The sequence below is a fragment of the Elgaria multicarinata genome, chromosome 23 (genome assembly GCF_023053635.1).
Source record: "Elgaria multicarinata webbii isolate HBS135686 ecotype San Diego chromosome 23, rElgMul1.1.pri, whole genome shotgun sequence".
NCBI classification, from domain to species: domain Eukaryota; kingdom Metazoa; phylum Chordata; class Lepidosauria; order Squamata; family Anguidae; genus Elgaria; species Elgaria multicarinata.
The window spans coordinates 7,581,218-7,716,823 of record NC_086193.1 but is presented as its reverse complement, the minus strand read 5'-3'; the positions used below and the strand labels follow the sequence as shown (position 1 = coordinate 7,716,823).

The window sequence follows — 135,606 nt, the reverse complement described above, 5'->3', positions numbered from 1 at the left end:
TGCAGAATCCAGGAGCACCATTCAATTTCAGAGAAACTCTTGCAGTCTTCATTTCAGTAGTGGGCAGGGCTGAAAGCAAAATGGAGTGGGAACAAAAAAACCCAAAATACCAGCATAAGAACATAAGAGACATTTTGTATCAGACCAAGGGTCCATCTAGTCCAGTATGCTGTTCACACAGTAGCCAACCAGCTGTCAACCATGAACCGACAAGCAGGACAAGAGTGCAACAGTACCTTTCCACCCATGTTCCCCAGCAACTGGTGTACATAGGCCCAGAGCCACCAATACTGGAGGTAGAATTGTAGAGCTGGAAGGAGCCTATAAGTCCATCAAATCCAACCCCCTGCTCAATGCAGGAATCTACCCTAAAGCATCCCTGACAGATGGTTGTCCAGCTGCCTCTTGAAGGCCTCTAGTGTGGGAGAGCCCACAACCTCCCTAGGTGACTGGTTCCCTTGTTGTACTGCTCTAACAGTCAGGAAGTTTTTCCTGATGTCCAGCTGGAATCTGGCTTCCTTTAACTTGAGCCTGTTATTCCGTGTCCTGCACTCTGGGAGGATCGAGAAGAGATCCTGGCCCTTCTGTGTGTGACAACCTTTTAAGTATTTGAAGAGTGCTCTCATGTCTCCCCTCAATCTTCTCTTCTCCAGGCTAAACATGCCCAGTTCTTTCAGTCTCTCTTCATAGGGCTTTGTTTCCAGACCCCCCTGATCACCCTGGTTGCCCTCCTCTGAACATGCTCCAGCTTGTCTGCATCCTTCTTGAGTAGTGGAGCCCAGAACTGGACGCAATACTCAAGATGAGGCCTAACCAGGGCTGAATAGCGAGGAACCAGTACGTCACGTGAGGACAGGGGACATGTCAGCTAATAGCCAGTGTTGCTTTCTCCAGGGGGGCTGTCTTTATGGTGGCAGGTTGCTGCCACAATGATACAAACCCCTGTGCTTTCACTGCTGTGGCATGGTGGCAGCTAATCTTGGCACCACAGGGAAAGTGCAGGGTTTCCAGTGCCGCTTGTGTCACCTGTCCTCTGCCTGGGCAGACAGCAACCAATCGGGTCACCATCTGCCTATCCATGCCTCTGCTGCAACTCCAGAATGAGGCTTAGGGGCTGTTGACTTGAATATCCTCGCCTCACTCCAGAGGAAAAAAGTCGGGTTAAGTCTCTGACTTTTGTTCTCTGCAGCTTCAGTGGAAAGCCCCAGGGTGGTGCACGATTGCTTCTGCGTTGTATAATCGACGCTGCGCCACCGTGCACCCACCCCCGGAGTTTTCCGAGCATTTAGGCAGCCCCCAGGTATTTCCATAACCACTTTTTAAACTCATCCAAGTTGGTGGCCATCACTACGTCTTGTAGCAAATTCCATAGTTTAATTATGCACTGTGTAAAAAAGTCCTTCCTTTTACTGTCCCGAATCTCCCACCAGTCAGCCATAGGATGACCTCTTTGGGTTCTAGTATTATGACCAGAATCCTTTCAGGGGAGAGAGGCCTCTTTAAAAACAGATTGAATACCAGTTAACTGGATAGATGAATCACCCACTACCAGTACCTCTTTCTCCTGTCTGAGTAGAAACACATGACAATGAAAAGATTTATATTATATTGTCTGAGTTTGAAAATATTCTGGTTCTGAGCTCCGCATTGCCATCGCTTCCTCACCCAACATTTTGAATGAATGCCACAGGTAGCTGGAAGCCATCCATAAAAGGAACTCCTAGCTATTGGGATCTGGTAGAAATTTCCCATCCTCCTGTCGAAATTAAGATGCATGAGTGCAAAAGAAAATATTTGAGAGGACATTTGAGAAGCAAAAAAAGAATGGCCACAAATTTAGATATATTTCTTTTTTCACCATTTTTTAAATATTCATATATGATTTCTACACAGCCATATAGCAATGAATACATATTATATATATACACACACAGCAGTCTCACTGACCTTTTAAAGGCCTTTGGGAATGTCAACAAACACTATTTACTTGGAGGGGCATCTAAACACACAGGAAGCCCCAGGGTGGATGCGTGGTGGTGCCCATTATATGACACCACTGCAATCGTGCACCCATCCCGGGGCTTTCTGCTGAAACAGCAAAGAGAAAAAGTTGGGGACTTAACCCGGCTTTTTTCTCCGGAGCGAGGCGAGGACGCACAAGACGATGTAAAAACAGCCCCAAAGCCTCGCTCCAGGCCCGAGATGGCCATCTAGAACCCTTCGCTCAATCCTCACCATTGGGATTACCCAATGCCACCCTGGGGAAGGGAAGCCATGGGGTTTCGAAGGGACACGGCATCAACCCAGCACCGTGAAGACACCCTCTTGGACTTCCAAAAGGCTTTTGACAAAGTCCATCACCAGAGACTCCTGAGCAAATTTAGCAGTCATGGATTAAGAGAGATTAAATAAATGGCAAGTTCTTCCAATGGAGGACATAAACAGTGGTTCTGTATTGGGACCAAAGTTTTCCAACATTTTCCTAAATGATCTGGGATTAAGAATGGGCAGCGAAGTGGCCAAGTTTGCCGATGACACCAAATAATTTAGAGTGGTTGGAACAAAAGTGGTTGGGGACTGTGGGGCTCAGTCCTGGGCCCAGTGCTTGTCAACATTTTTATTAATGATTTGGACGAGGAGGTGCAGGGACCACTTCTCAAATTTGCAGATGACACAAAATTGGGTGGGATAGCTAATATCCTGGAAGACAGAAACAAACTTCAAAGTGATCTTGATAGGCTGGAGTGCTGGGCTGAAAACAACAGATTGAAATTTAATAGGGATAAATGCCAAGTTCTACATTTAGGAAATAGAAGCCAATGCCCTGCCCTACCTGTTGCCTGGCTTTATGCTTCTCAATCAAGCAATTGGGAGCAATGCTGAGAAAGAGAAGGGGGGAATAGTACCTGGTGACAATGGAGGTGAGAAGCCCCCCCCCCCAAAAAAACCCTGAAGCCAGTACTGACACTGGATGGAATGGCAAAGCCCTCTTCTTATTAGGTCACCTTGCTCTAGTCCAGGGGCGGGCAGAAAGCAGCTCTCCAGGTGTTTTGGACCTCAGCTTCCAGCATTCTGGGTTACGCGCCACACCGCCTGAGAGTTAAAGCCCCAAACATCTGGAGACCTGCCTTCTAATGCTCACCCCTGCTCAAGCCCCCTGCAAACAAGGCCGCCTGGAGGCCCAGCATTGGGCAAAAGGCGGGATACAAATAAATATAATCATCATCATCATCATCATCATCATCATCATCAAAGCGTATCAGAGGGCGCACCTGAGGACTTGGGCGCATGAAGAAAAAGCAACATGTCCGGTGGGCTTCTGCCGGGAGTATTTGCCATTTGCACCCTCATTTCGGGCAAGTTGTTTTTGCGCTTGGCAGGTATAAATAGACCAATGGAGTCATCCTTTCTAGAGGCAGTAAACAAAGCCTCCAGCCCTTTTCTCATGTCATGTATTAATTTTCTCCATGGAAAGATTGCAGTTAAATCAAAGAGATATTGAAAGCTGTACACAGTGCTCCAGAGATGATTAGTTGTTAAACACGGTAGCGTGATGGAGAGATGTGAGGTTGCAAATTAGCTGCTGTGTGTTTATTGTTTATTTATTATTTATTTATTTATTACATTTCTATACCAGCCAATAGCCGGAGCTATTGTAGACGTGGGGGGAAATTTCCTTCTCCCCACCCTCAGAGAAAAAGTGACCAGGAGCCAAATAATGGAGGTGGATGGGACTGCAGCCCAAAGTATGCACACAGCTTCTCCATATGGGGCTTTTATCCTGCAGTTGGGATTGGTTACACATGGCCATTTGTGGGTCCTTTATGTTGTCAAGCTCCCATGATTTCTGATCTTTATTCTGGGTTTTTTATAAAAAGATTGCGGACAATGAGCTATGAATATCACAAGTTGACTTTCTCCGTGAAAAAGGAAGTGCAGCTATATCACAGTGCCATCTAGTGGCTGTACAATGTAACATATACAGCTTGCAGATAAAGGAACTCCCTGGGGAAAAGAAAAAAAGCAGAAGTGCATGAAAAAGGGTGAACTTAATCCCATAAAAAATACAGAAGCAGAAGCCCTACTAAAGTTGTGAGATAAAAAACCTGGTGTGGAGAAGCCCTTACACATCCCATTTGCACACATATACATAGCTTTTATCTTGCCCTCTTTTCTGTTTTGAGGCCAGCAAGTGCCCTGGTCAAGTCTCAGATAGTCCCAGGTATAAACAAAGAGAGAAGCCAGTCATACACGAGAATCCGGATAGCGTAGTAGAAGAAGGCAGGGGTGAGGTCAAAAGCAGTCCAGAGGTCAATCCGCAGAAGTCAGTTGTGCCAAGTGTCAAAACCAGTCAGGGTGTCCAAGAGGGTGGTCCAGGTGGGTCGTCAACGGTCCAGGAGTCAGCAAGGTCTGGAGAAACAACAACCCTGTGAGGTAGGTTGCGCTGAGAATATGTGACTGGCCCAAAGTCACCCAGTGGGTTTCCATGGCCGAGTGGGGACTAGAACCTTGATCTCCGACCCCCAGTCTAACACCTTAGCCACTACACCACACTGGCTGTATATAAACCTGAAACACTGCATAACCCTAAGCCATGGTGGTTAAGAATTTTGAGCTAAGCATCATGGCTTAGCGTGTTGTCTGAACAGGCCCTGCGTGGGCTTCCCTCCACAAAAGCTTATGCCAGAATAAATCTGTGTGCCTTTAAGTCTCTTCGTTGTTTATCCTAATTGAAAATATACCAAATTTCCCTGGGAGTAAGGCTCATTGGATATAGCGGGTCTGACTTCTGGTTAGACATGCAGAGATTTGTACAGTTAAAGCAGCAATCTCTGAAAAGATAGACTATTGTTGCCCTTTCAAAAAAGCATAAATGTGATCTGCCCAAAGCATATATTTTGCTTCCAACATAGAATATACACACACAGTGGCTATGAATAGAACTGTCCTGAACCGCCACATAAGAGGGGAAGTTTTTGTGTGTGCCATGAAAGAATAATCACGGCTCCTGGGCCCTCTGACCTTTCTAGAGACATTCAAGGACAATGCTCTTTCTAAACACTTTCCATTTTTTTTGCTGGCGGACTCTAATGCATTATTGACAGCTCTGTTGTAGAAGCACGATTGATTTTGTTTGGCCCACCTGGAAAGCTTTAAAGGGCAAAAAACGCACAAAACCAAAACACGACGGTGTACATGTGCATTAATCGTGCATTAATCGCGTGAGGTCCTGGTTCCTCTCTATTCAGCCCTGGTTAGGCCTCATCTAGAGTATTGCGTCCAGTTCTGGGCTCCACAATTCAAGAAGGACGCAGACAAGCTGGAGTGTGTTCAGACGAGGGCAACCAGGATGATCAGGGGTCTGGAAACAAAACCCTATGACGAGAGACTGAAAGAACTGGGCATGTTTAGCCTGGAGAAGAGAAGATGGAGGGGAGACATGAGAGCACTCTTCAAATACTTAAAAGATTGTCACACAGAGGAGGGCCAGGATCTCTTCTTGATCCTCCCAGAGTGCAGGACACGGAATAACGGGCTCAAGTGACAGGAAGACAGATTCCAGCTGGACATCAGGAAAAACTTCCTGACTGTTAGAGCAGTACGACAATGGAATCAGTGACCTAGGGAGGTTGTGGGCTCTCCCACACTAGAGGCCTTCAAGAGGCAGCTGGACAACCCTCTGTCAGGGATGCTTTAGGGTGGATTCCTGCATTGAGCAGGGGGTTGGACTTGATGGCCTTGTAGGACCCTTCCAACTCTGCTATTCTATGATTGTGTGATTCTATGCCTTGCCTGCTCTCAGCCTTCCACGTCAAGGCGGTAGTTTTCTCTACTGGGAAGCCAAAAAATTAAAATGTTTATTTCAGGACCAACGTCAAGGGTAGGCCTGGCCGGGCACCTACCTAGGACCCACATTCCCGAAGGGATCCCCTGTCAAAAGTCTCCTGGAGTTGTGCCTCCTCTTCCCATCACAACCTTCTTGTTCCCCTGCCTCTCGCGTGGGCCCAGAGAACGTGGTAAGAAGGAGGAGCAGCACATGGCCTGGCCTGACTCTTCGCCTGTCAGGCAAGGAAGTGGCAGCAATGATAAGGAGGAAGAGGAGGAGCGAGACCAGCTGGTGGCAATGGTGGTGAGCCACTATAGACTCTCCGAGGGAGGGGCCCCATGGGTGGTGTCTTGCCCAGGGCACTGATGGTGACGTAGGGGCAGGCTCACCTGGAAGCAGGCAGCCTTTCAGATATCCTGGCCTCAAAGCTCTTTAGGGCTTAAGGGTAAAAACAACACCTAGGATGTTTTTAGGATGTTTTAACAATGTATATTATATTCTTCATTCAGTTTTATGTATATTTGCTGTTGTTCCCCACCTCGATCAAAATGGAGAGGCAGGTAAGAAATTATTATGATTATGATTATGATTAAATTGGGCCTGGAAACAAATTGACAGCCAGTGCAAGGCTGGGTGTAAAACGATCTGTTTAATGTATACCAGACAACAGCCTGGCTGAAGCATCTCCTGCAGACTGATAGCTGGAACAGGGAGGTTTGAGCATATAACACCGATTCTGACCCACTTGCATTGGCTGCCTATACGTTTCCGAGCCCAATTCAAAGTGCTGGTTTTTTAACCTATAAAGCCCTACATGGCTTGGGGCCGCAATACCAGATAGAACGCCTCTCCCAACATGAACCTACCCAAACACTGTGCTCAACATCTAAGGTCCTCCTCTGAGTGCCTGCTCCAAGGGAAGATCAGAGGATGGCAGAAAGGGAGAGGGCCTCTTCGGTGGTGGCCCCCCGACTGTGGAATGATCTCCCCCATGAGGCTCGCCTGGTGCCAACATTGTTATCTTTTCAGCGCCAGGTCAAGACTTTTCTCTTCTCCCAGGCATTTTTAACAGCATTTAACAACACTAAGTTTGTTTGTTTTTAACGGCCCTCAGAACTGTTGTTTTTAAATGGATACTGTTGTCTTTATACTGTTGCTTTTACGTTTTTTGATGGTTTTAAATTTTGTATACTTTTTAATGTTCGCTGTTTTTAACTTTTGTAAACCACCCAGAGAGCTTCGGCTATGGGGCGGTATATAAATGTAATCTATCTATCTATCTACTATCTTCTTCTTCTTCTTCTATATAAATAAAAATGTAAATGTTCGTTTGTTCCTAATCTAAAATCTCCGAAAGTTCTTCACCGATTGCTTTGAAATTTTGACACAACGTTGCATTCGAATACGCGTGTGTTTTTATGTAACTATATTATATATGGGGACAAAAGTGTGTCTTAGAATCGAAGAAATAGGGTATATAAAAGCCCAGAGGCCTCCTCCAAGCCACTTATGCAAATAGGAGAGAAGTCATTGTGACATCACCAACCAGTAGGCCAATCCACTGCCTCTGCCTTCTCTCCTATTTCCATGTTCTCTCCTATTTGTCACCATCTAGCGATGTTTCTCGGAACTGCAGCCTTCTATGGAAGTTCCAAGTTCTGAAGAAAGGTAACTGCCAGGAGATTCCAGCCTAGCAGAGGGGCCAAAACCCACTAACCTCCTCACCACACCTGTGACAGGTAAAAACATTCTTTTTTTGAAAAACAGCGCCATCTGTTGGACGTAAAAGCAACACATGCTATACTACATATTGTATGATTCATTGAAACTCCCATGTGCAACATTTCCAAAGCATCCAGCATGGGAAAAGTATTGCAAAAATGCAAACTTATTGTTTGGGATGAATGCACAATGGCACACAAAAAATCACTCGAGGCTCTTGATAGATCATTGCAAGATTTGCGAGGAAACATCAGACCATTTGGGAACACAATAATCTTGCTTGCAGGAGATTTCAGGCAAACATTACCTGTAATTCCTAGATCAACACCAGCGGATGAAATAAATGCTTGCCTGAAATACTCTACTTTGTGGCGACACGTCAAGACGTTAAAATTAACTACAAATATGCGTGTCCAGATGCAAAACGATCGATCAGCTGAGATATTCTCACGTCAATTGCTGGAAATTGGGAACGGAAAGGTGCCAGTTGATCTGACCTCAGGACGAATTTCATTGCCTCATAACTTCTGCAATTTAGTGACGTCAAAAGAAGAATTGCTTGAAAAAGTATTTCCCAATATTCAAACCAATTATAAGAATCACGATTGGCTGAGTGAACGAGCTCTTCTTGCGGCCAAGAACAAAGACGTCTACGAACTTAACAATATTATTCAGTCTAACATTCAAAGCGAGGCAGTCACATACAAGTCCGTCGACACTGTTGTGGAAGCAGATGAAGCGGTTAATTATCCAACAGAATTTTTGAATTCACTCGATCTGCCAGGGATGCCACCGCACGTACTGCAATTGAAAATCGGCGTGCCAATTATCATGTTGCGAAATATCCACCAGCCAAAGCTTTGCAACGCCACGCGGCTTGCAGTAAAAACATTACTGAGCAACGTCGTAGAAGCAACAATCTTGACAGGACCTTTCAAAGGTGAAGATGTCCTCATTCCTCGCATTCCTATGATTCCAACGGATATGCCATTTCAATTGAAGAGATTGCTATTCCCCATTCGATTGGCGTTTGCAATCACCATCAACAAAGCTCAGGGCCAATCTTTAGAATTGTGCGGTTTCGATCTAGACACGGATTGGTTCTCACATGGACAATCATATTAGAAACGTGCGCTTTCTCTTTTCTTTCTTTTCCATTTAACCAGACTAAGCCACAGCAACGCGTGGCCGGGTACAGCTAGTAAATAAATAAATAAATAAATAAAATAAACAGAAGTTTCCAAACACTCTTCAAAGGCAGTTTCATGTGGTAGCCTAATGGTTGGTTGTGTTTGTCGCATTCAATGGGTTCTGTTATCTGGGCCAGAGTGAGAGTGAACTAGCAGGTTGCAGTGCTGAACAACTCCAGTGGGCTCTGATAATTTATTTATTTATTGCATTTATATCCCACCTTTTTTCCTCCAAGGAACCCAAGGTGGCACATATAATCCTCCTCCGCTCCATTTTATCCTCACAACAACAACCCTGTGAGGTGGGTTGGGCTGAGAGTCTGTGACTGGCCCAAAGTCACCCAGTGGGTTTCCATTGGCCGAGTGGGGACTAGAACCCAGATCTTCCAACTCCCAGTCCGACACTCTAACCACTACACCAACCATGCCTACCAGTAATGTTGGCCCCGAACGGCGCCTTCCTCAATCTGCTGCCCTCCAGATTTGTGGCTTAGGTCTGCTGGGAGTTGTAGTCCAACACACCTAGAGGGCAACAGGTTGGAAAAGACAGCGTTAACATGTGGACAAGTTCTTTTCTCCCCGGACCTTGGAGAGGTGGGGGCGTGATGTCTGTCTGGAAGCTGAGAGGTGAATTGCCAGAAAGTGGCAATTTGGTGAGCTAAAAGCGGATGGGCGAAAGCCTCAGGAGAGTATTCCATTGGGGCGTTTCAGGCCTCTGACTCCCCCTTCTTAATGTGATGACTGTGCTAGTGGCTGGATTTTTTTAACTGAATAACCATTTGGCAGGAACAAGTGTTAATTAAATCTGCCTATAAGGAGCTAATAAGAGCCTCTCCAGAATGGTTAATGTTCAACATTATTTTGCGCTCCTCTCTTTCTTTTTGGCTGTAATGTTTTTCTGAGCTTCATCCTCTCTATGTTCTTTGCAAGGATGTGGTATATTAAAGCTCCATCACACCGGGGGTTAACATGCTCCCTACCTTTGTGTTTCCGTTCCTCAGTTACCCAACGAGCAGGAGGCCCACTGAGTCCACTGTTGGAATGGCGCTGCTTCTCCTGCACATAGCAGGAGAGACCAGCGATTCCGAGTTTAAAAAAACATCAGATTAAAGAGGGGGTGTTTTGTCGTGCAAGGAAGGCCAGGAGGGTTGAGGGAGGCAGACGCTGCCATGGGAGGGACCTCAGCAAACTCTGTGAGTGCCCAGGAATGAGAGTGCAATAAAATGCTCGTTGGATGGAGCTTTTTATGAAAAGACGGTGTAGAATCATAGAATCATAGAATAGTAGAGTTGGAAGGGGCCTACAAGGCCATCGAGTCCAACCCCCTGCTCAATGCAGGATCCACCCTAAAGCATCCCTGACAGATGGTTGTCCAGCTGCCTCTTGAAGGCCTCTAGGGTGGGAGAGCCCACCACCTCCCTAGGTAACTGATTCCACCGTCGCACTGCTCTAACAGTCAGGAAGTTTTTCCTGATGTCCAGCTGGAATCTGGCTTCCTGTAACTTGAACCCATTATTCTGTGTCCTGCACACTGGGATGATCAAGAAGAGATCCTGGCCCTCCTCTATGCGACAACCTTTTAAGTATTTGAAGAGTGCTATCGTGTCTCCCCTCCATCTTCTCTTCTCCAGGCTAAACATGCCCATTCTTTCAGTCTCTCTTCATAGGGCTTTGTTTCCAGACCCCTGATCCTCTTGGTTGCCCTCCTCTGAACACACTCCAGCTTGTCTGCGTCCTTCTTGAAGTGTGGTGCCCAAAACAGGACACAATACTCTAGATGAGGCCTAACCTAACTTGTGTTTGGAGAAGGAATCTCGTATCGTCGCAGCTGTTCATTTGGTTTTTTTGTAGGCATTCAGATAATCCAGATGTTAAAAGATCCCAATAATCTATCCTTCCCAAAGCTAGTAGCTTTCAGATGTGTTGGACAGCAGCTAGCAGGATTCCTGGCTGTTGGCCATGCTGGCTGGGGTTGAAAGCAGTTGTAGTCCAACACATCTAGAGTGCACCAGGTTGGGGAGGGTCAATTTAGAAGACTACAAAATCTGGCAAACTGTTCATGTTATTCACTATAGCTAGGGGGACCCTATGAAAAGGAGGACAAGGCTCCTGTATCTTTAACAGTTGCATAGAGAAGGGAATTTCAGCAGGTGCTATTTGTAGGCATGCAGCACCTGATGAAATTCCCTCTTCATCACTACAGTTAAAGCTGCAGGAGCTATTCTAGAGTGACCAGATACAAAAGAGGGCAGGGCTCCTGCAGCTTTAACTGTTGTGATGAAGAGGGAATTTCACCAGGTGCTGCATGCATACAAATGACACCTGCAGAAATTCCCTTTTCAATACAACTGTTAAAGATACAGGAGCCCTGTCCTCCTCTTCATATGGTCACCCCTACTATAGCCCCTGAAATAATTTCCTTATACAAAATGCAAACACCCATACTTACAGGAAACATATAATCATGTCACCTAAGCAGATATAGTACTAAATTACTATAGCATATGTAGTTTTATAGGCTGCTTATAGATGTATAAGGGCCTTTTCGGTGGTGGCCCCCAGACTGGAACGATCTCCCTGATGAGGCTCGCCTGGCGCCAACGCTATCTTTCCGGCGCCAGGTTAAGACTTTCCTCTTTGCCCAGGCATATGGCAGCACATCTTAATCACCCATATGCTTAGGTTTTTTTTCTAACGGTTTTTAATGCTTTATGTGTGTATGTTCTGTGTTTTAAAATTTTAAACTTTGTATACTTGTTTTTATCTCAATTTTAGAATTGCTGTAAACCGCCCAGAGAGCTCTGGCTATGGGGGCGCTATATAAGTGCAATAAATAAATAAATAAATAAATATAAATAAGATACTTATATTTGACTATTCCCTTGCTTCCGTTCAAATTGTGCCAGATACCGATTTAGCAGAAGCATAACAAAACCTTCCCTGCAGACAGCAACTGAGAATTTTCCTTAAAGAGACACTCTGATATCGACATTACAATACCGAAGCACTTGGGGAAGTGACAGCAAGTCCCACCAGGTGCCAAATTGTTTTTTGACACAAAGTCCTCCATGTAAGGCATTGATTCCTGCCATTTCTCCTTCTGTTTTGGGTCACTGTGCACTCAAAGCAATGACTGTATATTCTTAAGCACCAAAAGGGAGTCAGTGCATGCTATGTTTTCTTTAACAACTGCCTCGCTGTTTAAATTGACATTTACTACTTAAACTCAGACAGGGGTAGGAGGAAGACGCACAGCTTCAAAGATACATTGGAGACTTGCCAGATAATTACCATGTACCACCCCCCCCCCCCCCAAGTGTTCAGAGATGCACGTTCATTTTTCAACTTCTAGATAAGCTAGCAAGCACAGTGAATGCAACGGTTGAATTGACCCACAGACAATAAGCACTCTGGACAAAACGCCCTCCTGCTGTTCTGTATACTGTTGGCTATATCATAGAATCATAGAATCATAGAATAGCAGAGTTGGAAGGGGCCTACAAGGCCATCGAGTCCAACCCCCTGCTCAATGCAGGAATCCACCCTAAAGCATCCCTGACAGATGGTTGTCCAGCTGCCTCTTGAATGCCTCTAGTGTGGGAGAGCCCACAACCTCCCTAGGTAGCTGATTCCACTGTCGCACTGCTCTAACAGTCAGGAAGTTTTTCCTGATGTCCAGCCGGAATCTGGCTTCCTTTAACTTGAGCCCGTTATTCCGTGTATAGCTAGCTTCAGGAGGTGGGCTTCATCTGTGGTGTAGTTAAGTCATTTTTGACCAGGGATAGGCAATGTGGCACCCATGGGCACCAATGTGCCCTTGGACACTTTTCCCGGTGCCTGCTGAGGGGCTGTACCCCATGGCATGCCCCTGCTGTGGGACTCCTCCTCCTCCTCCTCCTCCAGAGATCTCCAAAGATGATGCCATTGACCCATTCCGATCAGGAGACCTGGGAGAGCCTGGGCCCTCAGGGGTGAGAACCATGGGTTCAACCCACAGGAGAGGTGTAATAAGCAAGAAATGGTGAGGAGTCAGGTCTGGTGTTGAACTTACACCGCTGTCCCATATGCTGTTTATTAAATGTATAAAGGCCTGTTTAAAAGGGAGTTTCCTTGTTTCTTCAAGTAGGTCCTAGATATATTGGGCAGCTCTGTGGCTTGATGGATATCAAGTAGGGTGACCATATGGAAAAGAGGACAGGGTAGGGTGACCATGTGAAAAGGAGGACAGGGCTCCTGTATCTTTAACAGTTGTATTGAAAAGGAAATTTCAGCAGGTGTCATTTGTAGATATGGGGAACCTGGGGAAATTTCCTCTTCATCACACCAGTTAAAGCTGCAGGTGCCCTGCCCTCTTTTAAATCTGGTCACTCTAGTAGCTCTTGCACCTTTAACTGTTGTGATGAAGAGGGAATTTCCCCAGGTTCTCCATATATACAAATGACACCTGCTGAAATTCCCTTGTCTATACAACTGTTAAAGAGACAGGAGCCCTGTCCTCCTTTTCATATGGTCACCCTAGGACAGGGCTCCTGTATCTTTAACAGTTGCATAGAAAAGGAAATTTCAGCAGGTGTCATTTGTATGCATGCAGCACCTGGTGAAATTCCCTCTTCATCACAACAGTTAAAGATGCAGGAGCCCTGCCCTCTTTTGTATCTGGTCACTCTAGAATAGCTCCTGCAGCTTTAACTGTAGTGATGAAGAGGGAATTTCACCAGGTTCTCCATATATATACGAAGGACACCTGCTGAAATTCCCTTTTCTATGCAACTGTTAAAGATACAGGAGCCCTGTCCTCTTTTCCATATGGTCACCCTAGAAATGAGGAGTATCCCCTCCCCCCACCCCATGTTGGAATGTTGGGTTCTGTTAGTCATAGGGCAGGTAACTCATTACCTGCCTGCAATGTTCTGGGGCACATACTAGAATATCAGAAAGAGTATAAATGATGAAGTTGAGGCCTATCCAATTTGACCTCAGTCTAGGTGGAATGTGCACGTCAACTTCGAGAACTTGAGGTTCAAAGGAATGATCTCTGTTTACTGTCAGTTTGGGAGTTGCCAGTTCTGTGGGCTGAAGAGATATGTGAGCTTTCTTTGCATTGTCACTCAGCATCAATTTTCAATCAATAAATTGTCATTTCTTTCACAAGTGGTCTAAGTTTCATCTTGGCAATTCAAACACTCTACTTTGACTGGGTCCTGAATAGATCAGGCCTCCAGAATAATACAAGAGCTTGATAGAAAGAGGCTGAGCAATCACAGAGAGTGTTGTTACCCTAAGAAACAAATTAGCAGGGCTCTTTTAAGAAGGAGTAACCAACACTAAAGAAGGACTCCACAAGAGGAGGGAACAGGGTTTGTAATGTACTGCAGCTGAGCCTTGGGTGGGGCTGAGGACGCTTTGGCAATATAAGCCTATATTATCAGTATAGGCTTTGCTGAAAACAGTGCCATTTCTTCGGCTCCTTGTGTCAAGTATCTTGTTTCCCTGATCTTTACTTGTTGCTCTGTCTTCTTGACCTTTGGATTTCTGTGTGATGCTGCTTCTGGACTTTGATTTTTCTTGACTGATATCCTGTGCCTTTGACCTTGGCTATTTCTCTGACATCTTTCTGGAAAATATATGTTTGCCAGGTAAAACAGTCCTTGACTTTTGCTTTTGCATAGAAGAGAAATGAAACTAGCTGGAGCAAGACAGCCCTTCTACTTATTACTATTGGGCCTGTTCAGACAACATGCTAAGCAATGCTCAGGAATTGTGTGTTTACACCTGGTTATGTAGCCACCATGGTTAGGAATGGGTTACACGATGTGTTAAGTCATGATTCACACAAGATGCTAAGCCATAATGTTGAGCTCAAAATGCTTAACAACTGTGGCTTAGCGTGTCATCTGAACAGGGTCATTATTACTATTAACATAGGGTGACCATATGCAAAGGAGGACAGGGCTCCTGTACCTTTAACAGTTGTATAGAAAGGGGAATTTCTGCAGGTGTCATTTGTATATATGGGGCACCTGGTGAAATTCCCTCTTCATCACAACAGTTAAAGATGCTGGTGCCCTGCCCTCTTTTAAATCTGGTCACTCTAGTATAACTCCTGCAGCTTTAACTGTCGTGATGAAGAGGGAATTTCACCAGGTTCTCCATATATAAATATGACACCTGCTGAGACTCCCTTTTTAATACAACTGTTAAAGATACAGGAGCCCTGTCCTCCTCTGCATATGGTCAACCTAATTAACAAAATTTCTTACTGATAGCTGGGATCTCTTCAAGGCAAAGTGACAGCTTCTAGCTGCTGCCATCTTTGTTTCCCAGAAATGTCTCTGGGCCACACATGGGGCTCAAAGAAAAGAAGATGGCAAGGGGTTGATGCTTTCATCTGTACTGTGCCCATTTTGAGGTGGTGCCCAGGGCAATTTCTCAAACTGCCAGATGTGCCCGTGGCTCCAGAAGGTTCCCTACCCGTTTTAGGCCCTGGGCTTATGGGTGTCACTTTAGAGGTCCAGGTGTATTACTTTAGTTGTGAAGCGCACAATTAACTTTCCTTTCCCACCAGCCCCCCCCCCCAACTGCCATTCCATGCTTTAAAACTGCTTTTAGGATTTGCGGGGGTGGGGGGGTCACCTACCCAAAATCCGGGAAGGTGGGAAAGAGTGTGGAACCATCTGGGGAGCTCTGGAGGTCGAAACGGAAACCAAGGAGGGCTGCATTGGGGCCCTGGGCCTGAAATTCCCCACTCCTCTGTTAAAACGCCGACAAAACCTGTTTGCCAACCTGGGCAGGATCTACACTACTGCTTTAAATGCGTTGACGCGCTTTATAACAGTTTTGACAACTGTTTGGGGCCCAGGACACACTCCATACACAGTTGGCAAAACTGGTATAAAGCGCTTTAAAGCAGTAGTGTAGATCCGGCCCTGGTTTTTTAAAAATAATATGGACTGATTGATTTTAGAATATTTATATACTGCTTTGCATTTTAAAGCCTCTGTGACGTCTATTATTAAACCTCTCCTTCGCTGCTGCCACCCTATTCTTTATCTTATTTATTTATTTCATTTCTATACCGCCCAATAGCCGAAGCTCTCTGGGCGGTTCACTTTTGTCTTCTAAAAGAATGAGGGAACCCTAAATCTTTGTGTGTGTGTATGTGTGTGTATTGGCCACCTGAAGTAACGCATATGACTGAGCAGATGTGGTTGTTAAACTAAATAAGAATAAGGTTCATTCATATAGAAAGCCCTAAACAACTTGGGACCAGGATACGTGAGAGAGCGCCTTCTCGCCCGATCACTGAGGTCATCCGAGGCCCTGCTCCTGGTGGTTCCACATAGACCCATCCTCCGATTGGAGTCCACCAGGGGAAGAGCCTTCAGCGTGGTGGCTCCCCTCCTGTGGAACTCCCTGCCTCTGGAGGTCAGGCAGGCTCCAACCTTGTACTCCTTTTGGCACCGCCTGAAAACGTCATTATTCCAGGAAGCCTTTCCTTAATGTCCTGCTATGAGTCACTGTGTTTGTTCTTTTAAGGTCTGTTTTATTCTGTTTTTATTTTCATTTTATCTTGTACACCGCTCTGAAATTTTCAATGGGGAGCGGTATATAAATATTGTAAGTATGACCTTGGGGGAGCTAGGGGCGGCGACAGCCGACAGAAAGCTCTAGCGTGGGCTGGTCCATGAAGTCACGAAGAGTCGGAAGCGACTGAACGAATAAACAACAAAAATAAATATAGAAAAAAGGTTTTAAAGGACACTTTAAGATTATTCTACTTTATCCACATACATCTACCTCCCTCCCCCAGGAAATACTAACCACCTCCAAGTCCTATAACCTCACTTTCTTAATACTATCCTGAAATAAGCCTCTACTAAACCCTACTCGCTCCTATCCTCACTAACGCCTTAACCCTGGGGGATCCGCACGTCGCTCCCAGAGTGTTTCTATGCGACCCCAGTGTACCCCGAAAACGATAGTCTGACTTCCCTGTAAAAGAAACGAGGAAGAGCCGTCCATGCCGCCGACGACGACGAAGAGAGCTCTCCGCCGACGAGGAGAGCTCGGCAAAAGAAGGCGGGGTGAAGAAGCTCTCTACCCCGCCTTCTTTTGCCGAGCTCTCCTCGCCGGCGGAGAGCTCTCTTCGTCGGCGGCAGCGGCGGCATGGACGGCTCTTCCTCATTTCTTTTAAAGGGAAGTCAGACTATCGTTTTCGGGGTGCACTGGGGTCGCATAGAAGCGCTCTGGGAGTGACGTGCGGATACTGCCTAAGAACTCCTTAACCCTTACTGACTCTTCGCTCCCGATTCAAAGCAACCAACCATTCAAATGACACCATTGACTCTACTCCCTATTCTAGCTCCCCCTCTCACTTAATTACCATTTCCTGAAAATAAAAGAATTGGTCACAGCAAGTTCCAACCTGAACCAAACACTTAACTATGCACATAGTTAATCCATTATCATTTTGACACAGGCACAACTTATTCTAAGCCACTTCTAGTCCATTTGAGAAAAGCAGAGTGCAAAAAACCTTCCAAATAGACATGTGAAATAAAGAAGCGCCTGTCCTTGAGCTTCTACAGCAGCAGACTGGAGAACAATGCCCACCGTACAGTCCTCCTTCTCTTTCACCCCCCATCTCTTCCTTTAGCGTCACGCCTCCTGTGTCTGCCAGCTGCTTTATATCCTGCCAAAGAACGTTGCTTAGAAGCAAGGTCTCTCTCACTCTCTCTCCAGGAGGCAGACAAAGACAGTGGCAGGGCTGCTCTGTTGGTCTCGGACTTGAAAGAAATTCAGATGAACACAAGGCCATCTGACAGGGTCCTTGACTCGTAGGACACCTGGGTTCTTCCAGAGCCGTGCCCCCAACGATCCTGTGATGTCTGTTGGTTTTGCCCACATAAGAGAAAGATTTGGAGACGTTTGCATGGGAAGCTCTGATCGCCGATTCCATCTGGAGTAACAAGACGTCCTTGCAAGTGACCACAAATATTTATTTTCATGGCTCGCTTTGGATCTCAATGCCAACTTCCATCCTCAAAGGATATTTAGGAACCACTCAAGAGTTTGCTTCTTCGTTGGAGGATGCAACCTGCTTGTCTGCAAATCTGAGAAATTGGGTTGCTGCGTCTCCCTGAGGCATGGATTCTGCACTTTGCAGGTTGTTTTAGAGTTGGCCGATGCAGCAAATGAGAAAGTTTCTGGGGAAAGACAGCTGTGGGAATTGGTCTCTTTATGAGACGGACACCAGAGAATAGAACTAAGGGAAATTGAGAGTCATCATTGTTATCATGTCAGGAATTACTCTTCTTCCTTAAATTCCTCTTGGAGTAGGAGAAGGAGTCCTTTTCGGACTCCAAATCAAGGAAGGGCAGCTCAGACAAGGAATATGTTTTGTTTTACTAATTACTAAGACTGTTTGCTCTCCAAAAAGCTGGAGAAGACAATTCGTTCGATGGGACTATAGTGCCCACTTCAATCCCCTACAATTTTCTTTGAGTGATTGTGGTGGTTATTGGACCCTGATCAGGGATACAAGAGGCTAGCTGAGCATTGAATGCTGTTGGAGCAACGTCTGCCTTCATTGGGAGCTGTCCAAGGTCCTGAAGACATCTGCTCTTGGACTGTTCTCTCCAGCCTTGGGTTAGTACTCTGAACTCTCAAGGCTTGGCTAGGCTAAAACACCAATTGCTGGCAGACACTACCAGCCTTTAAGCACAAAGTTGAGGTGCACATGGTTCAGTTAAGAAAATAAACAGGACCATGTTAGGGAGGTCCTCCATCTCTGATTTCAATGAGTCTCTCTTCTTCCTGAACAGTTCAGCCTGCGCTGTGGGGCTGTTGTGTGCCAATGGCTCAGAACCCCAAACCCCCCCACACTTGGTGGATGCCTGGCTGGTGCCACTCTTCTTCGCCATGTTGATGGTCGTGGGGCTGGTGGGAAACTCCTTGGTGATCTATGTCATCACAAAACACAAGCAAATGAGGACCGTGACCAACTTCTACATCGGTGAGATGGGCAAAGTCCGGGGGCGTCCCTTGGATTGGGGGAGGGCAAAGGAGGAGTGAAAGAATTGAGGCCAATGAGCACAGGGGCATCACCCTGTATCATCAGCTAAACCTTATGCTTGTAGTTGTACCGATTCACTCACCCAGTGGTTGTCTATTGTCCCATCAAGATCTGGTGGAATTATTTATTTATTTATTTATTTATTACATTTTTATACCGCCCAATAGCCGAAGCTCTCTGGGCGGTTCACAAAATTTGGCCTGAAATAATATCTGACAGCAGGATGGATAAAAATTAGGTGGGTTTTTTTATATATAAATAAATTGGATATATTTTATTTTATTAAAATTCAGCTATATTAAGAATCCCTTTAAAAACAACCTGGGCTTGAAAGAAAAAAATGTTTTTAATGCAAATGCGTTGAAGTCTTGCACACTTCAGAATTGCTGGACTTCTATCAAGTATGTTGGGCTAATGCCTGGTTTTCTGTGTAAAATTCCTGCATTGAGCAGGGGGTTGGACTTGATGGCCTTATAGGACCCTTCCAACTCTACTATTCTATGATTCTATGAAGTATGAACAGGAGAGGGCAGCACAGGGAAAAGAATTCAGTTTCTGAGATCGAGCATTATAAATAAATGTGAAATGACTGTGTAATGTGCAATTAATTAATGTTTGGACCAACCTTTCCCATGCTAGCTGGGGATGGTGGGGTTTGTAATCCAGGCCATCTGGTGGGAGCCAGGTTGGGGAACGCAGCTTTAGACTATCAACTGGATATTTACTTTGCATGTTGTAGAAAAACCACAAGAAGGGTACAGTGAACCAGAGTGCCCCCCCCCCAAAAAATAATGAGGCTTTGGGGGAGGTTACTGGTGAGCATATTGGGGCTTTGCAACCTCCTTTTGCATTTAAACCCTGTTCACTTGCAAAAATTTGGCCCAGCCCCCAAATGTCCACATTTTGGATTGCGTCCCTATCTTGTTTTACAACTGGCTCCAGGCTTGTAGGGCGCATGGATTAGACACCCACCATGGACCCCTCCTTCAGTGAGTCCTTCTTCTCACCACCATTGTTACTGGATGCTCTTGATCCTCCTCCTCTTCCTCATCATGGCTCCCACGTTCTTGCTTGGCAGGCAGAGAACCAGGGAGCAAGCAGGCTGTGGTGTCTCCTGCTCATCAGAAGTGCCCTGATGCTGGATCAGACCAAGGGTCCATCTAGTCCAGCACTCTGTTCACACAGTGGCCAACCAGCCATCGACCAGGGATGAACGAGCAGGACATAGTGCAACAGCACCCTCCCACCCATGTTCCCCAGCAACTGGGGCACACAGGCTTACTGCCTCGAGTACTGGAGATAGCACACAACCCTCAGGGCTAGTAGCCATGGATAGCCTTTGCCTCCAGGAATTGATCCAACCCCCTTTTAAAGCCATCCAGATTGGTGGCCATCACTACATCTTGTGGTCGTGAGTTCCATCATTTAACTCTGCGCTGTGTGAAGAGGTCCTTCCTTTTATTTGTCCTGGATCTCCCACCCATCAGCTTCACGGGATGACCCCCTTGGGTTCTAGTATTTTGAGAGAGGGAGAAAAATGCTCCTCCTTCTCACCACCATGGTTGTCACTGAGCAGGTTGGTGGAAGAAGAGGAGCAACTCCTGGGTCTCGTGGCCGTGGCATCTGCTGCGGCGTGGGCCATCAGTGGCTGCCCAGCCACGCTGACCCTTGATGCCAGGCCTGTCCTTTTAAACACATGATCCCTGCATTATTTCAAACACACAGTCATCTAAACTAATTTGATAGGGTGAGAGGGAAGTACCAAGTGAATGAAAGCAAATCCAGGACTGGACTCTTCTCTTTGTCTGACAGCCAACTTGGCCTCGACGGACATCATCTTCCTGGTGTGTTGCGTCCCTTTCACCGCCATGCTTTACCCGCTTCCGGGCTGGATATTTGGGGAATTCATGTGCAAATTCGTCAACTACATCCAGCAGGTGAGTTTGGCCCCGTCTTGACAGCAGCGCATGGGAGGCCTCGGATTCCCGCCCTCACGCTCCTTCCTGGCATCTGCACCAGGTGAGCGCGGAGTGGCCACCAAGCGCCGGGGAGGGGGGAGGATCGGGGCAGCGAGAGGGGGAGGAAGACAGGGGTGTCGTGTTTCTCAGAAACCTCAGCAAACATCTCTTCTGCTTGAAGAGAGTCTAATCTCTTGGAAACTTCCCCCTAGGCAAAACTATGCAAACTAAGCAAGACAATTGTCCGACCACGGAGAACAAGAAGCCCCTTCCAAATGCCCGTAACTTCAGAGAGCCTGGTGTGGAAGCAGGTTCTGGTGTAATCAAACTGACTTTCTCACACCTTCCTTCCGCTCCGTGCGTTTGAGCTTCCGGCAGACCCTAGCATCAGCTAGCTTGTAGGGACGCTCATCCGGAAGAAAGCTCACTTCCCACTGAGTGTGTAGGATTTGGCCTTGAGGAGATCAGCTCTGGAGAGGGCTGACTCCCAGCTGGGGAATCGCCCGTGAGAGCTTCCTCCCCCACTGGTACAGGCTGGCTGGTGTCTGGCGCCGCCGCCTCTATTTCCGAATCGGAGTCTGATTGATTACCTGAAACGCCTTCTCCCAAAACAGTAGGGTTAGCCATGACAAGGAGGACATGAACTGGCTATCTTCCCTAGGACCTCCCTCTCACTGCCCTGTTCCTACCCAGCCACACACATACATCTATAGATAAGAAATAAAATTTAAAAAACGGGAGTGGGAGGGGAACGGGGCAGCAAGAGGGAGGGTCTTCCTTCGCCCCTTATTTATTGCTTTACTTATTGTCTGTAGATGCGAAGGATTGCATTTATAGATAAAAACTATTTTAAAAGGGGAAAGGAAGGAACGGGGCAGCCAGAGGGGGAGGAAGAGGGAAAATGCAGCACCTGAACCAGCCCTGCTCCAGCCAATGGCGACCAACTATGACACGCCTCCGCTGCCAAAAAAAAGTCAGGGTAAGTGCCCGACTTTTTTGGAGCGGAGTTTCTGGGGTTTGCCCCAGATGGGTTTGCAAGGGCGGCTGTGTCATATAGATGGAATTTAATAGGGATAAATGCCAAGTTCTACACCTAGGAAATAGAAACCAAATGCAGAGTTATAAGATGGGGGATACTTGGCTCAGCAATACTACAAATGAGAAGGATCTTGGAATAGTTGTAGATCACAAGCTGAATATGAGCCAACAGTGCGATATGGCTGCAAGAAAGGCAAATGCTATTTTGGGCTGCATTAATAGAAGTATAGCTTCCAAATCACGTGAGGTACTGGTTCCTCTCTATTCGGCCCTGGTTACGCCTCATCTAGAGTATTGCGTCCAGTTCTGGGCTCCACAATTCAAGAAGGACGCAGACAAGCTGGAGCGTATTCAGAGGAGGGCAACCAGGATGATCAGGGGTCTGGAAACAAAGCCCTATGAGGAGAGACTGAAAGAACTGGGCATGTTTAGCCTGGAAAAGAGAAGATTGAGGGGAGACATGACGACACTCTTCAGATACTTGAAAGGTTGTCACACAGAGGAGGGCTGGGATCTCTTCTCGATCATCCCAGAATGCAGGATACGGAATAACGGGCTCAAGTGACAGGAAGCCAGATTCCGGCTGGACATCAGGAAAAACTTCCTGAATGTTAGAGCAGTATGACAATGGAACCAGTTACCAAGGGAGGTTGTGGGCTCTACCACACTAGAGGCAGCTGTACAGCCATCAGTCGGGGATGCTTTAAGGGGATGCTTTAAACAATTCTACTATTCTATGACCTGCTGCCATCCCGGGGCAAACCCCTCATCAAGACAGGCCCTTTGCATCTGATTCTGGGAGTGTGCTTGCATGCCACTTTCCAGTGGAAATGGAGAAACCTTTCGGTAAAAATCTATCTGGTTCATTGCTGTCCCCCACACCCTCAAAATGTGAAACCACAGTTCACCATACTGATGGGGAACCTCAGGCCTGGGGGCCAAATCCACCCCACTGGAGTGCCCCAGAAAGCCCTGCCCCCTTTCATAGAATCATAGAATAGCAGAGTTGGAAGGGGCCTACAAGGCCATCGAGTCCAACCCCCTGCTCAATGCAGGAATCCACCCTAAAGCATCCCTGACAGATGCTTGTCCAGCTGCCTCTTGAAGGCCTCTAGTGTGGGAGAGCCCACAACCTCCCTAGGTCACTGGTTCCATTGTCGTACTGCTCTAACAGTCAGGAAGTTTTTCCTGATGTCCAGCTGGAATCTGGCTTCCTTTAACTTGAGCCCCTTATTCTGTGTCCTGCACTCTGGGAGGATCGAGAAGAGATCCTGGCCCTCCTCTGTGTGACAACCTTTTAAGTATTTGAAGAGTGCTATCATGTCTCCCCTCCATCTTCTCTTCTCCAGGCTAAACATGCCCAGTTCTTTCAGTCTCTCTTCATAGGGCTTTGTTTCCAGACCCCTGATCATCCTGGTTGCCCTCCTCTGAATACGCTCCAGCTTGTCTGCATCCTTCTTGAATTGTGGAGCCCAGAACTGGATGCAATACTCTAGATGAGGCCTAACCAGGGCCGAATAGAGGGGAACCAGTACCTCACGCAATTTGGAAGCTATCCTTCTTAATGCAGCCCAAAATAGCATTTGCATTTTTTCCCCTGGCCCCACCTCCTTTCTCCCAGCCACAGATAATTCAGTGGCTTCTCCACATTTCTGCAGTTCCCCCTCTCTTTCTAAAAGGTTGAACTGCCTGCCTCTCTTGGGGCTTAGTAATTGGCAGTAAGAGTGCCAAGCTGTAATATGATAGTATATATAATATATATACATTTTTGGCATGGAGTGTGGGGCCAGGTTGTGTTTTTTAAGAGGGTTGGAATGATTTGAAGGCAACCTACCTATTTTGGAGGAATAGGTTTGGGGGAATTAGTTTTAGAAGAACTTATTTAGGAGTGATTTGGGGGAAATTGGCTTGTCTTAGTGGGAAATGAGTCTTTTGTTGGAGCAGAAAATGACGGGTTTAAAGGAATGTGTTTTTCTTCAAGCCTCACCAGCCACCATTATAAGAAATGGGTCTTTTGTGATTGCCCATGGCCGCCATTTTGTGACTCCCATCCCATAGCAGCCATTTTGTGAAGGTACTTGCAACACTTTCTCGAGCACCCAAAGGTGCCCGTGGGCCCAAAAACATTAGCAATGCCTAGCCTAGACAGACCATTGACCTCTGAGGTGGTCTAAGGCCTGCTTCTTATGTAATATGTGAAGAAACAAGGCTAGAACAGCTACTCATGCAGAGTGGAGACCGTCCTTTTTAGGGTGACCAACTGTCAGGATTTCCCCGGATTTGTCCTGGTTTTTGTTCTTTCCATGGTGTCAGGGGGGATTTTCTATCATTTTCAATAATGTCGTGGAATGACACACCTTCCCCTTTAAGGCTGCCATTAGCATGGCAGGAGGGAATGACATGCTTTCTTGAGGCACATCATTCCCCCACCCCGAGCTCCAATTGAGGTCTTAAAGGGGAAAGTGGGCCATTCGTGGACATTATAGAAAAGGCCCCAATTGGAGTGGATGGTGGTGGTGCAGAATGAAATCCTTTCCCCTCCTCCACTCCAATCGGGTTCTTTAAGGTGGCGGGGGAATAACGTACTTTCTGCAGGACTCAGAAAGCTGCTTCCCCCCCACACACACTAGGTGTCCTCTTTTTTGGTTTCCCAAATATGCTCACCCTAGTCCTTTTGAGCAGTGAACTCAAGGTCACCCAGGTCCACTTGGGCGTCAGCCTCGTGTTCCTAACAAATCCCATTGTCTGGCATCACAGGTCTCTGTGCAAGCCACGTGCATCACCCTGACAGCCATGAGCGTGGACCGGTGGTACGTGACGGTGTTCCCGCTCCGATCCCTGCGGCAGCGCACCCCCCGCGTTGCTGCCGTCGTCAGCATCAGCATCTGGGTCGGTGAGTCGAGGCCTTGTGGCCTCCAATTCCTGATTTCCTTCAGTAGTGCATAAAGGCAGGACCTCGGGGCTGAAGTCTAGGGCCCGGCAGCCCCCAATGACCACCTAGAAGCAGCAAGAGATGCAACAAACAGGTCTGGCCTGGGGTGGACCACTGGGGCGGATCCTGCTCACTGCACCAGCCTTCCTTCTTGTTTTTCAAAACATTTTATTGTCAGTGGCAGAAGCCAGTCTAATGCTCATTTTAGTACGAAGATGCGCATCATCACGTTAAAAACCCGGCGCTACGGCGAATAGACAGCTGCATCATGTGTCCTGAAATGCGAATCTGCGCATTTAGGTCAGGGTAAACAAGCCGTATAGACAAGCCCCCATTCTTTCCCTGCTGTGATGCTGATGGGGCACTGGACTAGGAATGAAAGCTCACGCACACCCCGTCGCAATTCTACTCCTTCCTCGTACCAAATTCTCACGCCTCCTTAATGCCGGTTTAAACAGGGGCATTTGAAAAATTAATTCCAAACTTGGAGCACGAGCAGTTTGCCACAGTTTTCAGCTTCTTATGTTCACTTGCACCCTTTCCTTTCCTTTCCTTTCCTTTCCTTTCCATTTATTTATTTATTTATTTATCTAAGGCATTTTCTTCCTGGTTTTCAGCCTCATGTGGCGCAGAGTGGTAAGCGGCAGTTACTGCAGCCGAAACTCTCCCCACGGCCTGAGTTCGATCCCAGCGGAAGCTGGTTCTCAGGCAGCCGGCTCAGGTCGACTCAGCCTTCCATCCTCCCGAGATTGGTAAAATGAGTACCCAGCTAGCTGGGGGAAAGGTAATAACGGCCAGGGAAGGCAACGGCAAACCACCCCACTATAAGGCCTGCCAAGAAAACGTCAGCGAAAGCAGGCGTCCCTCTAGGAGTCAGCAATGACTCAAGTGCTTTGCACGAGAGGTTCCTTTCCCTTTTTCTCAGCCAAAAATGTGGAATTGGCCCAGCTATGCCTCTCATTGCCCTTACTACAGCCGTCATGGGGGAGGAATGGTCCCCACAGTCTTAAGAGCCTTTCTCCACGAGGCGTTCATTGTGCACTTTTTACTGCTCACTTACAGTAGTTTGTGGGTCTTTCAGTCAACACTGCGATCCTGCACAGCCTCTCCTGCTCCTTTGCAAGTTCTGCTATTATTTAGGAAGTGCCTTAGAAAGCCCCATGTAATTGCGTAATTCCGCTATACCACAACGCCATCTAGTGCTTGATAAATGTAACCCCGCCCCTATAAGACGTTGAGCTTTTCCATATACCGTATTTCTTTGATTGTAAGACGCCATTGATTGTAAGACACACACTAATTTCAGTACCACCAACAGGAAAAAAAAACCCTAAGACACACCCGCGATTCTAAGACGGACCCCATTTTTAGAGATGTTTATATGGGGAAAAAAGTGCGTCTTAGAATCGAAGAAATAGGGTAAAGCTTTTATTGTGCACTCCACTCATGGTAGTTTGGATACAAAGCCCTATGAGGATACTGTAAGAACTGGGCATGTTTAGCCTGGAGAAGAGAAGATGGAGGGGAGACATGATAGCACTCCTCAAATACTTAAAAGGTTGTCACACAGAGGAGGGCCAGGATCTCTTCTCAATCCTCCCAGAGTGCAGGATACAGAATAACGGGCTCAAGTGACAGGAAGCCAGATTCCGGCTGGACATCAGGAAAAACTTCCTGACTGTTAGTGCAGTACAACAATGGAACCAGTGACCTAGGGAGGTTGTGGGCTCTCCCACACTAGAGACCTTCAAGAGGCAGCTGGACAACCATCTATCGGGTATGCTTTAGGGTGAATTCCTGCATTGAGCAGGGGGTTGGACTCGATGGCCTTGTAGGCCCCTTCCAACTACTCTATGAGTTCAAGATGCACCACCTCTACTCTTGCTCCTCTCACCATGCAGGTTCCTTCGTTGTCTCCACTCCAGTCTTGGTTTACAACCAGCTGACGGAAGGCTACTGGTTTGGCCCACAGACGTACTGCAGCGAGTCCTTTCCCTCCATCTACCACGAGAGGGCCTTCATCCTGTGCAACTTCTTCGTGGTCTACCTCCTGCCACTGCTGACCATCCTGCTGTGCTACACAGCCATGCTGTACCAGATGGGGCGCCCCACAGTGGAGCCGGCCGACAACCACTATGAGGTACAGCATGGGCAGGGGGAGACCTCTTTCCGCCAAGGGCTGCATTCCACTTTGGAGCAGCTCTCAGGAGGGCATGTTTCAGAGATGGTTCAAGCCAAAGGCAAAAGAGGCAGGGGCAGACATTATAGCTTCAAGTGACGGAGCCTTAGGGGAGGTGTCTCAGCCTCTTGAAATGGGGAACAAACCACTAAAAAACAAGGAAACCACCAAACGATTAGTGGTCGGTGGACTGTATTTGGCCACGGGCCTGAGGTTAAACAACAGAATGAAATTTAATAGGGATAAATACCAAGTTCTACACCTAGGAAATAGAAACCAAATGCACAGTTACAAGATGGGGGATACTTGGCATAGCAATACTACAAACGAGAAGGATCTTGGAATTGTTGTAGATCACAAGCTGAATATGAGCCAGCAGTGCGATATGGCTGCAAAAAAGGCAAATGCTATTTCGGGCTGCATTAATAGAAGTATAGCTTCCAAATCACGTGAGGTCCTGGTTCCTCTCTATTCAGCCCTGGTTAGGCCTCATCTAGAGTATTGCGTCCAGTTCTGGGCTCCACAATTCAAGAAGGACGCAGACAAGCTGGAGCGTGTGCAGAGGAGGGCAACCAGGATGATCAGGGGTCTGGAAACAAAGCCCTATGAAGAGAGACTGAATCAACTGGGCATGTTTAGCCTGGAAAAGAGAAGATTGAGGGGAGACATGATAGCACTCTTCAAATACTTAAAAGGTTGTCACACAGAGGAGGGCCAGGATCTCTTCTCGATCCTCCCAGAGTGCAGGACATGGAATAACGGGCTGAAGTTACAGGAAGCCAGATTCCGTCTGGACATCAGGAAAAACGTCCTGACTGTTAGAGCAGTATGACAATGGAACCAGTTACTTAGGGAGGTCATGGGCTCTTCCACACTGGAGGCCTTCAAGAGGCAGCTGGACAACCATCTGTCAGGGATGCTTGAGGGTGGATTCCTGCATTGAGCAGGAGGCTGGACTCAATGGCCTTAAGAGACCCCTTCCAACTCTACTATTCTATGATTCTAACCCTGATGTGTGTCATGCCTCTGACACTCTCGCACAAAATAGATGCAATGTGGAACGTCTGTGATCAAGGGTTTTGTTTTGTTTTACTTCAAAGCAGCCATTGAGTTGAGGAGGGGTTTGATTTGGGAGGGGGAGTGTTTAATTCTTTACTCCTGTGGCATTTGTCTGAACAAAATCCCACCCCAATTCCAAGCTGCTATTAGCACCACTATAGGGTAAAATGCTGGTCTATTCCCTGCTTCCTGCATCAATTCCCTGATCACAGTAATCTCCCATGAAGGCTCCATTTATTTACGTATAATTTAAAGCATTTGTCTGCGTTTTTTCCATTTAAAAACAAAAACATATCCAAAGAGGCTTATGAGGAAATAAACCAGCACTATTAGCAGCTGTTGCCAGACAATTATTAAATTACTAAACACAGAAGGCTGATGAATGCTGGATGAATACAGTAGCAGCAGAATTAAAAACAAAAAGCTGCAGATTAGCTCCATGAGGAGGGTACATGTCCTTCGACTCTGTGCTTATTTATTTATATATTTATTTATTTCAAAGAGGAAAGTTTTAACCTGGTGCCGGAAAGATAGCAGCCAGGTGAGCCTCATCAGGGAGATCGTTCCACAGTCTGGGGGCCACCACCGAAAAGGCCCTGTCCCTCATTACCACAGCCGTCGGGAGAGGCGTTCTGTCAGGTATTGTGGTCCCAAGCCGTGTAAGGCTTTCTGGGTCAAAACCAGCACCTTGAATTGGGCTCGGAAACATACAGGCATATCCTAGAGACTGGGCCCCCGAGGCCAGAATATGGGATATAGTATAGCAATGGCACAATTGGAAAATATGTGGACAAGAGGGCTAAAATTTACGTTAAGTACTAACCTTAAAGAATTTTTTTTACAAAATGATGTATAGGTGGCAAATGCCACCAGCGAAATTGGCTAAAATGTATAAAAGGGCATCAGGATTGTGCTGGAAATGTGAAGAGCAGGAGGGAACATTCTACCATGCATGGTGGACCTGCAAAAAAGCAAACACTTTCTGGATACAAATTCACTCTGTAATCCAAAAAATCCTAAAAATTAATATCCAACTGAAACCGGAATACTTTCTTTTGGGATTTGTGGATGAGCAGATGAAAAAAAACCATGGGACTATATTCCTGTATATGACGACAGCGGCAAGATTACTTTATGCACAGAGTTGGAAGGGCAAAATAGTGTCCATAACAGAGGAATGGCTACTGAAGCTCGAGGAGATGGCGAAACTCACGGCAATTATGAGAGAAAAATCGACAGTAAGATTTATAACTGAATGTGTCCACTGAATGGGAACATTTTATGAAGGAGCGAGAAAAAGATGATTTGTACGTCTGTGGATTCAACCAATAATGTAGGAAATGTTAAGTGAGAAATTAGAGATTTGGATTTGACAGTGATAAAGTAAGAAAAAAATAATAACATTGTTACATATTTTTGCTGGGGAGAATATTGGAAGAACATTTTATTTTTGTTGTTTCTGTTTGTTTTTGCTTTGTTTTTTGCTTTGTAGTGTCTTTTATTCATCGGTGTTTGGAAATAATATTTATTTATTTATTTATTACATTTCTATACCGCACAATAGCCGGAGCTCTCTGGGCGGTTCACAAAAATTAAAACCATTCAAAGTATAAAAACAGTATAAAACCATAATATAGAATACAATATAAAAGCTCAACCAGATAAAACAGCAGCAGTGCAAAATTACAAATTTAAAACACCAAGTTAAAATTTATTTATAGACTGTTAAAATGCTGGGAGAATAAAATAATTATAATAAATAATAAAAAGATTAAACCAGAGACTGGGCACCCGTCTGTACGACAACAGGATTGCTCCTCGTTAAATATAAACCGGAATTTTCGTTGATTCGAATCTAGGTAAAGAGCGTCACACTGCCGCACCAATAGTGATTTACTTCCTTTTGTGTGTGTGTGTGCAGTTATTAATGCGCATATGCGCACATACGCACATTCGCACATACTAGACTATGGATTATAGACGAGGCAAGCTATAAAATTTATCTGTGTTGCTCCACAGATAAAAGAACTGGGCATGTTTAGCCTGGAGAAGAGAAGATTGGGGGGAGACATGATAGCACTCTTCAAATACTTCAAAGGTTGTCACACAAAGGAGGGCCAGGATCTCTTCTCGATCCTCCCAGAGTGCAGGACACGGAATAACGGACTGAAGTGACAGGAAGCCAGATTCTGGCTGGACATCAGGAAAAACTTCCTGTCTGTTAGAGCAGTACGACAATGGAACCAGTTACCTGGGGAGGTTGTGGCCTCTCCCACACTAGAGGCCTTCAAGAGGCAGCTGGACAGCCATCTGTCAGGGATGCTTTAGGGTGGATTCCTGCATTGAGCAGGGGGTTGGGCTCGATGGCCTTGTAGGCCCCTTCCAACTCTGCTATTCTATGATTCTATGATTCATAGAAGACGAAAAGCGAGTGGGGAAAGGAACGAGGCAGCAGAGGAGGATGCAAACTGGGGACTGAACACGTCTCCTTTTTCTCGCTGCCCATTCCCCCCTCTTTGTTTTCATTTGAAAAGCTCCATCTTAATTCAACATGAAAACAGCAGGAAGGAAAGAGGCAGCCAGAGGACGTGATAGGTGGGAAGGCGGGAATTCGGCCAATCACTTTGTCCTGCCCTCAAAGCTCCTCCCACATGTCAAAATGCAATTTAACTCCCCCAAGGACACATAACTCTAATGCAGTGCAAACTCAGATGTTGACGCAAAAGTTGTGCTAAATCGCGAGTGCGAATATGCGCGTTATCGCGTTAAAAACCCGGCGCTGCGGTGAATGGGTGGCTGTGTCAAGTGTCCTAAAATGGGAATCTGTGCATTTTACATCAAGGTAAAGAAGCCATATAGACAAGCCCAGGGGGCCTCAGTGTTCATGCATGGGAATTGGCTAGCATGCACACTTAAAGGAATCAAGATACATTCACCATTTCCATTTAGAAAATTATGTTCTGGAGACTCTGTGTGAAGAGAGAGAGAGAGAAACCCCTGTAGCTGCACACTGCATCATGCCTTAGTGTTCATGCGCATGCATTTATGAGCATGCACACTAGGATCAAGTGTGCATCCACTGTCACTCAGAAATGCAACGTCTGGGGAGGGAGCAAGACCCCGATGAGAAAGGGCAGTTGAAGGAACCCGAGAATGTTTTAAGGAGGCCCTGCCCAAAAGACCCTGGGAGTGTCGCTACCTGGTCCTTTGGGGCAGTTGGTGGCATAAAAGTAACCCCCCCCCCCCGCTCTCCCTCTCCTTCCCTGTGCAGGTGCAGCTGCTGGCGGAGCGCTCAGAAGCCCTGCGGGCCAAAATCTCCCGGATGGTGGCCATCATTGTGGCCCTCTTCGCCATCTGCTGGGGCCCCATGCAGCTGCTCATCCTCCTCCAGGCCTTCAGCTCCGGCTTCCAGCGTAACTACTACACCTACAAGGTGAAGATCTGGGCCCACTGCATGTCCTATGCCAACTCCTCGGTCAACCCCATCGTCTACGCCTTCATGGGGGCCAATTTCCAGAAGGCTTTCCGGACCGTCTTCCCGTTTGCCTTCAAGCACAGGGTGGGCAGCTCTGACGTCACCGCCCGGGCCCACGTCAACACGGAGATGCAGTTTGTCTCATCGGGGATGTAAAACGGGGACCGGTGGTCAGCCGCCCCTTTCCAAAACAGTTAGTTCAGAGGTCACGAAGGGGATCCTTTGGCTGGCATTCAGCAAGCCAGGAGATTGGAAATAGAATCATAGAATAGTAGAGTTGGAAAGGGCCTATAAGGCCATCTAATCAATGCAGGAATCCACCCTAAATCATCCCTGACAGATGGTTGTCCAGCTGCCTCTTGAAGGCCTCTAGTGTGGGAGAAATCTGATGATGCCCTAGGACCTCGCATCCCCCCGCCCCATATTGTCTCTAGATGTGTTCAGGGAAGCTCTTCATTGTCGCCAAGTGGAGGAAGAACAAGACAATATCCTGTCTGGTTTCAGCACGGCTTCCCGCTCCTTCCCCAAGCCATGCCGATCTCCACTGTTTCTTGCTAGGTCTGGGTGGCTCTGCCTATCTACTTTCTCCCCCACCCCAGTCTGCTAGTTCCCCCCCACCCCTTTGGACAGGCTTTTCAATTTAGCCTTCCCCAACCTGATACCCTCCAGATGTCCTGGACTGCAATTCCCATCATTCTTATTCGGGATGGCCATTGACCATGCTGGCTGAAAATGATAGGACCTGCACTCCCAACAGCAAGTTGGAGATGCCCCCAACTTGGACAATTGATTCTGCCTTTGATCAACCCGTCTGCAGATTTGGCTCAGGCATGCCCCCCTGGGACCCGTTCCTGGCTCACACTGTCCTTGGGGACTCGCACCTTAATCCCTATGTTCTTGACTTCCTGTGGGCTCATGCCAAGGCTCAGAAAGCTAGCTTGGGCCCTGAGGACTCCAGCACCCGAGTGCCACCAAAGCTCATGGCCAGCCTTGCCTTTGGGAAGTGGGGGGACGGAATCTGCGTCTGTGATCCCCTGAGATGGAAACTGATGCAGAACACACGTCAACCCAACCCGTAGCCTCGTTGGAAGCCAGCAACATGTTAACAAACAGAAGCAAATACGTCAAAGGCCAGAAGCCAAGAAGGCCATTCAGTACTATTGAAACAAGCTTCAAAGCAGACTTTTACGGTGCCTTGTAAGACTTGAACTCAAGACCAGCTGAACCAAACCAGGGAGGCAGCTGGCTCCACGCTGGCACAGGTGGTTCCACGAAGTATGATGGGGTTCATTGTGACAGAGCGCTGAAAACTTATTAATGGGACTCAGAGGCAGTGTGGCATAATGGATAAATTACAATGGGAGAGACCTGGGTTCAAATCCCTACTCTGTATGAGGCTCACTGGGTGATCTCTCTCTCTCTCTCTCTCTCTCTCTCTCTCTCTCTCTCTCTCTCGGATAAAATGGGATGGCCAGCCTGAACCCCATGGGAGAGAGTTGTTGAACCTCAGGCCTAATCCAGACCTCTGGGGTTCCCCAAAATGCCAGGCCCCTTCCCTCCTCCAACCATGTTTGTCTGAAAGATGTTCGACACACTGCCTTTGAGGGACAAAGATGTGGTGTGAACACGTCGATGTGCCAACTTTTTTCTACAGTCATGTTTTAAATGTCCAGCTGTGTCCTGTGTGCAATTCCTGCTTGTCCTCGCTGACGGAGCTGCTGAAAGACACAGACAGGGAGCTTTAGGCTAGTCTTCCCATCCTGGCGCCCTCTGGGTGTGGTGGACTACACCTCCCATCACCCCAAGCCAGCACTGTCCGGGATGATGGGAGTTGTAGTCCAACACATCTGGAGGGTGCCAGGTTCAGAAAGGCTGCTTTAAGCAGTTCACCCATCAGTTCTAGATCATATCAGCCTACTCCACTAGATGTCAGTATTTCCAAATCAATTTTTTTTTTAAATAAAACCATCCACTGCTCCTCTTAAAGGAAATAATACTACATCAGCTGGAAAAGTTTTGTGTTTTCACCTGATATCAGGTGACTGGGGCAACCCCTCCAGCAAGTGTACAGAAAGTAAAGGGGAGGAGAATAGCCGGGGGTCCACCCAATGTTTTTTTTATGATAAGAATTAGAACTTTCATCTGATCAAAGATAAGTTGATTGGTTAATCAATTGATCTTATGCCTCTGCCTGAAATGATGGTTTTGAAGAACAGCGCATACCTTCCTTGTGTTGATAACGTTATTTTAATTATTTTGCATTGTATAATGAGCTTATAGTCAACAAAGACAATAACAGTCAACTATCCAAACAAAAATTATAAAAAGAAACTGTTCCCATTCTTATTTTAATTTCATAAACAGTAGAATGTCCTTACAGCACTGCTCATTCAGTTAGATCCTTCCACAATGATATTTGGGAGGTCGGAGGCTTATTTTATTTATTTATTACACTTATATCCTGCCCCCATAGCCAGAGCTCTCTGGGCGGTTTACAGAAATTCTAAAATTGAGATAAAAACAAGTATACAAAATTTAAAATTTTGAAACACAGAACATACACATGTAAAGCATTAAAAACCATTAAAAATAAATAAACATGTGGGTGATTAAGATGTGCTGCCATATGCCTGGGCAAAGAGGAAAGTCTTAACCTGGCGCCGGAAAGATAGCAGCGTTGGTGCCAGGCGAGCCTCGTCAGGGAGATCATTCCATAGTCTGGGGCCACCACCGAAAAGGCCCTGTCCCTCGTTGCCACACTCCGAGCCTCTCTCAGAGTAGACACCTGGAGGAGGACCTTAGATGTTGAATGTAGTGACTGGGTATATTCACGTCGGGAGAGGCGTTCCATCAGGTATGGTGGTCCCAAGCCGTGTAAGGCTTTATAGGTCAAAACCAGCACCTTGAATTGGGCTCGGAAACATACAGGCAGCCAGTGCAAGCGGACTAGAGCAGGTGTTATATGGTCAAACCTTCTGGTTCCCGAAATCAATCTGGCTGCTGCATTTTGCATGAGCTGCAGCTTCCGAACTGTCTTCAAAGGCAGCCCTACGTAGAGTGCATTGCAGTAATCTAACTTGAAGGTTACCAGAGCCTGGACAACTGAAGCCAGGTTATCCCTCTCCAGATAGGGGCGTAGCTGGGCCACCAACTGGAGTTTGTAGAAGGCACTCTCTGCCACCGAGGCCACCTGAGCCTCAAGTGACAATGATGGATCTAAAAGAACCCCCAAGCTACGAATGCAAGGAAGGGAAACCAGATTTCCATGAAGGGGCTGGGTTTGGCCGCCCCTCTCAGAACTCTGCTAGGGTGGGTTAGTCTCTCGGAAAGCTCAGTTTTCCACATATTGGTGAACCACCCCTGTATTGTGCAACCGGCACCTGTTTTCCAAGGTTGTACTATTTCTAGGCGCTCTGCTAGCAACAAAAACAGGATTACCTTCCAGTGTGACAGATTGCCTCTTACCTTATCCATTAAAGACCACAGTGCTAAGAGCGGTTCCGGCACAGTGATGCAACTAAGAATCTCTGAAATCACCCCAAATACTCCAGACCAGGAGTGTTGGATCTGGGGACAGTCCCACCACCTATGGATCAGCGTCCCAACGTTCCCACATCCCCTCCAGCAGAGTGACAGCAGGGAAGGGGTCATCGGATGAGGTCTGGCCGGAGCCACGTGCCGCCTGTAAGTTGTCTTAGTCGTCGACTCTTTCAAATTAGCGGAGATGGCCTTAAAAGGTCCTTTGGTCCAGCTGCTGTTGTCTTTTTGGCACTGCAGGTCAGTCTCCCAGACTGTCTTTAAACTTTGCCTCTCGCCTGTCGCTGCTTTCCTCACTTACCCTGGTTCAGCAGGGGGCTTGACTTGATGAGGGGTTTGCCCTGGGGTAGATCCAGAGTGGCGGCAGGTCATCGATTTGACACCGGGGCACTCCCCCCAAACTCTGCTTTCAAGAAGTCGGGCACTTACCCGGACTTTTTTTGCTGCGGAGGCATGCCACAGCCAATGGCGACCCCTGATTGGTCGCCATCAGCTGGACAGGGAAGAGGGCAGACCACCTCCCCCCATTTTTGTTTTGTTTTTAATCTGTAAATCCAAAGCTTGGCATTTACAGATAAACGGCACCTGCGCCATGCGGGGTGCCGGTACTCGGGTGCCCATGTGGTGGTGGCAACTCTGTGTGTCTCCCTGCCCCGGATCCTGGCACATGGAGAGCTGATATATAGTGTACGGCTTCCTCACCTTGCCTCCTCCCTCACTGTGAGTGTGTTAGGACTTGGAGGAGGGAAGGGAGGTCAGAGGTAGGAGAGTTGGGTTCAGGCACCGCACATCCCTCTCTGGCTGCCTCGTTTCTCCCCCCACCCACCCCGGTGCTTGGCATGGAGGCAACTCCGCACTCAGGCTCCTTCCCGTGCAGATGCCAGGAAGGAGTGCAAATGTAGGAGCCCGAGGTCGCGTGGCGCCACTGCACTGCCGTCAAGGTGGGGCCAGGGTCACTTGACTCTGTGTAGCAGTTTCAGGGTCTGCTATGGGAAGAAGGGCATGGGGAAATGCCACTTCTGCCAGCGCAGTTGATCCAGTTTCGATCTGGGTCCAATCTATTGATTTTGCGTTGAGACCCTCCTACAGGGTGGGAGGGGATTGCTACAATGCTTGTCTTGCTACTTCCTGTCTCCTCCCTCCTTCTTCCTTCTTCATTCTTGCTGTTTTACCCACCTGCATGGTGTGCTGACCACGATGGGGGAACCAAGCCATCCCATCGTAGAATATGTCAAATATTGCTAAGTAAAGTTTTCTTTCAAACCACCTGGAGTGTTTCTATTGTCTGTACGCGTGGCTACTCACAGGGAGCTGCTTCGGTCGACAACAGTTCCTGCACACTGCAGAAGGGTTGGACTAGATGTTCCATGTGGCCCCTTCCAACTCCACAACTCTGTGATTCTATGGATGTTTACCTACAGTTTCCAGGAGTTTTCCATGATTTCATTAAATGATTGCTACTGCCAGGTCTCTCATGGCCCACAGTTTGGGACAGGCTGTAACCAAGGGACTCCTTTGGAGTTACTACTTGTTTTTCTCCGGTGCACATTTCTATTTTGGTGCAATCTATCAATCACATTACTATTACAAGGAAAACGAAAAACAGGGATAAAGTACAGGGCAGCTAAAATCCCTAGATAGATGGATAAGATAAAATCAGCTGCTATGTTTCCATTTTCACTTCTATTTATTTATTTATTACATTTCTATACCGCCCAATAGCCGGAGCTCTCTGGGCGGTTCACAAAAATTAAAACCATTCAAAGTATAAAACCACAATATAAAAGCTCAACCAGATAAAAACAGCAGCAATGCAAAATTACAAATTTAAAACACCAAATTAAAATTTATTTATAGACTGTTAAAATGCTTCTTGGCCGTTTCTACACCTTTCTCCGCCCCCCCCCATCATCCCAGGATCATCCCTGTGCATCCAAATGACACCCAGGGGATCCCGGGAGTAGGCAGGGACGATCCCTTTATTTATTTATTTATTTATTTATTACGTTTTTATACCGCCCAATAGCCGAAGCTCTCTGGGCGGTTCACAAAAATTAAAACCATTAAGAACATAATAAAACATCCAACAATCTAAAAACCCAAATACAATATAAAAAGCACAACCAGGATAAAACCACACAGCAGAAATTGATATAGAATTAAAATACAGAATTAAATCCCATTTTCCTGGGATAATCTTTAGGTGTAGAAAGGACCCTTGTTGCAATTTGCTTGGGGGTTGTTTTCCTTTTCATCTATCTCCAGAAATTTTGGACTACGACTCCCACAACCCCAATCCTGCTGGTTGAGAGTGATGGGAATTGTAGTCCAACCCATCTGTTTTATTATGCAAGGTTTAAATTTTTGTGGACCGGCCAGAGAGCTTCGGCTATTGGGCGGTATAAAAATGTAATAAATAAATAAATAAATCTGGAGCGCACCAGGGTGAGGAAAGTGGGAAAGAAGGACGCAGCTCCTTTAAATAAAGAGAAAGCAAAGTACACCCAAAGAGCAGAGAAGGCAAGCGGAACTGACTTTAGCAAGACTTCAGCTAGGGAGTGTCTCCAAAGAGCCAAGAACGTCACAGTTAGTCGGCCCCTGCAGATCCATCACGGCTTCTGTCATAAAAAATTAGGAAAAATCGACCGTTATGTCATACAATGTGCATCCCAACCATCAACACTATATGAGCCATACTTTGGGAACACCGATTTGTAGAACTTCTTTTAGATATGAAAATTAACAAATTATTTAAAATAAATAAAGCCCCCTTTATTAAAACTATGACTACAAATTTGAAGAAATGGAGTAAATTGAATTTGTCAATTTGAGGGCAAATTGCAGCAATACAAATGTCCTTGATTCCCAGGTTTTTGTTCTTATTTCAAGTCCTTCCTATCCTCCTCCAGCCAAAAATATAGAAGTCCTGGCAAAGTCAAATCCATACATTTGTCTTCCAAGCCAAAACACCTCGCCTGGCACTAAAACTATACTACAAAAAACCAAACTCCCACACCTTGCATATTATGAAACTTTTCAGTAATGGCAGCACCATTTTATCATTATGAAAATAAAAACTGGATACGTTCAGAAGAAGAAATGTTGGACACGGGCCCTTTTCAGCCTCTAAAAACAAAGGAGCCAAACAATATCCAAAATCCATACACGAAGGCTATTTTTACAATTTGGAAGAAGTGGCAATCCAAGCTGTCTCCAGTGTGGCCTCCCCTCACCCCATTACAAATATATCCAGGTAATTTAGATACAACTATGATTATTAAAATCTCTGAATGGGGGGAAAAGGGATATTGCTGGCTTGGAATAGGGTGACCATAGGAAAAGGAGGACAGGGCTCCTGTATCTTTAGCAGTTGTATTGAAAGGGGAATTTTAGCAGGTGCCAAGCAGCTCCTGGTGAAATTCCCTCTTCATCACAACAATCAAAACTGCAGGAGCCTTGTCCACTTTTGTATCTGGTCACTCTAGTATAGCTCCTGCAGCTTTAACTGTTGTGATGAAGAAGGAATTTCACCAGGTGCTGCGTGCATGCAAAAGACACCTTCTGAAATTCCCCTTTCCATACAACTGTTAAAGATACAGGAGCCCTGCCCTTCTTTTCATAGGGTCACCGCTAGAAGAGATAATGCATGTGATGGATGTGATATGTAAAGCACTGTATGAGCCTTCTCTAACCAGGTGCCCTCTAGATGTGTTGGACTACAACTCCCATCATTCCTAGAGTGACCATATGAAAAGGAGGACCGGGCTCCTGTATCTTTAACAGTTGTACTGAAAAGGGAATTTCAGCAGGGGTCATTTGTATATATGGAGAACCTGGTGAAATTCCCTCTTCATCACAACAGTTAAAGCTGCCCTCTTTTAAATCTGGTCACTTCAGTATAGCTCCTGCAACTTTAACTGTTGTGATGAAGAAGGAATTTCACCAGGTGCTGTGTGCATGCAAAAGACACCTGAAATTCCCCTTTCCATACAATTGTTAAAGATACAGGAGCCCTGCCCTCTGGTCACTCTAGTATAGCTCCTACAGCTTTAACTGTCCTGACGAAGATGGAATTTCACCAGGTTCTCCATATATACAAATGACACCTGCTGAAATTCCCTTTTCTATGCAGCTGTTAAAGATACAGGGGCCCTGCCCTCCTTTTCAGATCATGCATGTGATGTGAAGGATGTGATGTATGAGCCTTCTCTAACAGTTGCCCTCTAGATGTGTTGGACTACAACTCCCATCATGATGATTATCTCTGGAGAGGCCACCAGTGAGAGAGGAAGCAGCAGCCAGGCACCTCTCCACCGGGCCTGGGTCCAGCTCCAGCTGAGAGCCCCCTCCCTCCTGCTGTCAACTGTAACTGCTGAACTTTGCAACTAAGATTGTAGTGCCTGAATTTGCTTTCCTTTTCCCCCTCCTCCTCCTCCTCCTCCTCCCTCCCAATCCCCTTTCCTTTTGTGTCATGTCTTTTAGATTGTAAGCCTGTGGGCAGGGACTGTCAAGAAATACTTTTGTAAGCCGCCGTGAGAGCCTTTTTTGGCTGAATGGCGGCATAAAAATCCTTAAATAAATAAATAAATAAATAAATAATGATTGGCATCTCTCTCTCTCTCTGGGTCTCTGGCTGACTTCCTGCACGTTTTTTCCAGCGGGGCAGAATTGAGCGACGCTCCCTTGGGCTGGACCCAACCCTCTCCTATGGCCGGGCCCTGATTCAGAGGATAGGAATTTGCATCTGATTGCTATTTTGTCATCCTATGATTTGTCTCTCCAGCTCTGTGCACGCCTTAGGCACCGAGGGAGGAGGAGGAGGAGGAGGAGGAGACCAGACCAGGCAATTGCTTGTAAAGGGAAACTTACCAATCCAAGCCGGATAAAGGAGGCTGCATTAAAGCCAACGCAATTAAAAAAAAAGAAGAGGAGAGAAGAAAAAAAGGAAGAGAGGAAGAAAGAGGAAGGAAAGGAAAGGAAGGGAAGGAAGGAAAAGAAAATCAATCCATCTGGGAGATCCAGGGGGGAAAGAACAGAGCTCTTGGAAAGCTACTTTTGTAGCCTGCTGGATCAGCTGCTGGGGGCGGGGGAGAGACAGCCAGGAGAGCGAAAATGCCAGCCCCCCCACCCCACCGCCCTCGCTGCAAGGTAAAAACCCAAAGCAACCCGACCCCTGTTTCCCTAACTTGCTTTTCCTTTCTTTTTCCTGGTTTTTTTTTTTTTAAATAATCAATAACTCGCAGCAATGGGTCGCCTTTTCAGAGTGGGGCGTTCTCCCCAACCCCAAGGAGGGGGACTTTTTTGGGGGGGGGTTAGAGGTGGGGGGAGCATGCATAGAGTTCCAAGAGAAGTCGATCGTGGCTGGGTGTGCGTCTACTTCCGAGGAGACCTTGCAAGGCACATTACTGTGGGTCCTCCCTTGGCTCCAGCCCCCCCACCCCCTTCTTTTCCTTAGACTGGCTTTGTACAGAACTTTTTTTTAAAGTTCTGCATTTACGTTTTAAAATGCCTGGAGATGGAGGTGTGTGTGTGTGTGTGTGTGTGTGTGTGTGTGTGTGTGTGTGTGTGTGTGTGTGTGTGTGTGTAGGGGGGTGGGCAGACTCTTTGCTAAGCTTCTTTCATGCCTTCATTTTTCTTCTTCTGGGTGTAATTATTTTAGACCTCTCTCTCTCCCCCCCCCCCCGCAAAACCTGGCTTGAAGCGCCTTCCCCCTGAAGTCCCTCAATTAACTTTGCCAATGTCTGCGTAGGCTTAATTGCAGGTTTTATTTTTAAAAGAAGTGTCTAGTTGAGTGGTTGAAAAAAAAATTGTTTGCAAAACCTTCTGTATCTCCCCCTCCCCCCCCAAAAAAATTTGCATGGGTTACCTTTTCCTCTCTGTGTTAGTAGAGCTATTTTAATTCCGGGGGGGGGGGGACACACACCCTGGATTGTTCTAGGCAGTTGTTGATTCACACACCCAAAAGAGCACTCTTTATTTATTTATTTATTTATTTACAATTTTGCTTTGATGCATCTTGTTCCAAAGGAGTGCACACAGACATAACTAAATATTCTTTTCCAGTTTCTTGAGAAATATTTATCTAGTGACCAGCGTCTTTAAATTCCAGCCCTGGCCACCCTAACCAGAAATATCTCCTTTTGCAAGATTGTACACAGACGGCTCACGGTGTTCCCTTAGCTTTATTTCCTAGTTAGTGTATTTTACAATGGCCTGGTTCAGACAACGTGCGAAACCATGCTGCTGAACCCCAAAATGGTTAAGGGAATGCAAGGCAGGCCACTGGCAGTCTAAAACAACACTTCTGGTAATGTATTTCTTTCGTAGGGTTGGAGGTGTATTAAATTGGAGGGGGCCCTTACTTTTCCACGGCCACCCTGGCTTAGTTTTTAGAGGGCGTGCTTCTCCGTGTGTCTCTGTTCTTGGGTGCGCTCAGTCATTAATTAGGGAATTGGACTAGTTGTCCTCCAAGGCCTCTTTTGCATCTCTAAAATTCCATGATGCTTCATTGGAAGGACGCAAAGTCAAGAGTGGTGACATGCCGAGATGTATCAGGGCACAGTCTTGCAGTGTCTCCACGGCAGGAGCGGTTTGGTTGCACTCAGTGCAGTGGCACAGTTTGAAGCAGTAAATCGTGCAGGGGTGCAGCGGATACCCTCTGCTTGCGTGTCAGGATTCTAGTGTAATTATTTAACCTGGTGTGGTTTTTTTTGTGGGAATCACTGCCTTGAAAGAAAGGAACCTGTCCACCCCCATCAAATGGCACCTTTTAGTTTTGGTAGAAACTATTGCTGTGTGTGTGTTCGTTCGTGTCCGTTCCCCACCCACCTCCTACTCTACTGCCCCACTGTTTAGGTTTGCGGGGTTTACGGATTCTTAATATTTAAAAGAATAATTTGCTGTTAGGCAAAGCGAAGAGGCAAGGGCTTGGGGCTTTCTTTTGTGTTCTTCACTTCTCTCTTTGGTGGGGGGCAATTTTGGGTGTTTAAGTCTTCCCTCATCAACTATCCAAAAGGCTTGAATCGTGACCGTCTTGAGCGTGTGTTCCATATTGCAAAATCTATATTGCAAAGGCCCCAGGATTGTAGTGCAGGGACACGTTGCACCACCACTGGTGGTTCCTGAGGCCTAGCGTTGGGGGTGATGTGTGGCTTTTTCTGCACCAACTGCAGCCGCCTTATCCCCCAGCACAGCACTTCTGCTTTTCCCCATCAAAGTGAGCTTCAGCTGTTCCCTTAGAGGGGGAAATTAAAAGGTGACCCCAGCCGTTGAGAATCACATGTGCGCTGAGCTGCATTGCCCTCCCGTTTCGTTCTATTTTTGTGGGTCACACTCAAGTGTGGCAGAATGTCGAAACTGCCTTGTGGTATATGTGTGTTTGAGTGTGCAGATGTCTTTTTTTTTCTACTGGAGCATCTTGGCTGGTCAAGCATTATAAGTTTATCAGAAATCTTTCTAGGTTTAGACAAATAAAAAGGGCTCAAGGCCACCACAAGCACAGAATTATTATTATTATTATTATTATTATTATTGCATCCCACCTTTTGCCCAAAACTGGGCCTTACAAAATTTAAAACATATACATTTAAAAACCCAGACAAAAGTTTAAAATATATTCCAATATTAAAACATTTACAATATGTGACCATTTTAAAAGCCGTTAGCACAGATGGAGGACCAGATTAAACACTGTGCGTACCCGTCTCTCACCCCTAACTAATCCAGGCCCCGGTGACCAAAGGCAGGTGGTGGGAAAACGCCTCATCGAGGTGTTTGTGGAAAAGAGATTTTTAAACGACTCAAGCCAGTGAGACAAGTTGGTTTTATGACTGATCTGAGGGGGAAGCAAACTTCTGCCTGACCGTATTTATCAGCCTCCCCCAAAGGCGTCTGAACTTCCAAACAACCCAGGAAGTAAATTTCCATTCTTTGAACACCATGTGTCTGTTGCTGCTGCTACTTCTTACCAAATATTAAAATTACATTCGCCACTCAAATCAGTAGTAAAATGGGCCAAGAAGACTCGCCATTCTACTGTATGCATCTAGCGTCTGTATGCTCTGTGGGTGAACACGGAAAGCTCCCTTACATTGGCCTGGTTCAGACAACACGCTAAACCATGCTGCTTAACCACAAAATGGTTAAGGGAATGCATTAAGGTCAATGCATTCCGTTAACTGTTTTGTGGTTGAGCAGCATGGTTTAGCGTGTTGTCTGAACCAGGCCATTGAGTCAGACGCTTGGTTCGTATAACCTAGTATTGGCCCCATTCAGAAGACACCTTAAACCACGGCTTTAACCATGGTTAATAAGGCTTTTGGCTTAACCACCATGGTTAAAGCCATGGTTTAAGGTGTCTTCTGAACACAGCCCGGCTTTCTGGCTTAACCACCATCGTTAAAACCGTGGTTTAAGGTGTCTTTTGGATGGTGCCTTTGTCTCCATGGAGAAACTGGGGATTGAACTCTCTGCGTGCTAAGCAGGGGGTTGTATCACTGAGCAAAAGCCCCTAGATTTCTGCATATGGCTCAGGCTGTGCTATGCTAAAGCAGATGGGAGCCTCCTCTATTGGAAGGAGGTAGAAGAAAGGTCCCTGTCCTCTAGGAGCCTACAATCTTAAATTTCAACTGTGTGTGGGACGACGGGAAAATGCAAGAAGCCTGTGTGCATTGAGATGTAGTGCGTGCCGTGTCGAGCCGTGTGCCACGCCTGGATCGTGGCCCACACAGCATTGATAGGATAGGAACCGCCATGCCTAGTAAGGAGATCAGTTCTAATTTGCAACAGTGTGGGTTCTTCTTAAAAGATAGAGCCAGGAAAGCCCGCCGGCTTCTTCTCGTAAGCTAACAAGGGACTTCTGTAAATTGCCCTTTGTCTCTCTTTCTGCCGCCTACAAGATCATTAAAGAATTACTGTCTGTAACACAGAGAGGGACTTAGGAGATGTTACCTCCTAAGGTGCCAGCTCAGCTCTTTCTCAGCGTCCCCGCCCCGCTTTCTTAGCCCCTTAAGTTGACAACTGTAATACCCTTGTCTATGACTGGGGATTGTCTGGAGGTGGAAATGTGGTCGGGAAAGAAGAGTCTTTAGGATACCCTGAAAATGTTCTTCTCTGGATAATTCTACTCTGCTCTTTAGATACGAGAACATGTGTTAAAGGCAGAGCTGCTGCAGTAGCCTTTCCCAACTTGGGGCCCTCCAGATGCGTTGGCCTACAAGCTGAGAGTGTATTTTTAATTTATTTATTACATGTATATCCCACCTTTTTTCCTCCAAGGAACCCAAGGCGGCATACATAATCCTCCTCCTCTCCATGTTTTCCTCACAACAACAACCCTGTGAGGTGGGTTGGGCTGAGAGTCTATGACCGGCCCAAAGTCACCCACTGGGTTTCCATGGCCGAGTGGGGACTAGAACCCGGATCTCCCAACAATCTGGAGGGCCCCAAGTTGGGGGAAGGCTGTATCTCAGGCTTTCATTTCCCAAAACTGGAAGTGAGTTGCCTGTTTATACTTGGCAGTGGGGGAAATAAAGCACTTTGCACATGCTTCAATGTACTCCAGATCATTATCCATTCATGTGTGTGAGGGCAGGCCTGAAGGTTGTTGGTCCTACGTTATTTTTTACTAGAATTCAAAGATCCACCAACCTGAGCTTAGGGGGCAAAAAGCCCATGCTTAGAACGAAAAGAGAGGGTGCCCCTGAGCCCGTTGTGAGCCTAGGAATTTGTTTTGATTCCCAGAACTGAACAGAGATCCGAATCCTTCCACACAGAAGCCCACTTCTGGTTTTCATCCCAAGCTTTCTTCTTTTCGGCAAGGGAAAGGAGTCGTTTTGTTGCAGCTGTCCGGATCGGAAATTCTTGCTGACTGATTGCCGGTCACCCAGAAAGCTACCAGTAGATCCTAACCTACCTTCGGCCCACCCTTGTTTTAGGGCCGGGGTGGGCAGCTTCAAGAGGGTCTGGGGGACGCTTTGCTCCTGCACACACACTTTGTGGCTGGGTCATTGCACCGCTGACACTTTCCCCCTTGAGGGCCATGTGGCAGGAAGACCCACAATAACAACTTCAGATGTGTGTTTTTCCTCCTCCCTCTTTGCACGCCACGGCCAATGAGATGGCAGCGTGAGCGACTGCTCATGGAAAACGGCCTCCTGATTGGTTCTGGTTTCCTCTGATGTCAGAGAAGTTCCATTAAGGTGCCCACTGGTGGCTCCAGGTGGGAGAGGATTCCATGGTGGTTGGAAAACAAGTGCGAGCCACATGCCTTTGTAGGGCAGGCCTGGAGCGTGGCTGGCAGATCAAACAGGCTGGGTTGGGTCAGGTGAATCCAGTACTTTACTTTGAGGGGGTAGCCCTTAGCTTTGTGGCTTGTTGTGGGTGGGAGGGCAGTAGTGCCACTCAACTAGCTACAGTGATCCATGCTCTGATAACCTTTTGTTTGGATTACTGCAATGCGTTATACGTGGGGCTGCCTTTGAAAACAGTCCGGAAGCTTCAGCTGGTACAAAACAGGGCAGCCCGTTTACTAACAGGGACTGGCTGGCGAGATCACATCACGCCAGTCCTTTTACAACTTCATTGGCTGCCAGTCCAGGTCCGGGCCCGATTCAAAGTGCTGGTATTGACATTTAAAGCCCTAAACGGTTTGGGGACAGGTTATTTGAAGGAACGCCTCCTCCCATATGTACCTGCCCGGACCTTAAGATCATCTACAGGAGCCCTTCTCCGTGAGCCCCTGCCAAAGGAAGTGAGGCAGGTGGCTACTAGAAGGAGGGCTTTCTCCGCTGTGGCACCCCGGTTGTGGAATGAGCTCCCCAGAGAGGTCCGCCTGGCGCCTACACTGTACTCCTTTCGTCGCTAGCTGAAGACCTTTTTATTCACTCAGTATTTTAACACTTAATTTTAACTCAAATTTAAATTATACTGTTTTAACTCTGTATTTTAACCTTATATCAATTGTGCTGCGTGGTTTTATCCTGGTTGTGCTTTTTATATTGTATTTTGTATTTGTATTTTTAACTTGTTGGTTGTTTTATGATGGTTTTAATTTTTGTGAACCGCCCAGAGAGCTTCGGCTATTGGGCGTTATAAAAATGTAATAAATAAATAAATAAAACTAGCTGGTGGATGGTTCCTAAGAGCTGGCCAACCCAAACATCAGTTCCACGTTAGATTTTTCAGTGATGGACTCCTGGGTCATCTCTCAACAACAGTGGGCATTCATAGGCTCCCTCCTTCATTACAAACCTGCCTCCAAAAGACATCTAAACCAGTGTCCACCCTTGGAGGCTGCCTTATACTGAATCTTGGTCCTTCTAGCCTAGTATTGTCACCACTGACTGGCAGCAACGCTCCTGGGTTTCAGGCTTGGGTTTTGCTGGCTGCAAAGAAAATGCTTTGCCTTTCCCTATTCTGTAGGTGTGGTGAGTTCCTTAAATGAAATATATGTGTCGTGACGGAGTTTCTCCGCCACCCCCATCCTGGGTGTGCTGCCCATTAACTTCAGTGGGTCAACCTGAACTCTTAATGCCATCTATAATAATAAAAGAGGGCATCTGGCTTTCTCCAGTATCCGAGGCAGTAAGCCTGTGTGCACCAGTAGCTGGGGAACATGGGTGGGAGGGTGCTGTTGCACCATGTCCTGCTTGTGGGTCCCTGGTTGACAGCTGGTTGGCCGCTGTGTGAACAGAATGCTGGACTAGATGAACCCTCGGTTTGATCTAGCATCGCGCTTTTTATGTTCTTATTTATTTATTTATTGCATTTTTATACCGCCCAGTAGCTGGTTCTTACGTCCGTCTGTCAGTGTCCTAGCGCACATCCGTGAAACCTAGACGCCTGAAACTTGCCATGCATACTACAGGGACCCTGGGGGTGTGGCACTCATGTTTATTTTGTTTCAAAAACTCGTTAATCCGTTAATTTTGAATGTATCCATGTGTTTGAAGCCTGCGGTAACATCTTCAGCCACCAGGGACAGGCTTTCCTAACAAGTGCATCGCTTTGCAGTCTGTCCAGCTTGAAACTGCGAGAAATTAGTAGGCCGAGGGACAGCGGAATGGCATAGATACGCCTCTGACATTTTCAGTCCCAAACCAGAGGGGATTCATAGACTAAGGGACGGAGATATAAAACTGCCCCCTCCCCGCTGCTGTGCGGAAGCCCCTCCTCAAAGGAATTGGAGTGGACAGGCCCTCTCCTTCAGGGGCTGTAGGGCTGCACCCTGGCAGGAGCTGTGCCTCAGGGTGCTATTGAGCATAGCTTCACTCAGGTGTGATGGGCCCTCTGGCCTGGTTCAGACAACACACTAAACCATGCTGCTTAACCACAAAATGCATTCCCTTAACCATTTTGCAGTTAAGCAGCATGGTTTAGCGTGTTGTCTGAACCAGGCCAATGTGTCATAGAATCATAGAATCATAGAATCATAGAATAGCAGAGTTGGAAGGGGCCTACAAGGCCATCTAGTCCAACCCCCTGCTCAATGCAGGAATCCATCCTAAAGCATCCCTGACAGATGGTTGTCCAGCTGCCTCTTGAAGGCCTCTAGTGTGGGAGAGCCCACAACCTCCCTAGGTAACTGATTCCACCGTCGCACTGCTCTAACAGTCAGGAAGTTTTTCCTGATGTCCAGCTGGAATCTGGCTTCCTTTAACTTGAGCCCGTTATTCTGTGTCCTGCACTCTGGGAGGATCGAGAAGAGATCCTGGCCCTCCGAATCTGACAGCTTTGCGCTTGAAGGCTTTGTTGTATCAAACAGGGGGCTATTCCCACCTGTGCAAAGCCAGGTCCATCCGCCAGTATAAAATGAGAGAAGAGAGTCTCTTTTCACACCGAGGCCTAACTGTTTGGCACGGTTGTTTGCTCGGCGGGAAGGCCTCGCAGTCCTCTTACTACGGATCTAATTCTGACAGTTAAAATAGTCTGCATGATGTGGCTGTATTCATAGAAACAAGTTTGGACGAAGCTGGGTGCTCTTCGGGCGCTTGTGCAGTCTTGCCCATAGCTTTTGTCCGTGGAGATCTCCCTCCCCTTCTGTGGGGCGCATTGTGTTGTAGGGAGGCTATCCCTTTTCCGGGGAAGACAGAGGACAGCCGAGAACCGTCTCTCCTGCTGCTCCCAGCCTGTGGAACGGCTTGCCGGAGGAGACTCATCAGCTTGACAGTCTTTTAGCGTTCAAGAAAGCTATCAAGACTGATCTCTTCTGGCAGGCCTACTCAGTGGAATTTTAGGATACTTTTAATATGCTTTTAGGATGTTTTTAACAGTGTATGCTGTGTTTTTAATCAGCATTTTGTGTATTTTATGCGTGTTGTTCCCCGCCTCGATCCAATCGGAGAGGCGGGTAAGAAATATTGTTGTTGTTGTTATTATTATTATTATTATTATTATTATTATTATTATTATTATTAGAAATGCTCTTAGAGACACCCTGAGAAGATTTGGGTCATTATTGTTGTTGTTGTTGTTGTTATTATTATTATTATTATTATTATTATTATTATTATTAAAATGCAGCTTGTATTGGTTGCTTGTAGTGAGAAACAATCCTATCCAGGTGACCAGAAAGTAATTTAGAAGAAAGTTGGTTCTTTCCCCCCCCCCCCCACTTTTCCCCATGCCCCTTCCCTTGAATTGGCTTGCAATATTCTTCAAATACTATTGTAAATGCTATGTTGCCATGAACACCATTACTCCTCCTCCATTCCTGGTTTTTTTTTTTTGCCCCCCCCAATACCCTCATGATAGGGGGTCATGAATAATCCTGGGGTCGTTCATTATTATTATTATTATTATTATTTATTTATTTATTTATTTATATAGCACCATTATAGTGAATTGCCCCCTCTGAAATTTGCATGTGGCATGGCCCCTCCCTCTCGCACACCAATCGGCTGCCTCTTCCCATTTCCCCCTCCCCTCTGGCAGTGACAGCTGAACCCGTAGGGCTGCAGCGGGGGGGGGGGGGCGCTTCGCACCGCACTGGCTGAGCAGGGCTGTCCATCATCAGAGGGGCTGCCCTGCCTGTTTAGCATGGAGGTCATTAATTGCATTACAGCTCCAGCTTTGAACTTTATCAAACTTTCAAATTAAGCTCTGCTTAAGCTTTAGTCTAAACCAAAAATGAGCAAAACTGGTGGATCTCTAGTAAGAAGTCTTACAGTGCTGTGTTCTTATATAAAATTAAAATCTTTGGGGGCTCAAGTTAAAGGAAGCCAGATTCCGGCTGGACATCAGGAAAAACTTCCTGACTGTTAGAGCAGTACAACAATGGAACCAGTGACCTAGGGAGGTTGTGGGCTCTCCCACCCTAGAGGCCTTCAAGAGGCAGCTGGACAAGCATCTGTCAGGGATGCTTTAGGGTGGATTCCTGCATTGAGAAGGGGTTGGACTAGATGGCCTTACAGGACCCTTCCAACTCTGCTATTCTATGATTCTATGGTTCTAATATAGCCATGTGTAAGCAGAGAGGCTCATAAGAATTCTTGAGGCCTGGTAACTTGATTTGAAAAGCTGTCTCACCAGCTGGACCAGTAAAATAGCGCCTTAACTTTTTTTTTTGCATGAATGTAGCCCAACTACAAGCCATACTGTACCCTTCTGACTGAAATTTCCTGTTCCCCTGACCTCCTCTTTCCAGAGTACAAAATAAGAAATGTCTTCCCTTTTCAGAAAATTACTTCTTCTTCTTTTTGCTTTGATGGTGCTGAATATTTTTGTGATGTCTGGCCCGTTTAGGATTAATCCAGCTTGCTCTGGGTGCAATTCTTCTCTGCCCCCCCCCCTCCCCGGTCATCAAGATGATGCAGCTTCAAGCTCCTAGTCCTGATGGTTTCTCTCTGCTCTGAGTAATTCCTCCACCATCTGCTCTGTGCTCACCTTTTCCCCTCTGCCCCGATTAGTCGCTGTCTTTCTCTTCTAAACAAGGTCTGTGGGGTAAGGACTGTGCTTAGTACAGTTCCTGACAAATGTGGAAAGGAACACTTTAAAATTCAAGTTCTTAGTCTTTACTGTGCTAATATGTGTTTTGTTTTGTTTTGGGACAGGGTTTTCACTAACCCCTAGATGAAGAAGACGAGGAGGAGCACAACCCTCAACACTCAGGTTGGATGGAAAGACCCTTGGCAGACGCACAGGATTGGGCCGTGGCTTCAATTCAGGGTGGCGCAAAGTGGCACGGCTGCCGTGTAGAACGTGGGACCTTGCCCTGCAGGATCACGGCTAACCTTTAAAGCAATACCGTGTGTAGGCGTGCACACGCGTGTGCGGAACTCGTTCCCCCCCCCCCCGGTCCCTTTTTCTTTTTTGCAAATCTTTCCCTTTGGGCCAAAAAGGATTGAACGCTTCTCCCCTGCCGCTGTGAAGACGGTCACCTGGCTTATGCTGTTGCCTTTGCCGTGATTGTGGAGCGCTGGACTGCCGTGTGGGGGCGTGGGGTTCCTCCAGGTCACCGTAACCCCCTCCCAAGGTAGTTGCCCTCTCTGGGACCACTGGGGCAGAGGGCCCCCTGTAGCCGTCCCTCACGGCGTTGACCCCAGCTGACCGTTGCCCAGCGCCCCTCCCGCCTCCCGTGCAACACGCAGGCCCCTCCCCGTTGGAGCATTGCCTTGCCCCCGGCGCCCCACCGCCCCCTGCCCGGGCGTTGCCTCCTGCAGGCAGGGCCATGAAGCTGCAGGCGGTGATGGAGAATTTGCAGCGGCAGCAGCGTGCCCGGCTGCAGCAGGAGAGGGAGGCACGGCAGCAGCAGCAGCAGCAGCTGGAGCAGCCCCAGGGGAGCCTACAGCCCCCTCCAGCGCCTACTCAGACCGCTGCCCTGCCGACCTCCGGGGCTGCCGCCCTGTCCTGCGGCCGCAGCCAAAATCCTCTCCCTTCTGAGGAGGTGGGGGAGCCTGAGAGCCCTGGGATCCAGAGGGCACAGATGGCGGCATTGGCAGCCATGCGGGCAGCAGCTGCCGGCCTCAGTCAGTCACCCAGCCCGGTAGTGTCAGAGGACAGCCATTCCTCGGAAGAAGAGGAAGAGGAGGAGCCAGGAGGTGGCGAGGAGGAGGAGGAAGAGGACGGCGATTACCTACAGGAAGGAGGCTCAGAGGAAGAGGAGGATATGTAAGTATTAGCCGGAGCTAGCAAAACGCACGTCACTTGTACGTTGCCAAGACCCTGGGAGATGGGCTGCAATGCGTCTCCACCTTTGGAGGCACCTTGCCTCCTGCCAAAGCCGTGCGGTGGCTAAGGTGCTTTGGATGCCAATGCTCAATTATCCCGAAAGCTGACATAAACCTTAGGCTTTCTCTTGGGTTAACCTACCTTGCAGGGTCGTCACGAGACAGGCTTGTTTGATTGGGGAGGGAGAACCATCCCTGCAACTCCCAAGCTCCTTGGATGAAGGGTGTGGTTAAAAAAAATCAATTAATAAACACCCATTGGGCCACCCATTGTTCGGGAGAAAGCCAACGTCGCTAGCCTGGTTCAGACAACACGCTAAACCATGCTGCTTTAAGCAGCATGGTTTAGCGTGTTGTCTGAAGCAGGCCATTCGTTCTCCCGTTTCGGGAATGAGTTTGGGCAAAGAAAGAAACCACTTTTTGAAAGCCGGATGGATGGGATGACTTAGTAAAATAATTTTTTGACAAGAATTCTTGTTGCTTTGCTTGCAAATAATATGAAGGGGTGTATTGTTAGCGGCAGCCAGGAGCAGGGGGAATACTTGGACTGGCCCCAGCTTCATTGCCCCTCCCTGACATTGCAGGGGTCAGAAGACAATAAAACCAACAGAGCTGTTAAGGCAAAACCAGTCTGGCTAGTTTTTAATGCCTCAAGCTTTTGATTAAGTTCCTGATCCTCCTTTGAAAATTTCCAAGTGATTTAATTGGGTGTGTTGGTGTGTGCGGTGGGGGTTGAAAAACCTAATTTTGTAGTTCCAAGCAACGAAACTTTGGCTGGTGGGGGCGGGGGTGCCTGAATGTTTGTTTAGTTGGGTATTCAGGGAGACTCACTGACACAAAATTGGGTGGGATATCTAATACCCTGGAAGACAGAAACAAACTTCAAAGTGATCTTGATAGGCTGGAGTGCTGGCCTGAAAACAACAGGATGAAATTTAATAGGGATAAATGCCAAGTTCTACATCTAGGAAATAGAAACCAAATGCACAGTTACAAGATGGGGGACACTTGGCTCAGCAATACTACAAACGAGAAGGATCTTGGAATTGTTGTAGATCGCAAGCTGAATAGGAGCCAACAGCGCGATATTGCTGCAAGAAAGGCAAATGCTATTTTGGGCTGCATTAATAGAAGTATAGCTTCCAAATCACGTGAGGTACTGGTTCCTCTCTATTCGACCCTGGTTAGGCCTCATCTAGAGTATTGCGTCCATTTCTGGACTTCATAATTCTAGAAGGACGCAGACAAGCTGGAGCGTGTTCAGAGGAGGGCAACGAGGATGATCAGAGGTCTAGAAACAAAGCCCTATGAAGAGAGACTGAAAGAACTGGGCATGTTTAGCCTGGAGAAGAGAAGATTGAGAGGAGACATGATAGCACTCTTCAAATACTTAAAAGGTTGTCCCACAGAGGAGGGCCAGGATCTCTTCTCGATCCTCCCAGAGTGCAGGACACGGAATAACGGGCTCAAGTTAAAGGAAGCCAGATTCCGGCTGGACATCAGGAAAAACTTCCTGACTGTTAGAGCAGTGCGACGGTGGAATCAGTTACCTAGGGAGGTTGTGGGCTCTCCCACACTAGAGGCCTTCAAGAGGCAGCTGGACAACCCTCTGTCAGGGATGCTTTAGGGTGGATTCCTGCATTGAGCAGGGGGTTGGACTCGATGGCCTTGTAGGCCCCTTCCAACTCTGCTATTCTATGATTCTATGATTCTACAATATTCCCCCCTTCCCTCCAACAGTCAGTGTGGCGTAGTGGCTAACGTGTCAGACTGGGAGTCAGGAGATCCGGGTTCTAGTCCCCACTCGGCCGTGGAAACCCACTGGGTGACTTAGGGCCAGTCACAGACTCTCAGCCCAACCTACCTCACAGGGTTGTTGTTGTGAGGATAAAATGGAGAGGAGGAGGATTATGTACACCGCCTTGGGTTCCTTGGAGGAAAAAAAGGCAAGATATAAATGTAATAAAATAAAATAAAATAAAATAAAATAAATAAATAAATAAATAAATAAACACTCATACCAACTGAGGATATTGCTACGGGCATTTGCAGGAACCCTGTACATGATGGGAATAAGTCCCATGAAACTCAGGGCTTACTTCTGAACAGACATTTATTTCATTTCATTTCATTTCATTTCCATACTGCCCAATAGCTCTCAGGGCAGTTTAGAAAAATTTAAACCACAAGGTACATGCATAAGAAGACATACATAAGATTGCACTGTAGGCATGTTTTATACTGTATTTTGTATTTGTGTTTTTGGATTGCTGGTTTTTTTTATGCCCTTCATGGTTTTAATTTTTGTGAACCGCCCAGAGAGCTTCGGCTCTTGGGCGGTATAAAAATGTAATAAATAAATAAATAAATATGTTAGACTTTAAAGTACCAGGGGACTCGATATTATTGCTAGATCATACCACGTATATCTTCCTACCTCCTATTTAGTTGAAAGTTAACTCATGTTGATGATTAGATTTAACTAAGGCAGCCTTTCCCAGTGCCATGCTGACTGGGAATGATGGGAATTGCAGTCCAACACATCTGGAAGGTACCAAATTGGGAAAGGCTATGTTAAGGAGTACTATTATCATTCCAGAATTTAAACTATGCAAGAGAAACTTTTGACTGAAGGCTGGTCAGCTTCAAGCTCCTAGTCCTGATGGTTTCTCTCTGCTCTGAGTAATTCCTCCACCATCTGCTCTTTGCTCACCTTTTCCCCTCTGGTTAATTTGAAGTAGAGGCAGGATTTGAATTTAGGGCTGCCCGTCTCCTAATGCCAGCTGCCATTTCAAACCCAAAGTAGGGAGGAGTTTGTGTTTGCAGTTCTGTTGCTTGTGCCAGATGCAACATAGTGCCTATAAAATTCTTGCATGTGGTGGGGCTACATTGATCAGTGGAAGATGTCACAGGGATTCAGTATCCCTGGAGAAATGGCAGTACACAAAACTCGGAAGTAGATAGCCGCCCTTGTGAAATGTCTTTTCTTGTTGACAACGAAGTAGATAGTCTGCAAAAAAAAAAAAACCCTCCCCCCACAAAAAAGCCCTTTATCAAAGGAGGTCTTTAAATTGGGACCATGGCCATGTTGGCTGGGGGCTTCTGGGAGTTTCTTGAAAGCTTGTCTTCCTTTTCAGGGAGAAGGCTGATAATGGCCTCCTCCCCATTGCCGGAAGACACCTTGCCTACTGTTACTGACGGACAGCCATGGGAGAGAGTTGGATATAGAATCATAGAATAGCAGAGTTGGAAGGGGCCTACAAGGCCATCGAGTCCAACCCCCTGCTCAATGCAGGAATCCACCCTGAAGCATCCCTGACAGAAGGTTGTCCAGCTGCCTCTCGAAGGCCTCTAGTGTGGGAGAGCCTACAACCTCCCTAGGTCACTGGTTCCATTGTCATACCGTTCTAACAGACAGGAAGTTTTTCCTGATCATAGAATCAGAATAGCAGAGTTGGAAGGGGCTACAAGGCCATCGAGTCCAACCCCCTGCTCAATGCAGGAATCCACCCTAAAGCATCCCTGACAGATGGGTGTCCAGCTGCCTCTTGAAGGCCTCTAGTGTGGGAGAGGCCACAACCTCCCTGATTCCATTGTCATACTGCTCTAAAAGTCAGGAAGTTTTGTTCTAGAAAGGTCATGCTTGGTTCTAGCAGAGAAGCAGGGGAGTTCTTTATGGATTCAGCATGTGCCAGAGTCTTTTGCAGTATGTGGGGTGGTGGTGGTTAGAAAGCAAGATGCCATGAACATCAGAAGAGCTCTGCTGGATCAAACCAAGGGCTGATCTTGACCAGCCAATGGTCAACCAGCTGCCCCAACGGGAGAAGTCCGCAAGCAAGACACAACTTGCGTGTTCTTGAAAAACGGGAAGCTTGAAAAATACCGTTCTGGATTTTTGAGTTGTGGGTTGCCTGTAACGTTGGGATGGGATACGATGCTTGAATTACAGGGGAGGGGGTAACTTTAGCACCCGTTCTTTCAGTTACTGTTTCTAGAAGGCTACTGGGGGAAGGAAAGGAAAGGAACCTCTCGTGCCAGCACTTGAGTCATTGCTGACTCCTAGAGGGACGCCTGCTTTTGCTGACGTTTTCTTGGCAGACTTTGTAGTGGGGTGGTTTGCCATTGCCTTCCCCAGTCGCGGTTACCTTTCCCCCAGCTAGCTGGGTACTGGGGGAAGATTTGGTTACATTTAGGGAGAGTCAGGGCGGAGTTTGTGGATTTCGTTAACATCCTCCCACCTTTTCCCTGTGATTCGAGCATTATGTGTGGTGGGTAGAATCGCCTTTTTTGTCTTCTGGATGGGTTGGACTTAAAGCATTCATGCTTTCCTCCTAATAACCCTCTCCCCATCTCTCTTCCCTCCCCAGGAAGGGCAAATGGGGTGAGGATTTCGAAGAAGATGTGGAGGAGGAAGATTATGAAGAGGATGAAGAAATGGCGGAGGAAGGACTTGGCTCCGGAGAGCCGGCCAGGTCGGGTCCGGGGGCCCCACTCCTTCGGAAACAGCAGCCCCCTCAGCAGTACAGAGGGGAGCCTTCCAGGCTACTTGGAGTCCAAGAGCGGCTCTCTTCTGGGATAGCCCACCAAGGCTTGTCACAGCTGCAGGCCCAGGGCCTGGACCACGGGGACTGGACGTACGAGGAGCAGTTCAAGCAGGTAATCGCTGTGAAACGTCTTTTCTTGTTGACATCCAAGGGTGTTTTCTGGAGTGCTGGGGCCCCAGGGGATCCCATCTGGAGAATTGCACCTGCTGGTTGAAGCTGGAGCCAGGAGTGGGGAAATGGTGCCTTTAACGTTGTGTCAGCTTGGCTAAACGAGAGGCCGTGCTATAGCTAGGGCTGACACAGATTTCCTTCACTTCCCGCCCTCCAGATCTGTTGGGATTGCAGTTTTCGTCGTTCCTAACCGGCACAGCCAATTCTGTGCTAGGTCAATCAAAAATCTGCGAGGTCTGCAACGTGCGTTCGAATGTGCACAGTTCCTGTTCTGTAATTCTGCAAAGCTTACTTGCATTTTTAAAGCTGTTCTTATTAATCATTGTTAGGGGAGGCTTTACAGAGCTCTGATCCCCCCCTTCCCCACAATCAGGGGAAACTGCATTCAGCAATTCTGCTAGTCAGGATTTCACTAATTTCTATGTTCACCGTTCCTAAATCTATTTTAGATATGTAGCAGTGTATAAATATTGTCAATAAATACAATAATTTCATTTGAGGTTATCTTTCCAGCCAACGAGGCCTAGAACCTCGTTTCCATTTTTTTGTTTTTATTTAAATGAAATCTGAAGTGTTTGGGACTAGAATGCCCATGTTTCAAGATTAGCTATTTTGAAAGCCCAGCCATGGAATCCTGGGAAGTCCAGGTTCCAAAGAACAGAAGCGCCTTCACAAGATGGCGCTGGTTAAGAATCTTCAATGTACATTATATCAGTGAGATTTCGGGTTTTAAAACTATTTTGTGCTTGCTGTGTAGACGTCATCCTATGGGTGTAGAGTGGGGAAGTCCTTGAGAGTGATGTTTTTTTGCCCCGCTTGGCAAAAGTTTGGAAGCTAAGCTAGGAATAGAGCAAACCCCATTCTTCCAACTGGTGGGGGTCTGGTTTTTCATTGTATTTAAAGTGTAACGTGTGTTCAGAAGCTTGGTTTGTGACATGAGATATTAACAGGCATGACAGAGCTGGAAAAAGTGCAGAAAAGGGCAACTCAATTTTTTTATTCTCCCAGCATTTTAACAGTCTATAAATAAATTTTAACTTGGCGTTTTAAATTTGTAATTTTGCATTGCTGCTGTTTTTATCTGGTTGAGCTTTTATATTGTATTTTATATTATGGTTTTATACTGTTGTTTTATACTTTGAATGTTTTTAATTTTTGTGCCCAGAGAGCTCCAGCTATTGGGCGGTATAGAAATCAAATAAATAAATAAATAAATGATGAAGGGGCTGGAGCATCTCCCCTATGAGGGAAGGTTACATCAGCTGGGATTGTTTAGCTTGGAGAAGGGGAGGCTGAGGGGAGACATGATAGAGGTGTACAAAATGATGCCTGGTGTGGAGAATGTGGACAGAGAGACATTTTTCTCCCTCTCTCAAAATACTAGAACCCAATGGGGTCATTCCATGAAGCTGATGGGTGGGAGATCTAGGACAAATAAAAGGAAGGACTTCTTCACACAGCTCAGAGTTAAATTATGGAACTCACTACCACAAGATGTAGCGATGGCCACCAATCTGGATGGCTTTAAAAGGGGGTTGGATCAATTCCTGGAGGCGAAGGCTATCCATGGCTACTAGCCCTGATGGTTGTGTGCTATCTCCAGTATTCGAGGCAACAAGCCTGTGTGCCCCAGTTGCTGGGGAACATGGGCAGGAGGGTGCTGTTGCACCATGTCCTGCTCGTTCATCCCTGGCCGATGGCTGGTTGGCCCCTGTGTGAACAGAATGCTGGACTAGATGGACCCTTGGTCTGATCCAGCATCAGGGTGCTTCTGGTGTTCTTAAGACATCTGATATTTCCGCTGTCTTCCCGGGAGAAACACTGCTGTACAAATACGAACAATTTCAGGTGTTTCGGTTTAAAGATGTAAGATTAGTTTAAGGATAAAAGGCAACTATGGGGGTGGAGAGATGTGATCAAGGGTTAAAGGATGTTGTTGGATAATTTTGTCCCTTAGCTACCCACCCCCCATCATAATAGAAATTGGGGTCACTCTGCTAAATGGATGGGCAGCAGATTCAGGCGGACAAAAGGAAGTCCGTCTTCCTCACACAAACACAGAATTAACTTGCGGAAAGCAACTGATCTTCTGATGGCCTCTGGCTGAGACTGCTTTAAAAGCTGATCAGATGAGTTCATGGAGGAGGATGGATTGCTGTTAGCTATGGTGGCTCAAAAGAACATCAGAAGTGCCCTGATGTTGGATCAGACTGAGGGTCCATCTACTCCAGCACTATGTTCACACGGTGGCCAACCAGCTGTCGACAAAGCAGGACATGGTGCAACAGCACCCTCTCACCCATGTTCCCCAGCAACTGGTGCACACAGGCTTATTGCTTCCAAATACTGGAGGTAGCACACAACCATCAGAGCTAGTAGCCATGGATAGCCTTCTCCTCCAGGAATTGATCCGACCCCCTTTTCAAGCCATCCAAATGGGTGGCCATCACTACATCTTGTGGGAGTGAGTTCCGTAATTTAACTCTGCGCTGTGTGAAGAAGGACGTCCTTTTATCTGCCCTGAATCTCCCAAGGATCAGCTTCATGGGATGACCCCGGGTTCTAGTATTATGAGAGAGCCCACAGCTTTTGTCCGTGGAGATCTCCCTCCCCTTCTGTGGGGCGCATTGTGTTGTAGAGAGGCTATCCCTTTTCCGGGGAGAACAGAGGACAGCAGAGAACCGTCTCTCCTGCTGCTCCCAGACTGTGGAACGGCCTGCCGGAGGAGACTCATCAGCTTGACAGCCTTTTCGCGTTCAAGAAAGCTATCAAGACTGATCTCTTCTGGCAGGCCTACCCAGTGGAATTTTAGGATACTTTTAATATGCTTTTAGGATGTTTTTAACAGTGTATGCTGTGTTTTTAATCAGCATTCTCCACACCATGCATCATTTTGTATACTTCCCATGCTGAGAGGCAGTGTGCCTCTGGATCCCAGATGCTGGAGGTAGGCAAATGATGAGGGAGGCCTGTGGTCTCTGTGACCCCTGAAGGCATCCACCTGGCTCCCTTGGGAAGCAATATGTTGGACTGTCCATCATTCCAGGCTGGCATGGGCAAAGCTGGGCTGGAGGGGCCTCTTGGTCTGATCCTCTTGTCTGTTACAGTCCAGATTTGGGAGATGTTTTATTACTGTGGACTTCTTCTGTTTTAGTCTTTAAGGTCTGTCTGTTTTTGAAGCTTAATTTCCTGTGCGTGTTTGACGGGAGTAGGAAGTACCGGCTCTGGGTTTTGGAGGATCCTTGCTGTTTAGATTAGGGCTGTGCTCCGCTTTGGTTCGGTTCATAGAAGCGATAGCGGAGCAGCCTGATTTGCCTCCGACAACGGCGGAGATGGATCAGGTCAGGGGGGCTTCGGATCGAGGCGAAGTGGTTTGCCTCGATCCGGAGCTCCGGATGCAGGTAAGTGGGGGGGAGGGGGACTCACCTGGCGCCGGTGCTGGCGTTGCAGTCCATGCGGGACTGGTGATGGAGCCAGGTAAGGGGGGAGGGGGGGCTTACCTGTTTCCGTCGCGGGCTTCAATTGAGGCCCCAGCTTCAAGCCGGAAGAGGCCGCGGCCTCCTCTTCTGGCTTGAAGCTGGGGCCTCAATTGAAGCCAGTTGCGGACTGTGATGGACACAGGTAAGGGGGCGGAGGGGAGTTTGGCTTACCTGCCTCCGTTGCGGTCCGTCGTGGGCTTCAACTGAGGGCTAGGCCTCAGTTGAAGCCTGTGACGGACCGCGACGGACACAGGTAAGGGGGCGGGGGGGGGAGTTTGGCTTATCGGCCCCCATTTTGTCCCCCCTTCCCCACTTACCATCCACCATGGAGGCAAGTAAGTAGGGAAGGGGGGGCAAAATCTCTATCCGCCCCTCAGGATCTCACTCAGTGGAGTGGGGGACGGGTGGATCGACCCAAAGCAGTTCGGGCCCAATCCAGAAGTTTCGGATCGGGCCACAAAGCGGTTTGGGGGATCCATGCACAGCCCTAGTTTAGATGTCGTCCAGGGGCCTGCTCCATCAACCTTCTCACTTTCATTGCCCCTCAACCTCTCTCCCATCATTGCTCCCACTTGCTTGCTTGACAGGCAGGGAGCAAGACGGCCGTGGCGTCTCGTACTCCTTCTCACAACACCTCCCGTTACCTGGGCCAGAGCGAGAGGCAGGTGATAGTGCAAAGGAGGAAGAGCTCCCGGGGGCTTTTCTCACAGGACTGGGGGTTTTGTGTCGAAGGACTGTGAGCTCAATCAGTTCTGGTCCTGAAACATAAATTTCTGGGTTCAGAATTCTTTAATTCTCAGCATAAGCTTTTTGCTTCCAGCTCAGTTGGTGGATCTTGAAGTTCTAATGGAAAAACAAAAGTTGATCCTGCAAGCCTGAAGTCTGCCCACCCCTGCAAAGAGAAGAATGTTCTTTAAAAAAAAAAAAAAAAGAGTCCAAATTTTTCCATTTGAAATTCAATGGTGTCAAAGTCCACAAAGAAGCTTGTTAGTCTGGAAATATTTCTCCCCGGGCAAAACTGACCAGCGTCAGCCGGCCCTTCCAGGATGCTGCAATAAAACCCGGGTATTTTAGAACAAGCTTGCTCTGGCGTCGGTTCCATCCTGTCTCTCGTTTGGCGTTGAAGTTTAAATAGATCTGAACGGGTTTTTTTGTTTGTTTTTTGTTTAATTTCGTGTGTGGGAAGGATTGGATTGGAGACGCTTGTTCAGATTCGCCAGGTGTATATTGTAAATCGGTCTCCTGCTGGTTCTCAAAAACCATAATACTTCTACGCCCAAAAAGTGAACCAGATGTCAGATATGGGTTTGGATCAGTGTGGATGTGGAGAGGGCCCCTCTCCGTTTGAGTGTGAGAGAAGAGGGCACGTGGGGAACCCAGAGAGAGCTGTGCGTATTTTCTGGCTGAAAAATTATTAATTTTTAGTCCGCTTTCAGTGTTTTTAAAACTGAAGGTCCAAATTAAATCTTAGAAGTTTGTGTGTGTGTGAGAGAGAGAGTTCAAATTCTTTTCGGAGGGCTTAAGCTTTGTGTAACATGCATCATGCAAGACACTTCCTCGGGTTAATTGTCTCAGCATTTGTTGAAGGTGACTTCTATTGTTTTGTTACTGTTTTTCAAGTTTCGTGGTATTATTTATTTATTTATTTATATAGCATCATCAGGATGATGTACAGATTATTATTATTATTATTTACATTTATATACTGCCCTATAGCCGAAGCTCTCTGGGCCGTTTACAGAAGTTAAAAACAGTGAACGTTAAAAAGAAATATACAAAATTTAAAACCATAAAAAGCATAAAATACAAACGAAACAGACAATATCCATTTAAAAAAAACTATTCTGGGGTCAGTTAAAAAAAACTCAGCATATGCTGTAAAATGCCTGGGAGAAGCGAAAAGTCTTGACCTGGCACCGAAAAGATAACAATGTTGGTGCCAGGCGAGCCTCGTCAGGGAGATCATTCCACAATTGAGGGGCCACCACTGAAAAGGCCCTTTCCCTTGTTGCCATCCTCTGAGCTTCCCTCGGAGTAGGCACTCGGAGGAGGACCTTAGATGTTGAGCGCAGTGTATGGGTAGGTTCATGTCGGGAGAGGCGTTCCGTCAGGTGTTGTGGTCCCAAGCCATGTAAGGCTTTATAGGTTAAAAGCAGCACCTTATTTCATCCAGCAAACATTGCTTCCTCTGTAGGGAGATGTGTTTGCTTTTTTGCTTTGAATATTGGCATCTGAAAAAGAGTTCTGTGTGATCCACAACTTGGCTTCCGTTTGCTCCAAAAGTAGTGGTCTGGGGAACCCTTAGCGTTACCAAGACTGAATACTGTGTCTAAGATGAAACCCTGCATTCTTCTGCATCGTCGTTCTGAGGATGTAACTTTCCCCCTCTGCTCAGGGATCATATTTTGGCGTAAGGGATGCCAACCGCATGCCTCATGCGCTGTAAGAGATGACAGCAAATGTTTTCCTTCATGCCACTCTGTGGGGGAAATCTGCCTGTGGTTGTCGACAGAGATCGAGAGACAATATGCGCGTCTCAGTGCCAATCCATAGAATCATAGAATAGCAGAGTTGGAAGGGGCCTACAAGGCCATCGAGTCCAACCCCTGGCTCCATGCAGGAATCCACCCTAAAGCATCCCTGACAGAGGGTTGTCCAGCTGCCTCTTGAACGCCTCTAGTGTGGGAGAGCCCACCACCTTCCTAGGTCACTGGTTCCATTGTCGTACTGCTCTAACAGTCAGGAAGTTTTTCCTGATATCCAGCCGGAATCTGGCTTCCTGTAACTTGAGCCCATGATTCCGTGTCCTGCACTCTGGGAGGACGGAGAAGAGATCCTGGCCCTCCTCTGTGTGACAACGTTTTAAGTGTTTGAAGAGTGCCATGTAAAACACACTCTTTTCATTCAGTCATCATTCTTTTTCAACCATATTTGTGTTTCTTCTGACAATCAGTGCAAGGCACCGATGGGGAAACCAACTCAAAAGAGAGAGAGAGCTCAGTAATTTAACGGTGCCTACCTCCCCCACCCCAAAACTGTTTTTTAAAGACCTTCCCACCCTACTTTCTGGCAAAACTCCCCACCCCCACCCCTGCTTCTTTCCGGCAGTCTCTCTTCCCTCTCCCCTGTTTGATCAGCCCAGACTGGGTATTGAATCAGAAAAGTCTTAAAACTAATAGAAGGAAATGGCTCTTTGCAAGCCTGGTCCCCAGAGGCAGAGCCGCCTTTGATGTACTAGTTGTAAATACATTGGGAATTTGGTGGGGAGGGGGTTTGATGGGGAGAGTTCCTCCCCCTACTGCATCCTTTTTTTGTTCAAACAGCAGCAGATGGAATCCAGATGGAAAGAAGGAGGCGTGTTTTTTGGCTATGATAAGGTAGCAAAAGATACTTGAGAGCATTTTTCAGGAGTTCCCAGGAGCAGATTGTGAGGTTCTATACCTATCTGTCAATCTCCCCTTCGGAATCTGCATTTTGGAATCTTGTAGTTTGGAATCTCTCGTCCCGGTTTAGAAATGGTGCAAAGAATGTTGCAATAATTCCCAAGCGGATCACACTGGTGTGGATCTTTATACTGTTAGTTTTACCCTACCCAGTGCCTGTTTACCCTACCCTGTGCCTGTTTACCCTACCCAGTGCCTGTTTACCCTACCCTGTGCCTGTTTGCATTCTCTTCCCCTCCTTATTGTTTTATTATGATTTTATTAGAATGTAAGCCTATGCGGCAGGGTCTTGCTATTTACTGTTTTACTCTGTACAGCACCATGTACATTGATGGTGCTATATAAATAAATAAATAATAATAAGAAGAAGAAGAAGAAGAAGAAGAAGAAGAAGAAGGGCTCCTGGGAGCCAGTGGTGTCTGGGCTCAGAAGAGGCTGCCCGTTATGCCTTCAGATGAGTCATAGAAACAAAGAGCTGAGGCTTGCCTATACAGCTCATTTACTCAGACTTAAATGCGCATATTTGCATTTCAGGACACATGCGCAGCTGTCCATTCACCGTAGCGCCGGGTTTTTAACGCGATAATGTGCATATTCGCATTTGCGATTTACTGCGGCTTTTGGATCACATCCGAGTTTGCACGGTATTATGTTTATGTGTCTTTAGGGGAGATAAATCACATTTTGACATGTGGGCGGAGCTTTGAGGGTGGGACAACGTGATTGGCCAATTTCCTTATTTCCCACCTATCAGCTGCCTTGTTCCTCCGCGCTGTTTTTAGTTTGACTTCTCTGATTCTGCTGCCTCGTTCCTTTCCATCCCTGCTCCCGGTTTGTCTATTATATGAATCTTCGGAGCTCCGCATATAACATTTATAGCTTCCATCGTCTCTACTCTGTAGCATCATATATGAGCATGTGCGCATTTATAACTGCACATAAAAATATATCAGGAAATAAATCACTGTTGCTGCTGCAGTGTGATGGTCTTTACCTAGATTCGAATCAACGAAAATTCGGGTTTATATTTAATGAGGAGCGATCACGTCGTATAGATGGGGGGCCTGGAAGGGACCATGGACTCAGGTCATTTTGTTCCTCTGCCCCACACAACATTTAACATTTACTCTGCCGTGCTGCTGCAACATCCTTAGTGAACGAATTGCTTGTCTAGAAGGCTGATTTTTTTTCTGGGAGGGAATTTTGCCCCATTTCTGCCTCGGCTGTGATCTGGTTCACTGATTTGCGCCCGGTGCTGAGAGCCCTTCCGTTGGGTCTCTCTGAAGGTCATTGGCAGTTGGCAAGGGGAGAGCGGTCAGCCTCAACAGGCAGCCGCCGGTCATCCTGTCCTCTCTCTACATTGGCATCACTCCAGATGCAGCAGAATTCCTCACCCTTGGAGGAAGGTGCTCGTTGCGTCTCTGAATGAATGGTTATTCCAGGCTTGGCAAGAGGCACAGAAAAGCACTCCTGAATGCTCTTTAAAAAGCGAACCTTCTTCTGGCATAACAGTGGCAGTGCGTGTCTTTCTTTCTTTTTAAATTGCGGGGTGGGGGAGTAAAAGTTCAGGGCTGGCACTCGTGGTACAGGCACCACTGATAAGTCTCTGCCTCCAGGAGCTTGCAATCTAGATGTTGGTGTGGTGGGGGAGAACAGATAACCGAGGGAGTGGTAGGGAGTGACCACGTTACTGAGGGATGCATGTGCTTCTACAGTGTGTGTGTGGTGTGTGGCATACACAAGAGGGAACGGCCTTTTTGAATAAAAGGCAGGAACCCGCAGTCCGTGGAGTCCAAATTTAAATACTGTTTCCATTGCAAAATGCAAAGGCCTTCTCCATGCAAACCCATATGGTGCAGCCATGGTGAACCGACTGGAGGGGAAAACATTACGGGAACAACACAGCCAGAACCAAGGATTTAATCCTTTTGAGTTCTTACGAAGATGGATGGAGCCTGTCCCCAAGCCCTGCGGAGGGCTGTTTCTTTGCCCCCCTTTGCCCGTCTCCTAGGGCTCTTGCTCCTCCTATTTCCAGGGCTGTCTTCTTCCGTCCTTTTGCCTCTCCTTCTGACTAGGAGAACACAAGCTTCCATGTTCCTAAGCTACATGCAACCTCACCCAACCCCGCTTAAAAAGGCTCTTTCATTTCTGCTCGGGTACAGCCTGCCTATATTCCGTCCTTGACAGCGGTTGGCAAACGTTTGATGTCATCACGAAACCTCAGCTGAGGTCTCGAAAGGTGCAAAGCCGTGGGTCTTGCATGGCTGTTGTTTTAAACGCGGGGCCTCTGGTCACCGAGAAAACGCATCCCGACGTGGCAGCCCGTGGCCCACCTCCCGAGGCGACGCCTCCACGCCCAGAAAACATTGCGTTGCGCTTTGAAAGCCAGGGTGAAGAAGTCACTTGGTGTTTCTGCCAAGGTTCTCCGCCCGGGACAGCCCCTGTGCTTGCTGGGCAAGTCCCGTCTCGTGTCTGCTGTTAGGCCCGTCGTGTTTACATTCCTGCGCTCCTTTTTTCCCAGGCATCTGCCTGCCAAAGCCGCAGCCAATCAGCTGGTCTTGGAGAGCGTTCAGAAAAAGGAAAGAAAAAAAGTCCTGGAGAGGGGCCAACTGGAGCTCCTTGCCAGATGCTTAACCGAGCAAACCCCTGGCGGGGATCCAAAGGTGAGCACTGCCTTGCTCCCTCCCTCCTTCCGACATGTGTCGGGAAAGGCTTTCCTCGCACCAAACAAGCGTGCCGCAGGCTGTTCCCTTTCTAGGACTGCGGTGCGGCACCACTGAGCTGCGCTGCCCCTCCTCAATTTGCTTGTGTTTTCCAGGCCCAGTTTTTGGCTGGGGGGTTCTAGTGTCTGCGTCTAGGGCACCGACTCCTCTCGTTCAGGTTGCTGGCCACATCCGTGCGTGCTGCCTCCCCATGCGCCTCTGTGTCGCAATAACCCACGTTGCTGGTAATTCATCGCAGACAGCTTTGGGTGCACGTTCGACACACTTTGAGCATGGAGGCCTTGCCATACTCGGGACTTTCCCCCTCTCTTTTGGGTCCAACGGCTGTGTGTCTGTTTTTGTAGGAAATACCTTGAGTTAATGGAAAAATTCAACGGTTGGTTTCGAAGCAAGGCTTCCTCTTTCCTTCTTTCCCCCACTCCTCAAACCGTGGGGTCCCACGGAAGCCGTTTCTTCCTCCTCCTTCACGCGTCAACTTCCTTGTGTGATGTGGTGTCATTTTGCAACGTGCAGGAGAGGGACAAATGAATCCGTATATTTCTGGTCCGGGTCACTTTCGTATGTGTTCACCCGTAAGGCCGTTCTGTCCTGCTTCTGCACGAATTTGAGAATTTTTAAAATAAAAATCTGGCTGAAAGTGCGTGTGTGTTTGAGTGATTGAGGTGTGGCAACCCTCTGGCATTCAAATGTTATTGGACTACAACTTTTGTAAACTTCCCAGAGAGCTTCGGCTATGGGGTGGTATATAAATGTAATAAATAAATAAATAAACTCCCATAAGCTCTAGCCTGCACAGCCAATGGTGAGGAATGATGGGTGTTGCAGTGGGGTCTGGAGGGCCACAAGTTGTCCACACTAGGTTTAGAACAGAACAGAAGGAATGGGCAGGAAGTAGTTCTCCAGGCATTTTGGATTTCAAGTCCCAGCATGTCATGTTGGCTGGGGCTTCTGCGAATGAGTCCCAAGCGTCTGAAGATTACCTTTTGATTTAGAAGGTGTATCTCTTAAGCTTATAACAGATTGATAGCACTCTTCAAAGACTTGAAAGGTTGTCACACAGAGGAGGGCCAGGATCTCTTCTCGATCCGCACAGAGTGCAGGACACGGAATAACGGGCTCAAGTTAGAGGAAGCCAAATTCCGGCTGGACATCAGGAAAAACTTCCTGACTGTTAGAGCAGTACATCAATGGAATCAGTGACCTAGGGAGGTGGTGGGCTCTCCCACAGTAGAGGCCTTCAAGAGGCAGCTGGACAACCATCTGTCAGGGATGCTTTAGGGTGGATTCCTGCATTGAGCAGGGGTTTGGATTTGATGGCCTTGTAGGCCCCTTCCAACTGTGCCATTCTATGGTTCTATGATCTGTGGGTGGAAGGAGGAGAGGCTATCCCTGCCATAGAAGCCCCCCCCCCTCCCAGGTTGCCCCAGGTCCGATGTAGGTGAGGGGTGTGCTGAGGGTTTGAACTTCAATGCTTTAAGGGTGAGCGTTGAAGCAGAGGGCTGGACTCAATGCCCTTACAGGCCCCTTTGAACTTCTCTAAAGAGCTCAGCCCTGAACTTTGCTCACAGCACAACTTGTCAGTCGGAGCCCAGGTCTTGGCATAGAGCGGGGCAAGCAAGGCCCCTGTGGTGGCTTTAGCTTGCCCCCACCCACCCCGCATCAGTCAGAGGAGCAGTGGAAGCTGGTGGCTCCACAGTCAGTGGGGTGGTGAACCCGCTCCGGGTTTCAGTCAGAACTCTAAAGGAGCGACAGCTCCTTTAGAGTTCTGACTGAAACCCGGAGCGGATTCACCACCCCACTGACAGTGGAGCCACCAGCCTCCACCACAGAGGCGACCTCCCCCTTGCTTCAGCGCAGCGCGTTCTTGCTTTCTTTTAAGACTGCAGTGCCAGGGTGGCTCGTACACCCCCCCCCCCCCGCGCTGCCCTTTCTCTCCAAATACCCGTGTCGAAATGCGTTTTGAGAAGGTTGATTGAACGCAGGACTGCGCTGAGACAATACAGGCAGCGTGAAACCCAGTCCAGAGTGGACTCCCAACCTGCGCACTAGAGTGGGCGGTTGGTGTCGGCATTTACCGAGACCAGATTCCTCCAGCCTCTTCTGTGGTACAGGGCTCTCTCGCCCAGCCTCCTCCACCTCCTCCTCCCCAACTTTGGGTTATGCAAGATTTAGCAAGAAGCTGCAAATCCCCAGTTGCTTCGGGAATGTCGGTAAATCTGACGAAGCAATTTGAGATGTGGCCCACACACCCCTTCCGGTGCAATTTCCTTCCTTCTCCACCTCCTCCGCCAAACAAGCAATTCTGTCGCCTCAAAGCTGCTGCAATATTTCCAGACAGTGAAATCTTTCCTTGGGTTTGTACTATTACATGTACTGAGAAGGAGAACTTGAAGGAGTTGCTTAGCTTGGCCCCAAACGGAAAAGACCTGGTGGGCTTGTTTGGTTTGTTGCATTTAGATCCCACCTTTCATCCAAGGAGCCCTCCTCCTCCCTATTTTATCCTCACAACAGCCCTGTGAGGTAGGTTAGTCTGACAGTCAGAGGGGATGTCTATATGTGTTCTTTACCCCAAACCTAAACATGCAAATTCACGTTTCAGGACACACGACACAGCTGCCCATTCGCTGCAGCGACGAGTTTTTAAACGGAAAATGCGCAGATTCGTAGTTGCAATTTTGGATCAACCATTGAGTTTGCACTGCATTATGGTTATGTGTCGTTGAAGTTAAATCGAATTTTGAAATGCGGGCGGAGCTTTGAGGCCAGGACAAAGTGATTGGCCGATTTCCCGCCTTCCCACCTATTGCATCCTCCTCTGGCTGCCTCATTCCTTCACGCCATTTTCATTTTTAATTACCGTATTTCTTCAATTCTAAGACACACTTCCCCCCCCTATAAACATCTCTAAAAACGGGGTGCGTCTTAGAATCGTGGGCGCATCTTTTTTCTTAGAATCAAAGCTTTTTTTCTGTTGGTGATACTGAAATTAGTGTGCGTCTTACAATCGATGGCGTCTTACAGGCGAAGAAATACGGTATATGAATCTGCGGAGCTTCACAGATAGAGCTTATAAAATTAAAACAAAGAGGGGAGAACGGGCAGCCAGAGAGAGAAGACGTGTTCAGTTTCCCTCTTGCATCCTCCTCTGCTGCCTCATTCCTTCTCCCCCCACCCCGGTTTTTCTCTTATATGAATCTGTGGAGCTCTGCCGATAAAGCTTTAGGTCTCCGTAGCCTCGTATGTGCGCATTAATAACTGCACTACCAAAAAAAAAGTTCATGCCCACCAGAGTAACTTTGCTCCGCAAGGGCTCTCCTATGACTGCATATTCTGAGCAGTAAATTCAGGAGATATATCTCTGTTGCTGCTGCAGTGTGACACTCTTTACCTACATTCGAATCAACGAAAATTCGGGTTTATATTCAATGAGGAGCAATCCCGTTGTCGTATAGACGGGGGCAGGGACAGTCCTAATGTCACCCAGTGAGCTTCATGGCCGTGGAGACTAGTGCATGGGTCTCCCAAGCCCCAGTCCAACACTTTACTTACTACACCACACCGGATCTGTCTTGGGGGGGGGGGGGGCGGTAGCACTGAGACCAAGGGCCATAACTAAGGCTAGAATATTTTGAGGCTTTTAAGTTTAGGGTTGGGGAAGCAAAAGGTGGGAGGAGCCATGATACGAGTTTATAAAGTTATGAAGAGTGTGTGTGAGAGAGAGTGTGTGTGTGTGAGAGAGAGAGCGCTTCCTCTCTCTCTCTCTTGCAATACTTAGAGCTTTGTGTTGCCTAATTAAATTGATGGTAGTCGTTTCAGACAGACAACAGAGTCTTTGTTCACACAGTGACGATGGTTAAAATGGATGCATTGCTTCCGCCGCAAAAAGCAGTCTTGAAGCGACGTACACACGTACAGAAATCCATAATTAATAATATAACAGTGGAGAAAGAACCTCAAATCAGTATAAACCATAATCATAGAATCATAGAACCATAGAATAGCAGAGTTGGAAGGGGCCTACAAGGCCAACCCCTCGCTCATTGCAGGAATCCACCTTAAAGCATACTGGACAGATGGTTGTCCAGCTGCCACTTGAAGGCCTCTAGTGTGGGAAAGCCCACAATCTCCAGCTCCATTGTCATACTGCTCTAACAGTCAGGAAGTTTTTCCTGATGTCCAACCGGAATCGGGCTTCCTTTAACTTGAGCCCGTTATTCCGTGTCCTGCACTCTGGGAGGATCGAGAAGAGATCCTGGCCCTCCTCTGTGTGACAACCTTTTAAGTATTTGAAGAGTGCTCTCATGTCTCCTCTCAATCTTCTCTTCTCCAGGCAATACTTATCAGTACAATAATATCAATATAAAAAACACCATGAAAACAATCTAAAAACAATACAATACAAAAAGTGTTCCTCTCCAGTGCACAAAATCTCCCCCTCCCTGCCCCTCACCCCAGAAAAGCAGCCCACAACAGTTGGGCCATAGCTTATGTCTAAATTCCTGAGAAAATGAGTGCATCTTGGCTAGCACTGAAAAGGGGGCAGTGTTGGGTGTCGATGCAAAATTGGCTTATGGAACTCACTGCCACAAGGTGTGAGGACAGTTACGGGTTTTGAAAGGCAATAGGACATGTTGGTGGGTGATGATATCAACCGCTTTTAGCCATCACAGCTGGATGGAACTTCCATGTTCAGAGATCATGACATCCTTAGGACAGGGCTGTTGCATTTGTGCCCGACTGGCACCAACGCTGATTTTATTCAGCCCCAAGTGAAAACATGGCTTTTTAACAAAGCTTTTAATGGTTGAATTCACTAAGTTGGCACATTGTTTTAACTGTTTTAATAGTTTTACTGCTTTTAAATTATATATTGTTTTAACTTGGTTTATGGTTTAATTTGTTTTTAGCTGTGTATATTTACTCTTTTATACTGTATGCTTTTATCTGTACGCCGCCCTGAGATCTTATTGATATAGGGCGGGATATAAATGTTTTAAATAAATAAATAAATAAATAAGCTCCTAAAAGGATGTGATAGGATGCCAGGCCCTGACCTGGTAGGGCTGTTAGGTTCTTGTGTCGTTTGCATGTGTTGTGCTAACGAAAGGAAGAGCCGTCAGTCACACTTTGAATGCAGGCGGTCCCGGGCTCAGCGTCTGGCATCTCCAAGCAGCAGAGCATTCTATCCTCAGGCTCTGGAAAGTCGTGGGAGGCAATCCTGGCCTAGATGGACCGAGGGTTTCATTGGGTAGGGAAGGCAAGTTGGACTATGCAAACCAATCTAGCGTGGAAAGACAGCTAGTTAAGGGTGCTCCTATAGCGGGGTGGGGTGGGCTGGGCTGGGGGTTGGACCTCTCTCAGGCTGAGGGCCGTCAGAGCAGCGCTTGGGGCTCTATTCCAGTGGTGGGCAAAGGGGCCACTTCGTTTAAAGCTCTTGCTGCCACTACCGAAACCTTAGGAGGAGCATTTATTTATTTATTTACTACATTTATATCCCGCCTTTTTTTCCTGCAAGGAACCCAAGGCGGCGTACATAATCCTCCTCCTCTTTGTGTTATCCTCACCACAACAACCCTGTGAGGTAGGCTGGGCTGAGAGTCTGTGGCTGGCCCAAAGCCACCCAGTGGGTTTCCATGGCCAACTGGGGACTCGAACCCGGATCTCCCGACTCCCAGTCCGACACTTTAGCAACTACACCACACTGGCTCAACTTTTTAGAATAGGGGGAATTCCACATAAGCCAGGATACGCCCACTGATTGGTGGCTGGGGGTTGGCCACCTGGGATTTGGGCCCTGCCCAGAGGTTCATAGAATCATAGAATAGCAGAGTTGGAAGGGGTCTACAAGGCCATCGAGTCCAACCCCCTGCTCAATGCAGGAATCCACCCTAAAGCATCCCTGACAGATGGTTGTCCAGCTGCCTCTTGAAGGCCTCTAGTGTGGGAGAGCCCACAACGTCCCTAGGTAACTGATTCCACCGTCGCACTGCTCTAACAGTCAGGAAGTTTTTCCTGATGTCCAGCTGGAATCTGGCTTCCTTTAACTTGAGCCCGTTATTCCGTGTCCTGCACTCTTAGGTTTTATGCTCCTATCCTGTAGGCAAACCCAACGCTTTATAACAGTTTTGACAACTGTATATGGAGTGTGTCCTGGCCCTCAACAGTTGTCAAAACTATTATAAAGCACTTTAAAGCAGCAGTGTAGATCCTGCCCAGATTTTTTCAGTGTGCCGGTCTCTGAGAACGCCAGGCGTCTTGGAGAGGAGACGCTGTAATGCAGCCTCCCCCGGCCTGGCTCCCTCCTGAAGTACTACAACTCCCATCATGCCCACAACAGCGTAACGTTTCCCAGAAGGGCTTCTGTGAAAGTTGACGGGCATCTATTCTTGGCCGTCCTGAGTGAGAGATCTGGGCTGCCTTTAAAAGCAGGAATGGCGCGGGGGACAGGGGCGGGGATGAGTGAGGCTCTGGAGATTCACGTTCGCAAGCCAAGGGCGTGAACAAGAATTATTGAGGTTAGGAAGCCAAGCCTCGGAGGCCGCTCCCCCTCTCCCGGGGGGCTGCTACTGAAAGAGCAGAGGTCAGGTTAGGAGGCGACCCCCCTCCGATACTAACCATGCTTTGCCCGCGGAACAAAGGCCCTGTGAACAAAGCGCGGGCGAGGGAGGCCATTCTTCTGACTTGTCGGGTGTCGCCGGACTTGAACAGAAAACATCACCTCGAAGAAAAGGGCTCGTGTTCCAGGAGAAGAATTAGCAACCCATGTACGTTCTCAGAGTCTTAAGCGGAAGGGACCTGGGGACCGTTCTGTAAGCACAGCAGGGAGCGTTCTGGGCAAGGAAAGTTCCCCAGGACGTGGCGTTGACCCAGCAGGTGAAAACAACAGTCACAAAATCGGATTTGGAGATTGTAGGTCTGAGTTCGAATCCGCATTTAGAACGTAAGAAGTGCCCTGCTGGATCAGACCAAGGGTCCATCTAGTCCAGCACTGTGTTCACACAGTGGCCAACCAGCCATCGGCCAGGGATGAACAAGTAGGACATGGTGCAACAGCACCCTCCTGCCCATGTTCCCCAGCAACTGGTGCACACAGGCTTACTGCTTCAAATACTGGAGTTCATAGAATCATAGAATAGCAGAGTTGGAAGGGGCCTTCAAGGCCATCAAGTCCAACCCCCTGCTCAGATAGCACACAACCATCAGAGCTAGTAGCCATGGATAGCCTTCTCCAGGAATTGATCCAACCCCCTTTTGAAGCCATCCAGATTGGTGGCCATCAGTACATCTTGTGGTAGTGAGTTCTATAGTTTAACTATGTGCTGTGTGAAGAAGTCCTTCCTTTTCTTTGTCCTGCATCTCCCACCTGGATTTCTCTACCTAAAAGGTGATCAGGACTGCAGACCTGACCCAGTATTCCTTTGCCCCATTTGTCCCTCAGCACACGATAGATTGCCTCTGTGCATGGAGGTTCTACTTAGCTAGCTCTCCTGCTGCCTCCCACTTGCTTCCTTCTCTCTCTCTCTCATTCTTGGGAGGTTCCCGATCTGAAAGAAATGAACCTAAGAATTTCCTTGTGGTTTATCTAGTTTAGCACCTGTCTCCATCGATGGCTGTGCAGCTGCTTCTGGGAACTCCGCAACAAGAAGGCGTGAAGGCCATTCCACCCACCCCGCCTGTTTCATCTCACCATCCTGTATTCAGGGATATACTGCTCCTGAAACAGGAAGCCCCATTCTAGGCTAACGTGGTGAATAATGTCTAATAGACCATGTATCTTGACTTTATCTCTGCTATAACAGCCTTCCTCAACCGGGAGCCCTCCAGATCCTTCGGACCACAAATCCCAGCAGTCCTGACCATTGCCCATGTTAGCTGGGGCTGATGAGCATTGTAATCCCATCCAGCTGGAGAGCACTAGGCTGAGGAAAACTGGATCAAACCCATTTCTACAAAGTTCTTCAGGGGGATTTTTTAGAAAGCTGCCAACACACAGCAAACGTTTGTAAGCCCAAAAAAACCCTGTTCCAGGTGGTACGCCAGTTCCTGCCTCTTAATTGTCTATACCCTTTTATTTTAAAGCCTCCAAAGTTTCCGCCTTCTTGTGACAAGTTTTCTTTCTTCTCCACCACCCTCCTTTGTCTTTCTAGTTTTTTTATTTATTTATGGCGGTGTCTAGACTCTGTTTATCACTGCCTGCTATTGCCTTTCTGGAATTACAAGAGGTGTCTTGTCTGGGGTGATGGTGACCTTATTATTATCATTATCTCTTTCTTGCTCATGGCGGTTTTTCTAGGCGGACATGACGGGCTTTGCCAAGTCATGCTGTCTTTTACAGATTCAGGAATTTCATGTCCATTGAGCATGTTTTAGGTATGACTGCTTTCTGGATGTTGGTGTATTTTGGGAGGCCCAGTTTCTGAAGGTTTTCTGTATAGTTTTCTTATTTGATGCCAGTGACTGGTGTGACTAACAGAATAATTGTGACCTTTTTTTTTTTTTGCCATAGTTCATTATTTATTTTTATTTATTTATTTATTACGTTTTTATACTGCCCAATAGCTGAAGCCCTCTGGGCGGTTCACAAAAAAATCAAAGCCATGAAAAGCATCATAAAACAAACAGCAGTCTAAAAACACAAACACAAAATACAGTATAAAAAGCACAACCAGGATAAAACCACGCAGCAGAAATTGATATAGATTAAAATATACGGAATTAAAACAGCAAAGTTTAAATTTGAGTTAAATTGGATGTTAAAATACTGAGAAAATAAAAAAGGTCTTCAGCTGGCGACGGAAGGAATACAGTGTAGGTGCCAGGCGGACCTTTCTGGGGAGCTCGTTCCACAGCTGGGGTGCCACAGCAGAGAAGGCCCTGCTCCTGGTAGCCACCTGCCTCCCTTGCTTTGGCAGGGGCTCATGAAGAAGGACCCCTGAGGATGACCTTAGGGTCTGGGCAGGTACATATGGGAGGAGGCGTTCCTTCAAATAACCTGGCCCCAAACCGTTTAGGGCTTTAAATGTCAATACCAGCACTTTGAATCGGGCCCGGACCTGCACTGGCAGCCAATGAAGCTGGAAAAGGACTGGCGTGATGTGGTCTCACCGGCCAGTCCCTGTTAGTAACTGTGCTGCCCTGTTTTGTCCCAGCTGAAGTTTCTGGACTGTTTTCAAAGGCAGCCCCACGTATAACGCGTCGCAGCAATCCAAACGAGAGGTTATCAGAGCATGGATGACTTATTGCAAAATAAGATTTCCTTAAATCAAATTCAATCATTTATTTAAATGTTATTTCTTTAAAATTATTTTCCGACTGCCGTCAAGGGCGGGACCCTCCAATAAACAGTTCTGCTGGACTTGAAAACTTGGAGCTCGTGTGTGGGTCTGTAGGTCTGTTGTTTTGTTCTGCAAGAGTGTTGCTGACGGCTGTTATAAAAGGAGAGCCGGTTTCTTCCCCTCCTTTTGCTTTTCGTTCCGGAGGGGCTGTTGCTTAGGTCACCTTGCCCTCGGATTCAGGCTGCAGTAAATAGATCTCCTGTGTTTTCATGAGTCTGGTAATTAAAAAGGAGAGAGGAAGGGCCAAGGGAAGGGGGGGGGGAGCTGAAATCATCAGAACAGCAAAGAAAATAGCCGTCTCCCATCACACCCACCAAACCGGGGACAAAGTACAGTGTTCTTTCCTCTCCATAGCTCCCACTGACCATTTCTCCCCCCTGCAATTACCCACTAGGACAGAGCTTTCCAAACGTTTCATGTTGGTGACACACTTTTTAGACATGCATCATTTCGCGACACAGTAATTCAGTTTTACTAGCAAACCGAAGGTTAAACTAACCCCTTATAAGAGATATGGACACATACATAAATTGTAATAACGAAATGTATGGGGACACAACATATGAAACATCATGAAAACTTTTCATTTATATTTTTTAAAATATATGATTTGCAAGATAATAACATACATTTCCAAGACTTTTCACATTGAACCAATTTTGTCGAGCGGCGGTTGAGACGGTGTTCTATCAAAAAACTGGGCACATGGAATTTCTCGAAAGTGTGACTTCAGGTGCAGCCGCATCCCCGGAAGTGATGCAGAATCAGCTGTTTCGACCCGATTATGCACAGTACATTGTATGATCCCTCAACCGTGGTGTGCATACACGGATACGACGGAAGGGGAATATACTAGTGCATCATACTAATCGGCACCTTTGCTGCCTAAAAATGCATGCAAGTTGGTATTGCTTATTTCACAGAGACTCAGAGGTTTCTCGTTACGTTCGCGCGACACACCTAAACACTGCAGCTGACACACTAATGTGTTGCGACACACAGTTTGGAAAGCTCTGCGCTAGGATAATTAAAAAGGACATAAGCTTAGCAAAACGTGGAGGATGGGGTTGCCATTGATTTTTAAAAAAGACAAGTTCTGATGTAGCTCAATCCCAATTCTCGGAGTAGCAACTGCAACCATTTGCTGGTTCAAATCTTGCTTCTGGCATCATAGACCTTGCCAACTAGTCTGAGGTGAACCTGCTGAGCTCTCCCTCTCTCACTGCAGACCTACCTCCGCCTAGTGCCTTCCAGCTCCTATCAGCCCCAGACGGCATACTCAGGAACGAGAAGGATCTTGGAATTGTTGTAGATCGCAAGCTGAATATGAGCCAACAGTGCGATAGGGCTGCAAGAAAGGCAAATGCTATTTTGGGCTGCATTCATAGAAGTACAGCTTCCAAATCATGTGAAGTACTGGTTCCTCTCTATTCGGCCCTGGTTAGGCCTCATCTAGAGTATTGCGTCCAGTTCTGGGCTCCACAATTCAAGAAGGACGCAGACAAGCTGGAGTGTGTTCAGAGGAGGGCAACCAGGATGCTCAGGGGTCTGGAAACAAAGCCCTATGAAGAGAGACTGAAATAACTCTGCATGTTTAGCCTGGAGAAGAGAAGATTGAGGGGAGACATGAGAGCACTCTTCAAAGACTTAAAAAGTTGTCCCACAGAGGAGGGCCAGGATCTCTTCTCGATCCTCCCAGAGTGCAGGACACGGAATAACGGGCTCAAGTTACAGGAAGCCAGATTCCAGCTGGACATCAGGAAAAACCTCCTGACTGTTAGAGCAGTACGACAGTGGAGCCCGTTACCTACGGAGGTTGTGGGCTCTCCCACACTAGAGGCCTTCAATAGGCAGCTGGACAACCCTCTGTCAGGGATGCTTTAGGGTGGATTCCTGCATTGAGCAGGGGGATTGGACTCGATGGCCTTGTAGGCCCCTTCCGGCTCTGCTATTCTATGATTCTAAGTGGGATTCCTGTAAGGCAGGGAATAGACAAAGTGTACATGAACCAATAAACATTTACAAAGGGGTGTTTGTGTATATGTGTGTGTGTGTGTGTGTGTGTGTGTGTGTGTGTGTGTGTGTATATATATATATATATATATATATATATATATATATTACAAAAAAGCCAACAACTGTGGGTGTCTTGTAAAGGCGAGCCCCGTGGTCCGTTGTTAATCTATTTTCCTGTCTGATGAGTGAAGCACTTGCTCATTTGAGGTTTTTAATTCAGTATAAATACAAGCAAGAGTCTAGTTGCAATGAGAACAAGTTCTCATAGTGATCTCAAGTGATCTGTCGGATCGCAGGGCTGAAATTCTGAAGAAATCGATTTGTCATTTGTGTGCTGCCTTTTAACGTGAACAGTTGTTAAGGGCTAAGGCAAACATAACGTCTGCTAGCTTTGGAGGTACCCTCTCCAAATTCAGCCCCAAGTGTGTGGGTCCACGTGTAGGTGATCCTTTTCTGTCACTTTTGGGAGTGTTTCGTTTTGAGTAATGAAAAGCCAGTAATGGGAAGTGCCTATTGGCTTGCACTTGTGACATCACACACACATGTTTCTCTCCTCCAGAATCCTTGAGCTGTTTTGCAACTTTCTTAAATCTTTTTTTAAAACATAGACAAAGGGGACATAAACCAATAAACATTTTCCTTTATTTATTTTTTTACAAAAGAACCGAGAACAGTGGGTGTCTTGCAAAGGCGAGCCCCGAATTCAGCTGGATTTTGCCCCTCGTTTGAAGAATCCACTGAGGGTGATGCAATGTTCTTAGACAACGGTCAAGGACTTGTCCCTCTTTGATCCTAGGGCTGATGTCTCCTTCTGCAAAAGAGAAGCGTGGTGCGTCCGGAGGGGGTGGGGAAGGGACGTGTCTGAGCACAGAGGATGCAAGCTGTCCGTTTAGTCCTTGGGAGAGACCGATTGCCTGCATCTCTTAATGACTGCAGGAGGGTCAATTTACTTTCTTTTAAAATATTGATCAGGGCTTTCTCTGCATTAGCTGGCCGAGCAGATAATCTCTCTCTGGCAGACTGCAGCTGCTTGGAAAAGGCTGGAACGTGTTATATCTGCCTCCCTTCCAGCTTTGCTGGCAAGTCCACCTCTTCCAGAAGAGTTTTGCAGCGATTAGTTCCAGGCAAAACTGTTAATTGTGTACAACTCGCTTCTCCAACCCGCTTAGATGGATCCGAACAAATGGTCATAGAGCAGCCTTCCCCAACCTGGGGCCTGCCATATGTGTTGGACTACAAATCCCATCATCCCAATGGCTGCGATGACGGGGACGATGGGAGTTGAAGCCAGACTCATCTGAAGGGGCCCACATTGTGGAACGTTGTTCATGTAGGCTGGGTCTTTGATAGCTGTAGGCCCCCTGTCTCTAAATAGAACCTCCAGGTAGAGAGGCAGTCTACCTCTGAATACCAGATGCTGGGAGGTCACCATGGTGCTGGAGCTGGGGGCAGGCTAGCTATAAGATGAGGTGCTAGAGTAGTAGCTTAACATGCAACTTCAGCCAGTGGGTTGGGATGAGGCCTGACCTAAAGTAGTTTGCTGCAGTGGAACAAATATATCCTTTCAGAATTAAGAGGCAGGGTCCCCACGGCATGTTTGGGCCGAAGGTGAGCCCTGTGCCTGAGAAGTTTGAAGACCAGACAGATCAAGTATGCAGGGCCCTGCCTTCTCCTGCGTAACATCCAGATTAAGAAAGCATTCTGTACAATCTGAAAGCCGGATTCTTATAGCGTGGATCTCAAGCTGATCCAAAATACCTTGTTCAGGGAGAACTGTGTTAATGTAGCAATGAAAAAGGGGAGAAGGTGAGGCGCTTTGGGCTCCTGGTACGAAAGGTGGGATATAAATGAAACAAACAAATAAATAAGGAGAATGCAAATTGGTTAAACAAGAGAAAAGTCCTGGTGTAGTTATAAAGCTGCTATTACGGGCCAGTTGCAACCCCTACCCACTACACTGTGGCCTTCCAAAACGTAGTGGTTGTCTGCCTCTCTCTTTCTCTCTCCCTGTGTCTGTCCCCCACCCGCCACCCCCAAGAAACTTTGCTAGGCGGCTACATGTGAGGGATTACGCCCTGGAGATATTCCTCGCTTATGGCACTTAGAAGATTATAGAGCTTGCTTTCCTGCAAGAGAAATGTACATTAATTAAACGGCTGAAAAGACTCTGAGTGAATCCCAGATGTATCCGGGGGTGGGGTGGGGCAGGGGGACAGGAACAGCACCATAGGAAAACGTTGATTTAGGCAAAAGATAGTTTAAAGAGACTTGTATAACTGAATGTCCAGAGTGGAGAACCCGGATCAAAATATGTATTTTCCTTTTTGCCCTTTTCTCAGTCCTAGATGTCAGGGTCTCCCACTTAAGTCTACAGGGGCACATTCACAATGGCCGGACTGAGTGGTTCCTTCACCTGCCGATGGAACTCCCTGCCACAAGATTTGGGGATTTCTTTTCAAACTGCCATGCCATGCAGAGGAACATAGAAATAAATGGAAGCAAAACTATATCTAAATGCGTAGCGATTTTACTCTAAAGTAAAATCTCTAAGCGTTTACATACAGATACATGTAAAGTTGAAGTTAAAAGTGCATACGTAAGACGATCTTCAAACATTTCAACAATAAAAAGAGACCGTAAAATGGAGCAGATTCCTTATGATCAGTTATTAACCTGGGAACGTTTGCCTCCTGGGCCCTACAAGGGACGATGTTCCAGAGTGTGGGCGCCATTACCGAGATGCCCCGTTTTCGAGATGTGACATAGTGACGTTAAATTGGCTATTGAATGGCCAACAGGTCCCCTTTGAAGACAGGGTGGATGATATGTGGTCTGGATGGGATATGCTTCTTGCTATACCTGCCCCTCCTCACCAGGAGCTGCTGAGCTCTTGCTTGCCTCCAGAGAGAGCGCACGGGGGGGGGGGGCGGGTTTCCAGCATCGGGTGACACGTCAACAGCTGTGCGCCCGGCTGTCATGGATACCGCCTTCCTGAGGGCGGGTTGCCTTGTGGCTGCATAGTGGCTCTTCCTGGGGTGTGTTTTTTGCAAAGGATCTGGGAGTGGAGGAGAGGACTCTGTGGATGGTGTGTGCTCTGAGTTTACTTTGTGTTTCTCTTGCCTCTTCCAAAGAAACCGTGGCCTCTGCGTTTTGCCTTCTGGAGAGGCGATGCCTCCTCTTAAAAAAAAAATTGTTTTTGCTGTTTACTCCCATCTCCTTCTACCTCCCCTCTAATGCAACTTGTGGCCTTCCAGATGTTTGGGCCTTTAATTCCCATTACCACACACACACACACTGGCTATGCTGGGTAGGGCTGATGGAAGTTCATAGAATCATAGAATAGCAGAGTTGGAAGGGGCCTACAAGGCCATCGAGTCCAACCCCCCTGCTCAAGGCAGGAATCCACCCTAAAGCATCCCTGACAGAGGGTTGTCCAGCTGCCTCTTGAAGGCCTGTGGTGTGGGAGAGCCCACCACCTCCCTAGGTCACTGGTTCCATTATCATACTGCTCTAATAGTGAGGAAGTTTTTCCTGATGTCCAGCTGGAATCTGGCTTCCTGTAACTTGAGCCCATTATTCCGTGTCCTCCACTCTGGGAGGATCAAGAAGAGATCCTGACCCTCCTCTGTGTGACAACCTTTCAAGTATTTGAAGAGTGCTCTCATGTCTCCCCTCAATCTTCTCTTCTCCAGGCTAAACATGCCCAGTTCTTTCAGTCTCTCTTCATAGGGCTTTGTTTCCAGACCCCTGATCACCCCGGTTGCCCTCCTCTGAACACGCTCCAGCTTGTCTGCGTCCTTCTTGAAGTGTGGTGCCCAGAACTGGACGCAATGCTCAAGATGAGTTGTAGGCCCAAACATCTGGAGGGCCACCCTCTGGCCTGAATGCCTCTCCCTCCCCCGGTTTGCAATCTTAGTTTGTAAGACCTCTGGGGCAGACCCACTTCCTGTGAAAATTCCACACACATTTATGGTGCTACATAAATGCCACTTCCGTCTCATGAGTCTCAGCGTGCATGCACTTATTCCTCCAAAGTCATGGCATCCCAATCTACAAGCCATGATTTCTAATTCTGACTCGCTGGTTGATCTGCAAACTGTGGTTTGTCTTCAGCCGGCAAAGGGGGGAAACCGTGGTTTGAAATAGGTTCCAAAAACGCAGTTTGCACTATTTCTCTGGTTTGATGTAAGGGCTCCATTGGCAAAGTGTTGTTTTCACACTTGGTTCTTAAACTTGCGGTGTTTAATACCACAAGTGTGGACACAGGCCTGAAAAGGGGAACAGTCTTGAGCCCAAAGACTTGTTCTTGCATCGCCATGACCAGGTTCTGCAGTCGGGTTTGGCAATCGGACCCCCGTTGCTGACTGAGCTGCCTTGATGGTCATAGAACCTAGCAGTCCTATGCTGGTTGGGGATTATGGGAGTTGTAGTGTGACACATCTGAAGGTCACTAGTTTAGGGAAAGGTGAATTGGGATTGGGATATTCCTTCTCCATCGTGTTCATTTTCCCCCCACCATGAAGAAAACTAGTTGCCAAACCAGAATTCCATGGTATTTAATTATAAACTCCCCTGAAAGCTCTTTTTTCTTTTTCTTTTTCTGGCTTTCTCTCTGTTCCTAAAGTATTAACCTCTTTTTTGCCTGCTTTGCATCATTTCCTTTCCTTGTGGGGTTATTTGGTGGTGGCCGTGGGGGTGGGGGGTCTTCCTTTTCCCATCTGGTTTCTCACTCTCTTTTATAGCCTTCATTTTATCCATTTATTGCCATCCTGGTGGCTTCACCACATCGCCAACTCCCCCTCCTCCTCCTCGCTCTGTCGGTTTTTGAGGCCTGATCGGGGCCGATAACCCTTCCCCTCCCGCCCCCAGCCTGGGGCCTGGTCAGTGCACTCTATCTTACAAGTGCAGCTCACGGTGGACCTATGCAAGGGAAAGTCTACCCCCCCACCCCACCCTCCCCAGCACCTCATGGCATTCTCTCCAGGGCCTTGTTAGCAAGTGTTGCAGCCTCCGTTGGGTTTTTACGTGTGCTTTTTAAAGTGCATCCTCTCTCCAGAGGAGACCGCTGGAGATGGCAGAGGTGAGATTAACGTGCCCCTGGGGGTCTGGGGTGGGTGGGTGGAGGCAGGGCTGGGTTGCATCACAAATAGCCAGACAACAGCTTTGTTCTCTGCGTTTAACGATTTCCAAAGTGTGTGTCAGGGATGTGCGTGTTTTGGCAACAGCGAAACCCCATTCCCTGTGAATGTATCTAACACGGGTAAGAAATCGTAATCATCCCCCCATCCCACGCAGAGGCCAATTGGAGGGGGCAGCAGGACATCTTGCAGGGAAACAGCAGGCAACCTCCTCTCTGAGTTGGGCTCACAGGCAAAGGTTTAACCACAAAAATTAATTTCCAGCTCCCATCATCCAAGACCACTCGTTGAATGGCTGATGGGAGTTGGAGTCCAGTAACCTCTGGAAGACCACATATGCTTTGGAATATTGTGAAGAGCTCAGGCCCCAAACCCATTTCCCCCAGTGCCCTGCTTCCAACCAGAGGCTCCTGGGAGGATTGCAGCCAGGACTTTGGAGGAGTTGGGTGTCTTTTGAAGTCTGTCCCTCGCCTCTGTATCTGGAGGTTCCGCTTTCAGCCATGGACTCTCAGCTGAAGGTGGAACCTGTTTAGAATCATAGAATAGTAGAGTTGGAAGGGGCCTATAAGGTCATTGAGTCCAACCCCCGCTCAATGCAGGATTAGATAGGTACTGCCAGGCTGGATTGGACCATCTAGCCCAGCGTTCTGCTTCCAGCAACAACCTGCCGGATGTCTCCAGGATTCTCCCAGCCAGGGCATGAAGGCAATGGTTATTCCTTCTTTGTCTAGTATTTTCAGGTATCTTGCGACTGTAAGTGGAGGTTCTGCTTTGCTATCCAAAGGCCTGCCCTCTGCGGTTTTTGAACCCTCTCTCTTCTAGTTCGTGTTCAGTGAATTCCATATGTGACGTATGCATTGGGCAAAGTGCTGCTTCCTCTTTGGGGGCAGGGGGATCATTCCTGAGGTTCCCAACCATCTGGTGCCATCAGATTTTGTTCTCGGCTTCATTTCATCCTCTTCAGTGTTTCTCAGTTTCTGGTGGTTCAGGAAAGCTTTGTGCAAAGAAGCGGAAGCAGTAGTGAGGGGGATCCCTGGCTGGCATAGGAAGGAGGACTACAGAGACAAGAATAAATTTAAAAACAAAAAAAACAGCCAAAGGAGAATACATCCAATACTCTTCCAAGGGAAGCTCGGAGGATGGCAACCAGGGAGAGGGCCTTTTCACTGGTGGCCCCCCAATTGTGGAATGATCTTCCCGATGAGGCTCGCCTAGCGCCAACATTGTTATCTTTTCAGCGCCAGGTTAGGACTTTTCTCTTCTCCCAGGCACTTAACAACATATGAAGTTTTTTTTATAACTGACCCCAGAAAAGTTGTTTTAAATGGGTATTGCTGTTTTTATGCTTTTAAATTTTTGTATATTTGTTTTTAATGTTCATTGTTTTTAACTTTTGTAAACCGCCCAGAAAGCTTCAGCTATGGGGCGGTATAGAAATGTAATAAATAAATATATACATGGACATGAGTGAAAACTAAGAATGGTGCAAATGTTTGTGCGTTTCGCATTTTTAAGCCAATTGATTGAATTGGCAGCGCCTGGAAACCGGTGACCCTTCGGATTGTGTATTTCTCTGAATTTGTTGATCCAGTTTTCAGCATTATAACAATGTGTATTCTAGAGGGGGAAGGTGTACGGTTTAAATGCGAGTTTTCCTGCAGGTTTTTTTTTTTTTAAAAAAATTGAGTAAACGGGACAGAAGGAACATAAGATTGAACCCATGTGAAACTGTCCATCCCTAGTCCAAACATGCTCTGTGGTTGGACTTTTAGGAATGTGCATGCTTTAAAAGTGGGGCGTTGCGGGGGGCAGAAATTGGTGGGGGAAGAGACTACCATAGGCTGTTCTCCCCAATCCAGGAGAGGGGTGACGTCACGCCATTCCTATCCTTTTAGCACTTCTAGCCTTCATTGACTGAAGGTACGAGGACTTGCATGATTAAAATTAATATTAAATTGAATTAAACGCTTTGACTTTCAAAGTTATTCAAACATTATCGCGATAAGACAAAGATCGAGAAAGATCTTGGAATTGTTGTAGATCACAAGCTGAATATGAGCCAACAGTGCAATTTGGCTGCAAGAAAGGCAAATGCTATTTTGGGCTGCATTAATAGAAGTATAGCTTCCAAATCACGTGAGGTACTGGTTCCTCTCTATTCGGCCCTGGTTAGGCCTCATCTAGAGTGTTGCGTCCAGTTCTGGGCTCCACAATTCAAGAAGGACGCAGACAAGCTGGATTCAGAGGAGGGCAACGAGGATGATCAGGGGTCTGGAAACAAAGCCCTATGAAGAGAGACTGAAAGAACTGGGCATGTTTAGCCTGGAGAAGAGAAGATTGAGGGGAGACATGATAGCACTCTTCAAATACTTAAAAGGTTGTCACAGAGAGGAGGGCCAGGATCTCTCCTCGATCCTCCCAGAGTGCAGGATGCGGAATAACGGGCTCAAGTTAAAGGAAGCCAGATTCCAGCTGGACATCAGGAAAAACTTCCTGACTGTTAGAGCAGTGCGACGGTGGAATCAGTTACCTAGGGAGGTATAAATACATAAAATATTAATCAAAACACAGTATTTAAAACTTCATAAAAACATACTAAATGCATCCTAAAATTCCATTGGATAGGCCTGCCAGAAGAGATCAGTCTTTATAGCTTTCTTAAATGATAAAGGACTGTTAAGTTGACGAATCTCCTCCGGCAGGCCATTCCACAGTCTGGGAGCAGCAGAAGAGAAGGTCCTCTGGGTAATTATCCTCTGGGTAATACCTGTCAGCCTAGTTTTGGGTGGCTGAAGTTGGACCTGAGTGTGCGGGGCGGATTGTACGGGAGAAGGTGATCCCGCAGGTAGCCTGGACCCAAACCATGTAGGGCTTTAAAGGTGATAACCAACACTTTATACTTTGCCCGGAAACTAATTGGCAGCCAGTGAAGAGATTTTAAAAGTGGTGTAATGTGGTCACCCCTAGATGTACCAGTGACCAGCCTGGCTGCCCTATTTTGAACTAGTTGAAGTTTCCAGACTAGGCACAAAGGTAGCCCCATGTAGAGCGCATTGCAGAAGTCGAGCCTCGAAGTTACCAGCGCATGCACGGCCGTCTTTAAGTCTTCTAACTCCAGGAAGGGGCGCAGCTGGCATATCAGCCAAAGCTGATAGTAGACACTCCTGACCGTCACATCTATCTGGGCTGTCATTGGAGTGACGGATCCAGAAGCACCCCCAAGCTGTGAACACAGTCTTTCAGGGGGAGCGTAACCCCAACCAGAACTGGTTGACACACCTCCAAACCCAAGTTAGGGCCTTTGACAGCAAGCTTCAGTTTGTTTTCCCCCTTCCATCCCATTGCCGCCTCTAAGCATTCATTTTGGTATTTTGGCCCCGACAGCAACTGGGATGTAGCCCCCGAGGCTTTCTCCGCCATTGAATTAGGCCCGCAGGCCGAAAGAGATTCAACTCGCCTGCTCCAGGGACACCCCCATGCCAACCACATAGCAGTAGTCAAGCCCCCGTAATGCAAATGGCTGCGTAACAGAAAGGCCGTTCTTCATGTCATCAGTGGTGACCTTTCGTTGGCCCTTTTCTTTTCTGTTTTAAGTGTACAAAATAGAGGTGTACAAAATGACGCCTGGTGTGGAGAATGTGGACAGGGAGAAATTTTTCTCCCTCTCTCAAAATACTAGAACCCTTGAAGCTGATGGGTGGGAGATCCAGGACAAATAAAAGGAAGTCCTTCAAACAGTGCAGAGTTAAATGATGGAACTCACGACCACAAGATGTCGTGATGGCCACCAATCTGGATGGCTTTAAAAGGGGGTTGGAGACATTCCTGGAGGCAAAGGCTATCAGTGGCTACTAGCCCTGATGGTTGTGTGCTACCTCCAGTATTCAAGGCAGGAAGCCTGTGTGCACCCGTTGCTGGGGAACATGGGCGGGAGGGTGCTGTTGCACCACGCCCTGCTTGTTCATCCCTGGCCGATGGCTGGTTGGCCCCTGTGTGAACAGAGTGCTGGAATAGATGGACCCTTGGTCTGATCCAGCATCAGGGCTCTTCTGATGTTCTCATGTACTTAAGTGTACAGGCGAAGAACGCAGCCCAACTGGTGTGTGAAAGGAGCAATTTTTTAAAAACCTGCAGCCAAGGGGCCGGGCGCCTGGTGCACCTGCTCATTTCAGCCCCCCGTCCCCCAGCGCCACAGGAAGTAGCCCTCAAATGTCGACTCACTTAACGGGCTTCTTGGTTTCGGATGCAGCCCGGGACGCAAATAGCCTTTCAGTTCCTCAATTGTTACGATCTTCTTCTTCCGCCACTCCCTTCCGATACCTGAACTTTTGAGCGAGAAAAGCCTGGAGGTTTCAGTTGTGGCTTAGCTGGCCAAAGAAAGAAGCCGCAGTTGCATTTTAAGTTCTGTCCACACTGCCTTGTCCTCACCTTTTTTTTTTTTTTTTTTAAAGCGTTTCAAGCGATCGTTCAAGAGCTCCATGGTGTGGAAGCTGAAATGATCTTAAAAGATTGAAACTTCCTGCTTTTTTACTGGGCTTCTTTCCAATTACCCTTGACAGGAGATAGATAGGTCGGCTGAGTTTTTCTTCATTGGGTGATTTTGGTTTTTCAGAAGTGGCTGCCTGCTGCTTCTCTGGATGAGTTGCTGTTCTGGGATTGCCACTGTCCAATGAAAAAGTCTACCCGGGTGAGTGACTCAGGCAGAAATATGAGAAAGTGAAAAACAGGAAGCCACCTGAGGTCCATCTAACCCAGTATTATCAACACTGACTGGCGGTTTCAGGCAGGAGGTTTTCCTGCTGTACCTGGAGTTGCCAAGGATTGAACCTTGGACCTTAAGAATATAAGAACAGAAGAAGAGCCCTGATGCTTGATCAGACCAAGGTAGGGTGACCATATGACCCGGATTTGCCCGGATTTGCCCGGATTTTCGATGCAAACCGGCAAATCCGGGAGGGGGAGGGGAAATCCGGATTTTTTTTGCAAAGAGCAGCTCTAATGGGAATTAACAAAAATGCTTATAACTCCGTCATTTTTTAAGATAAAGACATGAAACTTGGCACGATGGTAGCTCTTTAGGAAGGGCTTTAGTCATCTGTTCATCCACTGATTTTTTAGGAATTTTTTAAAAATTAAGGTTTTAAAATTATTATTTTTTAAATCATCATTTTCAAAGATAAAGCGATGAAACTTTGCACCATGAAAGGACTTAGGTAGAGCTTTAGCCATACCAAATTTGAAAGAGATCCGTTCATCCATTGATTTTTTAGGAATTTTTTTAAAAATGAGGTTTTAAAATTATTATTTTTTAAACTGTCATTTTTAAAGATAAAGAGCTGAAAGTTGGCACCATGATAGCTTTTAGGTAGAGCTTTAGCCATACCAAATTTGAAACAGATCTGGGGCCAGTAGCAAACCCTGTTAACAACAACAGCAGCTTGCAATGAGTGAAGATACAGTCAGAAAAAATATTTGAGGGAAGGGGAGAATGTAACACTTTTTATACTGTTGTTTTTATACTGTTTTTATGTTTTTTAAATTTTTGTATACTTTTAATGTTTACTATTTTTAATTGTTGTAAACCGCCCAGAGAGCTTCGGCTGTGGGGCGGTATATAAATGTAATAAAATAAATAAATAAATAAATAAAATAACACAAAGAGTATAGCAAAAGCTTCAAAGTACAGCAAAACCTACAAAAGTAGGAGTGAGTGAAGTTAATTTCAGATACATTGAATCTCTCACTTGTTCTTTATTTCAGTGATTTTAACATTAAGATGTTATGAAGAAGAGATTTGTCTTAAATGTGTGCTGTAAAATCAGACATGTGACCAAGGCTATGTTCGAGTGGGCACGCCCCCTTGGTGCTGGACACGCCCCCTTGGGGGCGACCATGTTGTCCTCCTTTTGGTTTTCCAAAATATGGTCACCCTAGACCAAGGGTCCATCTAGTCCAGCCCTCTGTTCACACAGTGGCCAACCAGCTGTCAACCAGGGGCCAACAAAGCAGGATATGGTGCAACAGCACCCTCCCACCCATGTTCCCCAGCAACAGGCTTACTACCTCAGATACTGGAGGTAGCACATAGCTATCAGGGCTAGTAGCCATGGATAGCCTTCGCCTCCAGGAATGTCTCCAACCCCCTTTTAAAGCCATCCAGATTGGTGGCCATCACTACATCTTGTGGTAGTGAGTTCCATCATTTAACTCTGCGCTGTGTGAAGAAGTCCTTCCTTTTCTTTGCCCTGAATCTCCCACCCATCAGTTTCATGTCATCACCCCGATGGGTTCTAGTATTTTCAGAGAGGGAGGAAAATGTCTCCCTATCCACATTCTCCATCCCATGCATCATTTTGTACACCTCTATCCTGTCTCCCCTCAGCCTCCTTTTTTCCAACCTAAACAGTCCCAATTGATGTAACCTTCCCTCCTAGGGGAGATGCTCCAGCCCCTTCATCATTTTCGTTGCCCTTTTCTGCACTTTTCCCAGCTCTATAATATCCTTTTTTAGGTGTGGTGACCAGAACTGTCCACAGTATTCTAAGTGTGGTCGCACCATAGATCTGTATAAAGAAAGCATGTGTTTGACCCCTGAGCTATAGTCCTTCTCTAAAAATAAAGATTCTAGTCCTCAGGCTGCTGAATAAACATAATTTTAATACCACTGAGCTGCAGCCCTTCTTCGGCTTGGGGCAGGGGGAGAAGGAATCATCCTTACTCTTAACATCTTCTGGAAGGAGATAATAGAATCATAGAATAGCAGAGTTGGAAGGGTCCTATAAGGCACATCCAGTCCAACCCCATGCTCAATGCAGGAATCCACACTAAAGCATCCCTGACAGGTGGCTGTCCAGCTGCCTCTTGAAGGCCTCTAGTGTGGGAGAGCCCACCACCTCCCTAGGTCACTGGTTCCATTGTCGCACTGCTCTAACAGGAAGTATTTCCTGATGTCCAGGTGGAATCTGGCTTCCTGTCACTTGAACCCATTAATCCGTGTCCTGCACTTTGGGAGGATCGAAAAGAGATCCTGGCCGTCCTCTGTTTGACAACCTTTCAAGTATTTAAAGAGTGCTCTCATGTCTCCCCTCAATCTTATCTTCTCCAGGCTAAACCTGCCCAGTTCTTTCAGTCTCTCTTCATAGAGCTTTGTTTCCAGACCCCTGATCATCCTGGTTGCCCTCCTCTGAACATGCTCCAGCTTGTCTTCATCCTTCTTGAATTGTGGAGCCCAGACCTGGACGCAAACTCTAGATGAGGCCTAACCAGGGCTGAATAGAGAGGAACCAGGACCTCCCGTGATTTGGAAGCTATACTTCTATTAATGCAGCCCAAAATAGCATTTGCCTTTCTTGCAGCCATATCGCACTGTTGGCTCATATTCAGCTTGTGGTCTACAACCATTCCAAGATCCTTCTCGTTTGTAGGATTGCTGAGCCAAGTATCCCCCATGCTGTAACTGTGCCTTTGGTTTCTATTTCCTAGATATAGAATTTGGCATTTATCCCTATTAAATTCCATTCTGTTGTTTTCAGCCCAGCACTCCAGCCTATCAAGATCCCTTTGAAGTTTGTTTCTAGTCATGTGCTGCCTCAGCAGCTCAGAGATTGTCCTCTCTAGTTCTCCTTCCACGTTTATCCATTTTGAACTTTTTGCCTCTAAATATATGCACTTCCTCTCCAAAGTTCAAAGAACTGGGTGGTGTTTTGTTTTGCTTTTTGCCTTAACATTACATCTTTACACCCTCTTGTTCCTTTGCAACATCAGCAGACAAATGCATGCAAAAGGCGGGCACTTAAGCATCCTCGCCCTGGTAATCAACCACATGTTTTCGCATGCGCGTCTTTAAAAAAAGCACATTCGTCCATCACACGAATTTCCTTTTGTCCCTCCGCACTCCAACCCTTCAGGAGAAGCAAAGGTTAATTTTCAACTTGCATCGCTTTTATTTGGGATGGGGAGGGGGGAAGGTGGCAAAATAATTAGAAGTTGTAACTTTTTTTTTTCTTGCCCCTCCATACGGCCTTCATTTCAAACTGGACCCTCCCGGATACTGCAAGCATCTCACAGTGGTTAAGGGCGGTGATGAAAATGATTTGATGATAATAATGGTGATACTAAATTTCTATCCTGTTTAATGTTTTGTAAAATCCGTACACTGCTCACATTAAAGAGGGTTGGCCCTGAGTGATTGGCTCTTCGCGTACATGGTTTCACTTTATCTTCAGCCATAGAATCATAGAATAGCAGAGTTGGAAGGGGCCTACAAGGCCATCCAGTCCAACCCCCTGCTCAGTGCAGGAATCCACCCTAAAGCATCCCTGACAGAGGGTTGTCCAGCTGCCTCTTGAAGGCCTCTACTGTGGGAGAGCCCACAACCTCCCTAGGTCACGGGTTCCATTGTCGTACTGCTCTAACAGTCAGGAAGTTTTTCCTGATGTCCAGCTGGAATCTGGCTTCCTTTAACCTGAGCCCGTTATTCCGTGTCCTGCACTCTGGGAAGATCGAGAAGAGTCCTTGAGATAGGCAGAGCTTGATAGGCAAAAGCAGGAGCTGGCGGAAGGTAGATCAAGATTTATTGGTAGATCTTTGTGTGATTTGCAGATTTCCAAAAGGTTTCTGGCTCCCATTACTTTAACAAGAGGCAAATTATATTGCTGGAGGTTGGCGGAGTGAAGATCCATGGCTGGCCTTGTGCTAATTGTTCAGCCTCAGTGTTTCTTGTCTGTAAAATAGGAGCATTTATTGGTTGAATTTGACCAGATCTCTGTACAACTCCGGGGGCCAGTTTTGTAATGCTCTGGTGTTAGAATCCCTGATTTCTGGTAACTCCCATGTAGATTTGTATGAGTCCCAGTGTATGATTCGTGAGGGACATCACATCATTGACTCCACGCCTTGGACCACCTTTTTGTAGTAAGCAAAAAAAAAAGGCTCATTCAGCAACTTTACAATTCAGAATCCCGTGGCTTCTGAAAACTTCAACGGGAATTGGTTTTGTACTTCTAATCTTAGCATCCATGAGAACTAGAAAGCTTGCAATTTTCAAAACAAAATACGGTTTTTAGGGACCTGTATCCTGTGGCCTGGTGCTGGACTTCTTAAGGTCGTACTTGTTCTTATTTTCTCTCTAAAGAGTGCAAGCCGATGATGTTTAGACCAAAAAAAAAGTCCCACAGAAGTCCCAGGACTTCCCCCCCCACCGAAACAGGCATATGAATGTACCTTAAATCTGCCAGAACAGATTTTTTTAAAAATAAAAAAGGTTAGTATTCTATGCTAAATCTAAGCAGCTCTATCAATATTGATGATGAGAGGAAAATACGGACCATCCAAATAGATGAGTTAGTGGCAGTTTATGGCCAAATCAACTAGCTGTTGTTGGAGGCCAACAAAAATAACAGATATATCGACAGCTGGAATTTGTCTTATTGATTATTGGAATATTCAAAACACTTCCAAGATCATAAGCCATTTATTGTATTCAGATATTATAACATTGGTATATACTAGCCTTTCCAAACTCGTGCCCTTAGGAATATAACTCACATAAGAACATCAGAAGTGCGCTGATGCTGGATCAGACCAAGGGTCCATCTAGTCCAGCACTCTGTTCACACAGGGGCCAACCAGCCATCGGCCAGGGATGAACAAGCAGGACATGGTGCAACAGCACCCTCCCGCCCATGTTCCCCAACAATGGGTGCACACAGGCTTACTGCCTCAAATACTTGAGATAGCACACAACCATCAGGGCTAGTAGCCATGGATAGCCTTTGCCTCCAGGAATTGATCCAAACCCCTTTTAAAGCCATCCTGATTGGTGGCCATCACTACATCTTGTGGCCGTGAGTTCCATAATTTAACTCTGTGCTGTGTGAAGAAGTCCTTCCTTTTCTTTGTCCTGGATCTCCCACTATAATTCCTAATAATCATGGCCAGTGGTCAGGGATTATGGGAGTTGGAGTCTAACACATCTGAGGGCACTAGGTTCGGAAAGGCCGGTCTAAACTATAAACTGTGTGTGTTTGTGTAAAAAAATGTTTCCGGCGTCACATTTTCGTCTTGGCCAGTACCAGCAAAAAAAGCAATTATTTTCAAGGGCTGCAGCCAAACATATGCCATAAGGCTACTTGGTATTTACAACTTCCGTATATTTTTTGGTACGACTTACAACCTTATAAAGTAGACAGATGTTATCACCGTTTTGCAGATTCCATGGCCTGGCCTTCCTAGTCCATAGCTCGGTCCCTTAGCCATTTTACTATTGCCCACATTTAAACTTCTTTTCTGTGCAAAAATATATATATCGGAAAACATGTGTAAATGAACCCAATAGCTTGCCAGGGGCAGGAAGAGGAAAGTTTGTACATTTTCAACTGACAACTTCTGAGTTTTGTTTTGTGATCCATACAGGCTTTCCATTTGAACAAATGAGGTCTTAAGAGGGGAAGAGCAAGGGGGTGCAGGCCAGCCCCGCTCCAACATCCCCATTCCTGTCCTCCCTGTTCCCTACTCTGCCATCTTGAGCAGCATAGTATGCAGGGGGCTTTCTTTGCATGTGAGTAGAACCCTCTGTGCATGGTGGGTTAGGTTCGTGATGGGTTGGAGGGTTCTGCCTGTGTTCAAGCCCCTTTGGATCTTACCCCTCAATGAAGGCCACTGGCTGGGGGATGCTGGGAGTTGTAGTCTAACATCTGGAGGACACGAGGCTGAGGAGAGCCAGTGTGGTGTAGTGGCTAAGGTGTTGGACTAGGAGTCGGGAGATCTGGGTCATGGAAACCCACTGCGTGACTTTGGGCCAGTCACAGACTCTCTGCCCAACCTACCTCACAGGGTTGTTGTTGTAAGGATAACATGGAGAGGAGGAGGATTATGTACGCCACCTCGGGTTCCTTGGAGGAAAAAAAATGGGATATAAATGTAATAAAATAAATAACAGAGCATCTGGCTACATCCAGTCTACAACTGGGAAATTGCACTGTCCTCTGTGCACATCTCTCTCTCTCTCTCTCTCTCTCTCTCTCTCACACACACACACACACACACACACACATGTTTTGTTTCTTTGTTTTTTGCCGGCCATAAATTATGTCTGCCTATAAATTACGTTTCACTGTAGAGCACAGTGTGTGGCCCCAAAGGCGGAGGGTCGCTAAACCCCCACGACCCCTTGGGTTGCCGCCTGGCCATCTTCTCTTGACCCTTTTGACTTCTTGTCTGTCTCCGGCATTGTTGCTTCCGGGATTTGCGTACGGGTGCAAAGTTGTTGCTTTAAAGCATTGTGCCTCTTGCTCTTCAGCCCAAAAGGCTCCTGATGCAAATTGCCCTCTGCAAATTAGGAAAGAGCTCCAGAAAATGTTCTAATTCAATATTTTCTAGAAAACCCACATCGCTATCCACTAGGCCACATGGGGTCCAAGAACAGGGGTTCTGCCGACAGGGGGCTGTTCAAAACAGAATATCTCCAGAAGACTGATAGGCTGGAGTGCTGGGCTGACAACAACAGAATGGAATTTAATAGGGATAAATGTCAAGTTCTACATTTAGGAAATAGAAACCAAATGCACAGTTACAAGATGGGGGATACTTGGTTCAGCAATACTACAAACGAGAAGGATCTTGGAATTGTTGTAGATCACAAGCTGAATAGGAGCCAACAGTGTGACATAGCTGCAAGAAAGGCAAATGCTATTTTGGGCTGCATTAATAGAAGTATAGCTTCCAAATCACGTGAGGTACTGGTTCCTCTCTATTCGGCCCTGGTTAGGCCTCATCTTGAGTGTTGTGTCCAGTTCTGGGCATCACACTTCAAGAAGGACGCAGACAAGCTGGAGCGTGTTCAGAGGAGGGCAACCAGGATGATCAGGGGTCTGGAAACAAAGCCCTATGAAGAGAGACTGAAAGAACTGGGCATGTTTAGCCTGGAGAAGAGAAGATTGAGGAGAGACATGATAGCACTCTTCAAATACTTAAAAGGTTGTCCCACAGAGGAGGGCCAGGATCTCTTCTCGATCCTCCCAGAGTGCAGGACACGGAATCATGGGCTCAAGTTACAGGAAGCCAGATTCCAGCTGGACATCAGGAAAAACTTCCTGACTGTTAGAGCAGTACGACAATGGAACCAGTGACCTAGGGAGGTGGTGGGCTCTCCCACACTAGGGGCCTTCAAGAGGCAGCTGGACAACCACCTGTCAGGGATGCTTTAGGGTGGATTCCTGCATTGAGCAGGGGGTTGGACTCGATGGCTTTGTAGGTCCCTTCCAACTCTGCTATTCTATGATTCTATGACTTCAGCAAAATGCCCCCGACCAGTAAACTCTGGACTGCTGAATCAGACTATGGCTTCATCTACCCCAGTTCTCTGTGTCCAACCGTGGCCACCGGATTCCTCCATGGGAAGCTCATGAACTGGGTATGAAATAAATAAATAATAAATAAATAAAATGGTTAAGGGAATGCAATGAATTCCCTTAACTATTTTGCGGTTAAGCAGCATGGTTTAGCATGTTGTCTGAACCAGGCCTCTCTCTCTCTCTGTCTTCCCCTCCCCTTATCCACCCCGGGGTTGCTAGTTATTTATTTTAAAGATTTTAAACCTGCCATTCAAGGTGTGTTGCCTCCAGAAAGTAGGTCACACATGAAAATACGGTTACCGTTTCAACATTTAAACCAGAGATGGTGAACATCTCTCAGCCCGAGGGCCGAGACTGATTCTGGGGAATATTTCGGAGGCCACGTTCCAGTGTGGGCGAGGCAAAAGGGTAGGGCCAAAATACTAGATGGACCAGCATTTTTTATTAGCATATAGCCAGTAACTAATCTTTAGGAGAAGTATTTCACCGTTTTATTTATTTATCACATGTATATCCTGCCCTTTTTCCTCCAAGGAACCCAGGCGGCGTACATAATCCTCTTCCTCCTCTCCATGTTATCCTCATAACAACAACCCTGTGAGGTAGGTTGGGCTGAGAGTCTGCGACTGGCCCAAAGTCGCCCAGTGGGTTTTCATGGCTGAGTGGGGACTAGAACCCGGATCTCCCGACTCCCAGTTCAACACCTTAGCCACTACACCACACTGGCTAAGAAACCTGTATAATAGCCGGGAACACACCCACCCCTAAAAAATGTTCAGAGGTTGGAGAAAAGAGGTTGATCCATCTGGTGAATCCTGTAGGGCCCGATTTTGACCCCGGGGTTTCTGTTTCTCACCTCTGCCTTCGGGACCACCTCCTTCTGTATCAGTACCCCAAGAACTTTGGGGAAAGGTCCTTCCCCGAGTCCTGGCTCTGCGGGAGATTCCGTTGATTGGGACAAGAGAAGGGCCTTCTCAGTAGCTGCACCAAGTTTTGGAAATCGTTTCCCCCTGAGACTAGTTGTCCCTCTCTTACTGTGTTCCGCTGGATGGTATTAAAAATGGGTGGTGGTGGTATTCTAGCAGGTAGATAATTACCAGGTAGAAAATTTACCAGGTAGATAATTTCCTGTTCAATACCTTTGCTTTAATCTATTTTAATCAATTGTAACTTTTAGGGGCTGTTGCTGCATTTTAGAATTGGTTTTAATTGCCCTAAACTAGGGTGACCATATGACCGGATTTGCCCGGGTTTTTGATGGCAAATCCGGGAGGGGGAGGGGAAATCCGGATATTTTTTTTTTGCAAAGAGCAGCTCTAATGGGAATTAACAAAAATGCTTATAACTCTGTCATTTTTTAAGATAAAGACATGAAACTTGGCACAATGGTAGCTCTTAGGAAGGGCTTTAGTCATACCAAATTTGAAACAGATCCGTTTGTCCATTGATTTTTTTAGGAATTTTTTTAAAATTGAGGTTTTAAAATTATTATTTTTAAAATCGTCATTTTTAAAGATAAAGAGATGAAACTTTGCACCATGATAGGATTTAGGTAGAGCTTTAGCCACAACAAATTTGAAACAGATCTGGGGCCAGTAGCAAACCCTGTTAACAACAACAGCAGCTTGCAATGAGTGAAGATACAGTCAGAAAAGATATTTGAGGGAAGGGGAGAATGTAACACACAGAGTATAGCAAAAGCTTCAAAGTACAGCAAAACCTACAAAAGTAGGAGTGAAGTTAATTTCAGATACATTGAATCTCTCACTTGTTCTTTATTTCAGTGATTTTAACATTAAGATGTTATGTAGAACAGATTTGTCTTAAATGTGTGCTGTAAAATCAGACATGTGACCAAGGCTATGTTCGGGTGGGCACGCCCCCTTGGTACTGGACACGCCCCCTTGGGGGCGACCATGTTGTCCTCCTTTTTGGTTTCCAAAATATGGCCACCCTACCTAAACTGCCCTGAGTGGTGCATAAGCAGTGGGAAGGTGGAATATAAATCTACATATAAATAATAAATACATTTTAACAAAACAAATTGTTGTTGTTTTTTGTTATTCGTCTACCAGAGCCCATCCATTGGCTGGTTCTTAGCGAAAACTTGTGATAGCTTTTTCAAAAGGTGGGTTACAAGACCTTTTCGGTGGTAGTGCCCCAGGTTTAGAATTCTCATCCGGTTGTTAGTTGGCTTTTTGAAGGTGTGTTTTTTTTTAATGGCACAAGGTGTTTTATGATTGAGTTCGCCTCTCTTTATTATCCTTTGGAGGTTTTTATTGCCGCTGTGTGATTTAGCATTTAACGTGAGATAAGCCACTCTGGAAAATTCATCTGAAAAATAAGGCAGAAATAATTTAAAGAAATAAGAATCCCACCGGCAGGATTCATGCGCTTGGTGTGGGGGAGCTGGGAGGCCTGGGCAACCAGGCGCATCAACATTTCTTGCCGTCGCGATAAGTGGGTAGCAGGAGGGGCCGGTCTGTCAGAGTTCAGCAGCTGCTTCAAGCGCAGAACATTCTTGCTGACAGGAAACTATTAATAGCTGGAAATCGAGAGCAGCTGGGGCACACGTGTTCCACACACTGGGGGCAGAGCAAACGCCGGAGCTCCACGGCTCCACATTCCTGCATGCTCTGCTAACGGAAAGGAAATGTGCATTCCCCGTTTCAGCCGGAAAGCGAGAAGATTCACGCTGTTGAAGGAAATTTGTGGATAATAATCTGTGTTCTTTTTCTTACTAGCAAGCAGGCGGCTTCTTCTTCTTCTTCTTCTTCTTCTTCTTCTTCTTCTTCTTCTTCTTCTTCTTCTTCTTCTTCTTCTCCTCCTCCTCCTCCCAGAGTGCAGGCCACGGAATAACGGGCTCAAGTTAAAGGAATCCAGATTCCAGCTGGACATCAGGAAAAACGTCGTGACTGTTAGAGCAGTATGACAATGGAACCAGTGACCTAGAGAGGTGGTGGGCTCTCCCACACTAGAGGCCTTCAAGAGGCAGCTGGACAACCACCTGTCAGGGATGCTTTAGGGTGGATTCCTGCATTGAGCGGGGGGTTGGACTCGATGGCCTTGTAGGCCCCTTCCAACTCTGCTATTCTATGATTCTATAAGAAGCGCCCTGATGCTGGATCAGACCAAGGGTCCATCTAGTCCAGCACTCTGTTCACACAGTGGCCAACCAGCCATCAGCCAGGGATGAACAAGCAGGACATGGTGCAATCCTCCTCCTCCTCCTCCTCCTCCTCCTCCTCCTCCTCCTCCTCCTCCTCCTCTTCTTCTTCTTCTTCTTCTTCTTCTTCTTCTTCTTCTTCTTCTTCTTCTTCTATTGTGTTCTGGCCCCGATACTGGGGAAACGGCCCTAGTATGAATTCGATAGCAAATAACGCTTCCTTCCTTCTTTCCTTTTATTTTTACTTCATTATTCATTGAAGTATATAGTGATACCCTTAGCAATAACCAGATACTGCTCACAAATTAGGAAGCCATATTAACAATTTAAATGCACTTTTCAATATACCAAGCCAACTGACGTAAAATCATCTCTAGTAAAGAGAAAGGTTTAGATGTTTCCTGAATGCTGTCATTCCAGTATTTTTTTTAAAAAATGGCACTTTTCTATAAGTCAGTGTTCTATTGATCTCCCTTCTCTAACTCTTTGATCACATTACCCTATTTCTTCGATTCTAAGACGCACTTTTTTCCCATATAAACATCTCTAAAAATGGGGTGCGTCTTAGAATTGCAGGTGTGTCTTAAGGTTTTTTTTCTGTTGGTGGTACTGAAATTAGTGTGCGTCTTACAATCGATGGCGTCTTACAATCGAAGAAATACGGTAGTGGCCCTATCCCAGACCCTGAGCAAGATCGGATTAAGATATGCTGTGACCCTAAACCATATCAAGATTTTCTCTTCAAAATAAAGAGAAAAAAATGTATTACATTATCATAGAATCATAGAATAGCAGAGTTGGAAGGGACCTACAAGTCCATCGAGTCCAACCCCCTACTCAATGCATGAATCCACCCTAAAGCATCCCTGACAGATGCTTGTCCAGCTGCCTCTTGAAGGCCTCTAGTGTGGGAGAGCCCACAACCTCCCTAGGTAACTGGTTCCATTGTCGTATTGCTCTAACAGTCAGGAAGTTTTTCCTGATGTCCAGCTGGAATCCGGCTTCCTTTAACTTGAGCCCATTATTCCATGTCCTGCACTCTGGGAGGATCGAGAAGAGATCCTGGCCCTCCTCTGTGTGACAACCTGTTAAGTATTTGAAGAGTGCTATCATGTCTCCACTCCATCTTCTCTTCTCCAGGCTAAACATGCCTAGCTCTTTCAGTCTCTCTTCATAGGGCTTTGTTTCCAGACCCCTGATCATCCTGGTTGCCCTCCTCTGAACACGTTCCAGCTTGTCTGCATCCTTCTTGAATTGTGGAGCCCAGAACTGGACGCAATACTCTAGATGAGGCCTAACCAGGGCCGAATAGAGAGGAACCAGTACCTCACGTGATTTGGAAGCTATACTTCTATTAATGCAGCCCAAAATAGCATTTGCCTTTCTTGCAGCCATATCGCATTGTTGGCTCCTATTCAGCTTGTGATCTACAACAATTCCAAGATCCTTCTCGTTTGTAGTATTGCTGAGCCAAGTATCCCCCATCTTGTAACTGTGCATTTGGTTTCTATTTCCTAGATGTAGAACTTGGCATTTATCCCTATTAAATTTCATTCTGTTGTTTTCAGCAATAAGATGGGTAATAAGATGGGTAATGAAAGGGTACCATCCAGCATTAGGGGGTGCTTGTAGTTAAACAGTGTTAGTTAGCCTTTTCTGAAGATTTGTATAAAAGCACTAATGAAGTAGAATGATTTGAAGTTCTTTTAAACTGGCTGTAGTTTGTGCTTGTTGCTTCCAGTTCTAAATGCTGTGTTGCCACACTTTCTCTATATAAGGCAACTCTGCTGTAAGTCACACCAGACTTCCCAACATAGTTACGCCAAAGCGATTTCATCATAGGCACTGACCCTGAGATCACCATTTTGATATCCTCATGTGCAACTTGGCCCTCAAGACACCCCAAAATAACTACTAATCCAGCCTTCCCCAACCTGATGCCCTTCAGATGTGTTGGACTACCACCAAGATGTCTGCACGGTGTTGGGACTTGTAGAGCCAACACATCTGGAGACTACCAGGTTGGGGAAGGCATGATATCCTGAAATTAATTATATTTATTTATTTACAGTATTTATATACCTCTCCCTATTCAAAATTTCGGAGCAGTGTACAAGATAAAAAAAAATTAAAACAATTTAAACACTTAAAAATAGATTTTAAAAGAAGCAAATTATCATTCAACACTGAAGACCAAATCATAGAAACATTGAACACGTCCAGAAGATATGTGAGATTTTCATCAGCAATGGTTTCTAGTAGCCAGCAAGACTTTTTATTTTTTTGCTTCCTACTCCCCAGAGGCAGTTAAAAACATCTGTAATGCCCACAGCTATTATTATTTATTTATTACATTTATATCCCACCTTTTTTCCTCCAAGGAACTCAAGGCAGTGTACATAATCTTCTTCTCCATGTTATCCTCACAACAACGACCTTGTGAGGTAGGTTGGGCTGAGACTCTGTGACTGGCCCAAAATCACCCAGTGGGTTTCCATGGCTGAGTGGGGACTAGAACCCGGATCTCCCAACTCCCAGTCCAACACTCTAACCACTACACCACACTGCCTCTCTACTGGCAAATAAGGTTCTATCTAGTTATTATTTCAAAAGGGGTGTGTGATTGTGATCCTCTCCCATGTATCCCATGACACCAAAGTGCTTTTCCAGCATATGGCCACATCTGGGCTCCATTTTGGGAAAGGCACAGTCAGCCTCTTTGTGTTGCGGGCTGCTTTCTTTCCTTTTCTAATTACTAATCATGTGCTCTCTGATGTGGGTTTCCTAGAGAATGTTGAGTAAAAGAAAACTTTTGAACTTCCCAAATTAGCCTTCCCCAACCTGGTGCACTCCAGATGTGCTGGACTGCAACTCCATCCCTGCCTGGAGATGATATGAGTTTGTATTCTAATGTATCCAAAGGGCACCAGGTTAACCAGAGCAAGTTTCCCTGACTTAAATTGAGTCATCAAAACTTTGCACGCCGTGTTCGTTTTATGGGCTGCATGAACCAGTGAAACTGATTTTGGTGAACTTTGCCAGGAGTTTAAAAAGAGGTTGAGGTCTGCACATGGAATATGTTTTGCTAAAATTTGAATAGATTTGTGCATGGGCAAACACATGCTCTTGGCCCCCTAAGCTAACCTGCTGTGGAGGACGCTACTCCATTGTAAAATGTCGAAGAAACTGTCCAGTTAACTTTTGTACACAGAGTAGCAGAGGGTGCCCTCTTGTTCCTTGCCTTGGGCAGGTTGGCCCTGAATAGTATAACACAGCCTTGCCTGACCTGGCACAGTGATGGACTATAAGTTCCATCATCCCCAGCCACTGATGGAAGTTGTAGTCCATCAAGTCTGAACAGCACAGGAAAGGTTGGCATAACAAAGAACACATGTGGGTGAACATTCCCAAAGCTTGTTTATTACAATCCATATAGGTCACAAGCTGAATATGAGCCAACAGTGTGATGTGGCTGCAAAAAAAGGAAATGCTATTTTGGGCTGCATTAATAGAGGGATAGCTTCCAAATCGGCGGAGGTACTGGTTCCCCTCTGTTCGGTTAGGCCTCATCTAGAGTGTTGTGTCCAGTTCTGGGCATCACACTTCAAGAAGGACGCAGACAAGCTGGAGCGTGTTCAGAGGAGGGCTACCAGGATGATCAGGGGTCTGGAAACAAAGCCCTATGAAGAGAGACTGAAAGAACTGGGCATGTTTAGCCTGGAGAAGAGACGATGGAGGGGAGACATGATAACACTCTTCAAATACTTAAAAGGTTGTCACACAGAGGAGGGCCAGGATCTCTTCTCGATCCTCCCAGAGTGCAGAACACGGAATAATGGGTTCAAGTGACAGGAAGCCAGATTTCAGCTGGACATCAGGAAAAACTTCCTGACTGTTTGAGCGGTTCTTTTCGTCACCAGCTGAAGACCTTTTTATTTTCTCAGTATGTTAACACCCAAATCTAAACTTTGCTGTTTGAATTCTGTATTTTAATCCTATATCAATTTATGCTGTGTGGTTTTATCCCAGTTGTGCTTTTTATATTGTATTTTGTATTTGGTTTTTTAGATGGTTGGATGTTTTATTATGTTCCTAATGGTTTTAATTTTTGTGAACCTCCCAGAGAACTTCGGCTATTGGGCGGTATAAAAATGTAATAAATAAATAAAAATAAACAATACGACAATGGAACCAATGACCTAGGGAGTTTGTGGGCTCTCTCACACTGGAGGCCTTCAAGAGGCAGCTGGACTGCCATCTGTCAGGGATGCTTTAAGGTGGATTCCTGTGTTGAGCATTGGGTTGGACTTGATGGCCTTATAGGCCCCTTCCAACTCTACTATTCTATGATGCTATGAGCCTTATGCTTTTCTCAATAAAGGTGTTTGGTAGAGAATTATAGTTTTTGTTAACTCGTAGCAGTGGCATTTGTTTAAAGTTTACTACTACTACTACTACTACTAATAATAATAATAAATCTTCCACCTCCACTTGATTAATAGGGGCAGCTTTTTATTGGATGAAAAGATTTTCCATCCACTGATTATTGAAAACCTCCCACCCTCATTGCAACCCATGACCAGTCTTGGGGGTTTTCAGCAGGCTAGAAACCCACATAGAAAGGTGGGGAAAAGTTGTGTCGTGTTTCTCCATGCTCCTTTACCGTCCCTCGAACGAGAGCGGCATTTTCTTTGAAAGTGGCCAGGGAGGAAAGTGGCAGAGGGCCTAGGAGGCATGCAAGAGGGTGGGGCTGCGATTTGGCTCTGGGCCCCGCGTGGGTTCGCGTCTGCCGCCGTCTTCCCTCTGGCGCTCTTGTGAGTGCTGTTGCCAAGTTGCTGACTCGTGGCTTTCGGTAGCGGCGGAACATCTCATTAGACTGAGGGATGGGCTTGTTGCGGTTTAATTTTTAAAAGGCAAAGGTTCAAAAAGCTCTTTCTGTCTCTCTCACATAACAAAGTCTAGAAACTCGATTTAGGGGGCTCTTTCCCGAAAAGTAACCAGAACAGAGATGTACGAGGGTTTTGTTCACGTTTGCAAATCATCCCCATTTGCTGTTGTTTGCAAATGTGATCATGTTATTAAAAAGTATGTTTTTTCAAAAAGGCACACTTGCACTTTAGTCGTTGTGGGAAACATGTGTTGTCGACCGAATATTCCCTTTGCTGTTTTCTCATTTTGAATGTGGGGCAACTGGTCATCTTGGACCAACAAAGCAATCATTGCCCTTGCTTTTCTGTCCTTTTTATCCCAGTCCTGGGGTTTTTCTGCAGGTCAAGCTGATTCCAAAACCTCCCACAAGTCATCTTTCACTAGTACCATATCATAGAATCATAGAATAGCAGAGTTGGAAGGGGCCTACAAGGCCATCAAGTCCAACCCCCTGCTCAATGCAGGAATCCACCCTAAAGCATCCCTGACATTCAAGAGGAAGCTGGACAACCATCTGTCTGGGATGCTTTAGGGTGGATTCCTGCATTGAGCAGGGGGTTGGACTCGATGGCCTTGTAGGCCCCTTCCAACTCTGCTATTCTATGATTCTTTGAGTCCAGCTGCCTCTTGAATGCCTCTAGTGTGGGAGAGCCCACAACCTGATCACTGATTCCATTGTCGTACTGCTTTAACAGTCAGGAAGTTTTTCCTGATGTCCAGCTGGAATCTGGCTTCCTTTAACTTGAGCCTGTGATTCCGTGTTCTGCACTCTGGGAGGATCGAGAAGAGATCCTGGCCCTCCTCTGTGTGACAACCTTTTAAGTATTTGAAGAGTGCTATCATGTCTCCCCTCCATCTTCTCTTCTCCAGGCTAAACATGCCCAGTTCTTTCAGTCTCTCTTCCTAGGGCTTTGTTTCCAAACCTCTGATCATCCTGGTTGCCCTCCTCTGAACACGCTCCAGCTTGTCTGTGTCCTTCTTGAATTGTGGAGCCCAGAACTGGACACAATACTCTAGATGAGGCCTAACCAGGGCCGAACAGAGAGGAACCAGTACCTCACGTGATTTGGAAGCTATACTTCTATGAATGCATCCCAAAATAGCATTTGCCTTTCTTGCAGCCATATCGCACTGTTGGCTCATATTCAGCTTGCGATCTACAACAATTCCAAGATCCTTCTCATTTGTAGCATTGCTGAGCCAAGTATCATTTCCATCTTGAACTTCCATGTCTGGTAGTTTCTGGTGTCTAGCTTTGCCATGGCTGCATATGTGCTGCTTTCAGCCATCATCCCACACTCCAAGATTTTTTTTTCTTTTCCTTGTCTAACCCATAAGCAGTACTCACAGGTTCCCAAGTGATTCCTTTCACGGGTTATTCTTTAGTTGCGTCCTGGTCCCATAACCTGTTGTCGACCGAATCAGCTCCCTGTGAGTAGCCACGTGTCCAGACAATAGAAATACTCCACTGAGTAAAGTTTTCTTTCAAACCACCAGTGGAGCGTTTCTATTGTCTGTACGCGTAGCTACTCACAGGCAGCTGATTCGGACGACAACAACATGCACATTTTTTTGAAAAACACGCACATTTCCCCCTGTTTGAAATGTACACTTTCCCGTATCAATGAGCCCAAACCAAAAACGGAAAGAGGCAAAACGAACTTGGACGTGCATTTCAGATGATTTGGGTGAGCTTGAAAATAGCTGGTTGTTCCATCCCTTCTTCAGAAAGCTGTATTCCTGCACCGCTGTGGCAGACAAATTGTCCTGACCGTGGCTCTCATTTTGAAGGTAGCAGAGTGTCTTGTTCACCCGGACCAGGATACCCACGCTCTGAGGTCATCAACAGAGGTTTGCAGGCCTGATCTCTTCCAGCAGACCTATCCAGGGGAATTTTAGGATGTCAGGATCTCTTCTCGATCCTCCCAGAGTGCAGGACACAGAATAATGGACTCAAGTTAAAGGAAGCCAGATTCCGGCTGGACATCAGGAAAAACTTCCTGACTGTTAGAGCAGTACGACAATGGAATCAGTTACCTAGGGAGGTTGTGGGCTCTCCCACACTAGAGGCCTTCAAGAGGCAGCTGGACAAGCATCTGTCGGGGATGCTTTAGGGTGGATTCCTGCATTGAGCAGGGGGTTGGACTTGATGGCCTTGGAGGCCCCTTCCAACTCTGCTATTCTATGATTCTATGTATATTATGTTCTTATAATGTATATTATGTTCTTATTCAGTTTTATGTATTTTATATTTGCTGTTATTCCCCGCCTCGATCAAACGGAGAGGCGGGTTATTGTTGTTGTTGTTGTTGTTGTTGTTATTATTATTATTATTTAAGGTCACTTCCTGCCATTGGGCTTTTCTTAATTTGGGGGCTCCCAGTTTTATTTGTAGCCACTGTTTTTATTGAATTCTCTTGTTTTGCACTGTTTCTTTTATCTTGTACGTTGCCTGGTCCCACCCTTAAAGGTGGCTTATTTTTTAAAAGGTTCATTAGTGAATTAAGACACTGATATTTAAGTTGATCTCATTCTCTTGAACCAGGGGTTGGGGGGGGGTGCACCCACCTAGTGCCACCAAAAATGCCACCATCAGATTTGGTGCTGTGGTGACGAACACTCCCACCACCACCAAGGTTTTCCTTGAAAACAAGCTGTTTCTTTTTCTGCATGCCTTGTTTCCAAGGAAAAGTGGAGGGGGGGGGGTCATCGCCACCATGGCAAAATTAGTGACCGTGGCATTTTCAGCATCCCCTCGCCCCCCCCCCTGCAAAAATGGCCAGGGGCGGCCAGACCCTGTGTTACTCACCCCTGTCTTTAATCAATGCAATTTTTGTTTTGTTATTGACATTTCCTAAATGATCCATTCTTCCTTCTCTCTCTCTCTCTCTCTCTGCAGTTGTACGAACTTGACGGAGATCCCAAAAGGAAGGAGTTCCTTGATGACCTCTTCAGTTTTATGCAGAAACGAGGTGAGCACCCTCTCCTGTTTGTCAGGCAAGTTTTTCGCTAAAGATGCATTTGCAAAGCCAGCTCTGGGTAATCTTTTAGGGCACCTGCTAAGGTCCCACACAAAGAGGAAAGTATAGCACACATCAGTTTGTAGGAAAAGAGCAGTACTGGCAGTTTACCCTACCCCACCCTCTGCCCACCCCCCCCAAATCATAGAATCATAGAATAGCAGTGTTGGAAGGGGCCTATAAGGCCATCCAGTCCAACCCCCTGCTCAATGCAGGAATCCACCCTAAAGCATCCCCGACAGATGTTTGTCCAGCTGCCTCTTGAAGGCCTCTAGTGTGGGAGCGCCCACAATCTCCCTAGGTCACTGGTTCCGTTGTCGTACTGCTCTAACAGTCAGGAAGTTTTTCCTGATGTCCAGCTGGAATCTGGCTTCCTGTAACTTGAGCACTTTATTCCGTGTTTTGCACTCTGGGATTATCAAGAAGAGATCCTGGTCCTCCTCTGTGTGACAACCTTTTAAGTATTTGAAGAGTGCTCTCATGTCTCCCCTCCATCTTCTCTTCTCCAGGCTAAACATGCCCAGTTCTTTCAGTCTCTCTTCATAGGGCTTTGTTTCCAGACCCCTGATCCATCTTGGTTGTAGGTGACTTCTGCAAAAGAGGTGCAGAGGCCCTATAGCTCTGTGTGCAGAAGATTCCTGTTTCAGTCCTTGGCCTCTCCAGTTGACAAGACTCAGGTAGCAGGTGATGGGAAAAGACCCCAGAGGCCTGCTTCCGGTCTGACCAGACAATACTGGGTTAAATGGCCCACTGCTCTCATCTGAAATATGTCCTTGTGCTATATACCGTTAAAAATTCCATAACTGCAGAGTGCAGTCTTTGAAACCCCCATAGGAATTGACTGTAAGAACTCTGGCTTTGGCTGATTAAATGAGCCCTTGTTAATCATTGACCTCGGCCACTGAGGTGTTACGGAATGTTTATGAACACTTTTCAGAAGCTTAGAGAACTGCCGTCCTATAAGGCTTAGGGACTGGTGGGATTTTGTGTTGTTGGCTGAAAGAGGCTCAGCAGGGGAGGAAGGTGGCAATGCTTCCATTTTTAAGGCAGAGGTGTTGAACCTCAGGCCTGTGAGCCAAATCTGGCATATCTGGGGTTCCCCTTTCCCCCATAAGCTGCGCCCCTTCCTAGAGTTAGAAGACCTAAAGATGGTTGTGCCCACGCTGGTAACTTCGAGGCTCAACTTCTGCAATGCGCTCTACATAGGGCTACCTGTGTGCCTAGTGCGGAAACTTCAACTATTATTTATTTATTTATTTATTTATTACATTTCTATACCGCCCAATAGCCGGAGCTCTCTGGGCAGTTCAAAATATGGCAGCCAGGTTGGTCACCGGTACACCTAAGGGTGACCACATCACACCAGTCTTAAAATCTCTTCGCTGGCTGCCAATTAGTTTCCGGGCGAAGTATGAAGTGTTGGTTATCACCTTTAAAGCCCTACATGGTTTGGGTCCAGGCTACCTGCGGGATCGCCTTCTCCAGTACAATCCGCCCCACACACTCAGGTCCTCTGGGGAGAATCTACTTCAGTCCAACCCCCTGCTCAATGCAGGAATTCACCCTAAAGCATCCCTGACATTCAAGAGGAAGCTGGAGAACCATCTGTCAGGGATGCTTTAGGGTGGATTCCTGCATTGAGCCGGGGGTTGGACTGGATGGCCTTGTAGGCCCCTTCCAACTCTGCTATTCTGTGATTCTATGATTTATTTATTTCATTTATATCCCACCTTTTTTCCTCCAAGGAACCCAAGGTGGTGTACATAATCCTCCTCCGCTCCATGTTATCCTCACAACAACAACCCTGTGAGGTAGGCTGGGCTGAGAGTCTGTGACTGCCCCAAAGTCACCCAGTGGGTTTCCATGGCCGAGTGGGGACTCAAACCCGGGTCTCCTGACTCCTATTTATTTATTTATTTATTTATTGCTTTTCTATCTCGCCCAATAGCCGAAGCTCTCTGGGCGGTTCACAAAATTAAGACAATTCAAGTATAAAACAACAGTATAAAACCATAATATGAAATACAATATAAAAGCACAACCAAAATAAAAACAGCAGCAATGCAAAAATACAAATTTAAAATACAAATTTAAAACAGCAAGTTCAAATTAATTCATAGACTGTTAAAATACTGGGAGAATAAAAAGGTGGCGTCTAAAAGAATATAATGTAGGTGCCAAGCGAACCTCCTTAGGGAGATCGTTCCACAGCCTGGGTGCCACAGCAGAGAAGGCCCTCCTCCTGGTTGCCAACTGCCTCACTTCCTTTGGCAGGGGCTCGCGGAGAAGAACCCTTGAGGATGACCTTAGGGTCCGGGCAGGTACATATGGGAGGAGGCGTTCCTTCAAATAGACTGGTCCCAAGCCGTTTAGGGCTTTAAATGTTAATACCAGCACTTTGAATCGGGCCCGGACCTGGACTGGCAGCCAATGAAGCTGGAAAAGGACTGGCGTGATGTGGTCTCGCCGGCCAGTCCCTGTTAGTAAACGGGCTGCCCTGTTTTGTCCCAGCTGAAGCTTCCGGACCGTTTTCAAAGGCAGCCCCACGTATAACGCCTTGCAGTAATCCAAACGAGAGGTTATCAGAGCATGGATCACTGTAGCTAGGCTATCTCTGTCCAGATAAGGGCGCAGTTGGTATATCAGCCTAAGCTGATAAAAGGTGCTCTTTGCCACTGAGTTCACCTGTGCCTCAAGTGACAGTCCTGGTCCAACACTTTAGCCACTACACCACACTGGCTCTCAGTCACAATAACAAGCAAGCATTCACATTCATCAGAGTGCTTCTTCAGGCTAGATGTTATGTGTGTGTGTGTGAGTGCTAATTTATATACTTCCCAATTGGTAGATGGCCTTGGGCAGTTTAGTCATTAAAAACAACAACAACCTCAAAACAACAATAAAGTAACAACTGAAACAATAGATGTAGCAATCAGAATATTGAAACATGAAAAATGTTAAAGAGTCAGTAGTAAACTGATTAATCAGAGCAATAGATTAAAGATTAAATGCCTGTTGGAAGAGGAATGTCTTAATCTGACATCTAAATGTATTCAGTGAAGGCTCCAGGCAGATCTCTCTGGGAAGCACAATCCACAGATGGTCGGAGGACAGCTGGGTGGGGGGACACCACAGAGAAGGCTTTTTCCTTGGTAACCATCCATTGTACCAGGGAAGTGCCTCTGAAGATGATCTTAAAAATCAGACAGAAACATCTGGGATAACGTAGCAACATAAAGCAATCAAGGAGGCCGGTGACTGATGTGACTAACGGAATAACTGTGAGCTTTTCCTGTTGCCATAGTTCTTTAACTCCCGTGGCCGGTGGTGAATATTTTTCTCTTTCCCTCTTCCTTTTCTCCAACATTTTTGTCATTCGGTGACAATGTTGACAATGACAAGGTATGTGTTTTTTTCCCCTTTTTTGTCAATAACTGTCATGTCTGGTCGGTTGCAAGGTATTGTCTTGTTCTGTCTCAGTATATTTTATGATCTGCATTTTCCAAGGTTTTTTCAGGTGAGTATGTATAGTATATATATAGTGATACCCTTAGCAATAACTAAGTATAGTATGTATATATACTATATATACATATAGAAGGACGCAGACAAGCTGGAGCGTGTTCAGAAGAGGGCAACCAGGATGATCAGAGGTCTAGAAACAAAGCCCTATGAAGAGAGACTGAAAGAACTGGGCATGTTTAGCCTGGAGAAGAGACATGATAGCACTCTTCAAATACTTAAAAGGTTGTCACACAGAGGAGGGCCAGGATCTCTTCTCGATCCTCCCAGAGTGCAGGACACGGAATAACGGGCTCAAGTTAAAGGAAGCCAGATTCCGGCTGGACATCAGGAAAAACTTCCTGACTGTTAGAGCAGTGCGACGGTGGAATCAGCTACCTAGGGAGGTTGTGGGCTCTCCCACACTAGAGGCCTTCAAGAGGCAGCTGGACAACCATCTGTCGGGGATGCTTTAGGGTGGATTCCTGCATTGAGCAGGGGGTTGGACCCGATGGCCTTGTAGGCCCCTTCCAACTCTGCTATTCTATGATTCTATGATTCTATGATATATATACATACTATAGTATAGTATGTATATATATATAGTATATATATATACATACTATACTATACTATACTATATAGTATAGTATGTATAGTATGATGGCCAGTTGTGGGTGAATTATTTTTGCAGCTGTATTTTGTCTGTCTTCTTCTTCTTCTTCTTCTTCTTCTTCTTATTATTATTATTATTATTATTATTATTATTATTATTGTTGTTGTTTCAAGCCTAGGTGGCTTACACTAGGTATAGCTGGTAGAAACTAAAGTTGGATAATAATAATAATAATAATAATAATAATAATAATAATAATAATTTTATTTCCTTCCTGTCTCTCCGTTTGGATTGAGGCAGGAAATAAGAATAAGTATAAAATACATATTTTTATGATAATTAGTGGTTAGAAGGAATGCTTCCCCCTTAGCGAAGTCCCATTGTTAGGGAGTAGGCATGGCAGACGCACAAAAGTCAAATCTGTGGATCGATGCGTTTTCGCCCACACTTGGACATATACCTCAGAAATTTGTCCTGCACGTAGGTTGATTTATATCTGTGACAGAAATTGTTTCTGTAGGAGGGTGGTGGGGAAGAGAAACCGATCCAGGGTCCCTAAGACTTCTTGCCTTTCTCATCCATGGAACGCAGCAAGGCCCAAAGGCAAGGTTAGGAAAGTCAGGGTTGGCATATATGTGCATAAAAATCCAAACACGTTCTTAAATGGCAAAAATTGCTTTGGGGATTTCCGAGTTGGTGGATTGATGTTGCCATAGGCTCTCTAGCCAATAAGTGTACATTTTACTGGTTCCCTGATAGAGCACAGCTTTACTGGTCCATAAAACGCTGGCTGGCAATGCCAGATAGACAGACTTTGTCTGTTTACAACGGCGAAGAGGGGAGAGATTTGCTTTAAGTCAAGGAATCCGATTGTGGACGGAGTGAGGGGGTGGGGTAGAGACAGCAGATGGCCTTGGCCAGCCAAGAACGATGGCTTTGCCTGCCTGGCAGGGGGGGACTCTTTCTGTGGAATGTATGATAGATGGTGGGGGGGAAAGGAAATTGCAGGATGCGTTGGCTGGTTTAATATCCTCTCGGGGATCCCCCACCCAGCGCCAGGCCACTTAAGCAAACAATGCTGGCATGGCAAGTTGTGCTTTTTAAAAAAACTTCAAGCCCTCTTTGGAGGGGGAAGGAAAGGAGGGGGGCACACCCAAGGGTTTGGTTGGGGGCAGAATAGCCACACAGAGTGGTCAACATGTTTTCGAAGCAGGAAACGCGCTGCGGATCTAAGCGAAGTTAAGCAGTTGGAATTCTTGGAGGACGTGGGCCGCGATGCAGTTAAGCTGCAAGGAATGAAGGGGAAATGGCTCATGAGAGCCTGCAGCACAAGGTGCCTCTGAGTTACTCAGGAGCAAGGGTGTCAGCAACACGATGCCACAGATATCTGTGATTCTTCTTCAATCCATCCTACCTCCCCACCACCCAGGCCCAGCTCCCAAATGAAAACTGCATATTGAACTGTAGTAGGTGACAACACACAACAACACAACTTGTTTTGTAGAGGTTGGATCACCACAAAAGGGTGTTTAGCCTTCAGTCTTGTCCATGGCCATCATGCATCATTTTAAAGAAGTATACAGTGGTGGCTAAAATTGTGGACGCTTTTTGAAATGTTCATGTTTTGCAACTTTGCCTGCTTATAGAAAAAGTTCTGTTCCATGAAATTCAAATATTTATGTATCAATTGAAAGAGAGTTGAATGCTGAATTCAATACAAAAAACAGAATGCAAATATCTGCAGTACAAAAAAAGTTATGATTACTTTAGTCTAAAACCAAACATAGGTGTGATTGAGTGAAGAAGTGGATTGGAATTGCAAACCCTACCGGCCAATCACAGTCCTTGTTCTGGGGACCAATCCCATGGGAGTAGCTGTGATACATCCTGTTTCAAGTTGGGGAAAGTCACTTTTGCTGTTTGTTCTATAACTGAAGCACAATTGGAGATGGTGTGAATATTTGAAGTATTTCTCAAATTAAAAGTATACGTATGTACATCATAAAGAGAGGAATGGTACCAAAGAAAAGAGTTGATTGGACACCCAGGAAAAGAAGCCGGGTTGTTGTATTACGCGAATCAGGTCTTTCAATTGATATATAAACATTGGAATTTCGTGGAACAGAATATTTTCTATAAGCAGGCAAAGTTGCAAAACATGAAAATTTCAAAAAGTGTCCACAATTTTGGCCATCACTGTATATGTTCATTGTTCCCACTTAGGGGGGTGGGGGGCTTAAGAAATAATAATAAATGTTTTAAAACAGGCTCTGGAAATGCTCTGGGGATTTGGAAGGAAGTTGGTGGGGTCACAAGCTCTAGCCAATAAGCACTTACTACAGCTGGCCTCGCTCTTTCAGAGCTCGCTCCAAGACAGAAAAAAATATGTTATTTTAGTAATGGCAACACGAGGGAAACATCTCTTTAAAATGTTGCCATGAGCTTCAGATTGGCATTATACTATTCTGTGTGTTCTTGACCGGGGAAGTGATCCATGAAGGTGATGCATTATGCTCCTGGTGCATAGTGTGTCAACTGTGATTCCGCTCAGTTCGGTGAAAACTGCATAGCTGCTTCCTTCCTTTATAAATATTGCCCATTTCCACCTAATATGCATGCAGGGTGAGCTATGTTACCAGCAAATTTTAATCTATACAAGGTTTCCAACAATGCAGAGTAACACAAGTGTAAAATCAGCAGCTGGGGGAATTTTGTAGAAAGGAGTTGGGGATGTACAACATTATGCCTGGTGTGGAGAATGTGGACAGGGAGACATTTTTCTCCCTCTCTCAAAATACTAGAACCCAAGGGGGTCATCCCATGAAGCTGATGGGTGGGAGAGCCAGGACAAATAAAAGGAAGTCCAGGATGATCAAGGGTCTGGCAACCAGAATGATCAGGGATCTGGAAACAAAGCCCTATGAAGAGAGACTGAAAGAACTGGGCATGTTTAGCCTGGAGAAGAGAAGATGGAGGGGAGACATGAGAGCACTCTTCAAATACTTAAAAGGCTGTCACACAGAGGAGGGCCAGGATATCTTCTCAATCATCCCAGAGTGCAGGATACGGAATAATGAGCTCAAGTTAAAGGAAGCCAGATTCCAGCTGGACATCAGGAAAAACTTCCTGACTGTTAGAGCAGTATGACAATGGAACCAGTGACCTAGGGAGGTGGTGGACTCTCCCACACTAGAGGCCTTCAAGAGGCAGCTGGACAACCATCTGTCAGGGATGCTTTGAGGTGGATTCCTGCATTGAGCAGAGGGTTGGACTTGATGGCCTTATAAGCCACTTCCAACTCTACTATTCTATTATTCTTTGATTCTAAGTCCTTCTTCACACAGCGCATAGTTGTGGGGCTAACCATTATGAGCTTAGGGACAGTATTGTTTAGCTTGGAGAAGAGGAGGCTAGGGGGGACCTGATAGAGGTGGACAAAATGATGCATGGTGTGGAGAACGTGGACAGAGAGACATTTTTCTCCTTCTCTCAAAATACTAGAACCTGGGGTCATTCCATGAAACTGATGGGTAGGAGATCCAGGACAAATAAAAGGAAGGACTTCTTCACACAGCGCAGAGTTAAATTATGGAACTCACTGCCACAAGATGTAGTGATGGCCACCAATCTGGATGGCTTCAAAAGGGGGTTGGATCAATTCCTGGAGGCGAAGGCTACCCATGGCTACTAGCCCTGATGGCTGTGTGCCGTCTCCAGTATTCGAGGCAGTAAGCCTATGTGCACCAGTTGCTGGGGAACATGGGTGGGAGGGTGCTGTTGCACCATGTCCTGCCTTGTTGGACCCTGGCCAATGGCTGGTTGGCTACTGTGTGAACAGAGTGCTGGACTAGATGGACCCTTGGTCTGATCCAGCAGAGCTCTTCTGATGTTCTTATGTGGATTCCTCTGGCAGATCTGTTTACAGCAGATGCCCTGTGGAAACGTGGGAATCCCCGCACGTGTCTATTTCCACGGTGACAATCCCTACCCTCTACATGCTATCTTGTTCCCTAGCAATGATAAGGGGATTGCTGTTGTTGCCGTTCCCAATTTGCAGATGGGGAAACTGAGGCCAGGAGGAAGAGCTATTTGGCTCAGCCGTCTTTCACATTTCGGCTCAGAAACTCCTCCTGGGATTGAAGCCTCGGCCTGTCTGGTCCGGATATGTTTTAATCCCGGAAAACGTGCCATTTCGTCCTACAATAAAACAGCACGATGACAATAGGGCGATTTTCCTCTTGTATTCTGGGGTGGTTGTTTTTCTTTTTGGTTTGAAGGAAGCAATAAATCAATAAAAGGCAGTATCCATAAAAGGGGAAAGGAGCAGGAGTGGGAGGTGAAAGAACGGCTTTTGTCTTGTTTTTCTGCCTCCTTTGAAACCCTTCCTTGCTTTCGCCTTCAGTTGGCAGGCTTATTTATTTATTTATTTCATTTTTATATCGCCCAATAGCCGAAGCTCTCTGGGCAGTTCTCACAAATGAAAAACCATTCAAAATATAAAACAAACAGTATAATACATGATATAAAATACAATATAAAAGCACAACCAGTATAAATCTGCAGCAGTGCAGAAATACAAATTGAAAATGCAAATTTAAAACAGCAAGGTTAAAATTAAATATATAGATGGTTAAAACGCTGAGAGAATGAAAAGGTCTTCACCTGGCGCCTGAAAGAATATAGTGTAGGTGCCAGGCGAACCTCCTTAGGGAGCTCCTTCCACAGCCAGGGTGCCACAGCAGAGAAGGCCCTGCTCCTGGTAGCCACCTGCCTCACTTCCTTTGGCAGGGGCTCATGGAGAAGGACCCCTTCGGATGACCTTAGGGTCCGGGCAGGTACATATGGGAGGAGGCGTTCCTTCAGATAGCCTGGCCCCAAGCTGTTTAGGGTTTTAAATGTTAATACCAGCACTTTGAATCGGGCCCAGCCCTGGATTGGCAGCCAATGAAGCTGGAAAAGGACTGGCGTGATGTGGTATCATTTGTTGCATTGTTGGAAATGCACCTTAATGCATACATTAATGATAGATTTAGGGGAGCTTTCCCAAATTAGATACCCCCTGTGTCGGGACTACCACTTCCATCAGATGTGGTTTTGTTTTGTTTTGTTAATCTTATTGGGCCTGTTCGGAAGACACCTTAAACCTTTTTGGTTAAGCAGCAAAGTTTAAGGCGTCTTGTGCGGTGCATTTTGCTAAACCATGTTCACTCACTAACCACAGCCTGCAGCCGAGTTAGTGGGTCTAACCATGGCTTAAAGTTTTGTGGTTAGTGCCAGAGAACCACCGTTTCGCTAACCACAGAGCCTGAAGTGTCATCTGAACAGGCCTGTTATCATAAGGTCTAGAAGCTTGATTCGATTTCTGATACTCATTGGTTGATGGGGAAAAGCCAAAAAGATGAGCAGGACACTGCAACCCTGCCCTGAACTGAACTGTTGGATGTCTTTGTACCAATAAGGGCTTGGAGTACGGGCTAAGACTGCAATCCTTTACCCATTTATCTGCGAGTAAACCCCATTGAACTTAATGGCAGTTCCTTCTGGGTAGACATGTATAGGATTGCACTATAACAGCCTGTGCTTGAATCAGGATGTTCCTGGTTAAAGTCTTGGAGGAGATTCATCAACTTAACAGTCTTTTAGCATTTAAGAAAGCTATAAAGACTGATCTCTTCCGGCAGGCCTATCCAGTGGAATTTTAGGATGTTTTTTAGGATGTTTTAACAATGTATACTATGTTTTTAATCCATATTTTATGTATTTTATACTTACTGTTGTTACCCACCTCGATCAAAATGGAGAGGCGGGTAAAAAATAAATTATTATTATTATTATTATTATTATTATTATTATTATTATTAATTATCTCAGCACCCCCAAATGTGCAATATTTGGCTGCAAAAAAAGCAAATGGTATTTTGGGCTGCATTAATAGAAGTATACTTCCAAATCGCGTGAGGTACTGGTTCCCCTCTATTCGGCCCTGGTTAGGCCTCATCTAGAGTATTGCGTCCAGTTCTGGGCACCACAGCTCAAGAAGGAGGGAGACAAGCTGGAGCATGTTCAGAGGAGGGCAACCAGGATGGTCAGGGGTCTGGAAACAAAGCCCTATGAAGAGAGACTGAAAGAACTGGGCATGTTTAGCCTGGAGAAGAGAAGATTGAGGGGAGACATGATAGCACTCTTCAAATACTTGAAAGGTTGTCACACAGAGGAGGGCCAGGATCTCTTCTCGATCCTCCCAGAGTGCAGGACATGGAATAATGGGCTCAAGTGACAGGAAGCCAGATTCCGGCTGGACATCAGGAAAAACGTCCTGACTGTTAGAGCAGTGCGACAGTGGAACCAGTTACCTAGGGAGGTTGTGGGCTCTCCCACACTAGAGGCCTTCAAGAGGCAGCTGGACAACCCTCTGTCAGGGATGCTTTAGGGTGGATTCCTGCACTGAGCAGGGGATTGGACTCGATGGCCTTGTAGGGCCCTTCCAACTCTACTATTCTATGATTCTATATAAGACATAATAACACTGACTTACCTTACAGGGTTGTTGTATGGTTTCCAACTGGATGATGCATGTGATGCGCTTTGTACACTGGAAAACACTCTACAAATGTTAAATCTTGCATTGGTGATGATGCTTTCTTTAAAAAAGAAAAATGCTCAGCTACATTCTGCACCCAGTAGCAAGTGCACGCCTGGTGCTACTTGCTGTCTCGAGAGTTTACAGGGCAGCCCTCACCCAACCTTTTCCTCTCCCTTTGCTTGCAGGGACACCTGTGAACCGAATCCCCATCATGGCCAAACAGGTGCTCGACCTCTACATGTTGTACGTCCTGGTAACGGAGAAAGGCGGCCTGGTGGAGGTGATCAACAAGAAGCTATGGAGGGAGATCACCAAGGGTTTGAACTTGCCCACCTCCATCACCAGCGCAGCCTTCACGCTGCGCACTCAGTAAGTCCCCGGCGGGTGCCGTGCAAGCCCGGAGAAGGGGCGGATAGGGCAGCCCGATCGTGGGGGTGGAGCCACGGAATGGCAGAGGCGTTCGTAGTTTAAAGGGAGCACGGCAAAGGCGGCAGGCAACGTGATCATGGCTTCTAGAAGTATGACTAAGAGGAGATAATGGAGAGAGGGAGGTTTTTCTCCATTTGCCATGAGACTTGAGCTCCTCATGGGGGTCGTCCACACGGGCGCTTTGCCCCTGGATTGCTTCGGAGTGGCGGCACAGCCGCCACTCCGAAGCAATCCAAGGGCAAAGCCCTGAAGCTCCGCCCTAAAGAAGTTGGGGACTTCAAGAGGCAGCTGGACAGCCCCCTGTCAGGGATGCTTTAAGGTGGATTCCTGCACTGAGCAGGGGGTTGGACTCGATGGCCTTATGGGCCCCTTCCAGCTCTACCATTCTATGATTCTATGACTTACCAAAGGTCCGTCTTGTCCAGGGATGGAGAATCTCAGGCCCAGGGTTTGAATCTGACCCTCCGGGATGCCCTGTAAGCCCACGCCCCTTCCTCTAGCACCACCCCTTTTCCCAACCACTGACCATCTGGTTGTTTCCTGGTTCGTCCCCACACACCACTGAAAAACAGCCCCCGAGAGCGTCTCCAAAATGGAATTTGGGTCGGCCTGAAAAAGCTGCTGCAGCCCCTGATTTAGCTTAGTGTACTGTTTCCAACAGTGAGCATCTAGAAGCCTCCAGGGAGCTCACAAGCAGGAAGGCCTGATGGGAACAGCAGAGGCTTCCCGACACTTTCACAGCAAACCAGTGAAAAACCAGTGAAAATGGGATCTCACCCAGTCTGGTTTTGTCCAAATACCTAGATGTGCACACACGTGTACACACACAGTCTTGTGTGTGCTATAATCCTAAACACACTTACTAAGAAGTAAGCACCAGTGGTTACATGGAAGTAAATTTTGTTGTTAACCTGTATAGGATTGCATTAAAAAAAAATACTTCTTACAAAATATCAAGTTGGTAATTTTGCCCCATGCTTTAGGAAGAACGTCAGAACATAAGGGCCCTGCTGGATCAGACCAAGGGACCATCTAGTCCAGCACTCTGTTTAGACAGTGGCCAACCAGCTGTCGGACAGGGATGAACAAGGAGGATGTGGTGCAACAGCACCCTCCTGCCCATGTTCCCCAGCAACTGGTGCACACAGGCTTATTGCCTCAAATACCGGAGATAGCACACAACCATCAGGGCTAGTAGCCATGGATAGCCTTTGCCTCCAGGAATTGATCCAACCCCCTTTTGAAGCCATCCAGATTGGTTGCCATCACTACATCTTGTGGTAGTGAGTTCCATAATTTAACTCTGCGCTGTGTGAAGAAGTCCTTCCTTTTATTTGTCCTGGATCTCCTACCCATCAGTTTCACGGGAGGAGCCCAGGTTCTAGCATTTTGAGAGAAGGAGAAAAATGTCTCTCTGTCCACGTTCTCCACACCATGCATCATTTTGTCCACCTCTATCAGGTCTCCCCTCAGCCTCCTCTTCTCCAAGCTAAACAATACTGTCCCTAAGCTCATTATGGTTAGCCCCCAGGGGTCTCCTAGAAAACGCACCTGCACACACGCATGTCCGCCCACTCACGCACGCACTCACAGATGACTCGGTAAGTTGATAAATCTAGCTTAATACCCTGGCACTGCAATCTTTTAAACGTCTCCTGTGTCCCATCATTTTCGATGGGGCTTACACCGAAGTCATTTTGGACAGTGTTCTAGCCTGGATTGAGTATCTGAATTTGGATTGTGTGTGTGTGTGTGTGTTTACATTTCTCCAGGAAGTTGATCAATTTCAGAGTGTCAACAGAGTTTGTGAAGACGTCTGCATGTATCATACAGATACACACATAATTTCCATGTGGAAGAAATTCTGACACACACGCACACACACACACACCTTCTTTTTCTTTTTTTGTCTTTCGATTTTCTTTCCCTACCCTTCCCCCACCTTTTACATCCACCCTAATCAAGGCTAAAGTTAATTAGTCTGGAATTCAGAGGACCAGGTGGCGGAAGGGGATTTGGGGTAGGGAGAACTTGGGGGTGGGGTGAGTGAGAGGAGAGCTGTTAACTCCTTGGGAGCTGTAGGCCTGCAGGGTTTTTTAGTTTTTTGTTTAATTGCCTGCCCCCTATGCAGCTCCCCGCAAGCGGAAAATAAGGAAGCATCTGAACTTTGCACCAAAGGTCTCCGTGTCTGGTTTGTAATATTAGCCCCGAATAACAAGGCCTGTCGCATTAAAGAAATGTATTTTGTTGTTCCTCTGATCAGGGCTACGAGGGTTGCAGGTCCAATGTGGGCAAGGCCCCAGCTTCAGGGGCGGCAGGATTCCCCCCCCCCTCGTTTCAGGGGCATGGCTTGGGAATCGACACCCATTTGCCCCCATTTTGCCATTGCTGTTTTTAGAACGCCGACATCAAAGCAGCACAGGCTGGTGGAGGTTTCTGCCTTCGTAATAAACATACAGGAGGAGGTTGGGGGCTGCATGCCCCTGGGTTGTTGCCCCTGCCCCCCCTCCCGGACCGTATAATTGCCCTCTAAATCAATGAATGATTCCATGATTTACAAAAACTTTCAAAAGCCCTTCCAAGGGCTTGTCTATACGGCTTGTTTACCCTGACCTAAATGCGCAGATTCACGTTTCAGGACACATGACGCAGCCGTCCATTCACTGCAGCGCCGGGTTTTAACCGCGATAATGCACATCTTCGCATTCACGATTTACCGCGACTTTTAGATCGCGTCCGAGTTTGCACGCGTTACAGTTATGTGTCTTTGGGGGAGTTAAATCGCATTTTGACATGTGGGCGGAGCTTTGAGGGTAGGAGAACGTGATTGGCTGATTCCCCACCTTCCCACCTATCGCATCCTCTGGCTGCCTTGTTTCTTCCCCCTGTTTTCCATGTTGAATTAAAATGGAGCTTTTAAAATGAAAACAAAGAGAGGGGAACAGGCAGCGAGAGACAGGAGACGTGTTCAATCCCCCTCTCAAATCCTCCTCTGCTGCCTCGTTCCTTTCCCCACTCGCTTTTCCTCCTATATGGGAAATGGGCAGCTACAGCTTTTAAAATGAAAACAAAGAGTGGGGAACAGGCAGCGAGAGACAGGAGACGTGTTCAGTCCCCCGCTCACATCCTCCTCTGCTGCCTCGTTCCTTTCCCCTCTCGCTTTTCCTCCTATATGGGGAATGGGCAGCTACAGCTTTTAAAATGAAAACAAAGAGTGGGGAACAGGCAGCAAGAGACAGGAGACGTGTTCAGTCCCCTGCTCACATCCTCCTCTGCTGCCTCGTTCCTTTCCCCACTCGCTTTTCCTCCTATATGGGGAATGGGCGGATACAGCTTTTAAAATGAAAACAAAGAGTGGGGAACAGGCAGCGAGAGACAGGAGACGTGTTCAGTCCCCCTCTCACATCCTCCTCTGCTGCCTCGTTCCTTTCCCCACTCGCTTTTCCTCCTATATGGGGAATGGGCAGCTACAGCTTTTAAAATGAAAACAAAGAGTGGGGAACAGGCAGCGAGAGACAGGAGACGTGTTCAGTCCCCCGCTCACATCCTCCTCTGCTGCCTTGTTCCTTTCCCCACTCGCTTTTCCTCTTCTATGAATCTGTGGAGCTCCGCACCTAAACTTTATAGCTTGCCTCGTCTATAATCCATACCCGCGAATGTGTGTATGTGCGCATATGCGTATTAATAACTGCACTATAAAAAAAATATTCAGGAGATAAATTGCTGTGGCTGCTGCAGTGTGACACTCTTTACCTAGATTCGAATCAATGAAAATTCGGGCTTATATTCAATGAGTAGCAATCCCGTTGTCGTATAGACGGGGACCAAGACTGAGAGAGAAAGGATCATAGGAAGCTGCCCTTATACTGAGTCCATTTATTTTAGTATTGTGGACACTGCCCACCTTGGCAATGAAATAATGAAGCATTGTTTAAAAGTCATTCCTCGAAAGGCAATGTGTATACCTGTTGGCGAAGGGCAGAAAGGGATGCAGCCTAGCAGAGCTCGGTGTGTGTGTGTCCTTAATTGTGGTACCACCACCACCAGGGTCTTGTACCCAATGCCCCACATAGCTCACAGCAGGGATGAGTGAACGGTCAGGTTTGTTGGATCTACTTTGCTTTTTACTGGGACCCTGAAATCCACCAACTGGAATCTAACGCAGAAGCCATGCATGTAGAATTAAAGGAGTCTGAGTCGGGAATTTGTTTCGAGTGTCAGAACTGAATGGACACACACACACACACACCCAGTCCTTCCAGATAAAAATCCACTCCTGGTTCTCATCCCAAACTTCCTTCATTTCAGCAGTTTAATTTAAAGGTGGGAGGGGAATTATTTTGCTGCGGCTATCGGGAGCTAGAAAACCTTCCCATCTACTGCAAATCACCCTCCTGTAGGACTCTTAGGTTTTGTGTTCATGGCCTTACTTTGTAGAATCATTGAATAGTAGAGTTGGAAGGGGCCTACAAGGCCATCGAGTCCAACCCCCTGCTCAATGCAGGAATCCACCTTAAAGCATCCCTGACATATGTCTGTCTGTCTGCCTCTTGAAGGCCTCTAGTGTGGGAGAGCCCACAACCTCCCTAGGTAACGGGTTCCATTATCATATTCCTCTAGCAGTCAGGACGTTTTTCCTGATGTCCAGCCGGAATCCGGCTTCCTGTAACTTGAGCCCACTGGTCTGTGTCCTGCGCTCTGGAGGATCGAGAAGAGATCCCGGCCCTCCTCTGTGTGGCAACCTTTCAAGTATTTGAAGAGTGCTGTCCTGTCTCCCCTCCATCTTCTCTTCTCCAGGCTAAACGTTCTTTCAGTCTCTCTTCATAGGGCTTTGTTTCCAAACCCCTGATCATCTTGGTTGCCTTCCTCTGAACACACTCCAGCTTGTCTGCGTCGTTCTTGAATTGTGGAGCCCAGAAGTGGACACAATACTCTAGATGAGGCCTAACCAGGGCCGAACAGAGAGGAACCAGTACCTCACGTGATTTGGAAGCTATACTTCCATTAATGCAGCCCCAAATAGCATTTGCCTTTCTTGCAGCCATATCGCACTGTTGGCTCCTATTCAGCTTGCGATCTACAACAATTCCAAGATCCTTCTCGTTTGTAGTATCGCTGAGCCAAGTTTTCCCCATCTTGTAACTGTGCCTTTGGTTTCCATTTCCTAGATGTAGAACTTGGCATTTATCCCTATGACATTTCATTCTGTAATGACGCAGCATCCCTGTTTTGTGTTTGTCTCTTTTTCCGAAAGGTATATGAAGTACTTGTACCCGTACGAGTGTGAGAAAAGAGGACTGAGCAACCCCAACGAACTTCAGGCCGCCATCGACAGCAACCGGCGGGAAGGCCGCCGGCAGGGGTTCAGCGGCTCAATCTTTACTTACTCCCCTAGCGGCACTCACAGCATGCTCTCTTCCCCCAAACTTCAAGTACCCCCCTTGGGAATGGCCTCGGCCACCAACGGCAGCCCCATCATCCCAGCTCCCAAAATCAAGAAAGGTAACTGCCTTCCCCCGTCCTTGAGCGTTGTTGTGGGAGGGAGGATGGACAATGGTCCCTTGCAAAGTTCTGGACTGCAACGTCCTTCAACTCCCAGACCATTGGCCAAGCTGGCTGGGGTTGTATCTAAAACACCTGGAGGGCCCTGGGTTGCCTATTCCTGCACCAAACTTTCCAAGGAACCTGTGTTCCTTTGTGTGATTATCTCTGAATTCTTATCTTAGGACTTGGTGCTGTTTACGTGATGAGATGGAAATTTTCATTGTGAGGGAAGGCAGTGTTCTAATCCCTCCAAAGCAGTCATTAAAAGTACGGTTAGCCGTGTCTTACCCCAGTCTTCCCAGAATAGCCTCTTGCAGCTTGGCTCAAAATGACTTGTAGTTAACTGAGAAGCACTCAAGTGTGTTTAATTGCTTTGCACAGTTATTTCTTTTAACCCCCAAAAGGTTGAGAAACTTTGGGACAATCTGGTCAAAATCTCTGAGATCTTAATGATATAGGGTGGGATATAAATGTTTTAAATAAATAAATTTAAACAAACAATGGTTATAATGGCTTTTCTACATGAGGCTTTTAACCTGCATCTTTTCCAAGCCTTCTCCTTCTGGATTCTTTGCGGGATTACAATGGGCGCCTTTACATGTGTTTTCCCCCTGTGTTTTTTTCTTTCTCAACCTTTCCGTATGTTTCATTACACAACCACTAGACGGCGCTGTGGTATAGCAGAATTGCGTAATTACACAAAAGCCTCATTCTGCCATTTATAAATAATACCGCACTTCCCTTGATTTTAAAAAAAGCCAGGGAAATGGTTTCAAAGAGAAGGAGATGTTATGTAAACTACCCTGAGTGCACAATAAAAGCCTTATGTGGAAAAACTCAACGTCTTATGGGGGAGGGCTTACATTTATCCAATTTTGTAAACCGCCCAGAGAGCTTCGGCTATGGGGCGGTATATAAATGTAATAAATAAACAAATTTCAGTATACAACAATCCTATATGTTTAACTTAAATTACTTGCCCTGTGCTGGTACAGACTACAAGTCTGAAAGCTGGTACGGATTGAAATGAATTTCTGCCAACTGGATTTTTGGCCCTGAAGCAAAGGGCAAAGGGCATAGCAAAGGACGGCCCAAAATAATGATGGCTGAGGTGATGGAGAGCCTTTCCTCTGAGGAATGGCTAAAACAGCCTTCCCCAACCCCTCTCCGCATGGGTGAGGTTTACAGAGCAAGACCAGTAGATCATGGACCATAATTTTAAAGGCCGTGCTGATGCTTCTACATGCCTTTTGGTCATTGGGGTCGCTTGTCCCATCTTTCTCCCCCCCTTCCATTTCCTTGCAGAGGAAGATTCTGCGATCCCCATCGCGGTCCCCAGCCGCCTGCCCGTCTCGCTGGCGGGCCACCCCGTCGTCGCTGCTCAGGCTGCTGCAGTGCAGGCGGCAGCCGCACAGGCCGCCGTGGCCGCCCAGGCCGCCGTGCTGGAGCAGTTGCGGGAGAAGTTGGAGTCTGGCGAGCCGCCGGAGAAGAAGATGGCGCTCATGTCGGACGAGCAGCAGCGCCTGATGCAGCGGGCGATCCAGCAGAACCTGCTTGCCATGACCGCCCAGCTTCCCATGAGCATCCGGATCAACAGCCAAGGGACGCGCTCTCCAGGTCAGCGGGCCGGAGGACAGCTCCTTCCTTTCCACCCAGTGTGGGCCGTGTAGGGCAACGGCAGCTCCCTCTCCTTGCTGCTCCCTCTCCTCGTTCTCATTATGGTTCCCGCTCGCTTGCAGGCAGCAAGAGGGCCATGGCCTCTGCCGCTCCTCCATGTCACCACTGCCATCGTCTGGGTCGGAGCAAGAGGCAGGAGAACAAGTGGGTTGCAGTGGGGAAGGGACTCTTGCCAGTGGGGCCCTGCTGGGCTGTGGGCCCTTGGCAACGCCCAGCCAGGCCTGCCCTTGACCCCAGCCTTCGTGCTGGGTTGTTGAACATGTTTCAGCCTGAGGGCCAAATTCTATTTGGGAGAAGCCCACAGGGGTGCATTCCAGTGGTGGGTGGGGTCAAAGGCAAAAGGAATGGGGCCAACGGCAAGGCAGTGGGGCCGAAATACCAAAGATAGCCTGTTGTAGGTTAAAACTCACACTGCCACTAACTAGAATCATAGAATAGCAGAGTTGGGAGGGCCCTACGAGGCCATCAAGTCCAACCCCCTGCACAATGCAGGAATCTACCCTAAAGCATACCCGACAGATGGTTGTCCAGCTGCCTCTTGAAGGCCTCTAGTGTGGGAGAGCCCACCACCTCCCTAGGTCGCTGATTCCATTGTCGAACTGCTCTAACAGCCAGGAAGTTTCTGTCACTTGAGCCCATTCTTCCGTGTCCTGCACTCTGGGATGATCGAGAAGAGATCCCAGCCCTCCTTTGTGTGACAACCTTTCAAGTATTTGAAGAGTGCCATCATGTCTTCCCTGAATCTTCTCCAGGCTCAACATGCCCAGTTCTTTCAGTCTCTCTTCATAGGGCTTGGTTTCCAGACTAAGCCTTAGGATAAACATTTCAACCTAATTATTTATTTATTTATTTATTTATTTCCCACCTCTCCATTTTGATCGAGGCAGGGAACAACAGTAACTATAAAATACATAAAATACTGATTAAGAACATAGTATACGTTAAAACATCCTAAAAAACATCCTTAAAGCATCCTAAAAGCTTCTCCGGAGCTTATCTCCTCAAGGACAAACAATACACAGTCAGTGGGAAACCAATATTCTTTCAAAGGGGAGAGCACAGAGAGGTTAGCCGATCCTAGAGTACGCCAGAGACTAAAACGGGCCAGAGAAAGTCAGCCCAGCAGGCGTCCTGTCAGAAGCTGCCTCACAGCTAGTCTCTCTGAAGTGAACGTGTCTTGGGAAAGGGCTTTCCCTTCTCCTTGAAAGGACAATTTTCTTGCTTAGTTTGCATAGTTTTGCCTAGGGGAAAGTTAGTTCCTAGAGGTTAGACTCTCTTCAGGTGGGAAGAGATGTTTATTGCTTGAATGAAGCTTTGTGGGTTACTTAGCAGGCCTCGTTATTGTCTCCCAAGAAGGTGGGAGTTTTTTTGAGAAACACAAGAGTCAGACCCTTTGTCCATACAGCCCAGTATTGTCCACACTGGCTGGCAGCAGCGGCTCTCCAGGGCTTCAGGCAGGGATTTTTCCAGCCCTACCTGGAGATGGTGAGGGTGCATCTCTGAGCCATAGTTCCTCCCTCCAAACCTGAGCACGTGCAGAGTATTTCCCCCTCTTTGTCCACTCCACATTGCTAAGGTTTAAGGAGGCCTCGCCATTACCATTGGGCCACACTGCCTGGGAGCTGCAGTCCAACAAATCTGGAGGGAACTAGGTTGAGGAAGCCCAGATTAATTGGCTCGATTGTAGACTTAATTGCACAATATCAGAGTACTAGTTTGTCTGGAGGATGTCAAGATGTTTTTGTATGGTTTGTGGTTGTTTTATGCCAATAAAGGTACATTGATTGATTGATTGACTTAATTGGGTAAAAGCTGCCCTCGACGAATCAAGCAACTAATGTGTCGCCTTCAAAGTGGAAATCCGTCTCCTCTTACACAAGCCTAATGGGCCTATGGCAACATTATCTAAAAAGCAAAAGTTCGGTTTCTGCTTCAGAAGTATTTTTACCCACTTGGAAACTAAATCAGGAGATAAACTGATGAACTGATGATAGTTTTTTAGATTCCTTTGGGTTGCGACTCTAACAAAAGGTAAAAATATTTATGCAGCCTTTCCCAGTCTGTTGCCCTACAGCTGTCTTGGACTACAACTCCCATAATCCCCCAGCAGCTCTGGATTATTATTATTATTTATTTATTTATTACATTTCTATACTGCTCAATAGCCGAAGCTCTCTGGGCAGTTCACAAAAATTAAAACCATTCAAAGTATAAAACAACAGTATAAAACCATAATATAAAATACAATTTAAAAGCTCAACCAGATAAAAAGAGCAGCAATGCAAAATTACAAATTTAAAACACCGTTAAAATTTATTTATAGACTGTTAAAATGCTGGAAGAATAAAAAGGTCTTCACCTGGCGTCAAAAAGCATATAATGTAGGTGCCAAGCGAACCTCTTTAGGGAGCTCATTCCACAGCCGGGATTTATTTGTATCCTGCAAAAGGCAGGATACAACTTCTTCTTCTTCTTCTTCTTCTTCTTCTTCTTCTTATTATTATTATTATTATTATTATTATTATTATTATTATTATTATCCTGCCTTTTGCCCAATACTGGGCCACAAGGCGGCCTTACAAAATTTAAAACATATACATTTTAAACCTAGGAAAAGAAATGTTAAAAAAAATTACAATATTAAAACAAACTTTACAAGTCCTAAACATAGATGGAGGACCAGATTATTCTCCAAAGGCCTGCTGGAACAAACAAGTTTTAGTCTGCTTCCGAAAGCCCATCAAGGAGGGAGCCGGCATAGCTTCCCCGGGAAGAGAGTTCCAAAGCACTGGAGCAGCCACCGAGAAGGCCCTCTCCCATGTTCCCACCAAGCGTGCCTGTGAAGATGGTGGGACTGAAAGAAGGGCTTCTCCAGAAGATCTCAAAGCACGGGCAGGCTCATAAGGGAGAATACGGTCTTTCAGGACTATACTCTCATAATCGTTATGGGAGTATGACAGCTGGAGGGCAGGAGGTTGGAGAAGGCTGGTTTATGCTGTCCCTGAACCTTTGGTCATTTCCCCCACAGAAAATCGCCAAGACTCTGCCGTGAACCTGGCCATGAATGGAACCAACAGCATCAGCATGTCAGTCGAAATCAACGGCATTGTGTATACAGGTACAGTGGAGGGGGGGGGGCATTGCCATTTGTGGGGCTAGAATTGTGGTGGGTGGGACCATGGAGGGGCTGCCTGCTTTGAGACAGGAGAGCTGTTCTATACATTATTATTACTATATTTATTTGTATCCCGCCTTTTGCCCAAAACTGGGCCTCAAGACGGCCTTACAAAATTGAAAACACATACATAGTAAACCTAGGAAAAGAAATGTACAAAAATTAAATTTAAAATTAAAAAAATACAATATTAAATTTTAAAACACACGACAATTTTACAAGACCTTAACATAGATGGAGGACCAGATTATTCTCCAAAGGCCTGTCGGAACAAACACATTTTAGCCTGCTTCCGAAAGCCCATCAAGGAGGGAGCCAGCCTAGCTTCCCCGGGAAGAGAGTTCCAAAGCACCGGAGCAGCCACCGAGAAGGCCCTCTCCCGTGTTCCCACCAAGTGCGCCTGTGAAGATGGCGGGACTGAAAGACGGGCTTCTCCAGAAGATCTCAAAGCACGGGCAGGCTCATAAGGGAGAATACGGTCTTTCAGATAACCTGGACCTGAGCAGTAATGCTCAGACCTTCTGGTTCCTGTTATCGTACACAGGCCTTGTGGGCAACCTCTAATTTTGCAAAGGGAGGGGCGCTTTCTGAGTGATTTCACCTATGTGTCTGGGTTCTATGTGCCGGCATTCAGCTCCTTGGCCCAGTCATGTCTTCATGGTCAAGCGTGGCGCCACACTTCAGCAGAGCCCTTCACCGACCTGGTCCCTGGTCGAGGAATGCTGCCTTAGCAGCTTGATCGCTGGTTTGAGGACAGCCCAGGCCAGATTTGCCAATGATAGGCCCTGTATGCACAAGCACGCATGGTTCAAAAAAATCTAACCGCAGAGTCAAGGGAGCGTTATTTATTATTTATTTATTTAAAACATTTGTATCCCGCCCTATTTCATTAGGGAGCTTCATCCCCCGTACCTGCTTCCCTCGGATTATCCCCGTAGCACTATGCTTTCGCCGTAGTTGTTTTTGCTACCGGGCGACAGCGATCCTTTGCATACCAGGAAGTGAGTTTAAGGGGGGAAATGTAAAAAACCATTACAAATCAACGGATGACCCAATTCAATTCAAATTGGTATGCTTAAAGCTCTCCCTAATATCTATCACTGTGCCAATTTTTGTGTCTTTATCTTTAAAACTTACGCAGACGTAAGCATTTCTTTAAAATCCTGCTCCTGCACCCCAGCGGCGGCTCAGAAGGTACGTTCAAAAAGTAGGGGCTAAATACGGCGAATCTTTTGGCTTTATTGCACAATTAAGGCAGGACACATGGGAGTCCTTCACAATCAAAGCAGATTTTAAGGTGGAAAACTCCTGAGTCCTTTGCATGCAATTCGCAGTGATTGCACAGTATAACGCTGGTGGGATAAAGTTCAGGATCTCAGGGACAGTTAAAAGCAGACGGTATAAAACAATAAATATACACATCTCAAAACAAATTAAACCATGAACCAAGTTAAAACAATATCTAATTTAAAAGCAGTAAAAACAATTAAAACAGTTAAAGCAATGTGCCATTTTAGTGGGTTTAACCATTAAAGGCTTTGTTAAAAAGCCGTGTTTTTACTTGGCGTCGAAATGAAATCAGCTTTGGAGTCAGTTTGTTTAATCCATGTGCATAAATAGGTGGGAAAATGCCCTTTGTTTTCTTTGCTAGTGCCTGATGCAATGTAGCCAGGCCCCATTGCAGAAAAGGCTTCCCTGTTAATGTGAGGGAGGATGAGCTAGCAGTCTTTTCAAGTACACTGTATGTATGTACTGGGGGATACTTGGTTCAGCAATACTACAAATGAGAAGGATCTTGGAATTGTTGTAGATTGCAAGCTGAATATGAGCCAACAGTGCGATAGGGCTGCAAGAAAGGCAAATGCTATTTTGGGCTGCATTAATAGAAGTATAGCTTCCAAATCACGTCAGGTACTGGTTCCTCTCTATTCGGCCCTGGTTAGGCCTCATCTAGAGTATTGTGTCCAGTTCTGGGCTCCACAATTCAAGAAGGACACAGACAAGCTGGAGCGTGTTCAGAAGAGGGCAACCAGGATGATCAGGGGTCTGGAAACAAAGCCCTATGAAGAGAGACTGAAAGAACTGGGCGTGTGTAGCCTGGAGAAGAGGAGATTGAGGGGAGACATGATAGCACTCTTCAAATACTTGAAAGGTTGTCACACAGAGGAGGGCCAGGATCTCTTCTCGATCCTCCCAGAGTGCAGGACACGGAATAATGGACTCAAGTTAAAGGAAGCCAGATTCCGGCTGGACATCAGGAAAAACTTCCTGACTGTTAGAGCGGTACGACAATGGAACCAGTGACCTAGGGAGGTGGTGGGCTCTCCCACACTGGAGGCCTTCAAGAGGCAGCTGGACAACCATCTGTCAGGGATGCTTTAGGGTGGATTCCTGCATTGAGCAGGGGGTTGGACTTGATGGCCTTGGAGGCCCCTTCCAACTCTGCTATTCTATGATTCTTTGATGTGTTTCTAAGAAGGATGCCTTCTTAGTCCATTTAAAAAGGGATCCAACAGATAAATCCAACTGATCAATCAAAGATGGCGGCCTGGGACTGGGGTACAGGAAGGGGTCTGGTGTTGTGTCAGTCAGGGACTCAACACACAAATGCTTTATTATTATTTGGGATTAATCTTTTTTATTGTTTCTAAACGCCTATAAATAAATAAATAAAACTACAGCGCCAAATTTAATACATATAAGCAGACACACACAAAAATCAAGCAAAGCAAAAACAAGCAAAAAACACAAACATAAAATGTTCTTCCAATATTCCCTGTGTAAAAAGAAAGGGTGTTGTCCTTAACAAAATGTACAACTATCCAGGTTCAAAGGGTTAAGGAAAAAGACAATTTTAACAAAGTTTTATCACATAAATACAATTCAACAATGGTATTAAAGAATTAAACAATTAAAGTACACTGGCATCTACTGTATACATCTGATTGCATTAATGTTATACAAGAATACCAAAAGAGAAATTAAAAAAACTGGTCAAATGCGGGTCTCTTCACCCTTTGTCTAGTATTTTAAATGAGTGTTTTTGTATGTTTCAGTCTTTGCAGGGGTCACTGAAGAAGACACCCCGGTGTCGAAATGCATTTGACCTGCTTTTTTAATTTCTCTTTTGGTATTCTTTTATAACATTAATGCAATCAGATGTATACAGTAGATGCCAGTGCACTTTAATTGTTTAATACTGTTGTTGAATTGTATTTACGTGATAAAACTTTGTTAAAATTGTCTTTTTCCTTAACTTGTCCAATATTCCCCCAGCAAAAATATGTAACAATGTTATTTAGCGTTTAAGAAAGCTGTAAAGACTGATCTCTTCCGGCAGGCCTATCCAGTGGAATTTTAGGATGGTTTTAGGACATTTTAATCATGTATACTATGTTTTTAATTCAGTTTTATGTATTTTATACTTGTTGTTCCCCGCCTCAATCCAAACGGAGAGGCGGGTAAGAAATAAATTTATATTTCTTCAATTCTAAGACGCACTTTTTTCCCCATATAAACATCTCTAAAAATGGGGTGCATCTTAGAATCGCGGGTGTGTCTTAGGGTTGTTTTTTTCTGTTGGTGGTACTGAAATTAGTGTGCGCCTTACAATCGATGGCATCTTACAATCGAAGAAATACGGTATTATTATTGTTGTTGTTGTTCCATCGTTCTTCTGTTTCTCTCCAGGTGTGTTGTTTGCCCAAACTCCAGGCACATCTTCCTCGCTCAATAAAGAAAACGCCAACAGCGGGCGGAGTTCTGGTGGCACTAGCGGTGGCACGGGCAGCCCAGCGGGCGGCACAGCAGCCGCTCCGCAGGCTGGCTTGCTCACTGCTCCAACTTCTACCTCAACCAACTCCTCGTCGCCTTAAACTCCTCGTCCTCGTCCTCATCCTCCTCATCTTCCATGCCGCCAAAATGAAGGCCCAGATCAAAACGCTACGTTCATAGAAGGCCCAGTTGGGAGTGAAGTCAAGCCTTGCCCACCCTCTGACAGCCCCAGATGTCTACGCCTGAATGGCACACTTGAATAGGAAATGCCTCAATTTGGGGCGGCGGTGGGGGAATCAGCAATTAGATTTGATACATGGATGGCTTTGCCATATATGGCACCCGCTCGTGGACATCTAGGGTGTCAGAGCAGGCACTCTAGGAAGGTGTGAACTTGGCTCCCCCCAACACACACACACACACGCACGCACACAGCTTGCAGGGACCGGTTGAGAAATGGTTTTGTCCAAGCTGCTACACAGAGAGAGAAAGATCATATCACATTGCTTCAACCTCAGCTTCTCACCAAATACTGAACCAAACTTGTTGCTTAACTTTCCGTCGAGGGGGAAAGTTAAGCATTTTGTGGATGGGGGGGGGTAAGGTTTCTCCCCTCTTCCCCCCTCCCCTGATTCTCCCCACCCCCTTTAAACAAATATACTGAAAGGAGAACACGAGCTTTCAACTGGGGTGGGGGAAGTGGGCGGGGGGGGGGGGGCATTAAACTCTGAGCCAGATAAAAACACTGTGCCGTTTCGCTTTTTCATGTGATGCAATTCTAGACCCAGAACTCTTTACCTCATTCGAACCCACACTTTGCACTGTGTGTGTCTTTTTAATTATTTTTTAAAAAAATATTTTTGGATGCCTCCAGACAGGGAGCGTCAGTGGTGCTGGGGTGCGTGTCACACCCCGCTTGCATCGGAATGAAACCCTAAATAAAAACAAGAGGAAAGGCGTTTACCGAACCGGGGGGGGGGGATGTGTGTGGAGGGGGCTGGCTTTTGGTTTTTTTAAAACTGTTCTGAAAGTATATAAGGAAAATGTGGGGGAGGGAGCTGCAAACAAACTTTTTATTCTCAAAGCGCAACCCCCAAAATCAGATTTATAAAGCAAATTCTGCGTATTTGCATTTGAAATACGTCGCTTTTCTTGGCTGTCTCCTCTCCCTCCCCCCCCCCCCCCGGTTTTCTTTCCTTCCTCCACCCCAAAACTTGGCAGGGTTTTGGGGTTGTCCCTGACTACGGAGTTCAGGTAGTTTTATATTTAGGGAGGGCAGGTCTCAAGCGGCTACTTTAGCATTGCAGAGGATTATATTTTTGTATGGCGCTGCCGCTCCCTGATTTGGGCGTTGTGCGCACACGTGCGTTTGGGGATGTGAGCTTTGGAAGTGGAAGGCTGCGAGCTTTTTTAACCCTTTGCTCTTTTTTCCTTGATCCCAAAAGATCCTGTTCCTCTTACTGCAGCTATGACAAAAGCTACCAGACACTTGTGTGACTTCCTCACCTGTGGCTTAGAAATAATTTAAATGGTCGCGTGACCTGCGGCTTGGTCTCCGCAAAGCTGGTGGGGAAAATATTTAATGTCTCTTCTTTTAAAATTCACCTGTTTTTTTTGGCTACAGGAGGGACCAGTTTAAATGTCAGAGCCTCCCTCCTTGTACATGGGGAGCAAGACCCCAAAACAGAACTCTCAGCACCACTGCAGTGTGATAATTTTCCAGGCCTTTTTCCGTGTATGGGTGAGTGGGTCAGTGGGAGTTGTTTTTAAACCAGTTTGAGACAGGTTTCATTTCTAGCATTCAGAGGTATCCTTAAGTGAGTGAAGGAGGAAGACAGAATTTCAGCTCCAAATGGGATTTTGGCAAAGTTTTGGAGAATCCAGCCTGGGATGATTGGAATGGTTCCTGTATGTTATGACCCACCCGCCCCATTCCTGCCCAAATTCACACACCCCAGCTGTCATCTCATGTAAAGTAGCCTTTCCCAACCTAGTGCCCTCCAGATGTGTAGATTAAACTTCCGACATCGGTGATGGGAATTGCAGGCCAACACATCTGGAGGGCCCCAACTCAGGGAAGGAAGCTCAGATATATATATATATTTGCCATGGGTTCCCCTCCCGCAAAGACGTTCTGGCTTTCTTCGAGCTACATATCCGTGGGCTCTGAAGGGCCATCTAAACTCCAAAGCAGCATCCAAGTCCTTTCTCTTTCCAACGGCCCGGGGGCCTTTGTGGCTTCTGGTGGCCTTGTTTTCTCCTCTGCTGTGCTGGTTTTAAGTTCTCACTGGGGGCAACGGTCCGTGGTGGGCCTCTTGGTTAACTTGTCCATCGGGGTAAGCTGCCGTGATTCCCTCTCTTCCATGCCTTTGGGGAGCATAATTCATTTCAGCCATTGCAGTTAAATGTCGGCTGCTCTGAAAGGTGGAATCGCTGTAAGGGAGACTTCTCTGGAAGGAAGCGCCATTTTGGGATTAATCCTGTTGAGGGCTTCAATCTTGAAAACTACAGTGGAGTTTACTTTAGGAAGTGTAGCTTTCTCAACCGCTAACTCCCAGGGATAATGCCATGCCTTAGGATCAAGAGTTTCTATTTTGGTACATTTTAATTTTCTTTGTGGTCAGCTTAAGTGAACTCTAGGAATTTTTGCAGGCTTCAGAGCAGGCAGGTGGCCGCCTGACACTCCCTTTGGTTGGACGTTGATGCTTTTGTTTAGTTGAATATATCGATCCATGTTAATGCTTTGGACTGTTTTTCGGGTGGGATTGTTCGCTAAGGCCTTGGGTCAGTTCCCCCCTTTCCCCCCAATTTGCACAAGTTTCATGCAGCGACAAATCCCCCAACACGCACGCACACATACAAATGCAAAATGACAAATCATTAGAATACAAAATAGAAGCTGTCCTGAACTGAGATGTTAGCCATTTCAAGGAGAGGGCCATTTAAATCAGCTTTCCCCAACCTGGTACCTTCCAGGCATATTGGACTACAACTCCCAGCTGGCAATGATGGAGGGGCCTGGTTGGAGAAGGCAACTCCCAGTGATACTGGCTGAGGAATGCTGGGAGTTACAGGACTTTTTTCTATCCAAATATGTATAGGGTTGCCCCCTTAAATACTCTCTGAACGGCATGTACGGACATTGAGCCAGACATAACACCCTATGGCAAATCCTCACTTTAGGAGCCATGTGGCAGGTTCAGTGTGGGCAGATGCTAGCCCATCTGTGGCTACCATAAATTCTGAAAAGGCATGCTTCATCCCTGCAACATTCCTTCAGAGTGTGTGCCACCAGGTATTACATCTGTGTGTTGGCTTTTCAGTATTGCGGCCTTCAACCCCCAACCCGAAATCAGATAAAGATGGGATCCTTTGGGTCACAGTGGGACAGATGTAATCCTAGGAACAGGGGAAAGCAAGTCCTCTGTTAAGAACTAGTGGACATCAACGATAGTTTTAGCAGTCAAGAGAGCAGCTTAGCAGAGTACCATAAATCACAGGCAGGAGGGTGAATTGGGCATTTTTCTGCCTTCAGGTTAGCAGACCGCACAGCACGGAAAGGAATGACGTCTCCGGAAAGAGCGAGCGAGAGAAAGGCAGAAGGTGGGCTTGTGTGAGTAGGGAGGAAACATAAAATCACTTAACCATGAGGAGGAGGAGGAGGAGGAAAAAGTGCTTCTAAAGAGGGAGGAATTGCAGGAGCTAACCCTCTTTAAATGTGGATCGCTCTCCCCCCACCCTTTAAACAAGTTGAGAGTGGGAGGAGAAAGGCAGGCACAGAATGAGCCTGTTTTGAGGCATGTGCAGAAGGAAGTCTCCTATATGTAGATGCTGGCTACTTGATTGTGGGAAGGACAGAAAGATCCCCCACCCAGGCAGGCTGCCATTGCCGTGGAGTTTACACGCCAGGGTTGAAGGTGGAATTGAAGATGGGTGCCAGATCGCCCTCATAACTTTGGCAGGTGCCACCTGGTCCCTGCTAGGAATGTGGCACCTGATCCTAAACGTATCCGTTTGGACAGAACTCCTGCTTTCTGAAAGTTGCCTCGTTGAAAGTTTTGAGAGGCCCCAAGAATGGCTCTTTGAGGTTTAGAGTTTGGTCCCCACCAGTTCCAGGACAATTCTGGGTTTTGGGGGGCGGCCGGTATGTGTTTCAGCTGAGATCTTGATTTCCATTAGGGAGGCTCAGGCCTACTTTTGCTCTCCTCCAGTGCCTTGGCTCAATAAGCCTTCTCCAGCCTGGTGCACCAGGTTGGGGAAGGCTGACCTAAATGTTCAAAGCTTCTGAGAGTATTTTTTTTGCAAGTTTCGGAGATTGATTCTCCCCTTCTGTTTATTTAATTCCTTTCATCTAATCCTCCTCCCCATCCTGCTACCATCCTTAGTCTGACTAAATCTGGACCAGGTAGATTTAGAAGTTCTTTTGGCCTTCATCCCTGTAAACCAGCCCTTTGGAATACGTTTCATGGAGACATAACCGTTTTGGCCTGTTTGAAAAGCAGGCGAGTGCTGTTTAAGTCCTATTACCTCTTCACTGCTCACTCCCTGTTCCCTTACTCCGTCCATCCATAATGCAGCTTGGCTCTTGGACCCATTCGCTTGCCTTCCTCCAGCGGCATTTGCAAAACATGGTATAGAAATACCATGGTATTTCTAAACATGGTATACATACTTCGAACGTTTTTAATTTTTGTGAACCGCCCAGAGAGCTCCGGCTACTGGGCGGTATAGAAATGTAATAAATAAATAAATGCAATAAATAAATAAATAAACCACTAAGCAAGCAAAATATGGAAATGTTAAGGATGGTGGCATTCTTCCTGCATCACCCT

General features: G+C 46.6%; 2 protein-coding genes across 2 annotated transcripts; both read left to right on the top strand.

Moving 5' to 3' along the window:
- The first annotated feature begins 18,507 nt into the window (after nucleotides 1-18,507).
- On the top strand, nucleotides 18,508-31,611 carry KISS1R (KISS1 receptor). Its single transcript, XM_063147332.1, has 5 exons — nucleotides 18,508-18,754; nucleotides 20,627-20,751; nucleotides 24,568-24,703; nucleotides 26,644-26,882; nucleotides 31,252-31,611. Exons 1-5 carry the CDS (start codon nucleotides 18,508-18,510, stop codon nucleotides 31,609-31,611), a joined length of 1,107 nt encoding a protein of 368 aa, XP_063003402.1.
- A 19,048-nt stretch (nucleotides 31,612-50,659) lies between these two features.
- Nucleotides 50,660-131,406, top strand: ARID3A (AT-rich interaction domain 3A). Its single transcript, XM_063147252.1, has 8 exons — nucleotides 50,660-51,099; nucleotides 55,526-55,814; nucleotides 105,355-105,427; nucleotides 116,361-116,544; nucleotides 121,859-122,106; nucleotides 123,454-123,765; nucleotides 126,854-126,943; nucleotides 130,691-131,406. The coding sequence occupies exons 1-8, from the start codon at nucleotides 50,660-50,662 to the stop codon at nucleotides 130,873-130,875; spliced, it is 1,821 nt and encodes a 606-aa protein (XP_063003322.1). The 3' UTR covers nucleotides 130,876-131,406.
- Nucleotides 131,407-135,606: the final 4,200 nt, after the last annotated feature.

Coding starts and splice junctions, on each gene's coding strand:
- ARID3A (XM_063147252.1), top strand. CDS start 50,660: ATGAAGCTGCAGGCGGTGATGGAGAATTTGCAGCGGCAGCAGCGTGCC. Junction 51,100..55,525: donor TCAGAGGAAGAGGAGGATAT/GTAAGTATTAGC, acceptor TTCCCTCCCCAG/GAAGGGCAAATGGGGTGAGG. Junction 105,428..116,360: donor CAGTTTTATGCAGAAACGAG/GTGAGCACCCTC, acceptor CTTTGCTTGCAG/GGACACCTGTGAACCGAATC.
- KISS1R (XM_063147332.1), top strand. CDS start 18,508: ATGTTAGGGAGGTCCTCCATCTCTGATTTCAATGAGTCTCTCTTCTTC. Junction 20,752..24,567: donor TCGTCAACTACATCCAGCAG/GTGAGTTTGGCC, acceptor CTGGCATCACAG/GTCTCTGTGCAAGCCACGTG. Junction 26,883..31,251: donor CGGCCGACAACCACTATGAG/GTACAGCATGGG, acceptor TTCCCTGTGCAG/GTGCAGCTGCTGGCGGAGCG.